The sequence below is a fragment of the Cryptomeria japonica genome, chromosome 8, assembly GCF_030272615.1.
Source record: "Cryptomeria japonica chromosome 8, Sugi_1.0, whole genome shotgun sequence".
NCBI lineage: Eukaryota > Viridiplantae > Streptophyta > Pinopsida > Cupressales > Cupressaceae > Cryptomeria > Cryptomeria japonica.
Window position 1 is genome coordinate 152,828,039 of NC_081412.1, and position 144,179 is coordinate 152,972,217.

The following is a 144,179-nucleotide window of genomic DNA, read 5'->3' on the forward strand; positions in this document are numbered from 1 at the left end:
TAACACAATAATAGATCCAATATTACGATAAATATAACATGGTACAACAACAAAGCTCTTGAGTTCTAAGCTACACAAACAACAAATGATATCAAGTCATTGCAACTAAATTCACAATCTTGAAGCTTGTAGGCCACCTCTAGGTAAGATTGCTCTATTGGATGAATGAGTTTAATCCTTTGGCTCATGAAACCAAAAAGGTTTTTATCCTTTATCATTTTTACAAATTTGAGGGTTTTCATTCTTAGATATGATTGTTTGAACACATGTGTTCAATGTTAGCTAGGTTTGTTTGTAGAATAGTTAATCCCATCCCAGGGAACACATCCAACATTTGATAACACATAGAACCACAATCCAAATGAGTTCTCATCCAAAATAACAACTAAGATGCCAAGAGCCATGAGCTGCTAAGAATGCAACCATTGCATCAATGACACCCAAGGAGCTACTAACTAGTCATGGAGCAAGATAATGATTCTCTTTTCTCACAAACTTTGAATTGGTTTGACTTTTTTCAGCCTTCTTCATCTATTGCTTGAAGTTGCACATGAATTTTGCTCTTGAGATTTGACCATCATTTTTAGGTGGGAAAATTTCTTTTGTAGTAATTACAGTGTCATTTGACCATTAATCACACTCTCTGTTGTACAATTGGTAGGTAAGAGCATTATAGAAAAAGGAAGGAGTGTTAGAGTTCGAGAGTTGGAGACAACTCATAACTCTTACCATTTGTCAAGGATCAAAGTTAAGATAGAAGACATGTTGATAGAGACAAGTTTGAAACTTTGACAAAGCAAGTGAGAAGAGCAAGGTTTGGGAGTTATCTATGTGACGAGATGATGTTTGATGATTGGAGTAAGGGAAAGTGAAGGTTGGAGGAAAGGTATGCCAGGACACAAAAGTTTGAAAATTCAGTAAGAACCGATGAAACATTAGCCTTAGATGAGAAGGCATATCAAGACAAACAACTTTGAAACTCCAAAAATCATTGACTTATAAACACTTAAAGATATAACAAAAATCACCCTCCACTTAAAATTTAAAAACTACTATAACTTCTAACACATAATGATGAACATTTGAAAAATGCTAATGAACCATATTTAAGCTAAGCTCACTTAAAATTTTATTCCCCATATACAACTAGATTTGAAACATTACAAAAATTCTATACAATCACTATATGATCACAAAATTGATCCTCACGATAAGTGGCCTTTCTCCCCCAAACACTTCAAATAATGAAAAGTAAAACTCTACTTTTCGAAAGTTGTCCATTTTAAGGAGATTTTCAGATGGACCCTTGCCAACAATTGTAGGTGATTCTCCTTATTCCAATTAAAAAAACCAATTCTAGGTGAGGGTGATAATTCTTACCAACAAATACTCATCAAACAGGAACAAAATTTGCAAATGTATGCAATCTCAAACGGCACACATGGGATTGACTTCCAGTCCCCGTGGGATTTGAGCGATTGATGACAAAAACGGCACACATGGGATTGACTTGACCTCGTCAAAGATTCAAAACACAATTTCCTCAGATTTCCAGATTTCCAGAGGAAATTGCTTCAGACTTACCTGTTTTCTGGGCTTCGATTCAGAAAAAATCGTAGCCTTTGATAACTTTAAAAAAAATTCTTGCACAATTTGTTTGGGTTCACCAAAATTGAACCCAAATGATCCTCGTAACAGGCCCGTTATCTGCTATAATATTGTAATTCTCTTATAAGAAAAAGGAAAAATGGCAGGATCCAGAAGTACCCTAAATAAGAGATGGGCAAGATGGCTGTTATTTGCAGTCATGGCAGTTGGGGTGTGGAAGGTTATTTTCCTGGGCAGTTTAGATGCAGGTATGCAGTCGTCTATTTTGGCTACATGGAAAAATAATTTCTATGAGAGGGAGCCCTCAGCCCGCACGCACGGCCGTGCTGGGCTATATTTTGAAGGGGTGAAAAATAGTTCTGGTGAAACGGGTGCGTCGACAAAGGGGGCGGTATCTATAGTTGATGATATCTGTGAGGACTGGTTGGAGAAAGAGGATCGCATTATTTATTCTCGCGATTTCAAAAAAGACCCGATTTGGGTTGTTGGAGAAGAGAAGGTATGGTGTATTTAATCTCCTTTATTTCATGTACAGTGCATTCAATCTACATTTAAACTCTGTTCTTTTTTTTAAATTCTCGGGGAATCTTAGGCGGGGTTATTGGCTGCCTTTAATGCCCACTTAGGTAAGGTTAGCCATAATTTTTAAGGTTCGTAAACATGGTTCATATGTAAGCTTGGGCAGCATTCTTCATTTGTGAACACGTGCCATTCTCTAATTTTCATAAGTTTGAAGTCACAACCCCGTTACATGTCCTGAGAGTTAGGAGTCTCTATTTACAGTGGAGCATGTGGACACGAGTCATGGTTTATGATGTAGGTATGTACTCCATAATAGTTACAGTGTTGTCACTTGCAATTGTAAAGCAGGCCCGGTTCGGTTTTCTGGAGAAGGGAAGATGTGATTTACAAGGCATTCTTTTACAGTCAAAATGCGATGTTTTCTTTGTTTGTGTAATAACTCTTGGTTGAGATCATGGATATGGAGTGAGGTTAGCTTGAAATTCATTCTTCAGATATGTTAATATGGGTCACGCGTTCATCTAACTACAATTTTTACATCACAGCCTCACTACATTTTTGCTAAAGTTAAGAGACTTTATTACAGTGCACCATTTGAACCTGGGTCATGTTATTACCCATGTTCGTAATTATGTAAAAATTATGGGATTATGGGCCAGCTGGTTTTGGTAAATGGATTTGAACTTATGTTATTATAAGTGCCTTAGGCCTACATTGCCTTTACACTACTATTCCTTGGACTACATTTCAACTATGTTACTACAAATGACGAGAATATGATACAATAGAGAAATGCTTTGGACTGGAAGATTTGGGTCCATACTTGAGTTTTTTCAGTCCTTATGAAAAAATCCATTCCAACAAGGTAAATTTTTGATAAGGTTATTTGGGTGAAGGCAGATCTTATGTTGAAGTTGTCATGGTAAATTTTAGGGACTTCATGTAGGTAAACGGTGGACCTTCTCACAGCAAGAGGTGTTTGAACCTGGGTCACTCTCTTAGTAAATTTTATCAAAACCACAGTACAGATTTCCATATCATTGATCTGTATTTGCCTGAAGCTAATTTTTGCAACTATAGGGTTTGCATCATTAAAGCCGTTTATGTGCTGAATTGTTGAACGTTATCTAAAAAGGCAGTTCATTTAGTTATAGTAAAATACAGGAGCAGAAAAATAAACTTGGGGACAGTAAATTACTTACCAATATTGTTAGGTAGAAAAAAATGTTTTTGATTAAGTAAGCAGGGAAGGGGCGTGTCCCATACAGCTAACAGCACAGCAAAACCAACCAAAAAACAGCCACTAGAACATAGCAGGTAGCGGCACAGTACAACCATCAGACATACATAATTAAAAACAGATCAAGTACTATTAGAATTTATTGGCAAATAATAATAATAATAAAATTAAAATTCACAAGAACAAAAATAAAAATAAAACTAAAATATAAATGAATATAATTAAAATTTAATTAAGTTCATGAATGATCAAAAGACATGGAACAAAAAGTTGTGACTCCCTCAAACATGAGATATAAAAGGGAGAAGAGTACCTTATTTGAGAGGGGATAATTTGAGAATCAGAAGTGCAGATCTGATTTAAATAAGAAGGGCAGATCTGATTGTGAAAGGTTGTGTCCCTTTCAAGGGGCAGAAATAATGAAGAGTTGCACTCTTTCAAAGGGTGCTAATGGTGAAAGGGTGTGTCTCTTGCCAAAAGGCATACATGATGAAGAGGTGTGACCTCTCCCTCACATTAAGTGATATAAAGGAAAGGCTTCAAAAGCCTCCAGTTATATCACCATCGATCAGGTCAGATCAGAACTGTTACCAAGTTACAGACAGTAACATCCTTCTTCTTGGTGGTATGCATGGGGATGTGCTTAATATATGAAGCCTGATAATGTTCTTATGCAGAATTTAATAGTAATATTAATATAGAACACACTTATGTATGACAGTCATACTTAATGAAAGACTAATAGGAGGAGTCTTGAATTAATTATTGATATTCACATTTAATTATGAGCAACCAATAATGATTGCAAATTAAGGTTATTGCTGCCTTAAGGGAGGACAATCAGATTGAAGAATGATTAGTTTAAGTTAATGATAGGATCCTTAAAACAAAAGATCAACGATGATTGACACGGCTAAGCAATATTGATAAAGAGAAAGGTAGCGACCTTTCAAAGGGGTTGCTGCCACTAAAAAGTCATGACCTTTGATTGGTGGCCTTCCACCACAGAGGGAGGGGAATAAATAGCCTCCAATCATTTGAGGAAAGAGACAAAGAAGGAATCTGCACCCAAGCCTGAAGGGATAAGAATTGAAGAAGGGAAGAATACTCCATCAAAACCGAAACACATAAAAGGGCAAGCAAACTGTAAGAACTTTCCATCCTTGCATTAATAGGCATTGAACCATCCTTGAAGAAGAGAGCATAAAGGAAAGGTTGAATCTGCAATTTAAGGCGATACTCTGGTATGATGAGGTTTCTGTGCATATATCTGATAATACTTTATGCATACTACTATTGATAGCAGATCGCTGTTATGATTATTCAATATAGTATACTGCATGTTATCTCCTATCTGCTCATTTCCAATTCATACTATGCGATTACTTATGGCTATTTAACATAGGGTATGTGATATAACATGATGCAAAGGGACTTATGTTTGAATCGTTCTTCACTTCTCCTGCAATGTTGGCTGGAACTTCATTGGATATTGCAATCTTGTGATGCTTCTTCTTCGAATGGACACAACTGAAATTAAAGGGGGAAAAGGTTAGAAGGATCTAAATCTGCTCCTAAGGACAATGATATCAATGGATAGTGCTCAAATGGACAAATTCCAAATAAACCAAGTTCTGCTTTGCCAAGATCAACTACAACTCCAAAAGAACTGGTACAATCTTCCATGGGTTATGCAAAGAATTTTCATATCATAATGAACACCATCATAACGAACAATGCACATTCAATGATTGAAGTTAAGGCGTTAAGCATCCATATGAAAGGCTCAGGCTAACTTTACACTGCAACTTATAATCAATAAGATGCAAAAAGTATTAGCCATGGAAATTCATCAAACACTATTAAATTCTCCACTGAAGTCAAAGCACTTTATCTAACAATTTTGAGAAATTGAAAGAACACCATGCAACAAGTTGAAATTAACATGAATCCACCATATCTTCAATGAAATCAAATTTTATTTTTCCAAGACTTACAACAATGTCTTCTCCTTCTCCTACTCTACTTCTACTTTAAGGAGCAAGAGCTCTCTACTTGAACTAATGAGCTATCTATGAATTACAAATGAGAAGGCACGAGCCTTTTATAGAGCCTCCTCCCACAAATGAACTTCCAAGATTGATTTGAAATCAAGGGCCGAGATAACAAGATGGAACCCTAATTAAGGTTTTACTAACAATAGTTTATGTGGCACAAAAAAGTGGGGCCAAGTCGACCAATGAGAAAATTACATTTAGGGACACTTGTCCTCCTTTTAAATGTAAACCAATAATAATATTGTTATCACAAAAGCTTGCATCCTTGCTGGGCTATCAACTCAACAACCTTGTGAAACATGGAGACAACCCCGAAGTGTGGGACCTTGCGCAAGGGGGTTGAATCTCCGGAGAGGGCCGACTTCCTTGTCAATCCAGGTGCAGGTGTTCAACCAACTCAACACTTCAAAGCTAACTCCTAAGCCTATCCTAACAAATTGTAGAGGTAAAGGGAAGAGAGAATGCTTGAAATAAAAGGAGGTGATGCACCAAGAAGAGATTGTTCCTCTCCCTACCGAAATGACGCAAAGAATTAACTGAAACACCCAGGAGATGCACAAACTTTAGTTGTATGAGTGATCCCAATGCATGTATGAAGGTTAGAATCCATTGAATGCCAAGAGGGGAGAAGGTTTCCCACAAGTCACACTCAGAAAAACAAGTTAACACAACATATATGGAGAGAAGAGCCACAAAGCATACACTTATGATGAAGGTAAGGAAACATACATAGCATGCATAAGTTGAAGGAAGGCAAAGATGTAATTTCAATTCATTCAAAGGCCAAAGGCCAAAGGCCAAACTTAGAGTTGCAGAAATGCAAAAATAATTACAAGTCTTCAAGAGAAGAGAAAGAGCATAGGAAAGCTCAAGGCAACAGGGAGAGAACCCTTTACAATGAGGCTTAAAAGCCTTATATAGAAAAATGGTTACAAGAGTGATCATGACCCCTGCATGTCAGTCTGGGAGTGCAGGGAAGTGCATGCACTTGACTTCAGTACTTGCAAGCAACCTAGCCATAAAGGCAACCCTGAGAAGGTGGATTGATTGACCTTCCAAAGTCAAAGTATGCAGACATGACATAAGTCACCACAACAAGCATGGCCTCGTACCTCCCTTGATGGAAATCCTGCCAAAAACATTAAATGCACCCCTGTGGCTCCACAAAAGAAGGTGCACAAGTCACCAAAACTGTCGGAGCATTTAAATCCTTGTGTGTCAATCACGCCATCCAAAAGTGTTGCTAGTCGGAAAGAAGTTCGGGGACTTCGGAAACTCGGGTTCCCGAAGTGGGGAAGACAAGGAAGGAACTTTGGAACCTTGGGGTTTCGGGGAAGAGGGAGGAGAGCATCAGGGAACTTCGGAACCTCGGGGTTTCGGAGTTCCGGGGGAACTAGAGAGAAAAGGCAAGGAGGGAAGGAACTTGGGAACCTCGGGGTTTCAAAGTTCCAGAGAGAAGAAAGGGAAGCAAAGGAAGAGAACTTCTGAACGTCGAGGTTCCGGAGTTCCGAAGAAAAGAAGGAAGAAAGGCTAGGAGGGAACTAGAAGGAGGCAAGGAAAAGGCGGAACTGCGCAAAGGAACTTCAGAACCTCGGGGTTTCGGAGTTCCGGGGAAGGGAGGAAGAAAAGGGAGGAACTTCGGAACCTCGGGGTTCTGGAGAGAAGAAGAGAAAGGGAAAGAAGGAGAGGAACTTCAGAAACTTGGGGTTCCGAAGTTCCGGAGAAGGAAAAGTGAGAGAAGGCAAAGAGAAGGAACTTCGAAACCTTGGGGTTTCGGAGTTCCGGAGAGAAGAAAGGGAAGCAAAGGAAGAGAACTTCGGAAGGCTTCCGAAGTTCTGGAGAAAAGAAGGAAGAAAGGCTAAGGGAGGAACTTCCTTTGGACAAGGCAACACTTCACACTTCATGATTCTTCTACTTTTCTTTGATCAACTAGGGCAGCGCTGGTCCATGGATCGTATCTCTGATCGGTTCTTACTGATGGACCAAGGGTGTCATAAAATGACAACATTTTTGGCAATTTCTGCAAGATGCTTGCCTGCTCAACATGAAGGCCAGAAGCCTTGAGCATCCATTGGGCACTTTTGGGCACTGAGTCATTGAAAGACCCAAAACATGTGCGTGCCATTGCTTGGAGGAAAACTAGAAACTAGAGCACACACCCTCTTGAGGAGAATGCGGCATGTGCATAACACTTATGAAAGGAAAACTACCTCTAGTCTAATATTTACAGTCATCAACACCTTCTTCAGAAGCAGGGCTTGAGATGAATCCCATTCACTGGGATTGGAAGAATTTCGCCATCAAGCTTAGATAGATGAAATGCATTGGCCTCCTTGCAACTAGTGATGATATATGGGCCACTCCAGATAGCATCAAACTTGGAGTGTCGCCCAGCTTTGGCTCTGTCTGCATCCCACTTGAGAACTAGATCTCCCTCTTTGAAGACCCTATTAGTAGTCTTTTTGTCAAAAACCTTCTTGACCCGCTCTTGATGAGTCTCAAGTGTATGCATAGCCTGACTTCTAGCCTCCTCCAGCTCCATCAGCTCAGCTAGTCTTATTGTCATGGCATCATTCTCTATCAATTCCAGCTGATGTGCTAGTTCAAGAGAGGGTAGTTGGGAGTTACCAATCGCCCTCTTGGGTGTGATCTTGTCAGCCCATAAGGCTGTCCTCAACTTAGTGTGCCATGCCCTCTGATTGTCTTCAATTGTCCTTTTAATTATCCCGATGAGGTTCTTGTTGGAAGATTCAGCTAAGCCGTTACCTTGAGGGTAATAGTTGGATGATGTCTTCAAGTATACACCATGCTTAACTGCCCAAGAACTGATCTGGGTTCCAACAAATGCCTTGGCATTGTCTGATATGATGGTGGAGGGGACACCGAATCTTGTCACAGTTCCCTCAAGCAATTCCAACACTAAGGCCTCAGTGGCATCCCTCAATGCAACTTCCTCTGTTCACCTAGTGAAGTAATCTGTTGTGGCCAAGATCCACTTATGGCCAGCACTAGAAGGTGGGTTTATCATGCCAATGAAGTCTAAACCCCATTGGGCGAATGGTTGATCTGCTTGGATGGGATGAAGAGGTAGGGCAGCTAGTCTTTGCTTCCCAGAGAAGAGAGCACATGTCTTGCAATTCTTCACCCATCTATGTGAGTCGTTGAATAAGGATGGCCAGTAATAACCATCCCTCATTATTTTGATAGCCGTAGTCCTTGCAGAGAAGTGGCCCCCTGAAGAGCCATCATGAAATTCCTCTAATAGTTTGTTGACTTGGTTTTGCTCGATACATCTTAGTAAGACTCCATTAGAGTCTTTTCGAAAAAGAGTGCCATTCACTAAGACATAGGGAATGGACTGCAACCTGAAATGCCTTCTTTTGGTCCTGTCTAGACCTTGGGGGTATCTACCGTCCATTAAGAAGGTGATCATGTCACTTACCCAACTGAATTGAGTGTTGTTGTCAGTTGGTTGATCCTCTTGTAACACAAGGGTGACCTTTGAAGTAGTCTCAAAGATGAGACAAGCTGTTCACATAGGCCCCTGCCTCTTACAAGCTTGGTGATCTTGATGTTGATGTCATACTCCATGACCTTGGCTATCCACCCAACCCTCTTCTCACTAATGACCTTGTTTAGAAGGAAATCCTTGACACTTGCATGTGGAACTAAGAGTTGGATCCTGTTGTTGGACAACATGTGTCTGAACTTTTTTAATGCCCTTACAACAACAAGGACTTGCTTTTCTACATAGCTATACTTAAGCTCATCGTCCTTTAGCCCCTCACTAAAGAAAGCAATAGGTTGCTCCAAATTGTCATCGTTCAGTTGTGTTAGGACAACTGAGATGCTGGATTCTCCTCTTAAGGTATAGAGGATAAAATCCCTTTCATAATTAGGATTGACAAGGGTAGGGGCTTGAGCAATTGCTTGTTTGATCTCTTTGAAACCGACCCTTCCCTCCTTGGTCCAACTGAAAGCCAAGTTTTTCTTCAACATGGAAGTGAGGGATTTTACCATGGTGGCAAGGTTGGGAATGAACCTCCTCACAAAGTTGATCCTACCAAGGAAACTTTGCAATCCTTTCTTGTGACTGGGGAGTGGAAGAGAAAGAATAGCCTCCACTCGCTTTGGATCAATGGTCAAACCCTCCTTGGATACGATGTGTCCTAGCAATCTTCCTTGATCAGTAGCAAATACACACTTGCTAGGGTTCAAGGACACACCATACTCCCTGCATTTCATGAACACCTGCTCAAGATGACCAAGATGGTCGGATGCATGCTTCGAATAAACAGTTATGTCATCAAGGTATACAAGCACAAACTTTGCTAATACACCCTTGAAAGCCATGTCCATTGCTCTTTGGAACGTGGCACCTGCATTGGTTAGCCCAAAGGGCATTTTACAATAAGCATAGGTACCCCACTTAGTAGTAAATGCAGTCTTGTATTGGTCTGATTCTTGGACCAAGATCTGATTGTAGCCTGAATACCCATCCAAGAATGAAAATCTTTCTAAGCCACTGACCTTTTGGAGAATCTGCTCCATAGAGGGAAGGGGATAGTGATCCTCGAGGGAGGCTCTATTGAGATCCCTGAAGTCAACTCGTAGTTTGATTTCCCCATTCTTCTTCCTTACAGGGACGAGGTTGGCCACCCAGGAGGAGTGCTTGATAGGGAAGATGATATTGGCTTCTATGAGCTTGGTCAACTCCTTCCTCATTAGTGGCTCAATCTTGGGGTTTATTGGCCTTTGTTTTTGTCTAACTGGCTTTGCATCTAGGTTTAGCTCTATGGTATGCTGGGCTAAGCTAGGGTCAAAACCCTTCAAGTCTTCATAGGTCCAAGCAACTATGTCATCATACTTTTGGCAAAGCTCAACAAAGGCCCCTTGTTCCGTTGAGGAACACACCTTGCCCAAGTTCAAGGACCTACCCTCAACAACAACAACTGGCTTGTAATCACCCCTCTTTGTAGCCATGTTCATCTTCTTCTTCAACTGATCATTCGAGTTGAAAATGCCTTCCAAGGTAACTAGACCTTTAGGCAACTTGTTGGAGTTGAGCTGCATGATTTGATCTCCATACTGGTCTTACAGCTTAGACTGATTTTTAGCAGAAAATTCGGCTTCATTTTGCAAGAAGCTGACGATGTGCTGATCGCTTTCGAACACTTGCCAATTTACCTGATTGTCTGGGACAGCTGGCCTCACAACAAGCCTGATGTGTTGCTCCTTCTCACTTGCAACATGCGCTGGAATGTCAAATTGAGCACCAACCGCTGCAAGCCTATCAACATGCTTGTTTAGACTTCTAGGAATGCTCTGGATATTGAAGGCCTCAAATCCTTTAATCAAATCCCAAACCCTGTGTTTTTATGATTTGAGTAGGTTGTTTTTTGTTACACTTTGAGTTCGGATGTGATTAACAACCAACTCACTATCTCCAAATATTTGCAAAGATCTGATCTTTCTGCTTTGTGCAAGTTGGAGGCCTTGGTTCAAGGCTTCATACTCAACGACATTGTTGGTGCAACTAAATTGAAGCCTAAAAGAGAAGAAATATTTCTCCTGCTTAGGAGAAATAAGCATCACACCGACAACTGCACCATTCTTGTTTCTTGAACCATCAAAAAACATGTTCCATAACCCCTCCGAGTCTCCTTGTGTCTTGATGAGATCAGGGATAGGAGTATCCTCTTCATGGATACAATAGGTGCCAAGCCCAGTCTCTTCAGTCTCAGCTAATGGATCAAACTGAAAATCATTGGCCCATTCGTCCAACAAGCAATCAGGGACCTCTTGCAAAAGAGTAGCAGGCTCATGGACAATACACTCCTCCCCCTCTTCATGCAAAGTGTAACAAGCTAAAAATTTAAAAGAAACATTTATTCAAAAATGTGACTAACTGGAATGAATGTAATCGTTGCAAAAATAGCCGTTAACTTAATCATTACAAGTAACATAAAAGTAAGAATTTTTTTTTTATAACAAGGATAACGATAATTGGAAGTAATTACATTGAACTAAAAGCAAACATATACGTAAGATAAGAAATAAACAACATTGCATTAAATGAAAGAGAGAGGGTTTAGAGAGTACTTTTCAACTGATGCTAACATTTTGAACTTCATAACTCTGCCATGATACTGGTGAGGAGGGAAAGTATCATTAGGGCGCTTTTCCGCCAACCACGGACTATCTAGTCCCCCGTGCCATATCCAACTGGATTGGCCCGGCCCTTCGCAGGGAGGTAACGGGAAGTGGGACTCAATGCCATATGAACTAAAGACAATCCTATACAAATTCCTAGTTGGTCATACCCTCTAGGTTCCCCCTAACTGGTATGACCTCTGACAAGATTTGGTATCGGGATTAACATACTGGTTGACGTTTACAGATGTATCGTCTCCATGTCTGAGGGTTTCTAGGTTATTGCAAACATGCTAAAACATGAAGTCAAATATTTAACATCCTGCTAGGTTGGAATGAATTCCTGTAGTTGACCAAGTCCTCAAATCTGTCTCTATGCTACTGCATTTTGACTCTATGAGGCTCATTGGCTACCATACATGTTTGGACTCCAGCTTTCCCTGCTGGTCAACAACTCGAGACGACCTTAACTCTTAGAATGAAACCTTTCTATGACAATCCTAGGTTAATATAATAAAAAGTTCTTATGCCCTTGAGCTAGCAACCTGCTCACTCACGAGTACAAGGATAAATCCTAGTTTAATGAATATGTAGAATTCACCGTTCTTTTCCTTTTCATGAACCACTGTTCTGTACAGATTTACCAATCTTAAGAACAATAGTTAAATAGTTCATATTTTGCGTAGCCATAATGTCATTTACACAAGAAAGGTAATCAAGGTTGCATGGGTACGGGGGTACTCGGAGACTGGTACCAGTATCGGTACGGCTATTTTTTCAAAATAGGAGACAGGGTACTTGGAGATGCCAATTTTTTCTAAATATAATTTAATAATTTATAGAAAATCTGAAAATATAATGACATTGAACTTTCAAAACAAGAATTAACATTCACTTTGAAGTTTAAGTACACAAATGTGAAATGAGTCAAATCAAAATGTCATACAAATGTCTGAAAATGGGGCTCATGTCGGTGGTTTTTGCTTCTGCCCATGCATCGCGTCAAACTTTTTGATTTTTGCACATGTTATTTAGGGTGGAGATGGGAGGGTTCGTTGACGTGGAGTCTCCTATGTGTAGAGATGTCTCTTGATGGGTCTCCGGTACGGGAGACGCGTACCAGTCTCCGGTACGCGTTCTAGGGGGTTGGGTACGGGTACCCATGCAACACAGAAGGTAATCCATACTTGGCCCTTTAACTGGCATCCGCCATTAAGTCACAAAAGATTAACATACAATGCCCTTTTTACACAAGAATATTACATGATTAACATACAGTCAATAGTTCTCCCTAGTCCCTAGTCCGACATGTTTGATTGAATCGGCCGGACTCTATCTCATCCTGAGGTTTAAGGCCTTATTACATTTTAGTAGGAAATTGTTCCTTTTTGGTTTATTTGTAACATGGTTTAAACCGGTAACTTACCTCAGTATAGTAAAGTTGCGATAGACAACCGACTACTATCTCCCTCATCAACACAAGCTTCTATGTTCTGTGCGTATTATGAGTATTCGTGCTGCTATTATTCTGTTCAAAGAACTATTAATTTTTGCTTGAATGCCAACTGCATTAATGAGTATTGAAATACTAATCTTGTCTATCTTTTCTTACCACACTAAGTTAAACAGCATCAGTCAATTTATCCAATATTGGGTTAATTGAATGTAGTGGCCATTATCCGATCTCTTCCTGAGATTTAGGACCAAAACATGATTAGACATATTAGTTTATTCATATTTCCTATATCTCCAACATAATCTGAAATAGTCTCCCTAGTTTGATTAAGGAGTGACAGGCTTTAGAGCTACCAGCTCTCTTGTACATTTAATGATTTGTATTATGCATTAGAATTTGTTCTTGCTACTGCTGCAATTATTAAATGCTCTCAATCAGTTCCTAATATGCCCATCTGCATTCTGGTGTGCAGAAAACTATTTAAGCCTAAACTAAGATAAGTTGTAACTCTTTCCTTTGGAGGTTATTCTTATGATTGGTAGACAGCTAACACTGCTGAAGTGTAATTCCCCACTTAATGAATTTCTAAAAGGCCGGGTTGAATTCTAATCTTAACAGCTCAGCTATATTCTTCCTGAATAACTTAGATTATTGCACACCTTTGAATGTAAGGGTTCGTCGCAGTTCTATCACTGTTCTAAATTACAAGACTGCATTGCTAAAAAAAATGTAATGTCCCCATTTTAGCAGACTTGGATTTTGTGAGATTAGCCTATTATCCTGACCCTTGTAGGCTAATGTGTTGGATAGAGGGTCTTTTGAGGATTGGTATCATCTCCAGTGTTCAGAGTGCTTCAGTTTGGTCTTCGTTTGGCATCATTCGGACATCATTTGCTCTACTTCCTATTTTTAGTAAGTCTTGGGATGTTAGAGATGGACCCCTGCTATTTTTAGTAAAGAGGGTATGGTCACATGCAGTCTCCTCATGTTAGCTCCCAGTTCAGACGACGTTTGAAAATACAAAGTATTCATGGAGATATTAATGTTTAATTGGCTCAATTAAACATTAATTATTTGGAGATTATATTATTAAGTTATAAAATGACTTTATATTATAAAGCACTTAAATGAGGGTCTATTTATCATGATAAGGGGGCCAAGTTTATTAATAATTTATGAGCACATAACCCAAGGTTTAATTACATTATTGATGCCAATGAAATATTATAACATTTTAATGTTAATTAAGAGCTTTTTGAAGAAGTTCGAACTTCTTGAGGAAATATAAGTGTGCAAAAGGAATCGAACTTCATTATGTGATTGGAGTTTTTGATTGAAGTTTCTTTGGAGCATTGAAGTGTAGAATACCAAGGGTTTCTGCAGGATTCAAGGCTTGTCGGCATTGGAGAGCGTGGCTTCTTCATTGTAACAGCATATAGAGGGTGTGCAATATCATCTGATTATGCTTGTGAGAGTTGGCTTCATTCAGAAGTCAATATTGAGCTGATTGGAGGGTTTATTTCAGAGTTTGTTTGCAAATTGAAAGAGACTACAGTGCGCTACAGTGCCGTGAACAGTGCGCTACAGTGCCGTGAACAGTGTGCATGAACAGTGCACTACAGTAGTTCGAGTTCTGTAGAAGGGGATTTAGAAAGGTTGAATAGCTATATATATTTGACAAGGGATTTGCATATGAGGAGAATCAAACCAATATATCAAGGCAGCCATTGAAATTCCAGGTTTTCTATCTATGGTCATTGTATTAGAAAATCATTACTTCATTGCATCATTTTCTATTATGATTATATCGTGAAATACTTGGAGGTTGCATATGTTTAATGGAGATATAAGTTGCATATTCCACATTCATGGTAACATTCAACATTGATCAGCCACTTAGCTTTCATGCCAATTGTTTGCTTAAATGCCTAATGGCTGTAGGTATACATTGGGATGCGTGACAAGTGTTTGTCTTAATGTCAACTAGCTGTACTAGTTAATTTCAGTCATTACATGTGTGTGTAAAGGTCTAAAACAGCTAGTATATCATTTCTATAACAACTTTGCATTGTTAGAAGCTTTCCATAACTTCATTTGCAGCCTACAAACCCAAAGAAGACAAATAAAGAATTCACTACAGCAGCTTCAAACATTGTATGCCAAGTGTTTGACAATATTCCTTGGGGTTCAAATAAGCGAAACAGGGTTAGATTAGCCAAGGGATATTACAAAAAAACACTCAAGTATTCGTTTATACTATAAATGAATCGACTAATTCCCTAGAATGGGAAAATAGGGGGCATAAGAGCCGCCAACGGTACATCCAACTCATAAGTATGGAATGTAACCCATGCCTGACATTTCTCTGCTGCTCTGGCAACTTGAGAATATTCCTCCAATGGTGATGCTATCTGCATCAGGGTACAGCCGTGCTCTTCTACCCACTACCTTACTAGGTTAGGGTATTTGTTAAATTCATATTCTAGAGATGGTAATCTCAATTGAATAGTTTATCTTCAAAACTGTTTGACTTTTCAGATAAAAAACTTTTGAGACCACTCAATAGAGAGGGTAGATTTTTCATATTAAAGTCTTTTGGAACATGTACCCTCTCTAATCTGAGTAGTAATGTTTTGAGCATCTTTTATCAACTAAACTCTACAAGATTGGGTTATAACTCATACCCATATACACATATAGGTATATGCTAATATATGTTCATATATCTAAATTCATTCACGAATACGTCTCCAGTCCCTCAAATTGTTTCAGCTAGAAGACATCTTTGTCTTATACATTTTCAAAATAAGGACTCAACCAATCTTGCTGTACCTTATCGTAATTCCTCTTAATTGCTGATAAAAGAGTTAGTCTCTACTATTATTTATAACACAGTGTCTTAATGTTTTAGTTTAAAGTTTTATTTTAATTTCTCATAATAATACAATATCTGAGTTTGAGTTTCAAGATTTCATTCACAACCCTACTGTGATACTAAACAGTGTATAAAAGTTTCTTCTGCCAAAAGAAGCATACAACATGGCCATACATTTCAGTTGTCAACCTTTCCAAATTTCCTTAATTACACATATAATCTGAATACATTCCTCAGGAATTATAAGGGTTTTAAATGGTCAAACATAGCCATACCAAAAATACGGAAGGACAACCCTTCTGAGTGCACACAGTCATGCTGTGAGTGCATAGTTATGGCTGTGTATTAATAGCATATATATATAACATGTTTCTTCATAAAGGAAACTCAGCTCGTTATCACAAATGTAATCTACAAAAACAAGAAAGGGTTTCTTTATCAATAACCCTATTGAAACTCTACTAATTTCAGCAAAACATAGACCAATACAGATTACAAGGCAAGAATGGAGTACATAAATTATTTCTTGCAACTCAAGAAATGGAACACATAACCTGGTATTGAGGGAAAGGAATTCGATGAGACTTTTCTTTGAACCGTTTTCCCTACTGGAAGCTCTTACAAGCTACCATGGCAGCCACTCATTGGTTTCCACGCCTTTTTTCAACCCTTGTTGCTGTTTGGTGCTCCTGAAGAACGCAGAAAAGAATACCGTGTATTTTTGCAAAGCCTTTTTCCCACTCAAAACCCGTCCATCCTCCCTCTTCCAGAAGCATCCCCTGAATCTTCCCTGTGTAGGTCACGCCAAAAGCATGATATCTCCTCCTGTTTTCTTCACGCATCTCCCCCTTCTTTCTTCACGGAAATGGTAAAGTAGTCTAGAAGCATTGATCCTTTTTTTTTTATACATTTGATATAAAAATATTCATTCTCTTCAAAATAATCAAAATATTAATGTCGTGGTTCACTAATATTATGCCCGATATGTTATTAGGATGCCATTGTGTTAAGCATTGGTTTAATACCAAATGATTACCCTAGCTTAATGCCACGATATGTTTTAATATATGTGATAACAATAAACCTTTAATAAAATTTAAGTTCATATATTTGGTGCTAATAAAAATTATATTAGACTTGCCCAATAATCCTGGCGTTCAACGATAATTTAATAAAAAGACCAAATCAAAAGATTGGTCCAAAATATTTAATATCAAAATTATACGCCGAAAGGGTGTGAAATAATTTTTATATTTTTATACATATATATATTATACTAATATAAACATATATAATCTATATTAAAACATAAGCGATAAAAATGATTAAGTTTCATATTTAAATAATAATAAATCAACTAGGAATCCAATCTACGACTGCCATGAAACCCTAAAACCCCTATACAGACCAATTTAGGGTTACCTGATGCGATAGATTGACGAACAATAAAGTCATCATGAGACAACTTGACTCAAAGTTAGGGTTGCAGATGGCGTAAGTTCTTCCTCACCTTACCTCCCGACCTGATGATACTTTCCCTCCCTTCGTGGAGGACGATGGTCTCTTGCACGCACTTGGCCAATTAAACCGGTTAGATCCAAAATCTTGTCCTGTTCTGACCATTCATAATTCATTGACAAAGGTAAAACATCATGTCGCAATAATAACTATTAATTCCTCAATTTTCCAATTAAAATCCATCCCATCATCTTATAAGCATAATTGTCATCATTCAAATATGCATAAACATCTAAACATATTCGTCAATTTAAGCATGAAAAACTAGGGCATGTTAAACATCTTACAAGTATATCATAAATGCACTAGGTCAAACATGTATCAGGGCATAAATACTGCATATTAACAACTAGGGCACAAGTGGGATGTAACACAAAGTGCAATTCATGTTTATAGGGCTGGGGGTGTAGGGCTCAATGTGGTTTTGGGCAATGGGCTCTGCCCTTATGGTGACCTTGGTACCATACCTTGTTCGAAATAGCATGTGGGACAAATCAGAAGACAGGTACCCACCTATCTTGGTGATGAAGTCTCTAGACAGGCAGATGGCAAAGAAGGCAGGGAGGTCGATGATTGATACGTCTTGCAAGACAGTGCAACCAGGGCATGCATGCAAGGTTAACTTCAATTTTTTTACTACCCCTACTGTCTTAATAGAAGTGCCATCTAATTGGACCACCCCTTTGGTCACAGGTTTGTATTCTATGCCAAGAAGATCAGCTACCTTCTTAGGCATGACTGAGCTACTAGCTCCTGAATTTATCATGCAGTTGTGAACCAAGTTATCTCCTATGATTAAGGAGAGATAGAAAGGGGGAGGCTTGCTGACCTTGCTTGAATCCTCTTCCTCCTTGGGTTGCACTAAACTGGTGGAGACTGCCTTTTCGCTGACTGTTGCCTCATCACCTGACTGATCAACGCCCTTCAGTGCCTCTTTAAGCAAATCCCTTTGAGATGGGATTGAAAGGGCCTCCCACATAGTGACGTTGAGGTTGGCCTTCTTCATGTGATCAACTATGTTGAAAGGAACACCAACTGACTTTAGAGGCCCCTTTGAGGCTACAAGGTCTACTTTTGGTCTTTGGACGACTTGGGCCTCTTCCTGCCTCTTGCTCCCTTGGATGGTACTCTGGCTTGTATCATGGGCGACTACATTGGGTGTTGGAGCTTGGGCTGATGTTGAAGGTGAGGCAGCCTCCATGGCTCTTTTCTTTGACCTTGTATATTGTAGCATAGACTCACCATTTGTTTGGTTCAAACCACATAATTTTGCCTCTTGCCAATTGACAAAGGTAGAATCCCCTTGTAAGTAAGCTTGAGTGCCAACACTAGGCTGATCCGGGTGATATTGCTGGCCAAAAGTGGTCGGCTCATCTTGCACCACTAAGGTTTGGACAAACCCTCCATTTTGGCATGCACCTTGGTTGTGTGGCTGATTGCATGGTTGACACCAATCTTACTCTTGGGCGAGATTGTTTTGCATTGGAACTATTGCTTTTGAGCTACTTGCAGCTGTGGGGTTCACACTATTCAAAGGCCTGGCGTTGCTCCATTGGTTTTGCCCTTGAAAGGGTGACCTATTCTGCTGATAGTTCTGATTTTGTGCTTGATAAGGTCTACTATGCTGGGCTTGTTGCCTCTTTAGCATCACCAACTCATTGCTAAAATTTTGCAATAGAGCCTTGACCTCATGGAGCTCATTGGAGGATGTAGATGGTGTGGATGATTGTCCTGCGGGTGCCATGGGGATAGGAGCCGAGATGGGTTGTTGAGTAGGAGCTTCTGGGAAGAGAGGCATTGGAGGCCTTGGAGCTATCTTCCCAGCCTGAATCAAACAATTTTGTGCTCTTATGGCTATGTCATATGCATCCGGTAGAGAGGCTCCACCCATCGATTGGATCATAACAGCTATATCGTTGTTGAGAGCTCTAAGATAATACAAGACGACATGATTTCGAGATGGCTTCACTAGAGCAGGAATTCTATTCCATGTCTTAAGGAATCTGAAATTGAAATCTCCCATGAACTCGTGGGGTGCCCTCTTGATTGTAGTCAATAGCTCCACAAGTGATAGGTGGTCACTTTTGTCTTCGAAATGTTTGCACAACCTCTCCCTCAATTCATCCCAATTGTGAATGGAGCTAGACGACAACCCTCTATACCACTGCAAAGCTTTGCCTTTCAAAGATGTGGCTAAGAGTCTAACAACAACATCATCCTGAGTGATATTATGAACGGAGCTGATGTTTGCAATGTCCTGAATGTGCTCAATGGGGGTAGTAGCTGTTTCACCAGTGAAGTATGGTATACTCTTCAACGCAGGCACTGGTATGTCATTCCATTGAGTCAAAATAAGGGGACTCCCCCCATTGAAGGTAACAAAAACTTGATTTCTTGCCATGTGAAACAATGGTCTATTGATATGAGTGGTGGGAGCCCTTGATAGTAATGGTCTTGTAAATGGAGGGGTAGAATGAGACCTGGGAGGTGGAGTGTTTACAACCCTGACCTCCCTAACTGGTGATAATGAAGGTCTACCTCTCTGCCTTCTAGAGCTTGAAGATGAGAGTTCTTTGAATTGGAAACTACCTCTAGAAGACGCCCTTGTATGAATTCTGGGCATGAAATCCGGAGCTGCAACAAGTCATGAGCAAGTAGACTGAATTGGTGAGCAGAGACCTCGGAACCTGGGGATTCCGGACCTTCGAAGTAGCGGACCTAGGAACTTCGGAACCTGGGGGTTCCGGAGTTGAGACTGCTTAGTGATTTCGGAACCTGGAGACCTCAGGGTTCCGGAGTTAGCAACAAGAATTTTACAAGAGACTGGTCTTGCCAGCAGAGTCACCAAGTGCTCGAAGATGACTACCTCTAAAGGCTGAGATGCCAAGAACAACACTGAATCCTTGGCATGTAAATCGAATAAATTTTCATTGGGTGTGCCAAAAACTGTTATCACAAAAGCTCGCACCCTTACTGAGCTATCAACTCAACAACCTTGTGAAACATGGAGACAACCCCGAAGTGTGGGACCTTGCGCAAGGGGGTTGAATCTCCGGAGAAAGCCGACTTCCTTCTCAATCCAGGTGTAGGTCTTGAACCAACTCAACACTTCAAAGCTAACTCCTAAGCCTATCCTAACAAATTGCAGAGGTAAAGGGAAGAGAGAATGCTTGAAATAAAAGGAGTTGATGCACCAAGAAGAGATTGTTCCTCTCCCTACCAAAATGACGCAAAGAATTAACTGAAACACCTAGGAGATGCACAAACTTTAGTTGTATGAGTGATCTCAATGCATGTATGAAGGTTAGAATCCACTGAATGCCAAGAGGGGAGAAGGTTTCCCACAAGTCACACTTAGAAAAACAAGTTAACACAACATATATGGAGAGAAGAGCCACAAAACATACACTTATGATGAAGGTAAGGAAACATACATAGCATGCATAAGTTGAAGGAAGGCAAGAATGTAATTTCAATTCATTCAAAGGCCAAAGGCCAAACTTAGAGTTGCAGAAATGCAAAAATAATTACAAGTCTTCAAGAGAAGAGAAAGAGCATAGGAAAGCTCAAGGCAACAGGGAGAGAACCCTTTACAATGAGGCTTAAAAGCCTTATATAGAAAAATGGTTACAAGAGTGATCATGACCCCTGCATGTCAGTCTGGGAGTGCAGGGAAGTGCATGCACTTGACTTCAGTACTTGCAAGCAACCTAGCCATACCTACAAAAGGCAACCCTGAGAAGGTGGATTGACTAAACTTCCAAAGTCAGAGTATGCAGACATGACATAAGTCACCACAACAAGCATGGCCTCGTACCTCCCTTGATGGAAATCCTGCCAAAAACATTAAATGCACCCCTGTGGCTCCACAAAAGAAGGTGCACAAGTCACCAAAACTGTCGGAGCATTTAAAGCCTTGAGTGTCGATCACGCCATCCGAAAGTGTTGCCAGTCGGAAAGAATTTCGGGGACTTTGGAAACTCGGGTTCCCAAAGTGGGGAAGACAAGGAAGGAACTTCGGAACCTCGGGGTTCCGGGGAAGAGGGAGGAGAGTAGCAGGGAACTTCGGAACCTCGGGGTTTCAAAGTTCTAGAGAGAAGAAAGGGAAGCAAAGGAAGAGAACTTCGGAACCTTGGGTATGCGGAGTTCCGAAGAAAAGAAGGAAGAAAGGCTAGGAGGGAACTTCGGAACTTCGGGGTTCCGGAGTTCCGGGGGAACTAGAAGGAGGCAAGGAAAAAGCGGAACTGTGCAAAGGAACTTCGGAACCTCGAGGTTTCGGAGTTCCGGGGAAGGGAGGAAGAAAAGAGAGGAACTTTGGAACCTCGGGGTTCCGGAGTTTGGGAGAGAAGAGAAAGAGAAGGAGAGGAACTTCATAAACTTGGGGTTCCGAAGTTTCGGAGAAAAGAAGGAAGAAAGGCTAAGGGAGGAACTTCCTCCGGACAAGGCAACACTTTACACTTCATGATTCTTTTGCTTTCTCTTTGATCAACTAGGGCAGCGCTGGTCCATGGATCATATCTCTGATCGGTTCTTACTGATGGACCAAGGGTGTCATAAAATGACAAATATATTATCAACACCTTCTAGAAGTTATCTTGAATAAGTCGGGTTCATTGAATCTGGTCATGTCAACTTGGAGACATGTGATTGGTTGGTGAAGGTGAATAGGTGCGGTGTTAGCATGCTGGGTGCCATGTAGACTCGGTAACTCATCACAAAGAATATTCCATTTTGACTGATTGTGATAGAGTATATTCCCAAATTGCATCGTCTGGACCAAGGTTCTAACTTTGATCAACTCTCATGAAATTATCCTCCTTTGATCATTTTCTTCTTTCCATGTACTTGGGTTTGGGAATTCACCTTTACGATTGCCATTCCTTGAGTCATTTCCTTCTGACTTTTGATCTTGAATTTCTAGAGGAAATTCAAGATGTTGTAAATTCTTCTTCTCACTTGCAATTGAACTTTGGATCCTTGGGGTCTACAATTAGATTGCTGTGAAGCCTGAATGTTCAAAGTTTGAATGTCCTTCTCAATGTTTGGAACTGGAATTCTTCCTCCATGAAGTTCCTGAGACTATCTTCTTGAACTTGTATGTCATAAACTGGATCTGCTCATCTTTGGATTGGATAGATGAATCCTTGATGTTTTATTATTTTTTGACATTTTGGAGATGGGCGCATTTGGAGCTTGGAGAAGGAATTTATCCATACTTAGTCAAATTTTTGAGTTTCCATGCCTTGAGAATGCTTGGGCGCACATGGGCTGGCATGGAGGATTTTTCCAACACTTAGTCACATTTTGAGTTTCCATACCTTCTGGAATGCTTGAGCACATAATAGGCCTGGAGGAGGAATTTTCAAACACTTAGCCAAATCTTCAATTCCCATGACTTCATGAATGCTTGGGTGCACTTGGAGGGGGAAGAAGGAATTTTCCCATAGTCAAATTTTTGCCATTTCCAAGACTTGGACGCCTTTGGAGTGGTAGAGAAGGATTTTTGGAAAATTCTTCTCGGAGAAGAATTTGCACTTCTAGGTGCACTTTTGGCTTGGTGGAGGATGTTTGCTCTCGTAGAAAATTCTTCCTCGGAGAAGAATTTGCACCCATGGGTGCAGTTTAGTTTGGAGGAAGGATTTTTCTTTTGCACTTATTCCTTTTATGCTCTGCATTTAATCTTTCGTTCTATTGGACTTGAATCTGGGTACTTGCTCCACTTACAGTCGATGTTCACATGTTTGCTAAAAATAGCAATTGCTAAAAAATAGAAAGTTTTGTCCAAACACAAAATTAGGCCAATTGAAGACAATGAAATTTGCTAAAAATAGACTTTCTAAAAATAGACATTGCTAAAAATAGAAAGTTCATGAAAAACTCTCAAATTTCACTCGAAGACGCTTTGAAATATTTTCCTCGCCTTGGAAGAAATTCCTGCTTCTTGCCTTGTGCTGACTTTTGGAGCACAAATTTAGAGGCTGAGAAAGAATGTTGTCACTAGGAGAGAATCCTGACACTGCAACAAATTGCCTCCTTGAGTGCAAATAAGACCTTGAGGAGGATTTTGTTGTCCTTTTGTTGTACTGAACTGTTTCCTTGAGTGCGATTTAGGGGTGGAGGAGGAATTTTTATCACGAGCACAAATCCACCTCTGTGAAGGATTTTTCCAAACAGCCAAATTTTGATTGTTTCTCTTTCATTTCTTCATATTAGTTCTTAGGGTTATCTTGACACTTAGCTAAATATCCATCATTACATTCCTTGTTCTAGTGAATTTCTTGTTCTACAATTGCAATCTCATCCTTGGACAATGATATCATCCACTCAACGAAGTCCTCTTCTTAGCATCCAAAGTCTTGTTCTCACATCAGTCTTGAAAAGACAGGAAAACACTGTAATCTACAAGTATCAATCAAGTCATAAGTTAACAAAATGCAAAGTTCGAAGGACAAAGCAATAAGCACAATGCATTTCTCAATACATCAAAACCCTAATTCTTGACTTGATGACAATATTAAGACTGTATATTCCTTAAGAATCCATTCCCTACTTAGTCATTTCATTACTTTAAAAGATCAAAATCTAGACCAATAAGCCTTTACAACTCATTCCTTAGCGTCAGGAGACGACACAAACTACAAAAGACTTGGTTTATTTAGTGAAAAGAGGGGGTCCCCATTTGTAATGGGGTGATGTGTGAAAACGTCACAACATGCATCTTGACACATCTTCGGTGGCTTGATTTTTTGCCCTATCTTTATGGACTAATCCTTCAACCAAATTTAGAGAGGGGTCAGTATGCTTGGAGGATCATTAATGACCATGTTATAGGAGTGATTTGTTCTATTGTTGATCTTGACACTATTGTGCATTGATGGATCTTGAATGTCCTCACACACTTTGGACATGCCTTTGGGAAATCTATGGAGACCTGTTGTGACCTTTTTCACACATCGCCCCATTGCAAATGGGGACCCTCTCTTTTCCTGCTTTCTAGAGTTTCTGCTAGCGCCCATGATCTTTCGCTTCAAATTCACCAAGCCTTACTCAGTTTCGAACAGTTCAAGCCCGGACTTTGGAAAATTAATTGTTGCAAATCATATGATTCCAGAGTACAAACTCCCTCAAAGTGCTTAGGGACGCCAAAGAACGAAGATCGCAATCGATTTGGATCAATTTGGACAACTTTCTATTTTTAGAAAGTTTGCTTTTTTGCTTTTTCCTATTTTTTAGGAAGTTTCGTTTTTGGCATTTCTAGCCCAATCCCCGATATATTTCTATTTTTAGAAAGTTTTCCCCATTTTTTAGGGATGTCTGCTTTTTGCTTTTTCGGAATGCAAACCTAGGGTTTGCACTTGCACCATCGACCAGCTCCGACCAGATCTCGAAAATTCCAAGTTTTGATCTAAAAAAGCTAAATCACCAGATCTCGAAAATTCCAAGTTTTGATCTGAAAAAGCTAAATCCCTAGATTTTAGGCTTTTTGCTTTTTTCGGGATGCAAACCGAGGGTTTGCACTTGCACCATTGACCAGCTCCGACCAGATCTCGAAAATTCCAAGTTTTGATCTAAAAAAACTAAATCCCTAGATTTTAGGCTTTTTGCTTTTTCCGGGATGCAAACCTAGGGTTTACACTTGTACTACTGGCCAGCTTCGATCGGAACTCGAAAATTCCAAGTTTTGATCTAAAAAAGCTAAATCCCTAGATTTTAGGCTTTTTGCTTTTTCGGGATGCAAACCTAGGGTTTACACTTGTACCACTGACCTACTTTGACCGCGATCCAAAATTTTCAAGTTTTGACCCAAAAAGCTAAGTTCCTATATTTTAGGGGGTCATGGCACCTTCAAAAGGATAATCAGCTCGAAAAATCATCCTGATCCTCAAATGTCCTGAAATTTGGCTAAGTCTGGAATGTCATCCTGATCCTCAAATGTTCTGAAATTTGGCTAAGTTTGGAATGTCATCCTAATCTTGAAATTTGACTAAGTCTGGAAAATTGGAGAATCCTCCAAAAACTAGATTTTGCATTATTAGTCCTAGAGGCCCGAAACCACTCTCAAACATCCTGACAATATATATGAAATATAACTTAAAGTATAAGCTCTTATACTTAAATGTTATATTTCATATATAGTCCGCTATGAGTTTGGAGGTCACGTAGGAGGCTACTCTAAAGTCCGCCCAGCCATGAAGACGTCACGTAGGAGGCTACTCTAAAGTCCGCCCAGCCATGAAGAGGCCATGAACGAGGCAAGGTCAAAGTCCGCCCAGCCATAAAGGAGACCAAGGAGGAGCATAGCTTGAAGTCCGCCCAAGCCTTAGGAGACCAAGGAGGAGCATGGGTTAAAGTCCGCCCAAGGCTTAGGAGCCATGAAGGAGGAGCATGGGTTAAAGTCCGCCCAAGCCTTAGGAGGCCATGAAGGAGGTGAGCTTGAAGTCCGCCCAAGTTTGATGGAGACCATGAAGGTGCTAGGCCTAAAGTCCGCCCACCTTAGGAGACCATGGAGGTGCAAGACTTAAAGTCCGCCCAAGGCATAAAAGAGGCCATGAAGGAGGTAACTCCAAAGTCTGCCCAGCCATGAAGGAAGCCACGAAGGAGTTCTAGACAAAGTCCGCCATACCTCGGAGAGGTTGGCTAAATTCGCCAAAATTTGAAAAAGATAGAAATAAAATTCGGAAAATCAACCTACACATGGAAGGTCAAACAAAGCCAACGTGATGTCACAAAATCCACAGAGATTTCAAAATTAAATTCAAAATGAAGAAATATCTAAATAAAAAAAAAATCCTCAAAATAAATCCAAAATGGAATGTTTTTTGAGAATATTGAGGGAATATTAAATTTTTATTAAGATATTAATTCAAAATGGAAAGTTTTTTTTTGAAAGGGAATATTGGAGGATTAATGAATATCTTTGAACTTAAATCAAAATGGAAAGTATGAGTTGGATGATTTTAGTGGTTTTTCTTAAAACTTGTCTACAAATACTTCATTATCAAATTCACTATTACACCAAGAAGTTCAAAATTACTAAGGAGAGCTTAGTAAAGTATGTCAGTTTGAAGATCATTTGGAGGAAATTCTAGATATTGCTGGAAGTCGGATAATATTTTGGCAGAAGGCTTACAGATTTCTGGAGAAAGGCATCTTTTCTGAATTTTCTCAATATTTTGGAGAAAAGCCTAGCCAAGTCGGAGGTAAAATTAAAATTGTGAATTTTCTGGATATTTTTGTAGAATTTAATAAATTATTTTGGAGAAAGAAAATTCAATTATAAATTTTTTTCGAAAGTTTTAACACTTGATGGGGACTTCAACCAGCTTCAAGGCTGAGGGTCTGGAGGTGAAAATTCAACTTTTTGGGTTAAGTATGAAAATTTTCGAATGTTTTAAACACTTGATGGTGACTTCAACCAGCTTCAAGGCTGAGGGTCTGGAGGTGAAAATTCAATTTTTTTGGCTAAGTATGAAAATTTTCAAAAGTTTTAACACTTGATGGTGACTTCAACCAGCTTCAAGGCTGAGGGTCTGGAGGTGAAAATTCAATTTTTATGGCCAAGTATGAGAGTGAAAAAATGGAAAATTTTCCAACACTTAGACATTTCGCGGCCCCGTTATTTTTTTTTCGAAATTCTACAGAATTTTTTCTAACTTAAAGTTTTTATCATTCATCTGCAGGTCTTGAGCACCATGAAGTTCCAGGTGGATAAAGATGCTCCTCCAGAATCAAGGATGACTTCGAAATGGAAGAACGTCGGTGACACCAACCTCAGACACATCAATTTGAGGGAGTTCAAGAAGCGAATGTTTGGCCTGGACAACCTTGTGCCTACCATCATTGTGTGAAAGATGATGAAGAGGGTATTGTACATGCTGCTGGCTTCCTTCCCACCATGCAGTGTAATGAACTAGCGGTTAAGTGTGCCAAGCATTACAACCCTGCCAGCAAGGACATCATCGCACGTGACAGGAGGATACTGGCGAACATCAGTGATGAAGCCATTAGAGAGGCCTTCAGGATCTCGGAGTATCACAACACAGTGTATATGGCTAAGGACGAAGCAGACAGTCTGTATCAGGACCACTTGGAGGAGTACGATGCCATCATTAATCATTCTTGGCTGGACAAGCTAAGGAAGGGAGCCTCCAAACTTCAGAGGAAGAGCCTAGCAAGGGCATACTTCAAAGAGGACAAGTTTATAGGCAAGGCTCATCCGGGCGTGAAGATAGCCAAAATTTGGCTAAGTATGGGAAATGCTTCACAAAGAAAATTCCAATTTCCTCAATTATGATGAAGGCATGGAGAAATTCTTCTCCAAATGTCAGGATATCGAGAAGGAGGACATGATCACAATGAATGCTTGAACAACTTGATCCCATCATTTCATATTTACAAGGGGTTATCTAGAGCTTTTACCCTCCTCCCACACAACATAAAATGGCAACTGAAGGCAGGATCATCACAGAAAATACAAATGGAGTTTCAAGCCAAATTCAGAATTGAAGACGGGACCATAGGCAAGGTTCGTTCGAGTATAGAGAGGGCCAAAATTTGGCTAAGTATGAGAAAAACTTCACAAGGGGATTTCTATTCCAAATTCAAGGCACTTGAAAGAATCTCAAGGCATCAAGAAAGAAAAGTTCTCAGACTTGGTGAAAATATGGAAAAGTTAGATAAACTTCCAACTTCTTGAAGGATTTCATCTCTTGAAGAGGACAAGCTCCCAAGCAAAATCAAATGGCGACAAGAAGGAATCAAATTTCCATACTTAGACAATTTCTTGACACAAATTGAAGAATTCAAGGAAGACATCCAACATGTTGAGATGGCGTCTCGTCATCATTTCGACCAATCAGATTACTCCAAGTCAGCATGTCCAGGTTCAATGAACCTGACTTATCCAGAAGCTTCTAGAATGGCACACTTCACAATGTAACAACCTTATATTTTCGTTAAAGGTTCATTTTTAGCAAGAAGGACATGTGTCCCAAATGTAATTGGTTAAAAGTAGTATTTCGGGAAACCCTAATTAGGGTTTGTAGCAATCAATCTTGGCCCTTGATCATTGTTCGATCTCGGCCATTCATTGATTCTCGAAAAACCATATAAGGTTGCCTCCTCTCATTTGGAGGGTGTGAGGTTTTTGATGTATTGTTGCTTAAGGTCATTTCCATATAATATATTGCATGTGCGTTGCTTTGTAATCTCTATTATTTGAATGATTTGCATGGTTTCAATTGCCTCAACACTTAGTTAAAATTAATATAGATTTGTTTCCCTTGTTGTTAATTCGAGTAAAGGATTTGATAAGTATCGACTGATTGTGTATCTCCGCTCATACTTTTGGTCAGTGGATGATTTCCATTCTATCGTGCAAAGTTAGTCTGAGCCTATCCCATGTGCACCCCAATATTTCGATCATCAGCACAACCCACTGAAGATTGCACCAGCTTTGTGTAGTTGTCCCTAGTGTGGCGAAGCAGAGTTTGGTTTCTTGAGAGCACATAGTTGACACCGTCTCCGGCATTCGTAGGATTAGATTAGCCTCCCTAAACCCTATCTCTTTTTCCCTTTCTTTTGAAAGTCTAAATCCCAGAAAATTCCCCAAAAAAGAAGAAGAGCCTAAAATTGCTAAATCCATCTAAGTCCAATAGTTTAAGAATACTTGTCAAACGTAAGTCCCCCTTGAAAATTTCAGCATACACTACCCAAGAAGCTATTCCACCAAAGTCGCTTGTTCACACATATAGACCTTGGAATCAGTAGTGATTTTTCAGGAGAGGGTAGAATACCTTCGGGTATCCTATCCTAATGTTTGGTAGATGATAAAACAGACACCAACAAGACCCTCGTGTTTCTCCATTTCTAGAGTATCTTGCAGCAGATTGTGTCATTCCTAGTGAACCATCGAAATGCGTTTCGGTGCCCAAACCCCCCGTCTTAGAGATTGGGACATCTCAGAGACACTTCCCACCACCATCATCGAGACAACCGAGATGTCTGGAAATCTTTGAGATGCCCAAGCGTCCCTTGAGCATGTTGGAGACTTCCAGGCATCTTTTGTTTTTGGATGTCCAAAAAAAGTGTTTTTTTCAAGTTATTGGCAAACCCTAATCCTATGTGGGCCCCATGTATGCCTTCCAAAGCTTACAAAACCCCTGCAAATCCTCTCATTTTCTCACAATTTGGTTTTTTAATTTTTTTAACCAGCTAGTTGAAGAGGAGAGAAAAGAGTGTTTGAAGGAGTGAAAAGAGACTTGTTGAGTGAGTGCAAGTGCAAGAGTGTCAAGGAGCAAGAAGAAGAAGAGGAAGATTCTACTTCAAGTTGGAGAGATTTTTCAAGTTCAAGGTAGGTGTTTTTTGTTTGTTTTATCTTCTGATTTATAATTTTTTTTGTTGTTTTTTCTTTGTTTCATTTTCAAAATCAGATTTGACATTGAATTGTGAGGGAAAAATGAAGAATGTAACATTGGAATCATTCTTCATTTTGCCCTCAAGATTCAACATCGAATCTGATTTTTTAATTTTCAAATTAAAATAGGCTGAAACTAGGCACTTATTGAATTTATTTTTATTTTTAATTTTTAATTTTTGTGAAATGCAGTGTCACAATGAACTCTCATGATATGAGTGGGGATGAGTTAGATATGCATTCTCATAGTGGAAATGAATCAGACTATGAACCTGAGGCTGAGAGGGGTGACCATGGGGCTGATTTTGAAGCCCAAACTAGTTCCATGGCAAGTGTACCAGCTACTATAGATTGCCCCTCTGAGATATTGGCACAGTATGCTAAGGGTCCTTTTGATTCTAAGTCTCCTCAAACAATTTGTAACCAAATTACCAGGCACAAGGATGTCAGTTGGTGGCACAAGGAAGTGGAGATGCAATTTTTGCAATGTAGAATGGTTTGACAACATTACTAGAGTTAATGCACACTTTTATATTTGAGGGAAAGGTGTGGAACCATGTGCTTTTTTGCAAAAAGTTGCAAATGTCCAATATAGAATTGAGATCAATAAGCTTTGGGGTGTTCCTGAGGATAGTGCAGTTGCAATGCCTACTACTTTGTCTTGTAGGACATAGGTTCAACAGAGCCAGCCGGTTGCTTCCAGTCAGACATTGCAGGTGAGATCAAGAATGATGTCAGGACCTTTGTCCACTGAGTGTTGTGGCCCAGTCACAAGAGGGTAAGGGGAAATGCAAGTTTCAAGTGCAAAGTGACCCCATAGCTGATTTGTTCAATGTGTAGCTGAAGGATGAGGTAGGACCATCATATGTGCCACCAAGTGAGAACAAATTGAGGATCTCGATCTTGGATAAGAACTATTCCAAGATCAATATTTTGATGGAGAAGTTGAAGGCATGTTGGACATAATCTGAATATAGCATAATATGGATGGGTGGACAAGCATTAGGCATCGTGCACTCATCAACATCATGGTTACATGTGTAGGGGGCCCATACTTTCTTAGGGCAGTTGATTGTACAGGGCATCCCAAAGATGCTGATTTCAGTTTGGGGTCCTCAGGGAGGCTTTTGAGGAGGTTGGGCCACAAAATGTGGTCCAAGTAGTGATAGATGCAACACATTTGTGCAAAGTTGCAGGAAAACGTATTGAGGCAGCCTATAGACATATTTGGTGGACACCATGTTGTGTGCATGCCATGAACAATGCACTCAAGGACATGGGGAAGATTGGGTGGATTAGAGGAGTGGTTAGCAATGTGGTGATGTGCAGATGGTTATTTGCAACCACCACACTTAACATGCACTCTTCAAGAGCTTCGTGAAGGAGATCTTGAAATATGTTGAGACCAAATATGCATCCAATTTCATTCTCTTGGAGAGAATGATTGAGTTGCAAAAGGCATTGCAACTCATGGTTATGACTACAAATTGGAATAGTCAGCCGAGGTCAAGACAAAGTAGGGGAGGAGGGTGAAGGAGATAATGAAGAGGGATGTGTTTTGGAGTGATGCAAAATACAGTCTCCTTCGTAGCTCCAGTTTTTCAAGTCATCAAATATGGGGATGGGGATGCACCTACACTTGTAGAGGTGTATGAGTGCATCGATTCTATGCTCGACCAGATGAGGGCTGTTGTGTGTGCGAAAGACCCTAGTTTAGCATTCTATAATGAGCACATTCGACCGATCATTTAGAATAGATGGGACAAGCTCAACACTCCCTTGTATATGGCTTCCCATGCATTGAATCCTAAGTGGTACATGCCTAGGCCTGGTAGAGTTACATTGATTCTTGATGATGAGGTGAAGGTAGGGTTCTTTAGGTGCGTTGATAAGATGTATGATCTGTATGTTGTCAACACGATTCACATTGAGTGGACCAAATTTGCCACTCTTAGTGGTTATAGTGATAATTCTAATATGGATATACGAACTATGGCACAAGAGGACCTGATTTTGTGGTGGAATTGTCATGGTCAAAAATCAAATGCTACCATTCTTGCCTTTCATTTGCTATCTCAAGTTTCTAGTTCTTCAGCTGTTGAGAGGAACTAGTCTACCTATAGCTTCATCCACTATCTTAAGTGGAACAGACTTACCTTTGGGAGAGTAGAGAAGCTAGTGGCGGTACATAGTGCTTTGCGTCTCATTGACCGCAAGACACAAGCATACAAAGAGAGTCCAACAACACGATGGGATGTAGAGCCAGAGGAGCCAACACAGGTTGATGAGGATGCTATGACTTCAGATGCAGGGTTGGTTGGTGTCAATTTGGTGGATCTTGACCATGAGGACTCTAGTAGTTCTAGTGACGAGGAGTTTGGGGATGAGTAGAGGCCTCCCTTCACTACATTTTGTAATTTGTACTTAGTCTTATTTTGATATCATGTTACTCATTGTAATCATCCTTACGATATTTTCGATATAATATAAATCTCCAATTCGACAATTTCATTTGTCAAATTGCAATTTTTAATTTTATTTAGCATTAAAGTTACAAGTATTTAAAATTAAGTTTCATTTGAAAATTTGAAATGTAATTTAGAATTTTTGATTTCAATTCTAAGACTCTTATACATCTTTTCATTACTAGTTATTCAAATACTATATGTATATTAGCACCGCTAGCTACCACCCCTTGCCGCCTTGCCCCCCGTCATCCCTGAACTTAGGCCCTTTGTCCGCCCATCACGAAATGCGGTGGAATAGGTCATTCCCCTTGCACATTCAGATTGCATACCCTATGATTATCGTACGTTTGAGATGCTTGATTATGTCACAAGTCTTTCATGTTCTGATGGATCCAAGTTTTGTATCTCAAATGTCACTCCTCATACTAAGACACCATCTTAGTCTTCATCATCTTCTATAGTTCCAAATCAGTTGGTATTGGTTCATGCATAGCCCCTATTGATCTAGTTCAATAGGTTGATTGTTCCCTTCTAGTTTTAGCTTTGTGGGATGACTTCTTGCCAAATATTGTAGGGGTATTTGTTGAGTCACACATTGCAGATTTTGGGGACATGTTGTGACCTTTCTCACACATCGCCCCATTGCAAATGGGGACCCTCCCTTTTCTTGCTTTCTAGGGTTTTTGTTAGCGCCTTGTGACCTTCCTACATCAGTATTGCTATGATCGTTAGTTTTAAATGGCTTGAGTTTTGAACATTATAAGTCAGTGTGTGCAAGCCATAGTTAGAACAAAGTCTAGATGTCATCATTGTGTCTAGAAAGCCCAAAGGATGAAGATCGCAATTGATTTGAGCTAATTTGGACAACTTTCTATTTTTGGAAAGTTTTGCTTTTTTGCTTTTTCCTATTTTTTAGGAAGTTTTGTTTTTGGCATTTTGAGCACGATCCCCGAAATGGCTATTTTTAGAAAGTTTTTTTCTATTTTTTAGGGAACCTTGCTTTTTTCTATTTTTAGAAAGTGGATCTAGGGTTTGCACTGTTCACACTGGAATGCACTGAAATGATCGACTAATTCCTTCTAAAATCCAAGTTTTGACCCAAAAAGCCAATCCTAAATTTTAGGAATCCCGAGGAATTCAGTGAGTGATTAAGGCATAGTTATCAAATTTCAAGGCGATCCGGCAAAAATTGCACAAGTTATGGAAATTTCAAGTTTTGATCATGTGGTTCTTGAAATTCACAAAGTCCACCCTCCTTGGTTCTTGATTTTGATGAAATCCGCCTTGAAAATGAAGCAATGGGTTATGAAGTTCATGAAGTCCACCCTTGTCTTGGTTCCTGAAGTTGGCAAAGTCCGCCATGAGTTGGTGCATAACCTCAGCAAAGTCCGCCCAAAGACATGAATTTTGGTGCCTAAGTCTCTCTAAGTCCGCCCAATCTGCAAGGTGACGGTGCATGAATCTCTTGAACTCTGCCCATGAAGAAGGTGCATGAAGTTAAGGAAGTCCGACAAGAAAGAGTAATGGTGCAGCACATCATCAAAGTCCGCCCTACCTTGCAACTTGAAGTTACTAAGTGCCACCAAGTCCGCCCTGCTGCAGACGAAAGGTTCTCAAAGATGACAAACCCTGCCCTCAAGCAATGAGCCATAAAGATGATGAAGTCCACCCTTGACTAATGTGAAAGGTGCACAACTTTGGCAAAGTCCACCCAAGAATGTAAGAAGTAACTTGTGAATGGTGCAAGGAAATGATGAAATCTGCCTAAGATATGAGCATGAACTTCACCAAGTCTGCCCTCTTTGGTGCCTAAGATAGATGAAGTCCGCCCTTGATTGAATGTAAGGTGCACAAGGTTAATGAACTCCGCCCTCACCTTGTTTCTTGAAACTCACAAAGTCCGCCTTGGGGTGAAGCAATAACAAGAATGTGAAGCAATAACAAGAATGGTGCACAAGTCTCCTCAACCCCGCCCAAAGAGAAGGGTCAGGAATGTCGCAAAGTCCGCTCAAGAAGATAGCATTTGGTGACTAAGTATCTTAAAACTCCGCCCAAGAAGTGATGGAAATAACAAGGTTAAAAGATTCTCAAGTCAAACAAAGTCCGCCTAGGCTGCAAGAAACAAGCTTCCTAAAGTGCGCCTTGCTGCAAATGAAAGGTTCTCAAACATTACAAAGTCCGCCCTCCTTCAAATCAAGGTGCATGACATCAAGAAAGTCCACCCAATCGGCAAGGTAATGTGGTGCATGAAATCTGTAAAGTCCGCCCTAGGGAATGGTTGCGAAGTGCACAAGTCAAACAAAGTCTGCCTTAGGAAGAAAGTTGAAGGGTCCAATGCAAGGTAAAGTCCGCCATGAGTCATGAAGAGAGCAAAGTCCTCCCTCTGCTGCAGATGAAAGGTTCCTTAGTGAATTGAACTCTGCCCAAGAGTATAACATCAAGTGCACAAACGCATGGAAGTCCGCCCAGCAATATGGAGTGGTGCATGAAATAGACAAAGTCCGCCCTACTCATAAGGAATGGTGCACACACCCCTCCAAGTCCGCCGTGCCTCAAGTAAAAGAAGAAACACTTCAAGTAAAGTCCGCCCAACAACATTTTGCAAAGGGAAACAAAGTCAGTCAAGTCCGCCCTCATGAGAAACATGCTAAAGTTAGAGAGAAGGAATATTCCTATGTGATATCAGCACGATCTCTTGATCAAGTTCGAACTAAGTGCAGATTTGGAAAGTTTTTGAAAGAATAATATGGAAGATCAAATTCGATTTGCAGACTGAAAACCAAAATAGAAACTTCCATCAGACTGAGATTTATAATTCAGTTCAACTGAGATTTAATTTAGAAACTTTCTCTTGCACTTTGAACTAAAGACTAAAGTAGAAACAAAATTCAAGAGGATCTTCTTTGTTTCTAAATGAAGAATTTAAACTCTATACAAATACTTCATTCATTTCTTTCATTTCAACAGTTCGAGTTTGGAGAGCAAGATACTTGAAGAGAAGATTATTTCAGAGCTTTAGGAACAGTTCAAGGATTTTACTAAGGCATTTACAAGAGGGAGAAGTGAAGATTTTCACACCAAGCATCCTTTCTACTCATTTCTTGTCTAGATTTTGAAGGTGACGGGTATTCGAGGCAGATTGGTTAAGTTTTTCAATCTAGTTTTCAAATTTTGATGAAGTTTTCATGGAAAATGGAGCTGGTTTTCACAATTTAGTTTATTTTTCAGACATTTCCCTATATCCAAATCTGATTTTGACATTCATTTCACGAATTTTGGGACTAAGTTGTTCATTTTCAGAGCAATCAAAGGACAAATTTCACTCCCAAACTTTCAAGTCAGATTGAGTTTTCAAGGGTTTCTAAAATTTTTAAGTGTTCGCAGCTTGTTGAAAGCTAAAAGTGTTGAGGAAGTGGAGAATCAGAGCACACTTTGCCATCAAACCTTCAAAGTTTACGCTCAAAATGAGGATTCTAATTTTTTTTTTCTTCAGTTTGCAGGTTTTGGATGATGGCTGAACGCGATGAATGTCTGAAAAGCTGAACCTTAGATCACATCAATTCATATTTGTGAGGAGTTATCCAGAGCTTTTTACCCTCCTCCCGCGCAACATAAATTGGCAGCCGAAGGCGGGATCATCGCAGAAAACACGAATGGAGTTTCGAGCCAAATTCAGAATTGAAGACAAATCCACGAGCAAGGTTCAAGCATAAAGATGGCCAAAATTTGGCTAAGTATGGGAAGAGCTATTATGACGAAGGCCTAGAGGAATTCTTCTACGAATTCAAGGCACTTGAAAGAATCTTAAGGCATCAAGAAAGAAAAGTCCTTAGACTTGATGAGAAGAATTTCAAACTTCTTGAAGGATTTCATCTCTTGAAGAAATTAAAAAACAAGCTCCCAATCAGAATCAGATGGTGTCAAGAAGAGACAAATTTCCATACTTACATAATTTCTTCACACAAATTGGAGAATTCAAGGAAGACATCCAACACGCTGAGGTGGCGCCTCCTCATCTCCCAACCAATCAGATTGTTCCAAGTCAGCATGTCTAGGTTCAATGAACCTAACTTATCTAGAAGCTTCTAGAAGGGCACACTTCACAATGCAACAACCTTCTATTTTCATTGTTGGTTCATTTAGCAAGAAGGACAAGTGTCCCCAAATGTAATTTTCTTATTGGTTGAGGGGTAGTTCATTTTGGGAAACCCTAATTAGGGTTTCAATCTTTCAATCTGGGCCCTTGATCATTGTTCGATCTCGTCCGTTCAAAATTTCTTGACTCCTATATAAGGCTGCCTCCTCTCATTTGGAGAGGGTGGTGAGGTTTTTGATATATTGTTGCGTGAAGGTCATTTTTCAAATAATACATTGCACGTGCGCTTTCTCTTAAGGCTTTGTAATCTCTGTTATTTGAGTGATTAGCATGGTTTCAATTTCTTTAACACATTAGTTAGAAGTTAATTTAGATTTGCTTTCATATTGTTAGATTGAATGAAAGATCTGATAAGTATTGGTTTATGGTGTATCTCTACTCATACTTTTGGTGAATGGATGATTTTCATTCACTGTGCAAAGTTAGCTTGAGCTTTCCTTTGTGCATGTTTAACTTCCAAATCATAAGCATGTCCTTTGAAAGATTGCACCCACTTTGTGTAGTTACCATGAATGAGGTGAATCGAAGTGTGGTTTATTGAGGTCATCGAACCAATACCGTCTCTGGAATTCTTAGGAATAGATTAGAACTTCTAAACCCTTGTCTCCTTTTTAGGTTTTCATGATCCAAGTCCCAAATGATAGAGCTTCATTGTCTAACCTTCATTGTGAATTGAACAATCCAAGCGTAAGTCCCTTTGTGTATTACCAACAAATCACAACGCCCATTGAGCTTATCCACACGTCAAGACCTGACTAAAGAAACCTTGGAATCGCCATATGATCTTCGAGCAATCTTAGCATACGCGGTGGTTTTTCAAGAGAGGATAAATTATCTTTGGGTACTTTATTCTAATGTTTGGAAGATGATAAAACAGACACCAACATGACATATTTGAGGATCTTCACCTACTCTTTGATGCTAGTTTGAGCATTCCTGTCATCCCATCTTTAGTGTCTTTAAAGGTTGTTCATTAGGTATCTTCACAGTGGTTTGGAATTGCTTCAATTGATTTGACAATTCATAATTCAGACATGAGCAGTCTTCCATGGCACACATCTTGAGATTATTCTTTCCATCTCCTTTCATGGAGTTGCTTCAGCCTTGGTTAAGTGGATTTGTTTCTTCCTAAGGGGAGACGTAGTTTGCTGCTCTTGGATCATCTCTAACATTTGTCCTCGAGCCTTCATCTTTGGCATTGGAGCTACTCTCTTATGGGGGGATGCATCAGATTCACTTGTAGTGGATGAGTCTTCATTCAGGCAACTCGTGGGCAGCCTCATCTATCTCACCGCCACTAGACCTGACATCAGTTATGCTGTGAGCTATATTTCTCGCTTCATGTCAGCTCCAAAAGTTGAACATTGGGTTGCAGCGAAGCGTGTGCTTAGATATGTGAAGGGCACTCCTGATTTTGGCATTCTGTACAGTAGAAGCAAAGATCCTAGGCTGGTTGGTTTTACAGACTCAGATTGGGCAGGTTGTGTTGATAACAGAAAGTCAACTTCTGGGTATGTTTTCAGCTTGGGTACAGGTGCAGTCACATGGACCAGCAAGAAGCAACAGGCAATAGCTCTTTCCTCGACCGAAGCAGAGTATCGGGGAACTGTTAAGGCAGCATGTGAGGCAATTTGGCTACGTAGGATGCTTGCAGACATGCAAATGTCTCAACCAGGACCTACTCCCTTGTTTTGTGATATTCAAGGGGTTCTAAAATTAGCCAAAAATCCAGTCTTCCATGAGCGGACAAAGCACGTGGAGCTTCATTGTCATTTCATCCGCCAGCATGTTGAAGATGGATCAGTGATACTGCAGTACATTCCTATAGAAGATCAGATTGCAGATATCCTCACCAAGTCCTTGAGCCCAGCAAAGTTTCTCAAATTTAGAGGGCAGCTTGGTGTGATAGATAGCATGACCATTAAGGGAGGGTATTAGAATATTTAATTATATTTTAGTCACCTATATTTAGTTCCTTGTTTAATGGTCATTTAGCTTTTTAGTTAATTAGCTTTTAAGCTTTATTTAGCATTTAGCTTTTTCTTTTTAATTAATTAGCTTTTAAGCTTAATTTAGCTTTTAGCTCTTTAATCTTTTACTTTAACGTTATGTTCTAATTATAGAACATCGTCTTGTAACCTCTATATATACGTGTGGGGGGATGCATCATTTTTTCTTTTTTCTCCTATGGAGAGAATCTTGATCGTACTTTTGTGAAGGAAGTTGCCCTTGGGGGGTCTATTTGAGGCCGGCCTTCCTTTTTTAGCAGTTCATGTTTTTTCATGCATTGCATCTCTTGCTTTTGGAGAGGGGTTTTTTCCCACATGGTTTTTCTCCTTTTCTCGGCTTAGAGAGACTTCATTGGTTTGTACATGGGTACCTAATTAGGCCTTTAATTGTCGAGACCCATTTCTGCATTCATGCATTTAGAGTTCTTTTACTCACCCTAAGTTTCACTTAAGGGGTGGTGTTAGAGCATATTTAGCTATTAGATGCTTTTTTACAACTAGTTATGCTTTTTGGCTCAAGTTCGCTTAGGAGTGCTTGCATCTAATTTAGCTTTTGTGCATCTAATTTAGCTAGAGTTGAGCTTTATTTAGCTCCTTATGCTTGCATTTTAGTTCTCATAAATTTAGCTCGTGCTTTCTTTATAAGAACCTTATTGTATTGTAACTCATCTTGTATTCTTTGCTTTAGTTTTGAGTAATATAGCATTCTTTTGTGCAGCTCTCGTTTGTGGAAGGTGTTTTGTTTGCCGTTTGAACTTGCAGGTGCTTGTGTTGCAAAATTCAACAATTAACTCACCTTTTGCTCTACATTTCTTTAGAAAGAAATTTGCAATTTAGTAGATTGTGTTTATAAGGATTTGGTTTCGATAGAGGAAGATCTTGTGAAGTGAGGTGGTTTATGTAGGATTGAAAGGGGAGCAATTTGTGGTATAAAGCAAATTAGCTTGTAAATTACCAGTTCAATGATTTATTTCTTACACTCTTGTGAATGATTGTATCTCCATTATGCATTTTAGTGAATTACTTATTCATAATTTCTTTACACCATCTGGGTTTATATTGCAATCCAGGACTGGAACACATGTGGTGTGGGGTGTGTATTTTCAAGCTCATATTCCTCAGAAAGGAAACCAGATGCAGGATTTGGTTTTCATGGTGACAGTGAAACAGCCAGTGTTCTCCGGTCCATGGAATCTTCTCATTACTATCCTGAGAACAACATAGATGTTGCACGAGGGTGGGTAAGAACTGTTGGGTATTCAATCATTTTGCATTCTTTTCCATTGTGTTCAGCATAGAAAGTGAATACAGTCACCTGGAACAATTGCTTTTTTAAATAATTGGTGTGTATGTTTTTCTTATCTCTTTGGGTAGGGATAGTTAGTTTAAATGATTATTACAATCTGGGATTATATTGTTCGAGTACATACAGATCAAAGCACACATCAAAAGCTTCACAAAAAAATAAATAAAATGCTGCAACATACTGTCTACTAAACATTCACATAAATGATTACTCAATGAAATCAGATTTAAAGGAAGTAAAAATTTGAAACTTAGATTTTTTGGAATGTACCCATTACCAAATATTCTTTACTATTCAAAGAACATATATATTAATTGAAATAGAATTTGGAAATAGATATTAGATTTGGATTTACTACTTAGCATAATGCTTAACTAATTGTAAGTGGTCAGTTCTTCTCCCAGATGCTTCTGTGCAAGATATGATGTGTAAAGATTAAATTGCATTCACAAGATTGAAACAAATTCTTTTGGTTCTCATTAATTTTGTCCTTATGGTGATGCTAGTACATTGAGACATTATAAGTATTTGTACTGGGATGGGCCTGGGCATGTTTGTCATATGTGCACACAGTGGATGCATGAGGGACATGCATCAGGCATAGACAGAAGGAGGACTATAGACACTTAATTGTTGACTTAAGTTTTGCAAGCCTAAGGTAAATTATTTACGTTGCAAACTCCTTGTAGTGAGCCCCAATTTTTCCCTGCTTTGGGTAAACCATCTATTATCTTCTAAATTTTACACTCATTGCAGATGCCCACTTTATCCCAGAAACTTGCAGTTTTTCTCAGTTCCCCTCCTTTTCCCAAATATCTTGTCTTTTGAGGTTCAAGTGTGACCAAAACATTCAGATGAAGGGAATAATGGGCTAAGCATCACAAGGATCCTGAAATGGTAAAAAATCTTGAAGAGTTTATTCAAGTCAGTAAAGCAGCAATGCTGCAAGAATAACTCAGAAAAGGATATAAAAATTGAAGAACAACTTGAGAGAGCTCATGCCAGGCTAACAACCAGCCTTGCCATATCATAGTCTCTGCATCCATGACCTTATAAAATATCTTTCTCGTGATCATGGTAAATAAACGAATGCCTTCAATTTTCAAAGATAATAGATAAAATCATAAAACACCATTTAAGGTCTCCTTTCAGTTTGCTCAGCACAGTCTTCGCTCTTGGACCTCTGCTACACAAACTTAAAAATTTCAAAATACCAATCCACACTCATTTTTTCTTAAAAAGAAATGTGGGGTTGGACTGCAACAGAAAGCCTACGCTAAAAGCTGGCAACCAAATTTATGCAGAAATTTAACTTTCAGATAGAAGTACATAATATGTATGAAGCATTCTGCATAAAATAAGGGCAAGAATGTTCAGGAGGAACTTATAAATGATGTGAACCATTGAAACAAGTTTTTGGTTATGCTGCTAATAAACCTAACCCCTTTACACCATTCTCTTCAATAAATGGCTGTAATGATCGGTTTTTCATGTTGTTGGAGGAGCATCATACTAAGAAGCATGTTAGCTTTACAGCTTTTTGGAAATGAAAAGGAACATCATGAGAAGATAAAAAAATAATTTGTAAAGGCAGCTGCTTAGATGTCTAGCTTTTTTCTAACATCCTGCATATGTAAGAGAAACCATATACTCACCCATCACATGCAGCACTATACGTTCTATTTAATAAGCAGTTAGATAATACATATAAAGATACAATTTATAATGATAGGCTGGTGGATATCCAGCTGTACTATTTTCCGCCTTCTCATGTACATATATGTAACCATATACACACTCAATACCATTCAGAATGCTTATTAAGTTATTTATGGAAAGGGTCCAAAAAATGGGGAATCACATGCTGTTCTTACAAGTGAAGGATTATAATTTAATTAGGGTAGATAATATTCTGTAGATAGGTACAGCAATTAAGTCATGTAACTTTCTCAGGGAACCACTTTGAATGGAACACTCAATATCATCAAGGAGTACTCAATGGATACCTTTCAAGTGCATGGGCAGACACAACACGGTCATATTTATTCAATACTATCTTGTGATGTCTTTCTTCTAATACAAATTCATAGTACTGAACCATGCTGCGCCTCGGCTGTTCTTGACATTTATGGTTAGTAAACTAGTTGCAGATAACCCAAATCCAAGAGTCATAGATGAGTTGTACAAGGTAATCAAATTGCTCTATTGTAAGAGACATCATGGCAGCAAACTGAAATTCTCTGAAGAGATTGAATTATACCCTTAATAGCTAAATCATGTTTTTTATACTTTCAACAAATTTAATTTTGTCAGACATCATACTTCGGTGGATTCAAATGAACTTGTTCAGCTGATAGGCTATTTAGTGTGAGAACAATTCGAAAAGTGGCCTGAAAACTTATGCTGCCAAATAAAATATTGGTGCCAGAAAAAAAAGAGAGTATTAATTCCACTTTTAACTAGTAGAAATGGTAAGGGTAGAGAGACTGTGGGCTTTGATAGAGAGTATTTATGTCAACAAAAGATACTATAGCCAAGAAACATTTAGCAAAATTATAAAAAAATGTTAAAATAAAGTCTATCTGTATTGAGTTTGGCATCTTCAGATGGCATACAAGTTGGTTGCTTGTTTGATGAGACGGCATATTAGATCTGTAAGGTGCAGATTCATTCCAATTATGATATTGTCACTTGGTATGTCAATTGTCAATTCATGTAGAGAAAGACAGATCAGCAACTTTAACCTTATCTAACAGCAAATTAAATGCAGTTCATTCATTGCTTGGTTGATGAATGATTGTTAAATCTGCCAGCAAAATTCTAGATTTAAATTCTACTGTCGGCTCCTAGAAATCCTCAATGAAATAAAATTCATTATAAAATGACTCTTGCCATTTATCGATCACCTATGCCTTCCCAATGCAAGCAGAGTGACATTCAGAAATGCCTTGTTTTTGCATGCAGCAAAGGACACCAACAAAGGAGAAGAAAGCACTGTGTGCTATTCAGAAATCTTCCTTCCACTCCTGTTGTGCAAAGCCAAACTTGAGACTTGCAGTTTCAAGAGCAGCTGCAGGCGCTACACTCTTGAGATATCTCTCAACCCTGCCCTCAAGCCTTTCTATGCACAATTTGATGTAATGTCCCTGACTAGGAGGCTGCCAATTTCTGTAACTTAATAATAGTTCTGATCTGATCTGATCGATGATCATGTCATTGGATGCTTTTGACTCCTTTCCTTTATATCTCTCAATGTGAGGGAGAGGTCACACCTCTTCATTGTGGATGCCCTTTGGCAAGAGACACACCCTTTCGCCATTAGCACCCTTTGAAAGAGTGCAACTCTTCATTACTTCTGCCCTTTGAAAGGGACGTGTTGTGAGGTATTCACACATCGCCCCATTGCAAATGGGGACCCCCACTTTTTGCTTTCTAGGTTGTCTTAGAGTCTTTGCTATTAATCTTTGCATTGAAGGGATAGAGTTTCTCAAGTAGCTAGAGGGTCATCATGTTAGGTTAGTCTCCTGAGTGGAGTGAAGTAAGTCATCAAGTGTTGCAAGAATGAGTCGTAGATGAAGGTCTTGAGGATTGAACAAACCAAGCAAAGTCAGGTGAAGGAGCTAAGTGAAGAGTCTTTCATAAGGTTGCGTACCTTGCCCCAACTTGAGAGCAAAATTTTCATCAAGACCGTGTACCTTGCTCCCTCATTGGAGCGGATTTGCCTAAGTCCCTTGACCTTGTACCTTGCTGAGGTCCTAGAGCGAAAATTTCACCAAGGGCATGTACCTTCCAAAGGTCACAGAGCGAATTTCCTCCATAGGTGTTCTTAAGGGTCGAATTGATAATGCTTTCATATGGACAGATTGGAAAACTCAAGATCAAAATCAACCAAGTGAAAGAGCGGTTTTCAAGTCTTGTCCTTGAAGAGGTCCAAGAGCAATTTTCAAGTCTTGTCCTTGGAAAGGTCTTGGAACGAAATTTGAGTCATGTCCTTCCAAAGCGAAATTTTCATGTCCTTGCTAAGGGTCCAAAGTGAATATGAATATGTGTACCTTGGAGAAGTCTTAGAGTGAGTTTTGTCTAGAATCATGTGCGTACCCTCCTAAGGACAGAGCGATTTTTATCTTCAAGGTCATGTCCTTCCGAAGGACAGAGAGCGAATTTCACCTCCAAGTCTTGTCCTTGCCAAGGTCCAAGAGCGATTTTTTTTATCTTCAAGGTCATGTCCTTCCAAAGGACATTGAGCGAAAATTTTATGAAGATCATGTCCTTCCTAAGGACATAGAGCGAATTTCTTTGGAAAGGTCCTAAGGCAAATGTTAAATTGATGTCCTTAGAGAGGACAGAGAGCGAAATTTTTATCAAGAGCATGTCCTTCCAAAGGACATAGAGTGAACTTTCACCTTGACCTTGTCCTTCCAAAGGATAGATCGAAATTTTTTACCAAGGTCATGTCCTTCCAAGGGTCATGGAGCGAAATTTTGATTAAAGTCTTGTACCCTTCAAAGGACAAAGAGAAAATTTCAACGTGTACCCTACCAAGGTCCTAGAGCGAATTTTTCATCCAATTCATGTCCTTGCTAAGGACATAGAGCGGAATTCTTATCAAGATTCATGTCCTTGCTAAGGACATAGAGTGAACTTATTTCAAGATGTGTACCTCCCTAAGGTTCAAGAGTGAATTCATCAAAGACAAGCATTTTGGCTCCAAAATAGTATTCAAAATTCGAATTGCAAAGGAAATGAAGAAAGTTTGTGTTGAGTCGGCGAGCATGAGAAAGGTAATTTGTTGTTTTATTTTTGCTAAATCAAGTCGGCCTTGCACCCCAAAAAGACATAACTTTTACCCTAGGCGCCTATAAAGGAGAATTTAGAACATTCATTTTAATCATTAACTCAAACATTTTCTTCTTTCCAAATGCGAATTTGGGAACAGATTTAATGAACTTCTTCAGCTAGGCATCAAATTTTGTCAGCACATAAGCGAATTTCATCAGAACATAAGTGAATTGCTCCAGCACAAAGGCAAAATTGGACATTGAAGGTGCAGATCTGATGATCAAGGAAGATAAATTCGAGCATTAAAGATACAGATCTGATATTTTAGGGAGGCGAACTCATCATACAGAAAGAGGGAGCGAATGTACCCAGCTGAGAGACATATCAACTAGTGGACTTCATCATTAGACAGCCCAGATTTGCCCTAGGACATTAAGTTTACCTTCCAGACAGTGAGTTCAGTTATCAAAAGGAGCAATCTCCCCTATAGAAACACATATCAGACCTGCAACATATAGAATAAGAGAAAAAGTCAGAATGGGAGTATGAAAAGGTTATAAATCATGTGTGTTTGATGCTCAATTGTTTGTTTTGCAGGAGGTAAGGAAAGAGATCAAAAGGATCAGGTTGGAAGAAGATTGGAGTAAGGATCTCAAGGAGAAAATTTCAACACCAAGGACAAGTTACAAGGAGGACCTCTTCAAGAAGCTTCATCAACATCAAGAACACCTCAAGTGCATGAAGAAGACTCAAAGTGCTACTAGGTTGAAAAACTTCAAATATTCAACAGCTGCAAGCAGTAGAGCAGGATATCTTCAAGGTTCTCATTCTATCATATTGACATGGAGAGATCATAAGATGGCAAAGGAGAGATCATACAATCATCATAAGGCAGGATATACGAGCAAGGATAGAAGGAATGACTTGGCCATGACAAATACTTCCTATCACCACTATGCAAGATCAAGAGGAAGCTTCATCAACAAACACTAGAGCATGAAGAAAAGATAACCTACATGGTGAGAGAATGTTTTACAATCTCGAATTCCCTTCGGGAATCCAAGAATTGAAGTCAGTACGACGAAGAGCTACATTCAATTAGGTGCACCATTCATCAAGTATGTCGAAAAACGAAGGAGGATCAACCAAAGTCATCACAAGACCTACATCGAGCACGATCGAAGAAGTAGATAGTTTCAGAAGAGTTAATCAAAGTTTGCTTCTCATCATCATCATCACATTGAGCAACTGAATAATGTCGAGTGTCAAGAGATATTTCTCAACATCCCTTCATGATGATGAATCAAATCAATACTATGAAGTGCAAGATAAAGGTGGAATCCTAGTCATCATCCCAGTCACTACCTCCACCAATTAGAAAGGTTTCACTTCAACACGTCTTGATTCAATGAACCTAATTCATACATGGATGCACAAACTCCGATGTACCTATCCCTGATATCTATTGGTCCACACTCACTGAATGCAATTTTCTCGTTGGCTAAGAAAAGTTTGTTGTAACAAACCCTAATTAGGGTTTCATTGTAAAATCTTAGCCATTGATGGAGAATCAATCCTGGCTGTTCATTGTAAATGAGCTCTCTATATAAAGCTTAGGCTCTTCCTTTGTAAAGGTTAATAGTTAGTTAATAGTGAATAGTTAGTAGCAGAGAAATAGGAGAAGAATAGAATAGCAATTAGAGTAGAATAGGAGAAGGTAGAAATTGTTGCCTAAGTTATAAATTAACTCCATTTTCATTGAAGTTATGGTGAAGTGTGTTGTTTCTTTACAATGTGCATGGTTTCTTGTTGGATCTTCATATTAGATGATAAATAAACTAGATTGAATGGAAGAATGTGGTGAATGTATTCATGAGGAATTTGTCTAATCCATAGCACTAGCCTCTTACTGATTGTAAGCGAGCCTTGTATGGTCAATTGGAATGATATGAGCTTAACTTCGAATCGTTCTACACTCATTGCTTATGCATTAACTTGAATGGTGATCAATGTTTAATGGTAATGATTTGAAAATCTTTGAAATGTCCTTATAAGATTGCACTGAGCTTGTGCCAAATTGTTCAAGTTGATGGTGAGACCTCGCTCGGTGGGATTCCTTCTAATGATTCATCCATCTTCTCACATTCTAGGCTTTAGAATAGACTCTCCTAACCCTTCATCTTTTGCCATTTTTTCAAACTCGAGCTAGTTTAGGACAAGCAACATCACCATATAGCAACATTAGATGATCGAGTTCCAGCTAATCAAGCATTCAGGCATTCAAATGTAGTCCCCTTGTGATTCTAGCATAATCACATCAACCAACTGAACTTATCCACATGTAGTGACTCTACATTCATGAACCTTGGAGTCTTCTCAAGTGATCCTTAAGCTAATCTTCAGCATTTGAGAGATTTTGTTCAAGAGAGGTTAAGATACTCTTGAATTTTTTATTCTGTGTTCGCATGTGCATAAAAAACACATCAACAAAATTGGCGCTAGGAGGGCATGATCGTGATGAACGCCTGAACAATTGATATCCAAATTCTATTAATTTATGATTGAGGGATTAATTTTAAGGACTTTTCACCCTCCTCTCGCGCTCAACAAACTTAGGAGGGCAAGACAACGAATGCAAACTCTTGAATAGGTGAATCCAAGGAAGATCAGTGTAGAGTCACCCTCAACGCCCAACAAAATTGAAGTACAAGGAAGGCATGATTGTGGATACATGAGTGAAGAAGCACTTCACGCAGCTGGAAGTTGAATTTGAGATTTGCAAGATCTCTCTTTATTGCAAAAAATCCAAAAAAAAGTGAAAAACCAGAAAATCCAAAAAAATCAGAAAATCAAAAAAATAAAAAATAAATAAAAAAATAAAAATAAAGATTTCTCGATGGAGCAACAACAGTTTCTTAATGAGCAACAATTTGATATCCCTCAACTTTGGTGGATATTGAATATACAACTATACCCACGCCGCTTGTCCGAGTTTGCAAGGCCAGGGCAGTGTAGAATCCATGGGACGAATGAACATGATGAGATGCATTGCTTGACATACCTATCAAGGATGGAATCGGCAACGCAAGGAAAGATCTTCTTTTGGGATGTTCCTAGGCTAGAAGCGAAAGAAGGCAATTTCAGTGTCCTAGAGAGAAAAGATCCTCTTTCAAGTTTCTTGTGGATGATCGAAAGTCAGCTTGTTTTGAATGGTGAAATGCGTTTAGAAAGTATATTGCTACCATTGTGGTGTAGGATTCACAATGCACCTCACTCTGAATTTACTTGCCCATTGTGCGAAATGGCCATCAACCAAGTCAGATATCAGTTTGGAATGCTAGCCTTATCCGAGGAAGAATGTATTGTGAATAGATCTTGGAGTGCACACCTTGCAGCTGAATTTAGAAGAACATATGAACAAGCCATTGCTACATCACCAGACAATGAAAAGAGCTAGTTGCACGTCGATGCCACAAGTTCACTACTTGATCAATGTATTGCAGTGAATAGCTCACCATACCTTGCACCTGAAGGGGAGTATCATGGAATGCAAGTTGAAGAAACAATTGAGAATTCTCAAGTAGTGACAAACGACCATCAAAGTGTTGAGCAAACAATTAAGGAAGAAGATCACTCATTCTTTGAGTAATTTTCAATCCTACTACAAAAGGAGATCCTTGAGAACGAATTACAAGAGATTTAAAGTAACCTTGGAGAGGAAGACAATCATATGGAGATGATGAACAAAGAGTTGCAAGTTATCATTAGTGAGCCCAAGCAAGAAGAACAATTCGAGGGGGCGCTTAAAGATATTATCACCATCAAGCTATTTGAGGGTGTGCTGAAAGATCTTATGGAAGAAGTACAAATTGAATCATTGTCAAATTTTTTTCAAGACAAGCGAGCTATGGCGAGTGATATGATTCATCATCAACTCCGACCTCCCGAGACGATGCTTGAAGATGAAATACCACCAGAGATTGTATTTGATCAACTAGAGGGCAATTTTGAAGATCAAACATTCAAGGAGACTCATTTTCGATGATATGCTTACAAAGTTTCATGAGGATGCATGGTTTATGCATATAGATGAGCAAGATGTCATGGTGAAAGCAAAGAAAGCTGAGCTATTTGAAGTGGCGCTAAGCTTATTTCAAGAAGAGCTTGCGAGTGAGGGTCAACATGTTGTGAATGCTCGTGGAATGGTACATCACCAATGGCGACCTCCTGAGACAGTTGATGATCTCTCTTCTTATGATGCGAAGGTGGAGAACATGCGAGAATTTCCATCCGAGCCCGAAATATGCTAGGTTGCCTCTTTCCTTAATCCTAGCTCTAAAAGTTATTATGATTTTGATTACGGGGGTTTTGGGAAAACAACTTGCATTTGGATAGATCACGGTCCCGATGAGTTGCCTTAATTGCTCATCTTACGTGAGGAATTACTTGAATATGAGAGATGCATGGTGAGAGCTTGCTTTTCTGTATTTAAAGATGAATTTGCTCGATTGTGAACCGTCACCTTTGCCATGCTCATGTTGCACAACTTGAGAAATCATGTAAAGCCATGTACATATTTTGCTTCTTTGAGTCATGTTAAGTCTAGAAGTCTTGTATATAGCTTTAGAGTAGGTTTTTCTCTTCGTGTGTTTTAGTTAGAGGTCTTTTGAGCCTTATCCTTAATTGGCCTCGAGTCATTTGACTTATCATTCTTAAGTGGCTCAAATAGTTAGTTGTTTGCTTTCGAGTCGGTCAGTTTGCTTAGTTTAGGTGTCCTAAGTGGGAACCTTTATTTATGAGAAAGGCATTTGCTTTGTTTACTTACATGCTAGTAAAATTTTGGATCTAATGTTTGGTTCATTTCTTAGATGTCTATTCATGAAGTGCTTTGAATCCGAGTTTATTCCTCTCCGACTTTATCATTTGGTTAGGACTTGTACTTGACTTGGAAGAGAACCACTTTCTATGTCTTGATATTGACATCTTTTGATTACTATATCTTTACACACTAATAAACTCCGAGTCATTATGGTTTTTTAGGCGAAGCCGTGATTAGTGAAAAATCTAAAGTCTAGCTTCAGCGCCACTGTAATTGTCAAACCCAAGTGAGCTTCATTGCTTACGAGCCAAAGGAATTGACAGAATAAAAGAAAAGAAAGCTATATCAAAAGAAAGAAAATGAGATGAAAAAACGAAAAATCAAAATCAAGAAAAAAAATAAAAAAAATGAAAATGAAATATCAAAATTGGCTATGGGAACATGCGAGTAACTCCATCGGGGCTATGGATGCCTGGCTGGCAATGGAGCAATTTTCGTGAGATTACAAGAATAACCTCATCAGGGCTATAGACATCTGATATCTATTGGTCTACACTCACTGAATGTAATTTTCTCATTGGCTAAGAAGAGTTTGTTGTAACAAACCCTAATTAGGGTTTTATTGTAAAATCTTAGCCATTGATGGAGAATCAATCCTGTCCGTTCATTGTAAATGAGCTCTATATATAAAGCTCAAGCTCTTTATTTGTAAAGGTTAATAGTTAGTTAATAGTGAATACTTAGTAGTAGAGAAATAGGAGAAGAATAGAATAGCAATTAGAGTAGAATAGGAGAAGGCATAAATTGTTGCCTAAGTTGTAAATGAACTCCATTTTCATTGAAGTTATGGTGAACTGTGGTGTTTCTTTACAATGTGCATGGTTTCTTGTTGGATCTTCATGTTAGATGATAAATAAATTAGATTGAATGGAAGAATGTGGTGAATGTATTCATGAGGAATTCGTCTAATCGATACCACTAGCCTCTTACTGATTGTAAGCGAGCCTTGTGTGGTCAACTGGAATGATATGAGCTTAACTTCGAATCGTTCTACACTCATTGCTTATGCATTAACTTGAATGGTGATCAATGTTTAATGGTAATGATTCGAACATCTTTGAAATGTCCTTAGAAGATTGCACTGAGCTTGTGTCAAATTGTTCAAGTTGATGGTGAGACCTCGCTCGGTAGGATTTCATCTAATAATTCATCCATCTTCTCACATTCTAGGCTTTAGAATAGACTCTCCTAACCCTTCATCTTTTGCCATTTTTTCAAACTCGAGCTAGTTTAGGACAAGCAACATCACCATATAGCAACATCAGATGATTGAGTTCCAGCTAATCAAGCATTCGGGCATTCAAATGTAGTCCCCTTGTGATTCTAGCATAATCACATCAACCAAGTGAACTTATCGACATGTAGTGACCCTACATTCATGAATCTCAGAGTCTTCTCAAGTGATCCTTAAGCTAATCTTCAACATTTGAGAGATTTTGTTCAAGAGAGGATAAGATACTCTTGGGTATTTTATTCTGTGTTCACATGTGCATAAAAACACATCAACAGGGCGCAACCTTTCACAATCAGATCTGCACTTCTTATTTAAATCAGATTTGCACTTCTGATTCCCAAATTATGCCCTTCTCAAAATGAGGTTCTCTTCTCCCTTTTATATCCCATGTTTGAGGGAGTCACAACTTTTCCTTCCATGTCTTTTGACCATTCATTAACTTAATTAAATTTTAATTATATTTAATTATATAGTTTTATAGTTTGATTTAAATTTTATTTTTATTCTTTTCTATTTTAATATTATTATTATTATTTATTATTAAATTATATTCCAAAGTGGGGACATTATAGTCTGCCGCATTCAAGATTGCTTGTCCTCAAGCAATGATCATGGAATGTTCAAAATGATTCCCAATATGAAATGGCTTTTGAAACACTCATAGAATAAACATGCTACTACTTTTTTTTGTAAAAACCCTAGTTCTTGCCCTAAATCACCATTTTATGTAAAACTACAAATGGAACAAGATGCGTACCTGATTGAGATCCTGCAATAGGTTAGGAAACCATTGGAACTAATAATATAAATCTCTAAAGAAAGATAATTAAGCATAAATTAACTTAACCAGGGTCTGGTCCAACTCCCTATAGGAGATCAATCATAAGAAAGTGGGAGTAAGAGGAATGATGAGGTGTCCAAGAGACCCTCTACCCTAGGCCCAAGAGCGGAGCGAAAGCCAGAGCCCTCTTGGCCTCATGGGACCATCGGGCAAAGTACCATGAGGTGGGCTACCTAGTGAGGTATCCTATCACCGTTCCCCTTCATCACTTCCATCCTTATCCCCTGGTTAATAATTAATTATGATAGAGTTTGGAAAGATACAATAGGATGTCCTGAATTTCCTTCCCCTCTAAGTCCAAGATCGGTGAACTCCGTCTTACACCCCCTTGGCCTCATGGGACCATCGGTCAACTACCATGAGGTGGGCTACCTAGAGGAGGACCTCATCACTGTTCTCCCTCTTTGTACTTCCTTATATTATTACCATGGCAGTTCGCTCAACATATGCATCATAGAGTATTTTTCATACAAATGATAATATGAATTACATATACATTTCATAATTATGTAATTTTAAGACAAGTTTTCTTTCATGCTTGTCTCGCATCACTTCTTAAATGGTTTGCTCAATATCATAGATATCACTTAATGTTAAGCATGACACACATCTATGACCTCAAATACAATGTTCCTAAATAAATATGTCTATAGTAATCATAGACACTCGTGGAGCAAACAAACACATAAGATATGAAACAAACACAGAGCATACACTTTGAAAACACAAAGCATACACATGGATATCTGCAAACACGGAGCATACATGTGAATACACATATTGTTAGATTCTTTTTCCTTAACTAGGATGATTCATTGATTCATCTTTAGATTCTTTACCCTGCAGGATGGCAGGATCATTGCTCTAATACCACTGTAATGTCCCCTCGTACGAGGCTGTCAATTCCTGTAACTTAATAATAGTTCTGATGTGATCTGATCGATCATGTCAGTGGATGTTTTTGACTCCTTTCCTTTATATCTCTCAATGTGAAGGAGAGGTTACACTTCTTTGTCATGTATGCCCTTTGGCAAGAGACACACCCTTTCACCATTAGCATCCTTTGAAAGAGTGCAACTCTTCATATTTTCTGCTCTTTGAAAGGGACACAACCTTTCACAATCAGATCTGCACTTCTTATTTAAATCAGATTTGCACTTCTGATTCCCAAATTATTCCCTTCTCAAAATGAGGTTCTCTTCTCCCTTTTATATCCCATGTTTGAGGGAGTCACAACTTTTCCTTCCATGTCTTTTGACCATTCATTAACTTAATTAAATTTTAATTATATAATTTTATATTTTAATTTAAATTTATTTCTTATTCTTTTCTATTTTAATATTATTATTATTTATTATTAAATATTAAATTATATTCCAAAGTGGGGACATTACATTTGAGGCCTTGCATGATATGTCTCTGAGGAAACAAATGCACTCAAGTCTGTCAGCCAAGAATTTTGATTTCTCTCCGAAGGAGTGAATGCATATTGTCACTGTGATTGATCATAAAATATGAACCCAGTTGAGCTTAAAAGTTCCAGGGTTGTAAAAACAACATGAATTTCATTGGCACTCCAGAGCAGAAGAATGATGTTTGCCGCTATGTCTAATGCCACATCTCATTTTTAATAAAATTTATGGGTTTCTGCAAACAGAATGCACTCTTTTCCTGTTTATTGAATTGTAAAGTCCTTAAGTATCAGACAAGGCTCCATTTGTCTAATTGAATCCAACGAGGGCTATTTATTTACTCCATGTTATAATTATTTAAATCTGATTTGGTTCCTCTAATTTATACTACCAAGGTGTACTCTATGCCATTCGTTTTGACCATTTCACCAAAGCTGCTTCATACAGGTTTGCCATTATGTTTCCCTCAAATAAAATCAGTTCAATCAAATTTTGAATAGCATGTCTCCTTTTTATCGTGTGCCCCTTCCACTTGTATTTTCTGATTAATTTTACCCTTATCATCAAAATGTGTTCGCTGCAGACAAAATTAATAGAAAAGAACGTTAGCTGAGCTTTCATTCGTACCATAAAAAGAAATCAAAGGGTTTACCAAATGGAAAATCTTTTATTTAGGATTTCGATTCCTCTTGTGATTTCTATAATTTCCTTTTCTTCAGTCCTGGGGGATGGAAATATGTCTCATGCCAGTTAAAAAAAATTCAGTATATAGATAAATGTACTTTGCATCTAACTATTATTTTAAGCTTCGCATATGTTTTCATAGTGGATTGTATAAAAACAAGTAAGGGTTTGTGGATTTGTATATTAAATAGTAGGTTCTATTTTCCTGCTTATTTAATTGTAACCATCCACCAATTCAGATAGGTTTGTGTAGTTTCAGTTCTTGCTTGATCTTGCTGCTTACAACCTGCTACGGTTGTCTTTTGTTAACAGGGATGGAGATCTTTTATTTGTTGATCAATGCAATTTTTTCTAAGGTTTAAACTTTGAATGCTGTTGGACAAAGTAAGATGAAGTTTTTGTGTTTGGCTAGGTAAAAGGAATGATTCTAATCATATACTATAAATTGAATGAAAGGTTTATAATATTATGTTTTTACTTATTTTTTATATTTTTTATAATACTTCAATGCATTTCTTTGAGATTGTTTTTCTTAGTCGTAAATAAGTCTTGTTTGAATAAAAGACAAGTTATTGTGACTTGATTAGTAGTTGATAGTTTTCAAAAAAGTGATTGAAAAATGGTCATTTTATCTTGTGGGCTTTTTATATTTCATTTCAAATTTTAGGTGTTAGATATTTATATGTAGATGTTGGGAATTGATTGATTTATTTAAACAGCTAAATATTTTAAAGATTTTTTCGTTTTAATTCTAGATTACGTCGTGTTGTGCACTTTTTTATTTTTAATATTCATGGTCTAATTTGTCAATGTAATGATGAAATTAGCATACACATGGTCCCATACCATTTTGAATTTAGTTTTGTGCCCACCTTGATGGGAATGTCCTAATGCAATAACATATTGAGAAGTGGCATACCCCATTTCCACTATTTCTGTACATTCACTATTATTCCAACTTTATTCACACCTACTTCCATATTTTTGTTCTCTGCCTTGAAATTATCTTACCACTCCATATGCTGTCTTCATCTCATACTGATTCTATGTTACTCCGTTTTTCTCTCATCCACCACCACCTAACTTTTTGCCAAGCTTAATAAAATTAATTTTTTTTTTCCTATCCAAATTTTGTTTGAATCTATCTATCAGTGTACTCAGTTGCCAACTTCTAATGGTGTTACATTTGAATGCCAGTCACTGATATGTGATTGCTTAGCCATTGCATGCTTTTTGCCAAAACACACAGGTAAGCCTTAATGATAATTGCTAATTTTTAACGTTCTATGTGCTGTAGGTCTACCATTTTTCATATTTGGGTGAACAGTGTTATAAAATCTACATACTTTTCCTGGTAGCTGTATGTAGGCTTTTTTGCTTTGCTTTTCAGGAAATCTTTGACCTTGCAAACTCCATTGTCAATGTTTTATCATCCCATTACTTTCTGATTAATGTTGCAATACTTAGAATATTTGAAAACTCTTCTTGGGATATTGATCTTTGGTGAGTACTAAAATATCTTTAGTGTATAGTGTATACTGTGCAAGCTTTCGGTAAACCTGTTTGGAGAGGATCCCTCACCACAAGCTCACAGTATGTTCTACTCATAGCTATGGTAATGATGATAATGGGGTCTGAAAGAATGTTAGCGTGGACTATTCTTTCTTTGGTATGAGGAACATCCAGATTTCCTTCAAGCTTGTCTCACTTGAAGTCGTTTCATTTGCATGGAAACCTGATATTTTTCTTTTTTATATTTTTGTTTCTGGTAATATGTGGTATTTGTGCAATCATTTGATTGCTGAGACCATGACCAATCCTCGAATGATATATTATTACGTAAACACAGAGGCTTTTATCTGATTGCTAAACATTTTATATTGAAGTCATCATATTTAGTAAATTGTGCTTACATTTATCCATTGGGACATGCAAATGATAGGGGGTTCATGCTCACGGGTGTTATATTTATTATTTAACATCAAAATAATTTTGTGTAGAATATGGCTACTGTCTGATTTGTACATAGCGCTCAATTAGATTATCTCCTGAAATATCATCAGTGATGTTAATAGGACAAGTTGTAATGATGTTCTTGAATCCTTTTTGGTGCCAGTGAAGATGTGAGATTAATAGGTTGCTTTGGTCAGTTGGTGCTATAGCATGACTGTAATCATGCCCATTATGACATTTCTAATTTTTGGTTTAAGCTGGTATAATTTGAAATTATATTTGTGGACTTCAACTTTTGCCTGTGTTTTAGAATAATTTTAGTTTGCAACAAGTTTTTACATCGTGTAGTTTTATTGCAAGAGACAGGGCCATATTTGTATTGTATTCCAGTGTCTCACATTCTAAATTATGCTAATTTTTGCCTTGATGTGTTGAAGTATTAATATGAAATAGGACAGATCTCACCTTGATTGTTACAGTGCTGCTACTCAATTTGTATGGTCTATGACAATTCTCATAATGAGAATTTTGTGTTTTAATTAGCAAATTAATTGATTTACCAGTGCCTTTTGTTATATGTCTCAAGTTGATGGTTGATAAGGCTATCTTTGTTTAATGACACCTACTATCTTACATCAACCTTACTTTCCCTGCTCCAACCGCATCTGTCCCACTGCATCTAGAAGTCTCTCCCATGCAGATAGAGTCTGTGTACATGTAATGGAGGACATATGGGAGTAACTTATATTTCTTATTGTCTGATTGCAGTATGGATTATATGGCATATATTATCTGCAGAGATTATATACTTTTTGGCATGTCTCTGATGTTGCTTAGAAGTTCCCTTGCTATGGGAAGTTGCTTATCCTAGAAGGCACACAATTCCAAGATGGTGTTCACATTACTTTTTTGGAAATTTGTTTTGTATTTCATTTCATCAACTGTATCCATATCAAAATAAACTTCAATAATGCTATCCTCATTGTTCACTCGTGACATTTCTGATGAAGGGTTACAACTGTTACACCTCAATCATATTATTGGATAATAGGTAATGTTTATTGTGCTCTGAGTTCTGTCCAAATTTCCTGGTTTGTCACATCCTGAATTTCTTTTATATTTTCTTTTTTTCAGGAAAGGTTACAAAGTTATAATGACAACCAGCCTCTCATCAGATGTTCCTGTAGGTTATTTCTCTTGGGCCGAGTATAATATCATGGCACCAGTTTTACCAAAAACTGAAAAGGCCCTTGCAGCTGCTTTCATATCCAACTGTGGAGGCCATAATTTTCGTCTTCAGGCCCTAGAGAAACTTCAAAAGCTCCATGTTCCAGTTGATTCTTATGGTGCTTGTCATCGAAATCGTGACGGCAGGGGTACGCACTTATAACTTTCAATATTTCTTCGTATATGTCCACTTTCCCTTTAGTTGAAGTAACATATACGTGGAAAATGCAGTTGGATCGCTGTTACATAAAACTTTAAAATTGATGATACTTTTTTCTTGAGGTATCATGAATGCAACTAATTGAATCTATTTGGGTATGAAAATTATATACTGTTTTAACATGTTAAAATGTAATGCTTAGGATTTTAAATCTGTTATTTTTAATTTTAGAAGATTGTATAGTTGTTCTAGTTGTAGGTTCATTTTCATTTGAATGAATTTTCATTTATTTTAAAAACACTTTATTGGTCACTGTTGATTGTTCAATTGCCTATACTGGATAATCTGATTGGCTCTGAATGATATAAGGGAAGACTTTTTTAGGGTTTCAAGTTGATAGTCTGATCATATCATCATAATAATATAGTTTAGCCCACAAAATCAATGAACACTGGTGGGAGTACCATTTTCTAGGTGGTGCTGGAGACATCACTTTTATGTTGAAGTTCAGTATTACAAGTCTGGATTGCTATCGTAGTTAGTGAGTAGGTTAGGCCCTAGGATTGTGTCACTTTCTGCCTAATATTGCGATTGGTGGCAGGTCACTGTTCATGATATATCCACACTTTGCTCATGGTTCATGACATGGTAGCATCCCATTTAAATGTCATTTACTGATGTGCCAAAAATGTAAATGGAATCCAATTTGCCAGGTTTGAAATGGGAAAGCTTGGCAAAAACCCGGGAAACTAAAAAGGATGCAATATTCTTTAAAAATCGAGGAAATCTTGACTATGTTATTCCATGTAATATAGTGCATAGAGATTAGAAAAAAATATAATTCACTAACAATATTCCAATTGTAAAAGATTTTTTACTCTCACCTAAGAGGGTTTATGTAAAAACCAGAAGGCTGGTCCTAAAATAGTAAGAGCCACTGTCATGGAGCATGGCCTTTGGGGGGTAATGTCATGTTTTTTTAACTATATGCTTGTAAGGTCATAGATTAAAATAAAAACTGTCATCAATGCTATGTAAATGAAATTCAATTACTTGGGTTTAAAGTGGGAAAAAGTTGATATTCTTCAAAATCGAGGAAATTTTGACTATGTTATTTCATGTAATATAGTTCAGAGAGATTAGAAACAAATATAATTCATTAACAATATTCCAATTGTAAAGGATCTTTTAGTCTCACCTAATAGGGTTCATGGAAAAACCAAAAGGCTGGTTCTAAAATAGTAAGAGCTACTGTGATGGAGCATGGCCTTTGGGGGGTAATGTCATGTTTTTTTAACTATATGCTTGTAAGGTTATAGATTAAAAGAAAAACTGTCATCAATGCTATGTAAATGAAATTCAATTACTTGGGTTTAAAGTGGGAAAAAGCTGGCAAAAACTCAGTATGCTAACAAATGATATAATATTCATATAAATAGAGAAATTTTTTATTTTATTCACGTGCATTATAGTGCATAGATTAAAATATTTCAATTGTAAAAGAATATCATGGTTATTTTAAAAAAAAAAAAACTTTTTCACTTTCACCTAAGATGGTTTATGTAAAAAACCACAAGGCTGGTTTTTAAAAAGTGTCATTATCATGGAGCACAGCCTTTGGCCCTTTAGGAGCAACTTTGTGTTTTTTAACTAAATGCTCATATGGTTATAAACTAAAAGAAAACCTCTCATTAGCGTTTAGAATTTTTAACTTTAAAACAAATCTATTCATAAGTAAAAAAAATAAAATGAAAATTTCAGATCCCCTAGCCTTGATCTTAAACTAAGAATTTTGTAGTGGTCCACAAAAATGTTGCTCCCCTTGAAAACTAGTTGTGTCTTTCCCTTGGGTCTTGGGGATAGGGACAAAACGTCCCTCCCCCACCTTCCATTGCCTATAGGGTACAATGTTTCTGAAGGGGGCATCAAGAGATTCCCTACCATCCCTAGAGTGGCCAGGGGATGCTGAGAGTGGCCAGGAATCGCTCTATTAAAACAAATACTTAAAATACATTTAAAAAAATGCAAATAAAAAAAAAGGACTAATGCTACTGCCCTAACCCTAATTTGAAAGTTGTTCCCCTCAACACCCCCCCAAAATCTTTAAATGTGATACTCTACCCTAAAAATAGCATGTGCTTTTTGTCTCATGGACTGCAACATGCTTATATGCAAGGAGAGTCCAGCAGCATGGTGGGATGTAGACCAAAGGAGCTGACATAGACGAATAAGGATGAGTCACCACAGGTTGATTGTTGTCCATTTGGATGACCTTCAGCTAGATGGTTCTAGTAATTTTAGTAGGGAGGAGTTTGTCACAACATTTTGGGAGGATTAGAAAGATTAGACCTTCGAGGCATTGAGCCACAGTACTTAAATATTATCATCATATTGAATGTAATAATGTATTGATATTCAACATTTTCAATGCATTGTGTTTTGTAGTTTACAACTTATCTTTACATAAATAACGGATAAATTGCAATTTTCTATACATACTGAATGCATAATTCTTTTAGTACTGTATTATATTTGCACCCCACCTCCCCTGTCCTTGAAACTTGTCCCCACATCCTTCCATCCCTCATTCCAAAACTCAACGTAAGTGTGGAATTTCTTCTTTCCTAATGTTTTGTGTACATATAAATATTTTGAATCATTTTTGGAAAACTTGGGAAACAGCACAGCAAGTGTGGCGGTTTGTGATTACTTTCAATTAGCTGAAAGTTTCTGGAGTGTAATGCTACAATGGTTCATAAAGATTTGTGAGTGGTGTGAGTGAAGGGACACAAGCACATAACCTTCCAACCACTTGAAATGTTATGCGAAAGGACCTTTCAAACCCTCTATACCTCTACTCCAACATGTGATAGCTATAGAGAAAGAAAAAAAACTAAAAAATAGGGGTAGTAGATTGTGGTTGTTTCATACTTGCAAGCACCAAGATTTTAGAGGTAGCTACACTAGGGTATATAGTCACCTCTTGAGTATTATATGGCAAGGGGTTAAGGTTTGTCCACGAATAAGTATTAATAAGAAGGCACAAGTTAATATATTGTCTATGGTGGGTGAAGCAAGGTCTAAAAGTATGTGAATGCCAATAGATTCTACACAATCTACTATTCCATCCTGTTGACGTGTATTTTGTACACGATCATACACAGAATAAAATACCCAAAGGCATCTTATCCTCTCTTGAATAAAGCCTCTGATTGCTGAAGATATCGCGAAAAAGGATCAATCAGGATGACTCCAAGGTTCTTTGATGTAGGGTCTCTACATGTGGATAAGCTCGCCGTGGTATGATGTGATTTGCTGGAATCACAAGGGGACTTACATTTGATGATTGAACTTCCGATCTGCTTTGCTGGAACACAAGCTCTGACTAACTTAGATTTGAAAAAAAATGGAAAAAGGATAAGGGCGAAGAGAGGATCTAATCCTAATACTAAGAATGTAGGAGCAATGATTGATTTTTGATGAAACTCTAACTAGGTCTTGTTTTGACATCAATGGACCATCTACACAAGGCTAGTGCGATCTTCTAAGGGAAGCTTTATGATGTTCAAATCATCACTGCAGGCATAGACACCATCAAGTTGATGCATATCAATGAAGAAGCGACAAATTGAAATTGAGCTTAAGCTGAACGATTCCAGTTGACTACACAAGGCAAGTCTGCAATCAACAAACTGCTAGTAGTATGGATATACGAATTCCACCATCAATCAATCACATTTCCTCCATTCATCTAATCATCTACCATCTAAGATTGAAGACTCAACAAGAAACCATGCAAATTGCAAGAAACGACACACTTCACCATTACTTCAATGAAAATGGAGTTTGTTTACAATCAATGGCAACAATTTCTTGCCTTGTCCTCCTATTCTACTCTAATTGCTATTCTATCAACTTCTAACTACTCTCTATCTACTAACTGCTTTCTATTATTTTCAACTCTCTCTAACTGCCTTTACAAAATGAAATGCCAGGGCTTATATAGTGCCCTCAATACAATTCGATGGCTTAGATCAATTCGAGATCAATGGCCAAGATTTTACAATGAAAACCCTAATTAGGGTTTGTTACAACCATTACATAACATTTAATGCTTGACCAATGAAATAATTGTATTGCTTGGACACATGTCCCCTCTAGAAAAATCGACCAATGGATAGCCGGGGTAGGTACATCGGAGTTTGTGCCACCTTCCATGAGTTAGGTACAATGAATCTGGACATGCTGAGGTGGACCACACTGACTGGAGAAGTGATGACTAGGATGCCACCTCGTCTGACACTTGTAACTTGGTAAATATTCAACTTGATGTTGTTGAGAAGCTATCTTTAATTAACTCTTCTGAAATTATTTGCTTCTTCAACGAACCCTTGTTCTGACTTCTTGTGTCCTTGATGTGTAGGATGACGATGTACCTCGCCTTGGAACACTGGATTGAAAGAGGTCGTCCCTGTCCTGGCTTGATCGTCCCGGCGAAGACCGTCCTTGATCCGGCTTGATTTTCCTTGATGAGATCTCCATTTGATGCCTACACAACATTTCAAAATTAGCAACATGATTTTGCAATGAATAACTAGATTAGATCTTAAATTTTAGGAAACTTCATGATAAGTCCTTGAATTATCATTTCCTAAACGACGATTGAGCTAAATTGAAATTCAAAATTTCAAAAATTCAAAATTTAAGGCTATGACGATCAAAATTCGAAATTAAAACAAGGGATCTTGTCATACCTTACTTGAGAGTTTAACTCTAAAATGCAAAACAAAGGAATTCGCCTAGGCACAAATCAAAATGTGGTGACTTCAACGTGATCTCTCTCAAGCTAGCAACTTCGCCACCTTTGGGGGGTCTTTGATGTAGCCTTGACAAATTCGCTCAACTTCAACTCTCACTCCTTTGGATGATGTTCGTACCTTGCTTGAAATGGAAATTCGCTCCACTTGAATAGCAATCTCACTTCTCCAAAATCGCATATGAAAGATGATAAAATGATAATGTGAAAATGAAAATTTTCACCCTCCCTTTATAAGCGCTCACCTCTCATTTACCTTAAGGCCGACTTGGTGATTAAAAGCAAATTTTTAAATAAATTTAAAGGCTGACTTTTGTAAATAATTGAAAATTAAAACCCAAGCGCCCCACTTTTTATTAATAATTAATTAATTTAATGCCTTTATAATTAATTTTTTCGATTTTTTAAATAGGCACAATTAATTAATAAATGTTTTGCGCTATTTTTTAAATGCTATTTAGTTGAATTTTTAATTTATCGATTTTTAGCATTTAAAATAAATTCAAAAAATGTTTGTTAGCGCCAAAAATTTTGAAAAAGGTAGACACAAACCTATCGCTCTGGTCCCTGACTAAGGGACAGGAGCGAATTTGATGTTTAGTCTTGATTCTCTTGCCTTTTATGTTCAAAACCTCCATCTTTACGTTGAAACTGGCATTTTCGCTAAGAACCTCGAGCTTGATTGATTTGATTTTGTGGATGAGTGCCTCCTGAGGTTGATATCGCCCTGGTCCCTTGGTGAGGGACAGGAGCGAACTTTATGCTCTAGCCAACTTTTGCTATCTCTCAAACTTTACTCTTTGTTCATCACCTTGCAAATGATATCCTTGATCTTGCGAACCTTGACTTTGACGTGATCTTGAAGGAAAACGAATGATTTAATGAAAATCGCCCTGGTCCCTTGATGAGGGACAGGAGCGATATAGCTTCCTTGTTCAAATTGATAGTCTTTTGACGCTTGAAACCTTTGCATATCATCTTCTTAAGATACCTTGGACCCTTTGTGACCTTGTACAACCTTGACTTGGCGTGAATTTTGAAGGATTTGGCAAATATAGTAAATATCGCCCTGGTCCCTGACTGAGGGACAGGAGGGAATTTCAATGTCCTGGGCTCATGCTTGCTTTCACCAACTTGCCATTGCTTTCATCGTGTAAAATGAAGTCCTTTGATCCTTCTTAAACATTTGATACTTGATAAACCTTTAAACTTTAGGCCCTCATGAAAATTTCGCTCTGGTCCTTGCCTGAGGGACAGGAGCGATCTGGGACATTTAATGCAAATCCCTCAATTTGGTGGTCTTTGTAACTTCGTTCTTCATTGAGACGCCTCAATACGTCCTTGCCACCTTTCACCTTGACTTGGAGTGGTTTGAACTTGGAGGAAAGGCAACATAACTAAGATATCGCCCTGGTCCCTGGCTGAGGGACAGGAGCGAATTTGTACTTTCAAGCTCAACTACACTTTGCCACCTTCAAAAAAATTATCTTCAATGGTCTTGTTGTGCATCCTTTCATTCACCTTTGGCTTGGAAATCATTCAAACTTGGCAAGAAATTCATCTAAGACAAAAAATCGCTCTGGTCCTTCAGTGAGGGACAGGAGCGCCCAGGCCAATATAGGTCTCATTTGGTGTCCTTCAATCTTCAATTTTGTCTTCAACGAATCCGTTACATCGTCCTTGCTTGCCTCAAGCTTTAAACTTGCTTGCTTTTTGCCCAAAACATGCCTCATGAGGAATTTCGCTCTGGTCCCTGGGAGAGGGACGGGAGCTATCACTGAATTTCGCCCTGGTCCCTGACTGAGGGACAGGAGCGATTTTGCATTTTGGTCCACTTTTCTTCATGTTTGCGCTTTCAAATTATATTCAACTGATGAAGTGTACTTCCTTGGTTCTTCTCAATTCGCAAAATCGTTCAAATCTTTCAAGGACAAGGAAATTTTGGATTTCAAGCTCCGGTCCTTCAGTGAGGGACAGGAGCGAATTTGACATTCTAGGCAAAAACTTCATCATTTCATTGTTTTTGATCAAGTCTGGATGCTCTATCATGCTCATTTCGTCCTTCACCATGCCTTTGATGTCTCAATTCGTCCAAACAAGGTCAGGAATGGCTCAAATAAGTATTATCGCCCTGGTCCCTTGGTGAGGGACAGGAGCGCTTCGCCTTGGTCCTCCTGGGAGGGACAGGAGCGAAATTCGCTCTGGATCCTCAGTGAAGGACAGGAGCGAAATTTGACTTTTCGAACTCTCTATCAGGATAATTTTTAATGGAATATAACATTTAAGTATAAGTACTTATACTTTAAGTTATATTCCATATATACTTTCAGGATGTTTGAGAGTGGTTTCAGACCTCCAGGAGTTATATTGCAAAATCTAGTTTTTTGAGGTTTTTCAGTTTCCAGACTTAGTCAAATTTCAGGATCAGGACATTCCAGACTTAGCCAAATTTCAGGATCAAGACATCACTCAAGCCAGACTTGCTATCCTACTGATCTCCCCGACAACACTCAAAATGCAAAGGCTAACTAACAAAACCCTAAAAGACCTAGAAAACAAACCCTAAAAAGCAAAAAACATGGGTCCCCATTTGCAATGGGGCGATGTGTGAAATGGTCACAACATCTAGCGCCACCATGAATAAATGTTGAAAAACATTTCAGAGATAAAGACTCAATCGACACCTAGAACCTTTGGAAAATTCATCCTAGCTCATCAAGAGATTAGAAAATGCACTCAAAGTAGGAGAATCTTTAACCATATCTAGACACTTAGTCTTTGATTACCCAGGTGTGTGCAAGTGTATTCATTCCTCTCGACAAGACAACTATGACCTTCAGGTTCCCCTGTGATCGGCTACGTAGTTTATCTGAACTTCAAAAGCATCCTGGATAGAGCCTCGCTGCCAGTCAGACGTCCATAGTCCCGACGAGGTTATTGCCGCAAGCTCACGAACATTGCTCCATTGCCAGCCAGGCGTCTATAGCCCCGATGGAGTTACTCGCATATTCCCTTTAGCCAATTTTGATATTTCATTTCATTTCACTTTTCTTTTTTTCATTTTCTCATTTTTCATTTTCTCATTTTTTCCTTTTGATATTGCTTTTTCACTCCGTCAATTCCTTTGGCTCGTAAGCAGTAAAGCTTACTAGGGTTTGAGGATTGCGGTGGCGCTGAAGCCAAATTTTGGATTTTTCACCAATCACAACTTTGCCTAAAACCATAATGACTCGGAGTCTATTAATGTGTGAAGATATAGTAATCAACAGATGTCGGCATCAAGACACAAAAAATGATTCCCTTCCAAGTCAAATACAGGTCCTGATCAGATGATAAAGCTGAAGAGGAACAACCTCGGATTCCAAACACTTCATGAATAGATATCTAAGAAATGAGTCTAACCTAAGATCCAGGATGTTGCCAGTGTGTGAGCAACAACACAAACACCTTTCTCACAAAATGGAGGCTCCCACTCAAGACACCTAAACTAAAGCAAACCGACCGACAAACCGACCCAAAGCAAACTAAACTAAAACGCACACCAAAAGCAAACAACTAAAGAAGGCAAACAACTAAACTACCTGAGCCACACTAGATCATGAGTCAAATGACTCAAGGCAAATTAAGAACAAGGCTCAAAAGACCTCTAATCTAAAAACACGAAAAGAAAACCTACTCTAAACCTATATACAAGAGTCCTAGACTCGACACGACTCAAAGAAGCAAAATATATACATGACTTTACATGATTTCTCAGGTTGTGCAACAGGAGCATGGCAAACGTGATGGTTCTCAATCGGGCAAATTCATCCTTAAACACAGAAAGGCAAACTCTCACCATGCATCTCTCATACTCAAGCAAGTTTTCACTCAAAATGATCAACTGAGGTAATTCGTTAGGACCATGATCAATCCAGATACAAGTTGTTTTCCCAAAATCCCCATAATCAAAATCATAATAACTTTCAAAGCTAGGATTAAGGAAAGAGACAACCTGGCATATTTCAGGCTCAGACGGCACTGTATTGTCGGAAGCGAGGTCACTAGCTGCTTCAGGAGGTCGCCATTGATGATGAATCATTCCACAAGCATCCACAATATGCTGATCTTGATTAGGAAAGTCCTCTTGAAACAAGCTCAGCACCCCTTTGAATAGCTCAAGATTCTCTGTTTTCATTGAGATATCTTGCATAAACCAGGCATCTTCATGAAATTTTGTTAGCATATCTTAAAAAATGAGAGTCTCCTTGATGGATTGAGCTTCAAACATCTCCTCTAGTGGATCAAAGATAATCTCAGGTGGCCTTTCTTCTTCAAGTATAGTCTCGGGAGGTCGGAGTTGATGGTGGATCATATCACTCACAGTAACTTGCTTATCTAGAAAAAAATTTGGCAGTGATTCCATTTGTATTTCCTCTACAAGATCCTTCAATGATTCCTCAAATAGCATAATGGTGATGAAATCTTCAAGCGCCCCTTTGAATTGTTCTTCATATCTGGGCTCACTTATGATGTCAACTTGTATCTCTTTGTTCAACATCTCAACTTGATTGTCTTCTTCAATGAGGCCATTTGAAACCTCCTGCAATTCAATCTCAAGGATCTCCTTTTGTAGCATAAGTGAGAATTCTTCAAGGAATGAGTCGTCCTCTTCTTTAATTGCTTGTTCAACTCCTGGATCTTCCTTTATCACTGCTTGAATACTCTCAACTAATTCTTCAACTTTTGTTTCATGATATTCCTTTTCAGGTGCAAGGCATGGCAAGCTATCCATTGTAATACATTGTTCCTCAGGTGCATTGGTATCGTCAACGTACAATTGATCCTTCTCACATTCAGGTGCTGGAACGATGTCTTGTTCATAGGTTCTCCTAAATTCGGCTGCGAGATGTGCACCCCAAGATCTGTTAATAATACACTCTTCCTCGGACAAAGTTGGCATTCCAAACTGGTTTTTGACTTGATTGATAGCCATTTCACATACTGAGCAAGTAAATTCAAAGTGAGGTGAGTTGTGAATTCTACACCACAATGGTAGCAATATGTTTTCTAAACGCATTTCACCATCCAAAATGAGTTGACTCTCGATCATCCACATGAAGCTTAGAAGAGGATCCTTACTCTCTGGGACACTGAAATTGCTTTCTTCTGTTTCTGGCCTTGGGACATCCCAAAAGAAGATTTTTCCTTGCGTTGCCGATTCCATCCTTGATAAGTACTTCAAGCAATGCATTTCATCATGTTCCTCTGTCTCGTGAACTCGACACTGCCCTGGTCTTGCAAACTCGGACAATCTGCGTGGATAAAGTTGTGTATCTAACCTCCACCAAAGTTCAGGAAAATCAACTTGTGGCTCCTCGTGAAACTGTTGCCGCTCCATCGAGAAATCTTTCTTTTTTGATTTTTTGATTTTTTGATTTTTTTTGATTTTCTATTTTTCACTTTTTTTTGGATTTTCTGGAATAAGAGAGATCTTGAATATCTCGGATTCAACTTGAACGTTCAACTGGTTCTAGCTTGATTCCTTCTTGCGTAAGTCCAACTGACGATCCAGCGATCACCTTCCTTCTTTGTTTGAGAAAAGGCTTTCCACTGATCTTCCTTGGATTCAAGAGTTCGTGTTCGCTGTCAGGCACTCCTAATTCAATTCTGTCGAGCGTGGAGGAGGGTAAAAAGTTCTTGACAAGATCGGACTTTCAAATGCTCGCCGTCCTTCTAGCGCCAATTCTGTTGACGTGTATTTTGTACACAATCATACACAGAATAAAATACCCAAAGGCATCTTATCCTCTCTTGAATAAAGCCTCTGATTGCTGAAGATATCGCGAAAAAGGATCAATCAGGATGACTCCAAGGTTCTTTGATGTAGGGTCTCTACGTGTGGATAAGCTCGCCGTGGTATGATGTGATTTGCTGGAATCACAAGGGGACTTACATTTGATGATTGAACTTCCGATCTGCTTTGCTGGAACACAGGCTCTGACTAACTTAGATTTGAAAAAAAATGGAAAAAGGATAAGGGCGAAGAGAGGATCTAATCCTAATACTAAGAATGTAGGAGCAATGATTGATTTTTGATGAAACTCTAACTAGGTCTTGTTTTGACATCAATGGACCATCTACACAAGGCTAGTGCGATCTTCTAAGGGAAGCTTTATGATGTTCAAATCATCACTGCAGGCATAGACACCATCAAGTTGATGCATATCAATGAAGAAGCGACAAATTGAAATTGAGCTTAAGCTGAACGATTCCAGTTGACTACACAAGGCAAGTCATTCGCCTCTTTTCACAGGCTGCAGTTCCGCTGCTTGCCATTCGCCTCTTTTCACAGCCTGCAGTTCCGCTGTTGTAAAGAGGAATTGCACCATATACAACTTCATCCACTTTATCAAGAGGAACACGCTTACCTTTTGATGAGTGGAGAATTTGGTGGCTATGCATAGTGCCTTGGAACTTAAAGATTGATAGACTCCAACTTCATATTGGGATGTTGATCACAAAGACACCACACGAATTGATGAGGAAGCACATGAGGGGTATGTGGGTGTTCCATTGGATAAGGCAGCCCTTGATTCTGACAGGGAATTAGATTTGGAGTCTGATTTTGATTTAGGTGAGGATGAGGCAGAGGTATATTAGCAATACATCTTTATTTTTCTACATTCTATTTAGTATTTTGTACTTGTTGTCTTTCGACCTTTTCATTTTGAAGTTTTGATGTATTATGTATATGCACATTGGTAATGAAAACTCAAATCAAAATGATTAGACATTGGCAGTTCTAAGTTAAGTGAAAATTGTTTGTTGACTTCTGATTTCTCAATTCAGATTTGATGTTTGATAATATGGTTCTATAATGTATTTGATGAATGCCTTATATATGAATAACTGAAATTTCCAATTTTTTTGAATCTTTCTCATTTTTTAAAAGTGTGGTCTTCTATTACCCCCTTAAAAAGGCCTTCCATCTCCTATTGTCTCAGAAACATGTCCCCCTGTTTCCTGCCGTTCCCATCTTGAAAACTTGGTGTAACATAGTTTCATAGGCATCAGATATTAAAGGATTTTGTTGGAAATTTATCACATAAATTAGCATCTGTCATTTATTCTTGAATCATCATATATGAGATTTTGTAAAGCCAAAAGCATTATATGCTTTAAATATTTTCAATTCATGACAATCTTTTAAAACAAGTAATAACAGTTAAAGACAGTGATAATTGAATATAATGGCTCTTCAAAGGATAGTAATGAACTACAGTTTCTAAGTAAATAGAGATGGATAAGAGCAACTAGTAATAATTGAATATAAAAGTTCTTAAAAGGATGGTAACAAGCTACAGACTTTAAGTAAACAGAGATGGCCAATAACAAGTAGTAATAATTGAATTGAACAGTTCTTAAAAGGAGAGGAACAAACTACAATCTCTCAGTAATTAGAGATGGCTAAGAGAAGCTACCAACAATAATTGAACTATTTCTGTTTAAATTTCTTGTCCACCAAAATTAATATACTTATATTCTTAATCTGCTATAAAGAAATCTGTTAATTGTAAATCAATCAATGATACTCATTGATTTATTCCCCACAAAAGATGACCAAAAGATAATTCCCTAATTGAAACTATAACCGTATGCTTTGTTAGGAATTAGTGTTCACATAGGTATTTGGGTTAATCATAAAGTTGTTGACAAACAACATTATATTATAGTTAGAATATATTATTGTTAGTATGGTCTGGTATATTATTGGTTGTATGAGAGATTATAAGTAGGAGAGCTGTTAGAACAACTCGCATAATTAGGGAGTGGTTCCTGTAATGTAGGAGATTAAACTCCTATATAAGTATTGTGTATTTGAGTGAAAAATGAGAAATGCACGTATCATATTGTTTTTGATTATTCTGGCTTCTCTGCTCATATTTTCAATATGCTTAACAGTCAAGATTATAAGTCTTATAAATCAATGTTTCGTGGTAGTATGCTCTTGTGAACACGCTAAACACTCACATCTGGTGAATTGACAATTACAAGTGGTCATGGAAACTTTAAAATTTCATTAAAAACTACTGTAGGTTTCTTTGAAGAATACTTATATTTGAATTGTGTTGGAATGTATGGAATAAGAGAAAACAGAAAATATAAATGTGAACAAGTTATTCTATTTACCTTGGTTTATGTGCGTCTAAAAGCAAATGTGCAGGCCACAGTCAAAGTTGTAGGAAAATGAAGTAAGAATTAAGTGCTGCTAATTATGCCCTTCTGGCATCCAATTGTGTAAAAAGTCTTAAAGATGGGAAACAAACAAGTTGAATTGTGTTTTGACAAAAATAAGACTTCTAAAACCCTAATCCCCCCCCAAAATTGTGAAATTGTGAAAATTTGTCAAAGTCATAGTAAACACAATTTGCATGATTTAAAGACATCTTTAATTGTGATTGGACAGGGACAAAGATAAACATGTTGACCTTGTAATTTAAAGAAAACTACGTATTATTTTGGAAAAAAATTGCATCCACTGATGCTCCACGATTAATTGCGAATTTTTTCTGTTTCCTTGTTCTTTGACTACCACATTTATGGACTGCTTTTCCTTTTTTTGTTGCCTGTGAATGAACCGACGAAATGATTCCGAAAGGCAACATAACGATTAGGCATTCAACATTGGATGTGACAACTTTTCTCTTTCCATGTTAACCCTTTCTATCCCACCGGCTTCTTGTCTTCTTTCATTTCTGTAGTGTAACTGTTGTAAATATATCCATACAAGCAATGCTGAGCAGTCATATTGTAGGTTTCTTTTTGTTTTATCTTTTGTTTGATATCATATCCATGACACCTTTATGACACTTCCATTTTTTAAGAGTTTGAGTTCTACATGAGTATGCTGAGGGAATTTATAAAAATTGTGTTATTTGCCTTTGAAGAGTTCCTTGTTGAGACCATCACAAAACTACTATGATTAATTTTCTGCAGCAACTGTGTAATTTTTGAAACTAACATTTGGCAACTGCATGTAACTGTTGCAACCAACTTTCCATAGTAGTCGTGTAATTGCAGTAACTGTGTAACTGCTGCAAGCAACCTACTTTCCACGAAGCTATATAACTGCTTCAAATGATTTTATAGAGCAGTTGTGTAAATGTTGTGGGTAACTTTATGCAACAACTGGATAATTTCTGCAGGCGATTTTCTTCAGCAATTAGATAACTGCTGTCATCTTTCTAGATAAATTTTATAAGCAATTACTTTTTGCTTCAACAATCACTGCTACAGAACAATTTCATCCTTGTAGTCATATCTACAAAGTCTGCCAATACTTTTTCTTGTGACTTACCAATTTTTGGCTGGTGCAAGATTTCTGTTTCACCGAAGGATACTCCAGCGTTAGTATGCTATGATAGATTTGATGTAGATGTTATATAATTTTATGTGTGGATAATTATTTGGGAATTGGAAATAATACTAGTCTAAATTCTTTCATATTTCTTTTCCTGAAATTGAAGTTATCTCTGCATGTTCTATTGTAAATTTGGACTAATCTTCTACTGATGGGCGGATGACATAAAATGACACTTAAAACAGAAGCAGTTTTGGAACAACCATCATCAAAAGCTATCTTAGGACTTACAATATGAAAACAATTGCAGATTGAGGATAAACCATGAGAAGTAATGTTTTGTTTGTTGATTGTTTGGATAGTAAAATGAATTAAGTTTTAATTTTGAGAATCACTTTCCATAATTTAAGTTAACGTGAACTGAGAGTTATCCTGTGTATTAGGATACTGAAGTGCGATACTTTGGAGCATGTCCTTGAATCTTATCTAATATGACAGGATTTCTCAAGGCTAGCCAACTATCTTATTTCATGGCTTTGAGATGATGGAAATCACTGTTGTAAACTTGTAGCTGTAGGCACCGCAAGAATTTGTACTCATTTGTATTTCTAGAATATTTGAACATTTCTTGCCCATTGACACTTTAAACAAGCTATTTAGAGCTCTGCCATTGTGAATAAAGTAGACTACTTTTTCTCCTTTTAATCTTACTGAATAAATGAGATTGTTTATGTCAAACATCTTCATATCATTAGCATCACTGGAACTTTTCTGCTGACTTACTTGACATGTTATAGTTTATATCTCCATTAGTTAGTGAACTAGTTTTGAGGTGACTAAGTCCTCAGGAATGCCAAGCTTGTGATTGGGATCAAAACTCTCTTCTGTGCAACTTTTGTGCCAACATCTGCCCCCTTAATCACCAAATAGTGACAAATACCAAGTCAGAGCTGGTTCTGGTGACAATACTGATCTTGTCAAACTTCATTGAGTTCCAAAATCCAACTTTTTGATTTGAGATAGAGTTAGTCTGTTTCAATGGCAATTTTTAATGTCAAACATCAGGTGGTGCTAGAATTCTGCATCTTCTAGGTTTTCTGTATAAGTTATACCACAGATTTTGTAAGGGATGAAAACTGTGTAGAACACAGGTTTACTACTGAGAGGGGAGAGGGGGGCTGGGGTGAGTGAATCAGTAGTAAATAAAACTTTGACAACTTCTTAACTTTTATGCTCGACTTCTGTGCAACTAGAGTTGTATAATCTTCAAACTGAAAACTGAAGGAGAATGTAACTGGAACATGAAAAAAAAGCAACCACACAAGAAACAATGCACAATATTTTACGTGGAAACCCAGGATGGGAAAACCATGATGAGAAATGCTGCTAGGATCGACTGTCCTAATCCAGCCTCATAATGAATCCAATTACAATGTTCAAGGGCAACAACCCTAAGGAGACACCAATCCTCTATTCCAAGAGTATCAACTCTTTCAAGCACAACCTCGTCAGTCTGAGCACCAACTCAATGTCTTTGTGGCACCAACCACAAACATTACAAAGATTAACTTATTTTTACTTCAAGATTGAAATATTACAAATGACAACTTTTGATGTTCATAAACAAATTATTTTTCAGATATATAAACTCCAACTTGTCAATGCTGATGGCCTGTACACGTGCGGTTAAAGAGTGAAAGCCAATGCCTTTAATATGAACCTCTGATCAACACACTGAGATAAGTCATTAATCTGAGAACAGACTACTAATAATTTGATCACTGTTATTGTGAAAAAAAATTTACTACAGATGATATGACACACTGTTAAAACACAATTTGTTTATACCTGAAGTATAATAGCAAGCATCTGATTCATCACAGTCTGATATCTCATGAATAGAAGTCTGATTCACCACAGCCTGGCACTGTTCTTTCACAGGTAAAGATCTGCCTTTCAAAGTCTGCTTTGATCAACAAAGTCTTTTTCAGAATTATCTTCTATTCAAACCCTCACGTAATGTGTCAGTGGTTAACTTTGATCAACATAGTCTTCAGATAAATGAACCAGTTTTATATTCAATCTGCAAATAGACTTTTGTATTCTGTCTGTGATCTGTAAAGAAACCCTTAAAGACATTCACTATGATTTGTATACCTTCAGTATCTTACGATGACAAAGTTTCTTTCACCATTTAAATAGCATTATCAATCATATTCTTAGCATCTTTTATATCACATTGTATATGTATTAGTTGTGATATTCTAAACAATACATAAGTTTCTGAGTTTCTACGTATAGATTTCTCTATAACTTTCTCAGCATTATTTCTCCACACCACACACCCGATTATTATAAACTATCAATCTGGTATAAATGGTTGCAAGGAAGTGTTGACGTGTATTTTGTACACAATCATACACAGAATAAAATACCGACAGGCATCTTATCCTCTCTTGAGAAAATAGTCTCTAACTGCTGAAGATCTGCAAAAAGGATCAGTTAGATAGACTCCAAGGTTCTTTTAGTGGGGTCTCCACGTGTGGACAAGCTTTTTAGTGGTATGATGTGATTTGCTGTTTCCTCCAAGGCGTCTTACGGATTCAAAGGTTCGAAGATTCTACTAAACTAAAAGGAACTTTCAAAAAAAAAGGAAAAAGGACAGGGTTTAAGTAAGTCTAATCTAGCCTAACCCTATGAACGACTTAGCATGAATGAGATTTGGCAAGACTCAACCAACTTCAATTTTGCCATAAGATAACAACTCAATTGAAATTAGTGCGATCTTCTAAGGTAATAATGGTGTTCAATGCATCAAAGACCAAGGACACTACTACGAAGGTACATATCCTAGATGCGAAAATGCCTGAAGGTTAAGGACTCAAAATGTTTTCCAGTCGACCACGCAAGGCGTTCCTACAATCAGCAAGAAGCTAGTGGTTTGGATAGCGAATCCTACCAAATATCAAATCTCACACTTAGTCTTTCAAATTAACAAACTACTTTGATTGAGCGTGATTCAAGTACATCCAACAACCATGAAGATAACTTAAGAAATTTGCAACAAAACACCATAACTTCAATATTTTATTGATTTCCAAGTCATCATATACAACAATTGCTTGAATTTCTCTCTTCAAGACTCAATCTTGCTACAAAATAAAAATTGCTTCTAACTCTAATCTCTCTATTACATCAACTATTATCTCTCACACTTATTCACTATTTTTTCTATTATCAAATGAAATGAAAAATGGGGGTATAAATAGCATCCCCAGTTACAATGAAAGGTCCAGATTGAAAGTAAATCAATGGACAAGATCATGACACCTAAACCCTAATTAGGGTTTGTTACAAATGACCTCCTTTTATTGCACAATATTAAATACATAGCCAAATATTAAATTCGGCACAAAAATCTAGGAGGTATCAGCCAATGAGAAACAAGATGTCATGTCATCTGTAACAACCTTTCATCTAGAATCTTATTCCCTTTCCAATTCTCTTTTTTAGCATATGCAATGAATTTTGTCACGATTCCTTCGATTTCTGTGATTGGAATCTCGGGAAGATTCTTGATACTCTCTTCTAAGTGGATAACCTGATCAAATGCATCTAGAAGAGCTGTGTCCCAAGTAAGTTCAAGTTCCTTTGTTCTATCAATCAGGAGCATGGTGGCATACATCTGATCATACTGCTCATCTGTAACATCTGCGTCCTTGCGAAAGATGATCTTGATTCTATCCTCAAATTCTTGTAAATCCACATCTGTCTCGACCTCGATCCTTCTGCCAAGAATGGTACGAAGTACCTGTTGACGTGTATTTTGTACACAATCATACACAGAATAAAATACCAACATGCATCTTATCCTCTCTTGAGAAAATAGTCTCTAACTGCTGAAGATCTGCAAAAAGGATCAGTTAGATGGACTCCAAGGTTCTTTTAGTGGGGTCTCCACGTGTGGACAAGCTTTTTAGTGGTATGATGTGATTTGCTGTTTCCTCCAAGGCGTCTTACGTATTCCAAAGGCTCGAAGATTTTACTAATCTAAAAGGAACTTTCAAAAAATGGAAAAAGGACAGGGTTTAAGAAAGTCTAATCTAGCCTAACCCTATGAATGACTTAGCATGAATGAGATTTGGCAAGACTCAACCAACTTCAATTTTGCCATAAGATAACAACTCAATTGAAATTAGTGCGATCTTCTAAGGTAATAATGGTATTCAATGCATCAAAGACCAAGGACACTACTACGAAGGTACATATCCTAGATGCGAAAATGCTTGAAGATTAAGGACTCAAAATGTTTTCCAGTCGACCACGCAAGGCGTTCCTACAATCAGCAAGAAGCTAGTGGTTTGGATTGCGAATCCTACCAAATATCAAATCTCACACTTAGCCTTTCAAATTAACAAACTACTTTGATTGAGCGTGATTCAAGTACATCCAACAACCATGAAGATAACTTAAGAAATTTGCAACAAAACACCATAACTTCAATATTTTATTGATTTCCAAGTCATCATATACAACAATTGCTTGAATTTCTCTCTTCAAGACTCAATCTTGCTACAAAATAAAAATTGCTTACAACTCTAATCTCTCTATTTCACTCTTATCTGACTATTCGACTATTAACTAACTCCCAATGAAATGAAAAATGGGGGTATAAATAGCATCCCCAGTTACAATGAAAGGTCCAGATTGAAAGTAAATCAATGGATAAGATCATGACACCTAAACCCTAATTAGGGTTTGTTACAAATGACCTCCTTTTTACTGAACAATATTAAATACATAGCCAAATATTAAATTTGGCACAAAAATCTAGGAGGTATCAACCAATGAGAAATAAGATGTCATGTCATCTGTAACAACCTTTCATCTAGAATCTTATTCCCTTTCCAATTCTCTTTCTTAGCATATGCAATGAATTTTGTCACGATTCCTTCGATTTCTGTGCTTGGAATCTCGGGAAGATTCTTGATACTCTCTTCTAAGTGGATAACCTGATCAAATGCATCTAGAAGAGCTGTGTCCCAAGTAGGTTCAAGTTCCTTTGTTCTATCAATCAGGGGCATGGTGGCATACATCTGATCATACTGCTCATCTGTAACATCTGCGTCCTTGCGAAAGATGATCTTGATTCTATCTTCAAATTCTTGTAAATCCACATCTGTCTCGACCTCGATCCTTCTGCCAAGAATGGTACAAAGTACCTCAAATACTCTGTCCTGGATCGGATTGATCACCTCCTCAACTTGACCACATCTAACACTGATGTCCTCAAAGAGAACACTCTTTATATGGAGTAAGGTTGACCACTGAAACAAACTGTGAGAATCACCTTCTAAGATCCTCTCTTGTGCTAAAATTCTTCTGGATGTATGTCTTATAACTTTCAAGACAGGGATGACAACGTCCTTGGTATGGGCAAATGCAGCAACTGTTGCCATCAATCTGTGAATAATCTCAAGAACTTGGATAGCCTGATGGGTGATCTTCGACATCCTTGTAACAAACTCTATGGCCATCGTATGAGATCTATCCATCCAACTACATGTACGCTGGACCATATTCCTGAATCTTTCTGCTTCATTGATTGATTGAAGGGGCAATGCCTGCAATGGTGATCTAACTGGATCCTGCCGTCCCAAAGGTTCATTGATGTGACTGAAATATGTCCTCCATGCACCGACCTCTTTCTCAAGCTTTCTATTCTTTTCTACTTCTTCTCTAAACTTGTCCTTCAATGCCTCAAATGTGTCGGTGGCATCATCTAAAGTCTGCTCTGCTGTGGACGGTCCCAACTCAATAGTCTCTATATGATAGTCTTCTGCTAGGATCTCACCCTCATATTTGTCTGCTGCCGGTGTAGCTATCTGCAGTTTTCTAGATCCAGTCTCATCTCGAACCATCTTGGACATCTTTGTAGCCTTCTTCTTCCCTGTTGTCATATGTGAACGTCCAACAAGGCTCTCTAAATCAATTGCACTGTCCTCGTCCTCAATTACGATCACCTTAGTCAATCTTTCCTTCAACCAATCTGGGATATTAGATCTTGTCTCTTGAACTTGAATCTCTTTATGTACTATTTCTTCTTGTCTGGGAGGAGATGTTACTTCATTATCATTATCTAAATCATAGTCTTGGAGAGATCCATCGGATGAAACATGCTGTGCCTGTTCTTCTTCCTGTCTGTCATTCTGTACCATCGATTCCATGGATTCTTCCACTCGAACTGTTCTATCCTCTGGCCTGGAAGAAGTACCTTGTGTTTGATCTTTGTTAGCACCTTGCTTTTTCTTGGAAGGCTCTTTCTTTTCTGATCTTTCCTTTCTCTTTGAACCTCTCGAATGGAGATTGCCCTCACTGGCACATCGAAGGTTACCTTCACCTGAATTCCTAGGATTAGGATTGCCTTCACTAACACTGGCTCCACCTTCGGCTGGCTTTTCTTCCAAAGTAAAAGACATGGCTATGCCTTGTTCTCTCAACTTCTGATGCTGAACGTCTACCCATCTGCGAGTACAAGACAAGACTGGTGCCATCAAATCATCTAAATCCACGGCCTCGGGTTCATTCCAATTCAAACTTATTGTCTTGCTTTCTCTATCATACGAAGATTGGATGTGCCTGCCGTTGTCCTGAGCTTGGTCGGCTACTCTGTAAATCTTACATTTCCTGATGAAATCCAGAGGCAATCTAGAATGTATCTTTCGTTTCACTTCGAGATCATCTAGGAGATTCATCATAAAATCTTCAATCTGGTACTCATGTCTAAATCTTCTACCGACCGTCTCCTCTAAATGTCCATGTGGATCAAAACTATTCCTCCAAGCAAAAGATGAAAAAGGATACAAGGCTAACTCCTTCTCTGCGTCATCCATGGCTAAGACATTAGGACATACCTCAACTGAATTACCCAAAATAATAGGTACCTGAACTCCATTCTGATGTCTGTGTCTGAATGCCTTCACATATGCTGCCAACTGCCTTGTTACTTCAAGTAACACAATTCTATCTGTCGGGTACCTCGGCAACATGTATGGAGGTAAAGGACATCCATACACTCTAATATAAGTGAACTTGGGAAACTGAATGAACCAAGCACCGTACCTCTTGATGAACTCCTGGGCATCCTGAGATAATCTGTTGTGAATCCCTCCTTGCAACGTCCTTGTGATGTTCATCGTGAAAGTATCATTGATTAACTTGTAGTTCTTCCCTGGTGGATGATGCAAGTAGGTATAGGATTCACAAACTCTGACCTCGTCGGGTCCTCTTCCAATCACTCCTCTGTGAGGTAGTCTTGCGTACTCAACGCTCCTGATTAAGGCATAGATGACGTATGAACTCATGTGGAAGGACTTAGTAGCCTTGAGTCTTCTCAACTGTACGTCTAAGCAATGGCTAATTATCCTAGCCCAATGTATTGTACCCTTTCCTTGAACAATCACCTGGATGAAGTAAAACATCCATTTCTCAAAATAGAAGGCATGAGGTGCTCCTATGACTCTGTTGAGCATGGTGATCAAATCTCTGTACTCCTCTTGGAAATCAATCCTGTGTGGTGTGTTCGGTACTTTGCTCAGACGGGGACGACTCTTAAGTAGCCAGTTCTTGTTGATTATGCTTAGGCAAGCATCTGGATCATCATCGTACACTGATCTGGCTCCTTCAATGTTCTTGTATATCATGTCCCTGTGCTCTGGAAGATGGAAGGCTTCACTTATGGCTTCCTCTGAAAGGTATGCCAAAGTGTTTCCTTCATTGGACACAATTGTCCTGGACTGTGGATTGTAATGACGGGCACACTCGATCATCAACTCGTGGCACTGAATGGCTGGAGGAAAACCGGCCGCCTTGATGATGCCACTCTCTATTATTCTCCGGGCGACAGGTGATGGCTTGCCGATGTAAGGGACCTCTCGGAACTTCTTCGTGCTAAAGTTCCCCAAGTTGGTATCTCCAATGTTGCTCCACTTGGACACGATCTTGGTCTCCACTTCTTCGGTCTTCTGATCTTCTTTCATGAGAGCCGAGCGACTGGTGGATGCTCCCGCCTTTGGGGTCGCCATACCTACACAACATTTCATTATAAGAAATAGATTTTGCAATAAATAACGTAAATAAGAGAGATAAATTTTAGGAAACCTCATGATAAGTCTCTAGAGTTATCATTTCCTAAAATACAACGATTGAGCTAAGAGATATTCAAGGATCAAAATTTCAAAATTTGAAATATGACGATGAATAAATAAAACAATAATAATTAAATCGCCATACCTCGATAGAGAGCTAACTCTAGAATGCAAAAACAAAATTTGCCTAGGCAAAATTGAGGTATAAAGTAATCTTCAATATGATCTCCTCAAAATTGACTTCGCCACCTCTGGAAAGAATGTGATCTTCAATTATCGCCTTGGACGTGGTCTCAAATGGATCTTCAAATTCGTACTTTGGCGTGGTCTTCAAGTCCTTAGCAAATTCGCCTCAATGTATCCTCAAGCTCGCACTTGGTGTGGTCTTCAAATTCGCACCACCTTTTGATTGCTTACGCCACCTTGGATGGAATTCGCACCTCTTCAAACACACTTCGCACTTTCCTTCGTCTTCCTTAATTCGCATGTAGAGAGGTAAAATAATGATGTGAAAATAATAGTTTTCACCCCCCCTATATATAGCGCTCTCATCGATTTATCCCTTAGGCCGACTTGATAAAATATAACAATTTCAAACGATTTTTAAATGATTTGCAATGACATAACAAGGCCGACTTCCATATATGAGCGCTCCAATTCGATTTTTATTAATTAAATAATTAACTATTAATGCCTTGCGTTTTTTAATTGAGAATTTCGATTTTAAATAAAGGCAAAAAATAATTAATAAATGTTTAACGCCATATTAAATGCTAATTTAAATAGGATTTTCAATTTTTAAATTGATTTAGCATTTAAAGCAAATTCGAATTGTTTAATTTGGCGCCAAAAAATATGAAAATAAAGGGACGTACCTCATCGCTCTGGTCCCTTGGAGAGGGACAGGAGCGATCCATAATTTTGGTCTTGATTCTTGCGTTTTCAACGTTCAACTCCTTCATTTCCACGTTCCAAATCGATCATCTGGTGGTCCTTCGAATTTGAATTTCTTTCTTGTGCGAGCAAATGCATCTTATGATCATCATCGCCCTGGTCCCTTGGAGAGGGACAGGAGCGATCTCCATGTTTTTGCTCGAAATTCTCCATTTTGGTACGATCCTTTCCTTGTATCATCTTCCAGATGCCATTTAAAACTTTGTGCGTCCTTGCCTTAACGTGACTTTCAAAGAATGTCATGTGTTTTGTCTAACATCGCCCTTGTCCCTTGGAGAGGGACAGGAGCGATCTCCATGTCTTTATGTTCATCTTGTATCTTTGACCTTCGTACCTCCATTGTAAGGCGAATAATATCATTGCTTGTGCCCTTTGCGCTTATTCTATTTGTCTTCATTATGTGCTTGGACGCATTAAAGGGACCATCACCCTTGTCCCTTGGGGAGGGACAGGAGCGATCCATAATTTTTCCTTGATCTTGGCGACTTTTAAACTCCGATCTCCTTTGCAATGTCCTTCAAACGTCGTCCTTCGCACTTCCTAACCTCGCTTCGCCTTGATCTTTGAAGGAACGTGAGTGTTTTGATAGTATCGCCTTGGTCCTTGTCCAAAGGACAGGAGCGATCTTGATTTTTTCACGTTCAATATGCATTTTTGACCTTCGATCTTCCATTGTGATGTTTTCCAAACGCCATCCCTTGTCTCGCTTAACCTCGCCTTGTTTCGATTTTGGAGGAATATGAGTGCTTTTGATAGGATCGCCCTGGTCCTTGTCCAAAGGACAGGAGCAATATGAGCTTTTACCTTGATTAGCAATGTTTGGACGTTTAAAACTCTTGTATGTTATCATCAAATGATGGCTTGAACCTTGTTTATCCTTATGGAGTCTTGACTTAGCACGTACTTGAAGCAAAACGAAGGATCCAAAGCAAATCGCCCTGGTCCCTTGGAGAGGGACAGGAGCGATATGGTCCCTAAGTCAATTTTGGTGATTATTTAACGTTTGAAATCTTCATGCATCACCCTTCTACCTTTCCGTGGACCCTCTAAGACCTTGCGAAATCTTGTCCTTACGTAAATTTTGCCTGAAATGGCTAATACATCTAACATCGCTCTGGTCCCTTCCTGAGGGACAGGAGCGAAGTTCATCATTATGTGCTTGTTCTTGTTTTTATCAACTTGCCATCATCTTCATTACGTGAAATGATGTCCTTTCGACCTTCTTGGTTGCTCGAAACTTGTTTGCCTTTTGAAATTTACGCCATTATGTAGATATCGCTCTGGTCCCTTCCCATGGGACAGGAGCGATCTGGGTCTTGTGGCCTTCATTTCACTTTGTCATCTTCCAAATTTATATTCAACGGACTCGTCCTTCTTCATTCTATCCGTCCATGCCTTGACATCATTTGTAACTTTGCAAGAAAAGCAATTATATCAAAAATCGCTCTGGTCCCTTCCTGAGGGACAGGAGCGAACTAGGCATTTAACACTGGTATGGACATCCAAAAAATCTTCAAATTATATTCAATGCGTTCATCTCATGTTTTCCCTTGTTTTTGAACGTAAACTTGCCTTGACCTTTGTCCGGATTTTGCATAATGAAGGAAATCGCTCTCGTCCCTGGGAGAGGGACGAGAGCTACAAGGTACCTCGCCCTGGTCCCTTGGAGAGGGACAGGAGCGATTTGGTCAATATAGGTCATTCTCCTTCGTTTTTGCATCTCAAATTATATTCATTTGGCAAAGCATCCTCCCTTGGACGTCCTCAAATTGCTAAGCTTTCGAAATCTTGCAAGGACAAGGCGAAATTTGAATTGTAGCTCCGGTCCTTCACTGAGGGACAGGAGCGATTTTCCTCCTGGAGGCCTTTCTGTGCTCATGAAAATCTTCAATTTATATTCAATGGAAACATCTCGTCGTTCTCCATCACTTCAAACGTAAAATTGGTCTGGACTCTGCAAGGATGATGAGATATTTGAAATTGAGCTCCCGTCCTTCACTGAGGGACAGGAGCGATTTTGCTCCTACAGGCCAAAATAACAAGATTTTTCACATTCTAACACTTCACGAGGCGAAAACAAATCAATTCCAATGCCCAGGATCAAAATTCAAAAAAGTCAAAATTTGGTCAAAATATTCAATCAGACAAAAATTCATATTGACGGTCAACACTTAGACAAGTTTAAGCTCTGCATGAACATTCCAATTGAAAATTAGACCATTTTGGCGAAATCATTGCATTCAAAATTTGCATTCTAGAAAAAAAAACTCAAAAGCTCTCAAAAACGACTGGATTTTGGCTTGAAAAGGCAAAATTTAAAACCCTAAGGCTTGGCCCTAAATCCAGACGACCAACTGACTAACAAAACCCTAAAAACGAAAGCGAAAATGAGCGAAAAACAAGCAAAAAGAGGGGGTCCCCATTTGCGATGGGGCGATGTGTGAAATGGTCACAACAGTACCTCAAATACTCTGTCCTGGATCGGATTGATCACCTCCTCAACTTGACCACATCTAACACTGATGTCCTCAAAGAGAACACTCTTTATATGGAGTAAGGTTGACCACTGAAACAAACTGTGAGAATCACCTTCTAAGATCCTCTCTTGTGCTAAAATTCTTCTGGATGTGTGTCTTATAACTTTCAAGACCGGGATGACAACGTCCTTGGTATGGGCAAATGCAGCTACTGTTGCCATCAATCTGTGAATAATCTCAAGAACTTGGATAGCCTGATGGGTGATCTTCGACATCCTTGTAACAAACTCAATGGCCACCGTGTGAGATCTATCCATCCAACTACATGTACGCTGGACCAGGTTCCTGAATCTTTCTGCTTCATTGATTGATTGAAGGGGCAATGCCTGCAATGGTGATCTAACTGGATCCTGACGTCCCAAAGGTTCATTGATGTGACTGAAATATGTCCTCCATGCACCGACCTCTTTCTCAAGCTTTCTATTCTTTTCTACTTCTTCTCTAAACTTGTCCTTCAATGCCTCAAATGTGTCGGTGGCATCATCTAAAGTCTGCTCTGCTGTGGATGGTCCTAACTCAATAGTCTGTATATGATAGTCCTCTGCTAGGATCTCACCCTCATATTTGTCTGCTGCCGGTGTAGCTATCTGCAGTTTTCTAGATCCAGTCTCATCTCGAATCATCTTGGACATCTTTGTAGCCTTCTTCTTCTCTGTTGTCATATGTGAACGTCCCACGAGACTCTCTAAATCAATTGCATTGTCCTCGTCCTCTATTACGATCACCTTAGTCAATCTTTCCTTCAACCAATCTGGGATATTCGATCTTGTCTCTTGAACTTGAATCTCTTTATGTACTATTTCTTCTTGTCTGGGAGGAGATGCTACTTCATTATCATTATCTAAATCATAGTCTTGGAGAGATCCATCGGATGAAACATGCTGTGCCTGTCCTTCTTCCTGTCTGTCATTCTGTACCATCGATTCCATGGACTCTTCCACTCGAACTGTTCTATCTTCTGGTCTGGAAGAAGTACTTGGTGTTTGATCTTTGTTGGCACCTTGCTTTTTCTTGGAAGACTCTTTCTTTTCTGATCTTTCCTTTCTCTTCGAACCTCTCGAATGGAGATTGCCCTCACTGGCACATCGAAGGTTACCTTCACCTGAATTCCTAGGATTAGGATTGCCTTCACTAACACTGGCTCCACCTTCGGCTGGTTTCTCTTCCAAAGTAAAAGACATGGCTATGCCTTGTTCTCTCAACTTCTGATGCTGAACGTCTACCCATCTGCGAGTACAAGACAAGACTGGTGCCATCAAATCATCTAAATCCACGGCCTCGGGCTCATTCCAATTCAAACTTATTGTTTTGCTTTCTCTATCATATGAAGATTGGATGTGCCTGTCGTTGTCCTGAGCTTTGTCGGCTACTCTGTAAATCTTACATTTCCTGATGAAATCCAAAGGCAATCTAGAATGTATCTTACGTTTCACTTCAAGATCATCTAGGAGATTCATCATAAAATCTTCAATCTGGTATTCATGTCTAAATCTTCTACCGACCGTCTCCTCTAAATGTCCAAGTGGATCAAAACTATTCCTCCAAGCAAAAGATGAAAAAGGATACAAGGCTAACTCCTTCTCTGCGTCATCCATGGCTAAGACATTAGGACATACCTCAACTGAATTACCCAAAATAATAGGTACCTGAACTCCATTCTGATGTCTGTGTCTGAATGCCTTCACATATGCTGCCAACTGCCTTGTTACTTCAAGTAACACAATTCTATCTGTCGGGTACCTCGGCAACATGTATGGAGGTAAAGGACATCCATGCACTCTAATGTAAGTGAACTTGGGAAACTGAATGAACCAAGCACCGTACCTCTTGATGAATTCCTGGGCATCCTGAGATAATCTGTTGTGAATCCCTCCTTGCAACGTCCTTGTGATGTTCATCGTGAAAGTATCATTGATTAACTTGTAGTTCTTCCCTGGTGGATGATGCAAGTAGGTATAGGATTCACAAACTCTGACCTCGCCGGGTCCTCTTCCAATCACTCCTCTGTGAGGTAGTCCTGCGTACTCAACGCTCCTGATTAAGGCATAGATGACGTATGAACTCATGTGGAAGGACTTAGATTATCTTATACCTCAAATTTTGCCTAGGCAAATTTTGTTTTTGCATTCTAGAGTTAGCTCTCTATCGAGGTATGGCGATTTAATTATTATTGCTTTATTCATTCATCGTCATATTTCAAATTTTGAAATTTTGAGTTTTGAAGTCTCTTAGCTCAATCGTTGTATTTTAGGAAATGATAACTCCAGAGACTTATCATGAGGTTTCCTAAAATTTATCTCTCTTATTTACGTTATTTATTGCAAAATCTATTTCTTATAATGAAATGTTGTGTAGGTATGGCAACCCCAAAGGCGGGAGCATCCACCAGTCGCTCGGCTCTCATGAAAGAAGATCAGAAGACCGAAGAGGTGGAGACCAAGATCGTGTCGAAGTGGAGCAACATTGGAGATACCAACTTGGGGAACTTTAGCACGAAGAAGTTCCGAGAGGTCCCTTACATCGGCAAGCCATCACCTGTCGCCCGGAGAATTATAGAGAGTGGCATCATCAAGGCGGCCGGTTTTCCTCCAGCTATTCAGTGCCACGAGTTGATGATCGAGTGTGCCCGTCATTACAATCCGCAGTCTAGGACAATTGTGTCCAATGAGGGAAACACTTTGGCGTACCTTTCAGAGGAAGCCATAAGTGAAGCCTTCCATCTTCCAGAGCACAGGGACATGATATACAAGAGCATTGAAGGAGCCAGATCAGTGTACGATGATGATCCAGATGCTTGCCTAAGCATAATCAACAAGAACTGGCTACTTAAGAGTCGTCCCCGTCTGAGCAAAGTACCGAACACACCACACAGGATTGATTTCCAGGAGGAGTACAGAGATTTGATTACCATGCTCAACAGAGTCACAGGAGCACCTCATGCCTTCTATTTTGAGAAATGGATGTTTTATTTCATCCAGGTGATTGTTCAAGGAAAGGGTACAATACATTGGGCTAGGATAATTAGCCATTGCTTAGACGTACAGTTGAGAAGACTCAGGGCTACTAAGTCCTTCCACATGAGTTCATACGTCATCTATGCCTTAATCAGGAGCGTTGAGTACGCAGGACTACCTCACAGAGGAGTGATTGGAAGAGGACCCGGCGAGGTCAGAGTTTGTGAATCCTATACCTACTTGCATCATCCACCAGGGAAGAACTACAAGTTAATCAATGATACTTTCACGATGAACATCACAAGGACGTTGCAAGGAGGGATTCACAACAGATTATCTCAGGATGCCCAGGAATTCATCAAGAGGTACGGTGCTTGGTTCATTCAGTTTCCCAAGTTCACTTACATTAGAGTGCATGGATGTCCTTTACCTCCATACATGTTGCCGAGGTACCCGACAGATAGAATTGTGTTACTTGAAGTAACAAGGCAGTTGGCAGCATATGTGAAGGCATTCAGACACAGACATCAGAATGGAGTTCAGGTACCTATTATTTTGGGTAATTCAGTTGAGGTATGTCCTAATGTCTTAGCCATGGATGACGCAGAGAAGGAGTTAGCCTTGTATCCTTTTTCATCTTTTGCTTGGAGGAATAGTTTTGATCCACTTGGACATTTAGAGGAGACGGTCGGTAGAAGATTTAGACATGAATACCAGATTGAAGATTTTATGATGAATCTCCTAGATGATCTTGAAGTGAAACGTAAGATACATTCTAGATTGCCTTTGGATTTCATCAGGAAATGTAAGATTTACAGAGTAGCCGACCAAGCTCAGGACAACGGCAGGCACATCCAATCTTCATATGATAGAGAAAGCGAAACAATAAGTTTGAATTGGAATGAGCCCGAGGCCGTGGATTTAGATGATTTGATGGCACCAGTCTTGTCTTGTACTCGCAGATGGGTAGACGTTCAGCATCAGAAGTTGAGAGAACAAGGCATAGCCATGTCTTTTACTTTGGAAGAGAAACCAGCCGAAGGTGGAGCCAGTGTTAGTGAAGGCAATCCTAATCCTAGGAATTCAGGTGAAGGTAACCTTCGATGTGCCAGTGAGGGCAATCTCCATTCGAGAGGTTCGAAGAGAAAGGAAAGATCAGAAAAGAAAGAGGCTTCCAAGAAAAAGCAAGGTGCCAACAAAGATCAAACACCAGGTACTTCTTCCAGACCAGAAGATAGAACAGTTCGAGTGGAAGAGTCGATGGAATCGATGGTACAGAATGACAGACAGGAAGAAGGACAGGCACAGCATGTTTCATCCGATGGATCTCTCCAAGACTATGATTTAGATAATGATAATGAAGTAGCATCTCCTCCCAGACAAGAAGAAATAGTACATAAAGAGATTCAAGTTCAAGAGACAAGATCGAATATCCCAGATTGGTTGAAGGAAAGATTGACTAAGGTGATCGTAATAGAGGACGAGGACAGTGCAATTGATTTAGAGAGTCTCGTGGGACGTTCACATATGACAACAGAGAAGAAGAAGGCTACAAAGATGTCCAAGATGATTCGAGATGAGACTGGATCTAGAAAACTGCAGATAGCTACACCGGCAGCAGACAAATATGAGGGTGAGATCCTAGCAGAGGACTATCATATACAGACTATTGAGTTAGGACCATCCACAGCAGAGCAGACTTTAGATGATGCCACCGACACATTTGAGGCATTGAAGGACAAGTTTAGAGAAGAAGTAGAAAAGAATAGAAAGCTTGAGAAAGAGGTCGGTGCATGGAGGACATATTTCAGTCACATCAATGAACCTTTGGGACGTCAGGATCCAGTTAGATCACCATTGCAGGCATTGCCCCTTCAATCAATCAATGAAGCAGAAAGATTCAGGAACCTGGTCCAGCGTACATGTAGTTGGATGGATAGATCTCACACGGTGGCCATTGAGTTTGTTACAAGGATGTCGAAGATCACCCATCAGGCTATCCAAGTTCTTGAGATTATTCACAGATTGATGGCAACAGTAGCTGCATTTGCCCATACCAAGGACGTTGTCATCCCGGTCTTGAAAGTTATAAGACACACATCCAGAAGAATTTTAGCACAAGAGAGGATCTTAGAGGGTGATTCTCACAGTTTGTTTCAGTGGTCAACCTTACTCCATATAAAGAGTGTTCTCTTTGAGGACATCAGTGTTAGATGTGGTCAAGTTGAGGAGGTGATCAATCCGATCCAGGACAGAGTATTTGAGGTACTTCGTACCATTCTTGGCAGAAGGATCGAGGTCGAGACAGATGTGGATTTACAAGAATTTGAGGATAGAATCAAGATCATCTTTCGCAAGGACGCAGATGTTACAGATGAGCAGTATGATCAGATGTATGCCACCATGCTCCTGATTGATAGAACAAAGGAACTTGAACTTACTTGGGACACAGCTCTTCTAGATGCATTTGATCAGGTTATCCACTTAGAAGAGAGTATCAAGAATCTTCCCTAGATTCCAATCACAGAAATCGAAGGAATCGTGACAAAATTCATTGCATATGCTAAAAAAGAGAATTGGAAAGGGAATAAGATTCTAGATGAAAGGTTGTTACAGATGACATGACATCTTGTTTCTCATTGGCTGATACCTCCTAGATTTTTGTGCCGAATTTAATATTTGGCTATGTATTTAATATTGTGCAATAAAAGGAGGTCATTTGTAACAAACCCTAATTAGGGTTTAGGTGTCATGATCTTGTCCATTGATTTACTTTCAATCTGGACCTTTCATTGTAACTGGGGATGCTATTTATACCCCCATTTTTCATTTCATTTGATAATAGAAAAAATAGTGAATAAGTGTGAGAGATAATAGTTGATGTAATAGAGAGATTAGAGTTAGAAGCAATTTTTATTTTGTAGCAAGATTGAGTCTTGAAGAGAGAAATTCAAGCAATTGTTGTATATGATGACTTGGAAATCAATAAAATATTGAAGTTATGGTGTTTTGTTGCAAATTTCTTAAGTTATCTTCATGGTTGTTGGATGTACTTGAATCACGCTCAATCAAAGTAGTTTGTTAATTTGAAAGACTAAGTGTGAGATTTGATATTTGGTAGGATTCGCTATCCAAACCACTAGCTTCTTGCTGATTGTAGGAACGCCTTGCGTGGTCGACTGGAAAACATTTTGAGTCCTTAACCTTCAGGCATTTTCGCATCTAGGATATGTACCTTCGTAGTAGTGTCCTTGGTCTTTGATGCATTGAACACCATTATTACCTTAGAAGATCGCACTAATTTCAATTGAGTTGTTATCTTATGGCAAAATTGAAGTTGGTTGAGTCTTGCCAAATCTCATTCATGCTAAGTCGTTCATAGGGTTAGGCTAGATTAGACTTACTTAAACCCTGTCCTTTTTCCTTTTTTTTTGAAAGTTCCTTTTAGTTTAGTAGAATCTTCGAACCTTTGAATCCGTAAGACGCCTTGGAGGAAACAGCAAATCACATCATACCACTAAAAAGCTTGTCCACACGTGGAGACCCCACTAAAAGAACCTTGGAGTCTATCTAACTGATCCTTTTTGCAGATCTTCAGCAGTTAGAGACTATTTTCTCAAGAGAGGATAAGATGCCTGTCGGTATTTTATTCTGTGTATGATTGTGTACAAAATACACGTCAACAGGAAGTTAGAACTGCTTTCAACTAATCCTTTTGTTATGCAAACTTACAAAAGACATCTCCATCGACTTCTTAATTATACTTCTGAATCACATTTGAAGAATGGTTAAAACAGTTGATAAACTGCCTTATGCAGTTATAAACTGACTTTAATCAAATCAGTTTGATAACAGCATCGATCAAGAATAAGGAAAGCATATTACATCTCATGTGTTTGGACATTTGCAAGCGGTATTCTTCACCTTGACATCAATGACAAATCGTCTAACAATCTCTCCTTTTGGCATTGATGTCAACATTCCTATCTTCAACAACCTGTCAAACTGTCAAACTGTAGCAAACTCAACAATTGTAAAACAAAGTGAGGAACATCTAAACCACTGCAAGTCTGAAACATCAAACTGAAACCAAAACTAAAACAATATCTGAAATCTAAATCCACTGGAATATCTGAAATCTGAAAACAGTCTGAAACAAACAATTTTCTTTCTCCCCCTTTGACATCAATGACAAAGGGTCAGGGACAGCAAATGTGAACATAAAGCACTCCCCCTAAGCAGATGCTTGCATGTAGACAAAATTAGAGAGAAGACAAAACCTCGGGCTTTCATTTGCATCAAAGCCAACTTTCATTAACTTTTCCAAATAAACAACATTTACCTTTTACCTCTCTCAGATCGTAGACATCGCTATATGTTCGTTTCCCGTCAGCAATCAACTTGCCTGAATTAACTTCTCTGATTTCACACACTTGAGCTTTAAAGCTCACCAAATATCCATTGTCACATAATTGACTAACACTCAACAAATTATACTTAAGTTTCTCTACATACCAAACATTACATGCTTTTAAAGTATCATTAATGCTTAGAGAACCTTTACCTTGAATTTGTATGGACGATTTATCTTCAAACTTTATTACACCGCCATTCCAATCAGTAAAGGTATTAAACATTTTCTTATCACTTGTCATGTGATTCGAGCAACCACTATCTATGATCCAAAGGTTCTGTCTTTTTGCATGAAGAGCAAATTGAGCAATCATGGACTTTTTTGACTTCGTCTTCTTTCTTCTTCCACACTTTCTTTGCCACTTTCTTGAAGAACTTGTACTTAAGCCTTTTCTTTTCTGCAAAACCTAAATAACAGTTCCTTGCAATATGACCTACGTTACTCGGGGATGTGTGCCCAGGCTAAAATCCCCCGTCTCCATACCAAGGACATTTCGGGGACTTGGGGATGGCTAGGGAACATCCCCCCGCTATCCCCAAAATTGAAAATCTGTGGGAAACGTCCTGGGAACTTGGGGACAACAACAATTCTCAAAGGGGACGTCCCCCTGTCCCCAATATGGTTGGGGACGTCTGTGACGTCCCCTAACCGTCCCAGCGATGGCCTGCCATCCCCCTTTTCCTAGCACATTTAAAAAAAAAAACTCAAATGCTCAAAAATAACATTTTTTAATTTTATTACAGGCTTGTAAAACTAGATTTTCACTAAGATTACGGGTAAACATGTCTGAATCACTTCCAAAAACACTTACAAATAATGAGCAGTAGCCTGGTAATAAATTTCACAAACACTTAGAATTCGGTATTGCGTAAAAAAGTGGTTGCAGGTCTGCAATATTGGACTTTTCACTGATATTTGGTAATGAATTTCACAAACACCCAAAACTTTGTAGTGCATAAAGAAGTGGCTATAGATCATAATAGTGATGGAAGACTATCAAAATATCCTCCAACCAGAAAGAAACAATGAACTACATGCAAACAAGTGCTGGCATATTGACAATGAATTTTCAATTATGAATGCATATTGAGTATTGACAATGAATTCTGAGTTATGAATGCATATTGAGTATTGACAATAAATTTTGAGTTATGAATGCATATTGAGTATTGACAATGAATTCTGAACACAAATGTGGTATGTTAAGGTTCTATAATGTACATATAGCTGCTTTATCCATGTTTTGAGTTTTCATATGAATATAATGTATATATACATGCTTTATCTATTTTTCATATGAACATTTAAAATTTCCCTATATATTTTTAATTTCCCCTATGTTTTATATAGCCGTCCCCTTTGCTGTACCCCCGACATCCCCAAAATTGGCAAAAAAATTTGCCGTCCCAGAAACTCGTCCCCTACCGTCCCTTGCCTGGAAACTCGGGGTAACATAAAATATGACAACATCCTTACAATTAAAACAAATCATATCATAATGTTTTAAGGAATTGAAAGGATTCTGACTTACGAAATTGATTTTCCTTCTCGGAACAACCCTACAATTAATTGCCTTATGACAAAAGTAATTACACAGATTGCAATAACCATAGAAGGATTAAAACCTATTTGTCGTCCTTTTTCTTGTTGGAAGATGCCATTGTGTTTGAACCTTAACAAACCCATCATTAGTTTCCTTTTTATGGAAAAGACCCAAACCCGATTTGTTCTTATCAAACCTCTGGCTAGCTAACATCTCATCCAACATGTTAGAACTTTTAACAAATTTTTCTTTTCTATCTGACTCACTTTTATATTGTTCTAGATCATGTTGTAAAGCCACTAATTTATCTTCTAAAACCATACATTCTTCAGATTTAGACAAAATTTTCAAATGTATTATTTCTTCCCTTTTCTTACCTTCTTCAATTTCACTTTTTAACTTGATGATCATTTGATTTCCTTCTTCAAGTTCTTTCTTTAGGACTTCAACTTCTTTCAATGTTGAGAGGTCTCCTTTAATTTGTTGATTTCTTCAAGGGCACATAGTAGTTCTCCTTCAAGATCTACTTCACCTTCTTCAACATCATCTTCATCACTCTAATTGGTGAACCAATTGCCGTGAACAATACTTCACCATTAGATTAATTACTGTCCTATGAGTTTGAACTTTCCTCATTAACACAACCTCTTCTTCTTCTTCTTTGAGAAGTTTCGCTGTTTGTAGAAAGTTTTGCCTTTATTCTTCTTTTTGAAATCTTCCTCATTGTCTTGATCGTCTTTGGTATAGGGACACTTAGCAACAAAGTGTCCAACTTTTCCATAGTTGAAGTTGTTAATGTAGTAGCTATGGTCGAATCCTTCAAGCCGGCATAGCAGATGGTAAATGTGTGAATGGCCTATCGGCCTTACACATTTACAAAGTTCGATGTGATTCTAATACTTATCGATTTCATGTGTATTTATTTAACCCGCCACCTTTGAATAAGATGTGTTCATTATGATTTAACTAATCCCTAACAAGAGGCGTGTTGATTAGAATATAAATCGCTCCTTATGAAGAGGTGTGTTGGTCAATGTAAAAGCCGACTTGATGAAGGAGATGTGTTGGTTGGTGACACCTATGCATAGGTATAAAGATCGATCTTGTCTTCTCCCATAATTAATCGAATCAACACAATTATCATCTCCTGCAGTTCGTATTATCTACAGCAAGCAGATTTTGTCTTCTTCATTGCAGTTCGAGGTTGTTCTGATGCAGATCGTATTCATTCCATACTTCATATTGATCACGACTTGTGTAATAATCTCCATCTGCAGATTGATCTCATACTACAGCAGTGTATTCTCATATAGAAGGTGGAATTTATCAGCATAGACTGATATAAAGTAGTTCGGATTTCTTACTGCTATCAAGGGTGAATTTGTATCATCCCTTAGCTTCAAGTGTGAAGCAAATTCATTGTAAAATCTATTGGGACTATTAAGATAATAAAGACATCTTTCATTGCTGGGTTTTTCACCTTCAAGAGGAAGGTTTTCCCAGGGTATGCTCTGTGCAATTGTGTGAACTGTTGCTTATCTAATCTGATCACTAAAATTAACAGAAGCACTTGAGGGGTAGTTTGCCCTTGTACTTTCTAAAACTTTTTTTAAGTTTCTTTACAAGTTCTGCAAACTCTTCATCAACATCACTATCTGACTCTGAACTTTCTTCTTTTGCCTTCCTTGTTGCTTTGAATGCAGTTTCTCTTTTGGTAGTTTCTTCATCAACAGTTCTCATCTCATATGCAGTTAGTATACCATGTAAATCATCAATAGTAAGAGTTTTAAGATCCTTAGCTTCTTCTATACCATAAATCTTAGCGTTATACCTTGAGGGTAATGACCTTACTACTTTTTGCACAATTGCTTTGTCCTCCACTTTTTCTCCAAGGCCTTTAATAGCTTTCACAATCTTGTCCACTTTTAACAAATACTCTGCGATTTGTTCTTCGTCTTTCGTCTTTAAGTTTCAAAACGAACCCTGTAGGTTTGAAGCTTGGCCCGTTTCACCTTGTCATCTCCTTCATAAATACTCTTCAACTTGTCCCAAATCTCCTTGGCTGTTTTACAATGCATAACCTTGACAAACTTCGTGTTAGATAAGCCACACAATAAAACATTTTTAGCTTTAGCATTGTTTTCATAATTCTTTTTATCTGCAGGATCAGTTAAAGGAGGTTTAAGCATAGGATAACCATTTTCTATAGCCATCCAAACATCAAAACTTAAGGAAGAAATATAGCTTTCCATTCTAATGCTCCAGAAATCATAATTGGTGCTCTCAAACAGAGGTGCCTTATTTGATGAAGAACCTTCTAGATTAGCCATGTGTTCTAATGACAAGATCTGCTTAGACTGATTAGGTCTTTTTAACAAGCATTGGCTTTGATACCAAATGCAGAACACAGGTTTACTACTGAGAGGGGGGGTTGGGTGAATCAGTAGTAAATACAACTTTGACAACTTCTTAACTTTTATGCTTAACTCGTGTGCAACTAGAGCTGTATAATCTTGAAACTGAAAATTGAAGGAAAATGTAACTTGAACATGAAAATAAAGCAACCACATAAAAAACAATGCACAATATTTTTCGGAAACCTAGGATGGGAAAACCGCAGTGAGAAATGCTGCCAGGGGTGCTAGGGCTGCTAGGATTGACTGTTCTAATCCAGCCTCACAATGAATCCAATTACAATGTTTAAGGGTACCAACCCTAAGGAGACACCAATCCCCTATTCTAAGAGCATCAACTCTTTCAAGCACAACCTCGTCAATCTGGGCACCAACTCAATGTCTTTGTGGCACCAACCACAAACATTACAAAGATTAACTTATTTTTACTTCAAGATTGAAATATTACAAATGACAACTTTTGATATTCATAAACAAATTATTCTTCAGATATATAAACTCCAACTTGTCAATACTGATGACCTGTACACATGCTGTTAGAGACTGAAAGCCAATGCCTTTAATATGAACCTTTGATCAACACTCTGAGATAATTATCTGAGAACAGACTATTAATAAAATGATCATTGTTATTGTGAAAAAGAATTTACTACAGATCATATGCCACACTGTTAAAACACAATTTGTTTATACCTGAAGTATAATAGCAAGCACCTGATTCATCACAGTCTGATATCTCACGAATAGAAGTCTGATTCACCATAGCCTGGCACTGTTCTTTCACAGGTAAAGATCTGCCTTTCAAAGTCTGCTTTGATCAACAGTCTTTTTTAGAATTCTCTTCTATTCAAACCCTCACGTAATGTGTCAGTGGTTAACTTTGATCAACACAGTCTTCAGATAAATGAACCAATTTTATATTCAATCTGCAAATAGACTTTTGTATTCTGTCTGCAATCTATAAAGAAACCCTTAAGACATTCACCATGATTTGCATACCTTCAGTATCTTATGATGACAATGTTTCTTTCACCATTTCAATAGCATTATCAATCATATTCTCAGCATCTTTTATATCACATTGTATATTTATTAGTTGTGATATTCTAAACAATACACAATTTTCTGAGTTTCTACGTACAGATTTCTCTGTAACTTTCTCAGCATTACTTCTCCACACCACACCCCCAATTATTTATAAACTATCAATCTGGTATAAATGGTTGCAAGGAATTTATAACTGCTTTCACCTAATCCTTTTGTTATGCAAACTTACAAAAGACATCTCCATCGACTTCATAATTATACTTTTGAATCACATTTGAAGAATAGTTAAAACAATTGGTAAACTGCCTTATGCAGTTATAAACTAAATCTAACCACCTAACTGCTCATGACAGGTATAACTGACTTTAACCAAAACAGTTTGATAACAGCATCGATCAAGAACTAGAAAAGCATATTACATCTCACGTGTTTGGACATTTGCAAGCGATATTCTTCACCTGACATCAATGACAAATCTTCTAACAAACTGAACCTTATGGACTGCACACCTGCATCATGATCTTGGTTAGATCTGTGTACCGTACATCATACATTGCAAATGTACCCAGTTTTTATGTATTCTAGGTTCCTTGTTTGTTCATTCTTTATTCTTTTTCTCACAGAGGGCTTCCATGCCACTCCTCAAAGGACTTATGCAGATATCTATTTGCAATTTTGCACCATATCAAAATATTGCTTTTTAAAAGTAAAACTATCAGAAACAATCTGTTGTATGTCTTCATTTCTTTGTGTTTTGATATTATAGTTTCTTCCTTATAATATATGAGCACTCTCATTTGCTATGTTGTGCTTCAGAATATATCATGGGATCTGCATCAACTCTATCCTTCTCTATTAGTCTTGGAAATCCAAGTGTAGGAATCAGGTATTGGGTGGGAGATGAACCACAACCTGTTCTCAATTGGTAGCTTCCAGATCCGAGTCAACTCTATTTTTCAACTTGAGAGATAGAAAACATGTCTGTTTTCCTGTGCGTGCCAACTTTGGCATGTACATACAAACAGTCACAATTTAAACTTGACAGCTAGAATGTCAAATATTTGACTAGTAGCTGATTTAATTATGAGGTGTAAATATTAAAGTTTTAGGTTGGTAAGGATGATTCTTGTTAACTCAATTAGGTAAACTCTATGATTGACCAAAGGTAAGATGGTGCAATACAAACACTACATTGGAACCTAGGCAGAAGCATAAGTAATGGAACATGTTACCAAAATTTCAAATCAATAAGATGTAAAGGCCCGAGGGTGGAGAACACATTCTGTCACCATTGGGTTGTTTGCAATTTATGTGTACATAATATGTTTCTGGTTGTTAATTGTGGCAAGTTTGCACTTTTGTTGTGGAGGAGCATTGGTGGCATTATCTCATACATTTTTGCTTAAGAAAGATTGTTTAACTTTACAAAACATGCTTCTGGTGGTTAATTATAATTGTGGCAAGTTTGTGCTTTGTTGTGGAGAAGCATTGGTGGTATTGTCTCATTCACTTTTTCTTAAGAAAGACTTTATCTGACAATCTATTGTTTGGCAGTGGACAAAGTGGAAGCCTTAAAGCACTACAAATTCAGCCTAGCCTTTGAAAATTCTAACGAAGAGGATTATGTCACAGAGAAGTTCTTCCAGTCCCTTGTTGCAGGTGTGCTGAACATTTAAAGGACTTTGTTATCATTTTTTTAATTCAAATTGTTTATGCAAATTGTAAAGGGAAATAGAATGTGGCATAGTATGTGCTCTCATTTGTGGTGAAATGTATCTGTTTCATGTTAGTTGATACTTTCAATTCATGGGTCTGCAGGTACAGTTCCAGTGGTGATTGGAGCTCCCAATATTCAAGACTTTGCACCTGCACCAAACTCAATTTTGCATATTAGAACGCAGGAAGAAATTAGTTATACAGTTGAGATTATGAAGAACCTTGCTTCAAACAGTACGGCTTTTAATGAGACAATAAAGTGAGATGCCCTAGCTTCTAGAAAATAAGTTTTAGAAGTGTGGCATTTTGACTCATAACTAGTAGTTAGCAAGAAATTTAACTATTTGGGCTAATGATGGACAATTGGAGTTGTACAGGTGGAAATTTGAGGGCCCTTCTGATTCGTTCAAGGCCTTGGTTGACATGGCAGCAGTACACTCTTCTTGCCGTTTGTGCATTCATCTGGCAACACAAGTTCAAGAGAATGAAGAAAAAGCAAAGGCTATTTCAGATAGCCGTCCTTGCAAATGTAAGAAAGGTTCAGAAACTGTGTACCATCTATATGTGAGAGAGCGGGGAAGATTTGAAATGCAATCTGTCTTCATAAGGTGAGCCAAAGAGTTACTTAAATGTTTTATGTTACAAAAATTTGGTTTGTGCATGTTTTGTTGAGTATAAATGAAGGTGATATGTGCTGCTTCTGGATTCAATTTTGTGTGTGTTTTTTCATCAACGTTTCAGATCACACTCCGTGATCCATCATCGGGATGAGAAAGAGATCATAAGGAGAAAAATGATACAAGTTGCAGACCAACACCTACTTAAAAGAGCAAGCAAGGGTAAAAGCAAAGGGGAACAGCATAAAATAAGGGAAAAACAAAAGAATTCAAGAAGGCAACATAAAAAGAGAAAGAGCAAGAAAACAAAGAAACAAAACAACACAAAAGAACTTAGAAGAAAAATAAAGAGACACAAAAAATAAAAATTAATAGAGAGCCAAAAACACAAAAAAACCAAGGAAAAAATTATATATATATATATACTAAATGAAAGTGTTGAGTCTTGGAATCAGCGAGATGATTTTTGACTTGTATATATATACATATATATACATATACATATATACATGTCCACACATATAAAGTCTTGGAATCAGCGAGATGATTTTTGACTTGGATTTTTGCTTGTGAAAAAACTTGGCAAAATCTCGGTCAATCCAAATATTATTTAAAAAGAGTGAAGTTTAGGGGTGGGGGAAGATTAAAAAAGTGTTACATATCAATTCAACTTAAATATACTAAGTAGTACGTAAATAATGCAATATTGAAAGTTGAAGTTGAAATTTAAAAGCTGATACCGAAGGAGATAATTTAATATTTGATGAAATTATTTTTTTCTTTTTCCCATATGGATATCCGGTTTACTAGTGCTTGTCCATTTCATCAAGAATTTTTTTAATAAAAGACTACGTTTGAGATGAGGCTACACGCTCTGTTGGATGTTATGACATATTAAGTGTGCCAAGAAAGCAGCTGCAGCCATTTTACCTGCAGTATAGGTATCAACAAGATCATTCTCCATAACTTGTTTATCTCTAGTTCTATTTGCTGATTCCTTTTCCAACACTAGAAGCTCCACCTCAAGATGAACTTGATTGACTCGTATAGGGTCTTACTATGTGAACATGGGTTCATCATCCTCGGTGGGCCACTTTGATTATGGTTTATAACCCTGCAACTGGATGGAGGAGAACCTTTTATCAGATGCTATAATCTTGTTGTAGTGAAGGTATAGGTTGTAACACACAAATATAAGGTCATTCAACCTTTCTAATGACAATATTTTGCTCTTTTTAGAGTGTACATGCTCAAACATACTCAAGTTGTGTTTGCATGGTTGGTAAACATGTGGATGACGATTTTCGGAAGATTTGGCGCCTTAGAAGTTTAGAACCGATATTTTTTCAACATGCATCTGTAATGATAAGTAATAAAACATTTAAGAGCTATATTAAAATTGAAGACATGAGATATCCACAATCCATAATGTTCAATTTGCTGTTTGTGGATTTGATTGTTTGAGAGCTTTTTTGCTTCAATGTTTTGGATCACACTCTGTGATCCATCATCAGAATGATAGAGTGCATAAGGAGAAAGAAAAATGGTAAGTTGCAGACTAAGATAGACTAAAAACATTTCTGGGTTTGAGTGTATATTAAAATTATTTCAACTCAAAAAATTCACAAAATCCAATAATCAATAAAAAAAAGTCAGGAAAGTTTTAATTTAAACAAATTCAAAGTTATACCAAACTTTACTTGGCCTAGATGTCTTATTACTAAGTTGATGGTCTTGGTTTGGATTGGTGGATCTGACAATTTGTTTGGTGTGCTAGGTTTGCTTTGGGTTTGTCTACACAAAAAAAATGCAAAAATCATACATATATTTGCAGCCTAAAAGCAGGAATTAGTTTAGAATACCACATAGCATCATATAATCAACAAAACCACCATAAACTCAAATGCCTTTTATATTTTATAATATTATAATTTATATTTTAATAGGCATTTGAGTTTATGGTGGTTTTGTTGATTATATGATGCTATGTGGTATTCTAAATTAATTCCTGCTTTTAGGCTGCAAATATACTTACGATTTTTGCATTTTTTTGTATCGACAAACCCAAAACGAACCTAGCACATCAAACAAAATTGTTGGATCCACAAAATAAATCCACAAATCCAAACCAAAACCATCGACTTAGTAATAAGACATCTAGGCCATGTAAAGTTCGATAAAACTTCAAATTTGTTTAAATTATAATATTATAAAATATTCATTGTTCAAACTTAAAGTTAAATATAAATTAAACATATCAAGTTCAACGATCAGTTTTTATCATCATATGGATTTTTTAAATAATCATCTTTGGCATTAAATGATGTAGGAACATTTGAACAACCACAAGCAGTACTGCTACTACTTATTGTAAAAGTTTGTTCGCTTTCAGACTCATCAAGTGCAACATGTTGGGAAGTGAAAGCATCCAAGTCAATATGCTCTAGCTCCATATCCAACAACTTTGTGTCCTTTTCCTTGTAGCCCCATGTTTGTGTGAAAGGAGGTGCAAGTTGAAATGCACATACACTAATTTTTGTGCCTTTTTTGAGTGCAATTCATTGCGCTTTATTGAGTGAATGAAGTAGTATGTGCTGCAATTCGTTTTAGATGTATATGAACTAGCAACCTATGAAGATAAAGTAGAGAGATAAAAAATAAAATTTCTAAAACCTATAAACAAAGTTTGTAAGATACTTTTTATAATTGAAATTACTTGTAATAAGATTTTGATTGTGAGGGGTTGTATGTGTTGGAGTTGTTGGGCATGGAATTACCATCAATTGTGAGCATCCTTCTTGACCTTATCATGAAGAACATAGTTGTAAAACTTGCGCGAGACTCTCCAAAATCGCGAGTACTCGTAGGTCATTTGCCCAGGCAAGTCACTTGCAGACAATTTTAAGCAATACTTGCTGCAATTTCTGGCCCTAAAAATCGTGAAATCGTGCAGTTCAAATGCAAAACTCTTGTTGGGAACACAAATGAAAGAACACATTTTTAAGTTAGGGTTTTTGGGTGTGATTCCAAGGCACAACAATGGCACGAGTCTAGGGCATGACGACATGCGTGACTCCAAGGCACGACAATGGTGCAACTCCTTCATTTCCGACTATTCCTGCATTTGTTAAGAATGGCCTTCGTTTATAATCATTTTTATTTTTAATTTTAAAATACATATTAAAATTAAAAATATATTAATAATTAATATTATTTTGATTGAAATAGTATTCTATTAATATATGTTTATTCTAATATAATTAAAAAATAAATTTAATGACATTAGTTTTATATAAATGTACTTTTTTTAAGAATATTTAAAAATCTATTTTCAAATGTTCGATAAAGTTGACGAGTTATTGCCGAGTTTTAAAATTTTTTTGGGCTTGTCGAGTCATTGCCATGTCCGAGTTTTTCAACTATGATGAAGAGCATCAATAAATTGATCACTGGAGTGCACAAAATCAATGAAATAACTCGTGATTACATCTTGCAAATCAAGATAAGGGAAGAGTCTATGAAATGCTGCCTTGTACCCTTGTTGGCACAACAAAAATCTCAGTATTTAGAATTTTCAATTGAATGCAAAGGTGAGAAGATGTAGTGGGGTGGTAATTGTGTTCCCTCTTTTTCAATAAATCTTGTGCACTTGTTTGAAGAATTGTAGTATTTAATATTTTGGATTCAATGCAAAGGCAAGTAGATGTGGTGGGGTGATCATTGTGTTCCTTCTTTCTTCAATATTTTGTGCGCTTGTTTGAAGAAAGTTTTTTTAGGATCTTGCTATTTCTCATTTATGATGCCCTTCATCTTCTCAATCATTTAGCAAATGCCATCATATCTCTCCCAATCAAGGCTTGTCCATGTTAGTATAACAAACCATTTTCGAAATGGGTTTGGTGAAATTAAGGAGATGTTCCACACGATCCCTCTAGGAGTCATCTAGGATCATTTGTGTAATCTTTGTTACCCTCACAGTGTTGCTATGCCTCCATATGGACCAAGTTTGGCTAATGACCATGTTAGAAAGTGCCTCACAAACCGTGACAAGTTGCCTTAGGACAATTGAGTTGGAGACGAAACAAATCTCAACAACCTATTAAAAAATAAAAATAAAATAATTACATACAAAACTTTAAAGAAGAATTATAATACACAGTCAAATTATGAGTTAAATATGTTTAAAAAATTCAATTTCTAGATAACTAAAGTGAAGATAAAATATAAAATTTTATATTGTTTCACTTACCTTCAATAGCTCCAATTTTGAAAATGATCTAAATATGCCTTGTAATGTGTGTTGAATCTGTTGATTGGTGATGAACGTTTGGATCTCCTTAGCCTTTTCATACATCTCTTTGTTCCAATCAATTTTGTTCCCAATCTTTTGTAGCATAAGATTGAGAGAGTGGATTGCACAAGGTGTCCAAAATATGTGCGAATAGCTTTCCTCAACTAACAACCCAACAATTCTATAATTCTTTGTGTTGCCCGTTTTAACTTGAACAACATTATAGGGTCTCACTTCATCAACAGTTGCGAGACTGGCAATCCTTCATATCCCCTTCACAATTTATAATATTAAGATGGAGTTCTGAAGTCTCTTATAGATATCATACAGTTAAATTTCTTCTGATAGAGATGGAGGAATGATTGCTTTGCATGAGTAAGACAGCAAATCATTGTGATGAAAATTATATACGATAGGCTTATACTAACGTGTATCCATGCATGTTTATATTTACAACCCCTCTAACTATAAGATGGTTGTTTGTGCTTTCTCTATTAGATTTTTTTAGATAATTATTATCTTCTTATTTATGTATGATCAAGAAAGAAACAAATGAAAGTGTGGACCTGTAGACTGATTCCTAATGGCGAGCTTATTGTCTCTTTGTTTTGGCCAGGTCTCACAACCTTACATTGAAGGGTCTTGAGCTAGCTGTGCTTTCTAAGTTCAAGTCTCTGTATCATGTGCCTATTTGGAAGACTGAACGCCCAGATGTGATTCGTGGAAGTAATGAGTTGAAGATTTACAGAATATATCCTGTTGGTTTGACTCAACGACAAGCATTGTATACATGGAAATTTCATAATGATGACAACATTAAAAGCTTTATAGAGAAAAATCCTTGTGTGAAACTGGAAGTCATTTTTGTTTAAGCTACAATAGCAGAATAAACCTGTTCTGAGCAGGAGGTTACCATGATAGTTTAAGCACAAACATGGAGGATCACAATGGAGGTGTTTCTTTGATTTGCACTCAATTGATAGAAAAAATACATTGTTTGGGAATTCCGTGTTGTAAAAATACACTTCTTGACTGGAAGGCCCTCATATCATGGGAAGGATTTTTCTTTTAGCAGACATAATCCTCAAATCTTGATTCCTTGATTTTGAAGATAGCCAGAGAAGAGTTTTCCCCAAGGAAACAGCCTCGATATTACATGTAACTGTACCATAGCCAACATGGTAGGGACTTACTCAAAGGAAAAATGTTACATTGATCAATTTGAAAAATACATTATTAGCTGGAGCTGAGGCACAACATAGAATACATGGCTGTGTAGTGTTTTGGCAACAAATTTATATTTTGTATTCTTCTGATAATTTTTGCTGCTGTATTTTACAAAGAGGCCTTCAAGAAATGTTTTATGATTATCTAATCATATGGACTCCTTTGGCCTGAAAGGTAGCATGAAGAGATCTGTAGGGACTAAACTTAGACGGCATTGGATGGTTATTGAGCATCAGTGGCATCAGAGTGACTTGCTTTTCTTATCTTTGAATTAGAAACTAATATAGGGAGGCATAGAATCATAAAATACAACTTTTAATGATTGTTGAAAACCAAATATTTACAGCTGTCATTCAACCTACTGCTAGATAGTTTTTTGAATTGAACTGAAGCATAGCCTCTATCTCTTTGTATTGATAAGACATTTAGAGGAGTATTTGATGTTTATTAACGATATCTAATCAGGAATACCAAGCAGAAATGATAGTTCATAACTTTTTGTTTAGCAAGACATGCTAGTGTTCCTACTTAGGAGGAACATTCCGAAGAGAGATTTTTGATTCATATAAACATTTTACTCGGCAAAATATCTACTATACATTTTGCATGCTTAAATAGCTGAAGAGATAAAAGATAGCTTAATTATAAACCAATGACTAATGAATATCTCACTTCTCATCAAGCGTGCTGGACAATGCAATAGGGCAGCAAAGTGTGTACCTCTGCTTAGTTGCAGCTTATTATTTTAGATATATTTAACTTTTTTCAGATGACTGGTAAGTTCCATCAGTAAATAAATGTTAGCAAATGTTCCAATTAGTAGAATTTAGACGGAATTCGCTTCTTGAACTATGTACGGTACTAATGTATCATTGCTTTGCACCTCGGCTATCATGACGTTCATAGCTACCATGACCTAATTGATAAATCTGATATTCATAACTTTTTACAGTCGGCGAAACATTTTGACAGGGTTAATGTATCTGTACTGAAAACTGGTTATGGCACTCTTCAGGCAATATCTTTCGGTTAATTTATCTGCAAGTTTATTTATAAGTGGTAACATAAAGGTTTAATCAGCAGATAAGTACCCACATAAACTTTACAAATCTTGGCCGTAGAGATATACAAGGGCCGAAAATTTTGTACGGACTTGATCAACAACATTCTATCAGACTTTGTTCAAAGTAAATAAGTAGAAAACGTGAAAAATAGCGCGATTGCTCGCGGATCGCCTCCCAATAATTTTGCGGTTTCAAAAGGAAACATGGTCAACGAATCTTGAACGATTTTTTTGGGTTCAAATGTGTTTCAATCGTATAAAATTGGGGTTAAATCGCCCCCCGTTTTTCAAGTGAAGAGAGTTTCAATGAGATAGTCTAATCTCTCAACGAAAAACAAGATTTAGAAGAGGCGAGCGCAAACGTTTTGACTTATAAAAACAAGATTCGAGGTTTCGAGTGTCTTGAAGGTGACTGCAACGAGATCTTGAGTTTACTGTTCACAGTGTTTGAGCATTATTCGAATGGTTTATATTTGATCGACTGCATTGTGAATTTTAAAGAACGATAGGTAATTTACAGCCCATTGCTAAATATTGAATATGAGGAAGAAAATAACGATGTTTAATTCCTTTGTTTGCTTAACAAGGTTAGGGAATTCGGAATAGCTGACAAAGGCAATATTTCAGCCCTCTATATGTAAAAACTAGTATATTTATATTCTAAATAATATATATGTAAAATAATGCCCAGAGATATCACATAATTGTCTTGCATGTTTATTAGTTGTGAAGAAGGACATGGAGTTGAATAATGCTTCCCTTTTTCACTCTCATTAAAGATGTAACAGAGTTTTATATACGTAGAGACAAGTGGCAATGATTCTACTAAAATAATATTAATAGAGAAACTAAAACATGCATGCATTTACCTTTCATCTACATGTCAAATTTATTCAAAATCATTTTATTTATTTATGGATATTTGTATGTCATTGTAGATGCCTTTCGGCATAAATATATGTAAAATATACCGAGAAATATCTTATAATAGAAAAGAATCATCTGTAAAATAAATGTTCTTCTAAACTATTAAACAACAAGAATACAAATCCATTAAAGTCCTGCATGCAAAAAGTTGTGAATCTAGTTGGAGACAAGTGGCTAGGGTTCTATTTTATTTGGAGTAATAAAATAACACCTCTACAAAAGCTGAAACATGGCATATTTCATGCATTTACCTGTCATTTACATGTCAAATTGTTTCAAAAATAGATTTTTGTTTACCAACATTTTGATGCCTCTCGGCATAATAAATAAGAAAGGCCTTTATTATTAATGCTTAATTTTAAGAAAGCATGGAATTAATAATGATAGAAATCATAGAATTTGTATTAATTAATGTATGTTGACATATACTTTAGAAATAAATAGTAAGGGATTGTTAATATAAAGTATCAAATTGTAGAGAATATATTTCATTATAACAATTATCTGTCTTAGGCTGTGTGGAGGTTGGAGTGAGCTTTCGGATTTGGTGCAGTTGAAGAGTCATTCTCCATGTAGTCTCCGAGCTTTTCATGCCTCTTTGTTCGATTAGTCGACCTTGAAATCATCCTTTTTTTTTTTGGTTGGTCTAGAGGTGTCTTGTCTTGTGGTTTTTGTGTTTAATTATTTTTTCTTGTAGTTTCTTTTTGTTTTTCAACTTTTTCAATTGATAAGTTCCTAGTTATTGAGGTGACTAGGAGAGCAATTAATACCCAAAGGCACTGATACCTCGAGGGAATCACCCAAGGTACAAAGAACTCAAGTTGGTGTTAATTATAGTGGTAGGAATATATACTTGTATTTGCTAAATTTGAAGTTTGCAAAAGGGTACTCGAAAGTGGTGGAGGAAGTAGAGGAGAAGAAGGTAAGCTTTAATCTTTCGTTTCAAACACTTTGCTTGTGATTCTTAATGTTGACATGTTTGATGCCCTAAATAAAAAAGAGCACCAAATTAGAAATGTTATTATTTTATTTGTCTTTGGATAATTACAAGCTCCCTGTTGGAAAGTTTCTCGATGAATGGTTCTTTGGGGTTCGGAGAAAGAAACTTGGGGTTCATATCTCATTTTCTCGTATGGTTTAAAAGGATTTGTTTGTGGTTTTTCTTGGAAAATCATGCTATACAAGAGTGTGCCCTCTCTAAAAAATTTTGGAATGTGGGAAATTATGTTTTTAGGGCTGTTAAATGGTCTTTTGATGTGCTAGATGAAGAAGTTTTGCAGTTTTAGTTCCTAGATGGTTTGTGGTGAAAGATGCTCTTGTTCAACTATGGTCTTTTTTACTCCAACTCCTTTCCCTTGTGGGTAAAGTACTCCAGGTGAAAGAAACTAGAAGTGTTGTATCACACATGGATGCAAGACTCATGGTTTCTCTATATTTGAAGGTGGATGTTTAAGAGCAAATCAGTATTGACCTTGGAGGAAAACTCCTTATTTGCAAAATTGAATTGTTGGGAGGGCTAAATTCATGCTATGTAAAAAGAAATGTCACCAAAAGAGAAACAATAGTTTTAAACTGAAGTCTTTGAGAAACCCTACCTTCTAGCCTAAGGGCAATGTGCTTACTCCTATTGATTCTTCTATTGTTCCTCATTTGGAGGAAGTCCATCAAGTCAATGAAATTAAGAAGGATGATTCGGTAAAAAATCTAAATCCTTCTAGGAAAACTAATAATGATGATGCAACAAATCCTAAAGCTTCTTGTGGTAAAATCCTAAAGGAGTGCCCAATACCAATGTTGGACCAAAAAAATGCCCAAGAGTTGGCATTAGACAAAATAAATGCTAAGATTAATGAAGCTAGGAAGAAAAATTTGCAAAATGTGATCGAATAGATTAAACTAGAGAGGGTCTTTAGATTCTTTAGTTGATATGGTCCTCATAGAGGAAGGGCTAGTAAACCCCATGCTAGATAGCTCTAGACTATCTAGTGAAGATGAAGTAATGGAGGTAGATAAAACTATCTCCTTTGTTGATAAAAGAGAGGAAAAGAAGAAAAGGAAATAACCCACTAGAGGAGAAAATGAGCCAAAAGCAAGAATAAAGGTTGCAAGGAGATGGGCAATGAAAAGGGGGAAAAGATTCAGAGAGACCTATGAAGCAATGTGGCCATTAGCATAACTGTTGAGACATGGACCAGCTAGGACTCAAACCTAGGACCTTCCATATGCTGCTGGAGTGCTCTACCATTGAGCTACTAGCCCCTCTTGGACCAGTCCATCGTCGGTCCGATTGTGGCTTATTTCCAACACCAACACCCCCCATTAAGCCACACCTCTCGTGTGCTTGGGGCTCCTAGCCTGGACTTGGCTCTGATACCATGTTGAGACATGGACTAGCTAGGACTCGAACCTGGGACCTTCCATACGTTGCTGGAGTGCTCTACCATTGAGCTACTGGCCCCTCTTGGACCAGTCCATCGTCGGTTCGGGTGTGGCTTATTTCCAACACCAACAATAACTAATTGGATAACCATGATGGAACACAATATAGGAGTAATGGAATCCCAAATCATAAACATCCATGGCAAAAGGTGTTTACAAGAATTCAAAAGAGATCAAAGAGAAAATTGCACTAGAGAATAAAGAAAAGATGGCTAGCCCTAACATAATGGAAATGAGATAAAGCAATATAGGAGTAATGCAATCCCAAATCCTAAACACCCACAACAATAGGTGATAACAAGAATTCAAGAGAAAATTGCACTAGAGAAGAAAGAAAAGATGACTTGCCTTAACAGAATGGAAAGGAGAGAGACATAAATCAGCAAGAGAATAAAGATGTAGAAGACAGATGGAGTTAGCAACAAAGGCAAGATTGGAGCACACCAATGAGGGTATTGTTGATTGAGCATGCCACTATGGGTGCTACTGGAAAGAAGAAGAATAAAAACTGAGGGGACAAGACATCGTAAAGTACAAGTTCATGCCTAAGAGAAGCAAGAAAGATATTAGGTAGTCTAAATAATACTTTGGATGATATGACAGAGAAAGAAGATTGTTGTTAGGGGAAAATAGTAACCATGAGGCTCCTACCCTACCTCAACTCTTCATGAAATATAAGCCCAAGATTGGAATCTAGTAATATTACAATTAACTTGGATGATAGATTTAGTGAGTTCCTGCGAACTCCAGTTAAAGCCTTTCTTATAATTGACCAATAGCTGGAGAAATTAGTTAATGTGAGTATAAGAAAATTATGATAATAGGAAATTAAGATAGAAGAGGCTAAACAAGAATTAAGCATAGAGGTGCTGTCAATCAAAATTTCATTTACAAATAAAAGGGCAAAGATAAGTTTCAAAGAGACACAACCCCTAGACTAGGACCCATCCTCTCTAAGGTCTAAACGTAGAAGAATTGTGTTAGATCACCACAACAAAGAGAAGAGAGAAGAAAAGAGAGAAGAGAAGCAAGAGCAAGTAAAAGCAAACAACGGACAAGAAATTCCTTGGAGTGAGATACTAGAAGAGTACTTTGAGAAAATTGGCAAGAGACAAGGTCATAGAATCAAAGACTAAGAATAACATCAAGAAGAAGAAGTAATTGATGCTATCGAAACTGACAAGTAAAACATTATTAAAAACTACAACAATACTTGATTCTGGACCAAGTTCTCAAGCAATGGATATAGTCATTAAGATTTTGATGTTCAACATTGATACAATTCTAGCAACATAGCATTGCTTTATCTTAGAATCAATATGGGAGAAAACTGGCATATTTGTAGACAAGGAGTTTGAATACTATGCAAATTTGATCACCATGGCCTACCAAATAAAGACCCAACCATGGAGAAGATCAGATAAAGATTGAAATGCAAAAATATTAGAGGATTAGCAGGAGAAGGTACAAAGGCTAGTAATCTAGCCAGAGATAAGGGCTAGCGAGCCTAAACAATCGAGAGAATATTGTGCACTTGTTATAACCAAGAAGGGAACATCCGTAATGAATTCTCAAAGGATAGAGCTAAGAAAACCCCAATGACAGTGAAGATGGTGAAGCAAAACTCTATTTATTGTGTTATCTATTAGGAATAGGATTTGTACTTTAACAAAAGATTGTCTTAAGAATAGACCTCTAGTCTGGAATGGAGGAATTGATGTTGCTCAATTCATAATTGCAATAAGGAGGAAAGGGATGAGATAGGCTCTAGGATCCCACCTTGGCAAGATAACTAGAGTACTTGTGCAATGTAGAACAATCAGGGCTATGAATATGACAACCATAATTTTAACTATGAAGTAGGCCATGGGGGAGGTTGAGGTAATAGAAGAAGAGATGATGCCACCTGTTTTAAGTGTGGAAAAATAGGACACTCCGTATGAGAATGTTGGTTTGGAAGTAGAAATGCCAATTTTGTGGCCAGGAGAATGATACCATGTTTACATGTGAGACATCTAGAAATTTCTATCTAAATCAAGGAACAATTAGCCATCCCAGAGTGATGAGCTTCAAAAAGGAGCAAGAGTAATTCGATGAATGCCACAACAAGGAGTAAGGGGATGCCACAGGATGGATGTGTGGACCTTGGATACCTCATAAGAAGATAACTCTAGAGAAGAAGTCTATAGAAAAGAAGAAGAAAAATATAAGAAAGAAGAATGCAAATATGGTGACCAGACAAGGTATCGACATAGGAAAAAATAAGAATAAAGCATTAGTAGGAGAGCTTGAAAAATAATATAGTCCAAAGAATGAAGAAGAAGAAGAAGAACCGACACTATTCCATCCAGATAAAAGGTAGCATGAGAAAATAGTGAAGAAGCACAACAAACAATAATGAAACAGATGCATGAGGAAGTAAACCAAATTATAGAAGTAAAGATATTAAAGGATCTAGCTACTATGGCTAGAAAAAGAGACCTGGCGGTAAAATTGAAGCAATGGGGTAGGTATTGGGACACACATAAACAATTCAACCAACTGTTAGAGGATTGGAATTGGAAAATGGTCCTTTACTAATCAAGGTGCAACTCAATGATCACAAGGTCAAATATGTTATGGTAGACTTAGGAGCAGACTTGGATATCATTCCATCTATTACATGGGAGAAACTAGGAAGGCCAAAATTGGTGAAAAAACCCATGAACATAAGCTCGGCTAATGATTCCATAATGGACACCTTAGGCACTTGGAAGAATGTGGAAGTAAACATCAAAGACATCAAACAATATGTTGATTTTGAAGTAGTGCAGATGAAGGAACAACTCAATACATTTCGAGCCCTACTTGATCTAAGATGGTTTGTGAATGCAAATTTATAGCATTGTAGACTCCTAAAAAGAATAAATATCATTTGCTGATCATACCAAAATACTGAGAATCCCCCTAGGAGAACCAGATGATAGAAGTTACATCAAAGAAATTGCACAAGAACAAGTAAGGGAAGATGTTAAGAACCTAAATTCTATTTCTAAAACTTTTGAAATGGTGAGAAGAAGAATACTTGAATAGTGAAAGAGAATTGGAGCTTGAAAGTGATAATTACAGTACGAAAAGTAATGAAGTATAAGAAGCTTAGATGCAAAGTGACATCCCATAGGGTATATAGATTTCAAGAGCATTTTTAAAACAAACTAAACCTAGTCCTACACAAAAAAAGGAAACCAAAAGCTTCTACTATTCAAACTACAAAAGACACCAACCTTGATATGCTAAAGGAAAAGAAGCTTGATGTGTTCCAAGATTTCTCGAACTTTATAAAGGAGAAGGAATGGGTCTGGCTAGTCCCTAACAATTTGCATGATGAATTTATGTACATGGACCAACCATACTAGATCACTAAGGAAGCCATTTAGACTGTCACCATACTATCAACAAAAGGGGTTGTTCCACCAAACAAAGGAATGAGAAATGTAGAGGTAGAGAAGCTCAATGGGGCAACATTTGATAGTAGGAGCCTCAAATTAGCAACATCACAAACAAAGGTGTGCTCTATGCAATGATGGTGATCATGTACAAGGTGTATTTCACAAACCAGGAGGGCTCTACCATGACAGTTTCTATGCACAAAATATCAAATGGTTGCAAAAGGGAAAGACTTTGACTTATGTGAGGTCTTGAAAATTGAGCTATTGGATAATGCCACCTGGAATAAACAAACCGACTATCCCTTCCAAAATGGTACTTTGCTAATTTGCCTTGCATTTTATTTCATGGAGCTTCCACACTATGCTAGAAAGGAATGGAGAATAAACAAACTAGTGGCTGCACATATATTGAATTATGCTTGAGCGTTCTCGGACCCTAACACACACATTCAAGTCTTTTGAGGATTTCAAAGGTTTTCATAAGAAGATGTAGCAGTTATCCCAAATATCCAATTAGATCGTGCAAAAGTATATATACATCAACGTTTTGAATTCCACCATTGCCCTATGAAGTTTTAGATGGAGAGTTTGACTCATATGCACAAGGCCTCCTAGAGCTATGAAAAATCTATTACAATTACTGATTATTATCCTCCTATCTTTGATAGATTATTTGAGCAACAAATATCGGAAAATAACACAACTGCAATTTCACAAACTCATATAAATGCACAACACAATGAACACAATATTTTCGGACAATTGTCCCTGGAAAAACCCTAAAGGGAAAACTAGTACTGCAGATGAGGAATATATATTAACTACAACAAATCAAGAGATACAAATACTGCTTGCCTATTACTGGTAGAGCTTCGACGACCTCCCAATTTCTCCTGCTGAGATTCCACCCCGCTACTATCCCAGCGCTATCACTGCGCCCTTGCTAACATTGTAAGACTTACTTGCTAACACTGCAAGTTCTTCACACAATTCATTCATGTTTTCCAAATGCCCCCTGACCCCCTTATATACTACTCTCATTGGAAAAACAACAACCGAGATTAATTCTCAATCAACAGCTGAGATTAAAAACAACTAAACAACCCTAACCAAATTGGTTGCTAGAAGTTTCTAAAAAGAGTCAAATAATTAATAAGAATTGTTTGAACTCTAACTACATTTGTTAGCAAACAATTATTTACTAATTATTTAGCAAATGGACAAACAGCTGTCCAAGCTAACAAACTAACAAACTAACAAGAGCTACCTAAGTATTCAGAGGAACCAAGAAACAAAACGACAAAAGATTTCTTTGATTCATTTGCAAAGGAAAAGGCTGCAACTAAGATGGAGAAGAAGAAGACAAAAGAAAAAAAAGTAGGAATAAGGAGAACCTGCGACTTAGCCTACACCAATGAGAAAATCCTACCTATTGCACACAACAAGCAACACCTACCAAAGTTGGAGGAAGCTGGCAATAAAAAGGAAACTACAAACTAGTCTGGAGAAAACAAAGCCATTGAAGAAAGAAGCATCAAAAGCTCTACTTTAGATGAGCACAAAGAAGAAAGCAAGGAAGAAACAACAAGCAGTCCAACCACTACCAGAACTTGAGACAGAGAGTGAGGAAGAAGTAAAAGTGGAGGAAGGAGAACTCCCTAGATCCATGTCACCAACACAAGTAGTTCCCCTTATCAATGAGGATCAACTATACTAGGCCCTCTTTACCCCTCAAACCTTTGTCAAAACTCTAGAGAAATACAAAAACATGCTCCTCATGAACAAGCATACTATGGAATGAGCCCTAATTCGATACATGGCAATGCAAAAGTATACATTGGAGGATTTCATTTGGAACCTGTTGGGCCCTCTAGCTACTGCTCTGAGGGATCATAGAGCGAAAGCACAACAACAGATTGAAAACTTAAAAGAGATTGCTATAAAGATCATTGCCCCAGACCTCACACCTCTGCAACTAACAAGATTCAAGGAGAAACAAAATGCAAAACTCTAGAATAAACAATAGATTGCCAAACTAATGTTGGATAAATCGAAGATTATTTAGTAGATCTAGGTTGAGATCATAGAGGCCACCACTAAGGCCTACGTTCAATTGCATGAAGAAGAGAAGGAAAAAATCAAAGCAACCATATGAACTTTGCCTCCCTAGACAAATATAAAGTCCTCTACCTCTACAACATCCTCATTTGACACCTCCACTATGAAGCATATCCAAAATTTCTTGGCTTAGAAACATCAACAGCCAAAGATCTCCACCTAGATACTCTAGGTCTCGATGGCCAACAACCAGGTAGATATTGGGAAAATTTCTCCTCTCAATTATTTTCAATGGGGGGATATTTTATAGCAATAAGCCTAAGAAGACATTCTCAAAGAACATGCGCAAACAACAAAAAAGTTCAAAGAGGTAATCAAGGAGATTCAAGAGAAGTAATTGTATGTAAATAGAGACCCCTCTCAACCAGCTCCGGTATGCCTAAGGTTACTTAAAATAGTTTAGGATTCGGTCCTGCAAAGAGAATCTCGAACAATAGGTGCAAAAAAAGTATGATAAGACAAAGGAGGATTCAGAAAGACATTGGTGTGCCACTACATAGACCACTTTGGAAGCCCAGCTTGCCACCACCAAAAATACAGAGGTGGAGGTCAATCATTTGTATCAGTATTGCCTATGGAGGCCAAATATTCTAAAATCCATAAAAATACAGATGTAGCAGTTGTGTTGGAAGGAATAATTTCTCTTGATCTCTAAGATCGTTCTCCACCATGCAAGCAATCGTATCCTCCATGCAAGCAGCCAGATCCTCCACGCAAGCAGCTAGATCCTCCACGCAAGAAGATATAACTGAATAGGAGATTTACAATTAAATTGATCGAATGTCAACTCCACCATATGTGCATTCAGTGATAGATAAGAAGTTTAAACTGTTAGCATATATTTCATGGACGACTGTTAAGTTTCTGTTAATAAAGCGGTTCATAGATCCGCTCTATGCAACTGTAGTTTTGTAATAGTTTGAGTTTAGCCTTCATGATATTAAATCCTCTATAAAAGCAATGCAATGTAATCTCTATTTGTATCAATCAATAAAATTATTTTTTGTTTATCCTCTTCCTTCAATTGGCATCAGAGCTAGGTGTTATCAAAGCTGGTCTGGGCCCATCTCCCTTAGGGGAGGGCCCAGAACCATGAGAGAAAGAGCTTGGTGTGAATTGTTGTAGTAGTCAGAAGGAGCTCACTACCTGCAAAGAAATTTGGAGATCATTGTTAGTTTGTGTAGCCATTGATCAGAGTTAACGAAGAAGTGTGGATTCGCTTATTGGTGAAGAAGAAAATTGAAGGAGCCAGAGACCAAAGTATCATGCATGAGTAAGAGCCAGAGACCAAAGTATCGTGAGTAAGATCACTATTTTTTTTAATAACGATTAAGTGTTAAGGGGGAGTCGAAAAGCAGTAGAGTTGAGTTTTTAAAAATTTATAAGAAAAGGGGATTGGTGTAAGATTTATTCATGGTGAAGCTATAGCTTAAGGAGGAAGAGACTGCATTGATAGTCATGCACGAGGTCCATAAGAGATCAAGAGTAGAAAGAGAGCTTGAAGAGCTCAGAGATTCCGAGAAATTTGATGCTAAAGATCGTGATTCATCATTAGCCTGAGTGGTTAGATATAAAATTCGACAAAAATTTCAAAGGTAAAGAGGATTGTTGTTTGTAGTTGTTTGAAGAGTGGAGCATGGTAGAGGAAATCAATTTGTGGTAAAAAACTGTTATCTTATTTGTGTGGAAGAGTCAACTGTAGCTGAAGTTGAAGACTTAAAAAAAGAGCATTCTATTTCTGTATGAAAGCAATGTTTGAGGTCAGTAAGGCCTTTGATAGTAAGATTCCCGAGTACCTATAGTGTGACTTTTAGGGAGGTGTTGATACAAGTGAATCACACCTGAACTTACGATGGACTTGTAACCAAGAGGGCCAAAGATCGTGGTAAGAGCATCCCAATAGTAGCATGGGATTTCCTAGGTTCGATCTCTAGATTTAGAAGTTTTTCAATGCAACAACATCAGTGAAAAAGACTAAGAATGCAATATGAGTTCGTAGTCGAAATTAAGGAGGAATGTTGGAAGGAATAATTTCTCATGATCTCTAAGATCGTTCTCCTCCATGCAAGCAATTGTATCCTCCATGCAAGTAGCCATATCCTCCATGCAAGTAGCCATATCCTCCACGCATGAAGATATAACTGAATAGGAGATTTACAATTAAATTGGTCGTATGTCAACTCCACCATATGTGCATTCAGTGATAGATAAGAAGTTTAAACTGTTAGCATATATTTCACAAACGATAGTTAAGTTTCTGTTAATAAAGTGGTGCATAGATCCACTCTATGCAACTGTAGTTTTGTAATAGTTTGAGTTTAGCCTTTGTGATATTAAATCCTCTATAAAAGCAATGCAATGTAATCTCTATTTTAATCAATCAATAAAATTATTATTTTTTAATCCTCTTCCTTCAATTGGTATCAGAGCTCCTCTTCCTTCAAGTTGAAGGTGAAAATTCTACAGAACTCCTAGTAGTATGATGCATTGAAGGACATAGATGGGGCAAAATGAGTGAAGATATAAGACCTTCATGATCAACAACAAGTTCAGGACCAAGACGATAAAGACTAGAGGAGATTCAAATAGTTGAAGAAGTTTTTTAGTTTTCGGCTGATCCACATTACCGTTCTTATCTAGGACACACACCTTCCTCCAAAATACTTAGAGGACTCGATCCTGAAAGTAGAAACTCAACTAGTGTAGTTGTGTATTCATATCAATCAACTGCAAACAACAAAGAAGTAGTGGGATGACTAGTTTAAGTCCCTTCAAACCATGTACAAGGATATCCTTCCTTGGGCAGGTTGACTTGAGGACAAGTCAAATTTTTAATGTGGGGATGATGTTGGTTAGAAAACGAGATATAGACATTGGTTAAGAGACGCATAACTATAGACAGGAAATAAGTTTCCAGAATATGTAACTTAGAAGATAGGATATAAATTAAGGTTACTATATAAGAGATAGATCTATTCACCAGAATCAGTTGATAGATAGTGATGAATACTAAGAGGTGGGGGGGGGGGGTGAATTAGTATACCGAAAAACATTGTACTCAAACACTTAAACAGTCTAGTGATAAACCGATAAAACAGTTTAACAGACAAACTGGTTAACGCACATGCAAACCAAAATGCAAATAAGACATTCACCCACATAAGCAATAGCACCATAACACAAGATATTTGATCTGGAAACCCAAATGGGAAAAACCACGGTGAGATGAAACTCACAAGTCACTATTTGTAGAATAGAAACCAGACCGATTAAGGTCATACAACATTCTTTACCAGAACAGATCCTGTTAGGAATCTCAATCTCTATTAGGAGATAAGTCCGATCAAGGACTACCTTGCTAGAGGATTTTAGATTCATAGAGGTGAACCACCTTGATAGAGGATTTTACAAAAGGCTTTTGGGCCTACCCGGTTAAGGGCTACGGACTTGTCGAAGATGTGAGTAATCAACAAGTGAGTGATCTAGCAAATAACATAGATTGCTTGGTTAGATCCTTGATAGCTCGTTCTTAATGCATTCCAGCATTACTTCAGTCTTCTATACATTCATACTCTCTTTGACTCCTTAACCTCCTTAAACCTTAGCAACAACATCAACTGCAACAACAACATAAAACCCTAGACATGATGTCCTTATAAAGGAATCTGATTTCATGTCGGTCCAATAGGATTACAATACAATTTCCTAGGTTCAATGCATCTAGACGTATTTGGTAACATGACACAAAAAGCACCGTTAAAGTGTCAGCACCGTCAAACAATCGATGGATGGTAACTCATCACAAAATGCCAGTTGGTAACTCATCACAGAGTATTACTGGTTCATACAAAATACTAGTTCAAGCAAAATGCCGGTTGTCGGTTTGACAAAATGAAGTCTGGGAAATATGTATTCTGCCGCTTGAGATCCTCGAACTGCTTGGGGTCAACATACCACTTCAGATCGGTAATTACTTTCTGCAAAATACCAATAGTCTAAGGACTATAATGCATCATACCGGTTGGAACGATTTCCGGTTGAGCATAACTTATACATAAAAGTAGTTTCAATGCAATTGTGTGTCCATCAATGACAATCACAACATAATCATAAAAAATGCCAACAATCTCCCCCTTTGGCATTGATGGCAACACTTAGGAGATTTTGACATCTAAGTGTTTTACAACAAAAATATGCCAAAATCAAAATTACTCCCCCTAAGCATATACACTATCCCTTTTGCAGAAAATACAATGTATACTACTTCTTAATAGAAATAACATGAAAGTATACATCAAAACATTCAAAATTTATACTTCTCCCCCTTTGCCAACAATGACAACAAAATATTACAAATTAACACCTGTGTCATTAGGATTAAAAGAATAAGAGTTTATGACAATAAGGAATAAAACTTGTCAAAAATAGATTTGAAGTCCTGCAAAAATTGTTTAATAGATAAGGACCAGGACTCAAGTAGGGAGGTTGCCACTTCTTTCTCTGTCTGCATCTGGGAGACTTATTCTTCCATGGCATCAAGTGTGCTCATCTCCTGAGTCACTGTTAAAGCATCCAGATTGAGATAACATTTTTGAAGAATCTGCAGGCATTGGAGTAGAACCAGTTGGAGTTCCTGCAAATCTCGAGTCCCGTTGCTTATTTCCAACTCTAATTTGGCAGACTGGATGTGAAACCAGTGAATGGTTTGCCCATAAGTTGTAAAAGAGTCGTATGGCAGCTTGAAGGTACTCATATACAACTGCAAGTCAGTTTGAAGCTTCTGCTTCTGTACAAGCACATCATCATAGAAGAGATGGGGTTGGCAAATCTTACTTAGTAGTAGTTTTCCCTCATCCAGAGCATTCCTTATATCCTTTTGTGCTTTTTGCAGTTCTGACCGGAGCCCATTAAGCTTCTTCACCAGGGCAATGTTGAGAGCCTTTTGATGCTCTTTCTTAGCATTTGCCTCTGCTACCTCTTCTAAGCTCTGCACCTAATCATCCGCTACAGTGCATAGGAGCTTCAGTTGTGCCAATGATGAGTCGGTACTGGGGAGGTTTTTACCAGGTAACAAACGGGTAAGAGTGTCCACTGCAACTTGGATCACATCTTCCTCCTTCTTCCTCCTTAACACCTCAAGGCGTTCTTGAGAAACCTTAATGCTCTGTAGCAGCTCCATTTCGCTTGCGGACTGGAGGTCAATAGGACTGGTGAGGTCAGCCGGTTTGGCTTGACTACCGGTTACCTTTGGAGTCTCCATCTGCGTGCTCTTTACTGCTTCAATTTCCTTGTTCTCCTCTGCCTTCTTCTTTTCCACTTCTTTTCTCTTTTCCTCTTCCTTATCCTCCTCTGCCTTCTTCTTTTCTGCTTCCTTCCTCTTCTCCTCTACCTTATCTTCCTCTTCCTTCTTCTTTTTTGCTTCCTTTCTCTTCTCCTCTTCCTTTCTCTTCTCCTCTTCCTTTCTCTTCTTCTCATCCTCTTCCTCTTTCTTCTTCCTCTTTCTTCTTTTTTCTTTTTCTCTTCATCCTCTTCTTTTCTTTTCTTCTCTTCTTCTTTTCTTTTTTCTTCCTATTTTCGTTTCTCCTCATCTTTTTCTTTCTTCTTCTTGTCCTCTTCCTTTTTCTTCTTGTCCTCTTCATCTTCTTCTTCTTCTTCTCCTCTTCATCCTTCTTCTTCTTCTCCTCTTCTTTCTTCTTTTTCTCCTCTTCATCCTTCTTCTTCTTCTCCTCTTCTTTCTTCTTCTTCTCCTCTTCATCCTTCTTCTTTTCCTCTTCTGCTTTCTTCTTCTCCGCTTGCTTCTTTGCTTCCTCCTTTTTGTCCTCAGTTTCCTTTTGCTTATTTACCTGTTCTGCCTGCTTCTCCCATCCTGTTGCTTCTGATGGTGTACCCTGAGCAACATCCTCTCCATCCTGAGCATCGACATCAATAGTGTCTATAGGTTCAGTAACCGAGTTTCCTTCATTGTCAAACACTTCATCCAGTTTAGTTATTGCTAGTTCTTGTTCAACCTTCCTGTTGGCTTCAGCCACTCTATGCATCTTAAGAGCTTCTAGAGAAAGAGTGTGTGTATTCTTGAGCACTTCTTGACCCTTTCCTTCTAGTAACAGGAGTCTTCTTCTTCTCATGAAGAAGAAGCCTTTGTATTTATTCATTACTTCAAACAATTTTGAATTTGATACATGAGGAAAATGTTCAGCAAAAACTTTCTCTCTCATTTCCTATTCCTTCTCTATGGCAATGTGCCATTTATTGTCTAAGGAATTATACAAAGAATCCGGTGTCTCAGATCTAATTTCTGAAGGTGACCGGTCATTAACACATAAATACTGAATGATTTCTTTTTCAACTGCTTCCTTTTCATCATCATTAAAGTCATCAAAATAATCAATCAAATCATTCAACACTTTTCTCCTAATGTTTTTGATAGTTCTTTGACAATGTGTCAAAGGTTTGTAGGAGGAGATGTCAATATTTACCGGTGCCGATGATGCCAGTTCATTCTTTGTCTTTTTCTTTGCTTTTCGTGTCTTCTTAGGTTTTTCCTCAGACACAGTTTCTTCTGAGTCTGGTGAGGCATTCCTTGTCTTCCTCTTTCTCTCAAAGACTTTAGCAGGTGCTGCTTCTGGTTTCTTTTTAGCCGGTGACCGCTTGGTGACTTTAGGACTGGCTGTAGTAGCTAGTGCTGATGCTGAAGGCACTGCTTTTGCCTTCTTCACCGAAAGTTCTTTTTCTTTCTTTGCTGAGGGTTCCTTAGCTGGTGTTATCCTTTCTAGGTAGGTGTCGATTCTCCTTGCCTTTGGATCAAGCGGTGAGGCAATAAGGGTAGAGGCATATCCTTCCAGCATTTCATTCATTACCTCATAGTCCATAGGCTCCACTTCCTCTTGTCTGGGCTCAACAACCTCCATTATGCATTGATCCACTTTAATGGTGAAACATATATCATCTTCATATTTCTTGACAATATCACTTGATATTCTCATCCTCTGACTCATTTTGCATTTGAACTCATCAAAGTACTTGTTCAGAACTTTAGGGTAACCGGTTCCAACTGCTTGAAGGCTTTCCTTGATTTTCTTGGTTACTGGTTGGTCAACAGACCACTGGACATCACCTACTCCTGGAAAGTAGCCTTGGAAGTAAAAGAACAACCCAACCAATAGTTGTCCAAACTTGAACCTCAATGCATTATCCTGTTTGATCAATTTAAGATTCAACAAGAGTTGCCTTTGCATACCGATGCACAGGTCAAATGATGCATCCTCCTTGATCATCTGGTAAGCGGCATTGACCATTGCAGCAGATACAGAGTTAAGTCTGCTGGTAGAGAACGTCCGGTAGCCTATCACCATGCAGGCATATTTGACCAGATCATCCTTGATTGAATTGACGGTCATACCTCGTGAGTCACTCACTGAATCGGTGAGCTTGGACATTTCAGTCTTGCTTACCATCCTTAGGGCTGGCACTTCCCCTGTATTGCAGAAACTGGTGACGTCATGAATTGCTTGCGGTATAATATCATGCATTCTTTTTAGGTACATCTTGTCACCATAAACTCTGCTCAGAATGATCCTGTAGCATAGGAAATAGGAAATCATCACAAGCAATAGAAAATACTCATTAATCATTAGCTCAATCACAAAAGCAAATTGCAATGATCTATCCTAAACACATTCAATAGAGACATAAAGATAAAACATTCAAAAAGATTATGCAAACCAGATGTAAATCCAAATGTTTCCTTCATGCGGCTCCATTGTTCTTCTTTCCTCTTCAAATATGGTTGTGGATCTCACCTACAAGTGCACATACATGATTGAAAGCAAGATTGACATTGACACAAGAATACTCGAAGCGTGATTTGACAAAGTGATTAGAAATTCGATAGTCTGATTAGGGGATTCGATTGAAGAAATTCATCCAATTTATAGAAGAATTGGAGAGATGACAAGATTAGCATGATTCAATTCAAATGGAAATTGCAAATCAATTATGTCAATTATGACAAATTATGACAAATTATGACAAATTATGTACTTTCTATGCAAAATTTGTTGATTGATAATTTATGACAAATTATGACAACTTCTATGTCAAAAATTGATTGATTGTCAATTATGACAAATTATGACAAATTGACATGTCATTCCCATGAATTTAGGAGAGAAATAGGAGGAAATTGAAATTAAGAATTTAGAAAATTAGAAAATTAGAAAAAGAGGAATTAAGAAATTGATGAAAATTAGAAATTAGGTAAATTAATTAATAATTTTTCATTTATTAATTAATTCACAAAGAGGAATAATTAGCCAATTAAATGAACATTTAATTGTGACAAGAAGACTTAGGATAAATAAATAAATTATTAATCCTAGACGAAGAAATGACACACAAGGTTAAATGATTAAATCACAAAACCCTAGAAGATGAATTAGAAATGCGAGAATGACAATTAGATCTTGATTGAAGATAATCGACTCGATCATGATTTTGATTAACAAAGGACTAACGTGATAAATGATTTGATTGATAAATGCGCCAAGGAACAATGACAAATTGATCCAAATTGACATGATTGAAGAGGACAAGGATCGATGATAAATCGATCGTAAAACGACGAGATTAACAAGTTGATAAGAGATTGACAAGATCGACCAAAATCATGACTGAAGATTGTTGTCGACAAGACCAAATTTAAGAGCGAGATGAATGAAGAATGTAGAAGAAGGACTCGATGCTTGCAAATGATAAAGCCCAAGTGCGAATCATAGGAGAAATGTTAATGCGACGCAAAAAACCTAAAATGAGGCAATGCGCAAATGTTAAAGTATAATTCCGCAAGCGTTGACCATTTTTATGTGTCTACATTTTGCCCCTCTTTGAGACAATGCGATTTTAAGCGTTGTTTCAAAGAACAATAATGAAAATGCCCCGAACGCTAACAATGACATATGAAAATGCCCCAGACAATAACAATGACATATGCATGCCCCCTCGAGGAATTGGCCGGAAACATGCAGAAAAGAGGCCAATTGATCGATAAGAATGATAGAAAATGATAGGATCAAACATACTGACAAGATTGACCGAAGAAATGTTAGTAAGAAAAAATTAGACAGAGGACAGGTAGAGATGAAGAAATACTTGCTTTCACCAATGCACTTTGTAGGTGAGATCCACAACCATATTTGAAGAGGAAAGAAGAACAATGGAGCCGCATGAAGGAAACATTTGGATTTACATCTGGTTTGCATAATCTTTTTGAATGTTTTATCTTTATGTCTCTATTGAATGTGTTTAGGATAGATCATTGCAATTTGCTTTTGTGATTGAGCTAATGATTAATGAGTATTTTCTATTGTTTGTGATGATTTCCTATTTCCTATGCTACATTAATTGGTGAACCCATAGGAAATCGGAAATCATCACAAGCAAATCAAAATTAATCATAGCCCAATCACAAAACTAAATGTAATGATCAATCCTAACACACTCAATAAAGACATGAAAAGCAAAACATTCAAAACTAAAAACTAAGCAAACCAGATGCAGATCTGAATGTTTCCTTCATGCGGCTCCATTGTTCTTCTTTCTTCTCCAAATAGTTTTATTGTAGATCTCACCTTCAAGTGCATAAACCTAATTGTGAAAGCAAGATTGACATTGACACAAGAATACTCGAAGCGTGATTTGACAAAGTGATTAGAAATTCAATAATCTGATTAGGGCCATTATTAGGGATTTGGTTGAAGAAATTCATCCAATTTATAGACAAATTGGAGAGATGAATAAATTAGCATGATAGTGATTCGAATGGAAATTCAAATCAAGAATAGCAAAATTATGACATGTCTATGACAAATTGCTATGCAAGGATTTATGACAATTTATGACAAATTTCTATGTCAAGAATTTATGACAAGAATTTGAAATAGAAATAGACATTTAGGAATTTAGGAGAATTTAGAAAATTAGGTTAGAAATGATGACTTGGAAATTAGGAAATTGATGAAAAATAGGTAAATTAATTAATAATTTCTCATTCATTAATTAATTTACAAAAATAGGAGGAATTAATTAGCCAAATAAATAAACATTTAATTGTGACAAGAAGACTTAGGATAAATAAATAAATTATTTAACCTAGAGGGAAAATGCCAAACAAGATTAAATGAATAAATCATAAAACCTTGGACGATGAATTAGAAATGCAAGAACGACAATTAGGTCTTGATGTAAGATTGATTTGATGTCGATTCGATCATGATTTTGAATTAATAAATAATTTGATTGATAAATGTGCCGAGGAACAATGACAAATTGATCCAAATTGACATGATTGAAAAGGACAAGGATCGATGACGAATCGATCGCAATATGACAAGATTGACAAGGACAAAGATCGACCAAAATCATGACTGAAGATTGTTGTCGACAAGACCAAATTTAAGAGCGAGATGAATGAAGAATGTAGAAGAAGGACTCGATGCTTGCAAATGATAAAGCCCAAGTGCGAATCATAGGAGAAATGTTAATGCGACGCAAAAAACCTAAAATGAGGCAATGCGCAAATGTTAAAGTATAATTCCGCAAGCGTTGACCATTTTTATGTGTCTACATTTTGCCCCTCTTTGAGACAATGCGATTTTAAGCGTTGTTTCAAAGAACAATAATGAAAATGCCCCGAACGCTGACAATGACATATGAAAATGCCCCAGACAATAACAATGACATATGCATGCCCCCTCGAGGAATTGGCCGGAAACATGCAGAAAAGAGGCCAATTGATCGATAAGAATGATAGAAAATGATAGGATCAAACATACTGACAAGATTGACCGAAGAAATGTTAGTAAGAAAAAATTAGACAGAGGACAGGTAGAGATGAAGAAATACTTGCTTTCACCAATGCACAGAAGTAGGTGAGAACCTTTATTTTAATGTAGCAAAATGGATGCGTAGCATCATGGCATTCAAGGCCAAAGCTGAAATGCAACCCTTTTTGCAAAAGACAGACACATCATAGACAAACAACAATCACAACCAAAAAGAAAAGGACCATGATCCATCCCGGTCACTCTAAATCACTCAGTGACATCATCGAGCAACATAAGAACATGATCGAAGATAAAGATAAATCAGTAAAAAGATAAGATGCACAAATGCCAACAAATCAAACAAACACCTTGATCTTCATTGTCAAAAGTTGAAAGTGTCGATAGGACGATCATGCTGTCTGGTTTCAGGACATGCGGTACCCCGTCTAAGACAGGACATAGTCTGGTTTTGAGTATACCACACCCTGTATAAGACTCATGATAGTAGAGACAGGGACAAATGATTTTGAGGTTGATTGATATGACAATTTTGATCAGTGTGAATGTTTGGTTTGATTGAAAGAATTCATCTGTTAATGAATGATTTCATTAAAGCACAGCGTTGGATTGCGAGTCGTTGGATGTATACTTAGTGAGCTGTCTATGAGGGATTATTTATTTTTTTGCTTTGCTTTTCGAGATTTTACAATTTTTTTTGTTCATTTTTTCAGGACTTTATTTGATTTTTTGTAGATTTTTTCAGGACATTTTTCAATTTTTTTGAATTTTTTCAGGACATTTTTCAATTTTTATGATCCTTTTTCAGGACATTTTTCAATTTTTATGAGATTTTTTCAGGACATTATTTGATTTTTTGGAATTATTTCAGGACATTTTTTAAAATGTTTTTTGAATTATTTGCCCCCAGTGTCTAGCAAGGCAAGGAATATGACAGGTGAATAAACATACTTGTTGAAATGATGGTGGATAGAGGGAAGACAAAGGCCTTTTATCATGGAGACAATACGGATGCAATTTTCAAGGGCTATGGCGTGATGGGACAAGAGACTGGATATGACAATGCAAAGCAGTGAATATGGCATGAGGGACATGTCAAGAGGTTTTTGAAACTATGTTTAAATTTTGCGTCCTTATGTCAGATCAAGATCAAGGAATGAAAAAGAGTGTATGGATAGTGATAAGATATGGATAGGATAAGCAAGACCAAGAATGGATAAGGGACATGGACTAACAGTCAAGATAGGATACGAGATAATGGCAGAAAGTTGCAATAAGATAGGGAATATGGATGCAAAGTTATAATAAGAAAATGGATAAATGACCAAAAGCTATGATGGACTGAAAGCTGCAAACAAGATGCATGATGCTCATGACGATCCTCAGCCTTGTCAAGATCAAAGGTGGAAAGAGGAAATGGACATGAGGGACAATAGGATATGAAGGGTAATGACAGGGGTTCGATAGGATAATGAAGGGCAATAGGATATGAAGGAGTATGATAGGGGTTCGATAGGATAATGAAGGGAAATAGGATATGAAGGAGTATGACAGGGGTTCGATAGGATAATGAAGGGCAATAGGATATGAAGGAGGAAACCTGCCCCCAAGTGTGGTGTGCAAGAAGTTCATCGATTACGCATGACACCTGTTTGCCAGGTTTTCATCACGGTACTTGCCCAAGGTGCTTGTTTGCCAGGTTTTCACCAGTGGACGAATTATTTTTGCTTTACTTTTTTTTTCTTTTTCACTTTTTTTTTTTTCACTTTTTTTTTTTTTACTTTTTCAATAGAAGATGGACACATGATAGGGGATGGAAGAAGGACTCAAGCGTCTTTTTTTTTTTGGATAGTAACCTTGAAATAAATGGACCATGACCTTTGAAAGTATGGTCAAAGACGTTGGTAGGATGAGGACATGGAAAATGAGATGAAACTAAGGCAAGGATTTATGCAAAGGATTGGACCAAAGGGATCGAAGGATGGAAAATATGAATTGGATAATAGGTAGGGTATTGGAAGAATTGGGCTTCAGTGGATGGAAATGAAGGCAAGATCGACATTGGCACACACCTTGAGGGGTGATGGACTGATGGAGGACAAATGTATTTTGGATATTGAGATTTTGACGAAGGAAAGGATAGTGATTCTGGGACATAAGGGCCCAAAACAGATGAAGAAGGTGATGAAGGAATAGACTTGAGAGGTTTGGATGGAGGAATAGCAACTTTGGATGCCAAGTTGATTGTTTCTTTAGGCTTTTGTGCTTGAAGGAGCCGCTTAGGGATCCACATGGTTTTTGATTTTTTATGCTTTTGTGGTTCCTTGGAGTGCATTGCTTGCACAAGGGATTTAAGAACCCATATATATTTTGAATTTGCTTTATTTTGCTCAGTGGGCCTTTGTGGCCTTTTGGATATTTCTTTTTCTTTATAGATCATATTGTTCTTTGTTTTGACATGTCGATTATATTGGACATGTTGATCCTTGAATACATGTAGATTTCTAGACTGATGACTTTGATACTTGGCATCCAAATTGCTTGGAGGGGGAAATGAATGCATGGATGGATATGAATGAAATGGAGTTATTTTGGATTGATGAAATTTACTCAAGGATGTGTGCCTTTGCTGACCTTGCATAGAGGATGAAGGGATATAAGGACCTAAGATGGATGGAAGGTATGATGGGGAAGGGATATGTTTTGATTTTGAAGGAATGTTGGATTTAACAGGGGTACCCACGTCTTGAGGAATTTCACTAAGGTCATGACCCTTAAGATCTTCTTTGATATAGAGGGATTCTTGCTTATGGAGATCTACTCCTTTGCCTTTATGAATATCTTGACTTGTAGGATACTCTTTTCTTTGGGAAGAAGACGCGAGTCCATTATGAGGTGGATATGATATGAGAGAAATAATGAGATCTTGAAGTGGATTGGATTTCACCAAAGTGGAAGAACCCATTGTGCATGTCGAGGGTTCATGAACATCTTGCACTGACACGTTAGAATCATGAGGGGGATTAGGATCATGTGGGGGACTAGGATTTTGTAGTGGACATGGTTCAATGACAGGCTCTTCAAGAGATGGAATGGGAGAAATAATGGGGTCATCAAAAGAAATGTGATCTTGGAGTGTATATGGAGCATTAAGACAAGGAGATGGAGGAACAAGTGGATCTTGTGGAGGATTTGAAGGAATAATTTGATCTTGACAAGGAGGAAGATCATTGGAATCCTCTTTAAAGGTGCTTTTCTCTTGACTTTTAATGGGATCATCGGAAAGGATGGAAGGAATATCTTGATCTTTCTCAGGAAGTGGAATGTCAATGGGATTTGAAAGGACATTGTGTTCATGAAATGGAAGGGGATCGTTTGGGATTGGATGAACTAGGATATCTTGATCTTGCTCGGGGAATGGTGTGTCAATAGGACTTTGGATAGGATGGACAAGAATAGGGGAATCATCATGAGTGTCTGGGAACATGGGGTCTTGGTCAACAATTGGATGGGATGATAAGGTTTCAGGATCTTGATCTTGATCTGTTTCAAGACATGTTTCTTCATGCTCTAAATTATCCTCTTGACATGAGGTTGGACTTTGGATATGCATGGGGGATTCTAACAAGGGATCAATGGTTTGGCATGAAGGAAATGCACTTTGAACATTTGTGATGGATTCTGGCAAGGAATCAATGCTTGAACATGAGGAAGAAGGACTTCGAATGGGGTCCTCTAAAACAGGTAATGACAATAAAGTGCATGGTGGCATTGGGTCTAGTATTTCTGAAACATGACAAGGATGTGCATCATGACTTGGATTATCGTGGCAATCAATTATAGATATCCCTTGGGTAATTTCATCCTTGGGTGTATTGTTTGATGAGGACAATATAGAAGGTTCTTGTGAAACTTCTAGAGGTGTAGGGATAGATGCCACTGGAGAGTCAATTTGTTTATGGGGGGATGAGGCATTGCTAGACATAATTGTATTATCTTGATCTTCTTCAAATAACTCACTTGGTAATTTCCTTAAGAGCATTGCAATAAAGCCACCTTTCTTTCGAGGTTTTGACATAGTTGTATTTGGAATTTGAACTTGTTTGAAAAGGAGTTGGTTCTGATCTAATGTCATGTTTTGATATTGGACTTGGTTCAATTGTTCTGACATGTTTGAAACTTGGCTTGGTGTGGGCTGCAACCTTTGTTTTTGAATGTTTGATGATTGTGGTTGTTGACATTGATATTCCACCATTGGTTGAGCCATTTGTGGACATTGTATAGTTGGTTGGACATATTGTTGAAATTGGACCATTGGTTGTATTGGTTGTATATGTTGAACAATTGGTTGAACCATTGGTTGTATTGGTTGAAAATCTAATTGATAGTAAACACCTTCTTGTTCTTGTTGTGGAGGAACATAATGTTGAAATTGATGTTGTCTCCTTTCTTGAAATTGTTTCATCATCTCTATTTGTGAGAGGAGAGCTGGTATGTCTGATCGTTCAAGAAGAGATCTTACATCAATTGGCTCAATCTTTAGATTTCGACCTGGAAATTTTTGAAACATTTTGGACATTTGTGATCTATTCTTCTCAATGTTTTTCACTCTTTGTTCCAATATCTCCTCTTCTTGAGCTAGCTTCTCCTCTAGTTTTTGTATTTGGAGACTTGTTTCATCATAAAAAGTTTGATCGATATTGCCTTGTTGTTGGGTTGGATATAATTGTGATTGCCTTGGATTAAAATTTGATTGCATTGTCGGTTGATACGTCAAACTTTGTTGCATCATTGGTTCTTGGAACCTTGTTTCAATAGACATGTCACTATGTAATGTTTTTGGGATTTTTCAAGGATAATGTATGATATGCAACAAAATGCAAACTAAATGAATGAGAATGCAATCTATGTTTTTGGTTGCTTTTCAAGATTTTGACAAACTTCTTGTAATGCAAATCTAAAAGAGACCCTTAGGAAATTGAAATGATGTCTAGACCTCAAAGGACAAAAGGACCAAGTGACAAAAGGACAAAATGACAAAGTCTCCCCTATATGCTTGGATACTAAGATAGGTTTGACCAAATGAAAATAATGACAAAAAGACAAAATTTTGATAAGGTCTTGACTTCCTAACAATGACTTAGGGTTTATCAAAGATTTGGATTACTCAAGTATGACAAAACCTAGTTTGACACTATATGCAAAGGGACAATTAACATGCAAATTACCCTAATATGATATGATAATGACCTAAGCTTAATGACGAGACCTAGGGTATGAAAATATGAATGAATGACAATGATATTACTCTAATGCAAGAGGACATATGCAAATGGATGACTCTTATTGATATGCAAAGGAGTATGACCTAGATGAAACTTAACCTTGATAGTTGACAATGACTTTGCAAAATGCAAACCTAAGATGAACCTAAATCTAAGTGACATGAATGTTGAGACAAGATTTTGAAAAATGTTTGACAACCATGTTTGAAGGGGTTTTGAACTTTGTTGAATGCAATACTCTTGGGTTTAACCTTGTTTTGAATCAATTTGCCTTGTTTTTGAAATGAGATACAATTCAACTTTTGACAAGCAAAGAATACAAGATATTTCAACTTAGACTCAAGACAATCATGCTCATTCACACATTTCTTATGGATGGCAAGGACATTAGGTACTTGAGAGGTAGACTCATTATGGGATTCAAGGAGAATACATAGATGCTTGACCCCATGGGCTCCCCTCCACGACACTCACTTCTCAGGGCAGCCAAGCATCAGTCCCCATGGAAATCTCCCCATGGCGAACTTAGTATCTCTTCCAAGTATCCGAACTTGTCCTTCTCAAGCAACTAGAAGGGTTTTTGGCCTCTAAAAACAAGGTGCTTAGTAAGGATTTCTGTTAAGCGTTACTCCTTGATGTCACGCAAGCGTGATTGAGACATTAAGCCCATCAAGATACCAAACAAATGTAGTCGCGCAAGCACGATTTAGACCGTGAGGTCCTACTTAGATGTTGATATGAGAAAGAGTTCAAGGGTCATCACTTCCCAAGTAACTGCAATTCCCACGTAACCCTTCCTTCAAAGCTTTCGCCCATCAGGTATTTGTTTATAGTGAGTTAGAATGCCAAGGTATTCTAGCCATACTCACTTTGGGTCATTCCCTTCTCACAATTATCACTTTCTTGCAAAAGCAAATGGTCGGGAAGGAAGGCCCTCTAAAGGTGACACATAATCAAAGACACGAGCATGGTATCGAAGATCTGGATTTCTGATCACCCTAAGAAGGATGAGAGCATACTCTCCTACTCCAATGTCACACTCAACAATCAAAGCAAAAACATGTTCATTCCAACCTATTTAGAAATCACTAGGTGCCTAAAACATTAAAGACAAACACCAAGTTTAGTTGTTTCTCCAAGGCAACCTACAAAACCCAAGTTAGAAGTTTGAGGTGCTTATTCTTTGACTATCGATTCTGCATAAAACATGTTAGTAGTTTGATTTGTTGTCTTTTACATGCGTATGCCAAGATTCTGCACAGATAATTAGTACCAAAAACCAAAAAACAGAAAAAAGAATGCAAAAATAAGACAATTTTTAAGTAAAACATTGCACGTTTACCTCTGTTCTGGACTTTACATAGGCACAGAACTCAGGACATAGGCGCAGGATACCTTACACAAGCACAGTTTTTATTTTTTATTTTTTTTACACAAGCGCAAAATGCATTTACACAGGCGCAGAATGCATAACACAGGTGCAAGTTGTCTTACACAGGCACAGAAGTCCCCAGAAAACCCTGCACTACCTTGTTTTTGGGTTTTTGGCCTGCAAATCAACTCAAAAGCACTCAAAAACACAGTTAAGGGGTTAGATGGTTAGTGTTCACGTCGGGTTCACCAATTAATGTAGCATAGGAAATCAGAAATCATCACAGGCAAATCAAAATTAATCATAGCCCAATCACAAAACTAAATGTAATGATCAATCCTAACACACTCAATAAAGACATGAAAAGCAAAACATTCAAAACTAAAAACTAAGCAAACCAGATGCAGATCTGAATGTTTCCTTCATGCGGCTCCATTGTTCTTCTTTCTTCTCCAAATAGTTTTATTGTAGATCTCACCTTCAAGTGCATAAACCTAATTGTGAAAGCAAGATTGACATTGACACAAGAATACTCGAAGCGTGATTTGACAAAGTGATTAGAAATTCAATAGTTTGATTAGGGCCATTATTAGGGATTTGATTGAAGAAATTCATCCAATTTATAGACAAATTGGAGAGATGAACAAATTAGCATGATAGTGATTCGAATGGAAATTCAAATCAAGAATAGCAAAATTATGACATGTCTATGACAAATTGCTATGCAAGGATTTATGACAATTTATGACAAATTTCTATGTAAAGAATTTATGACAAGAATTTGAAATAGAAATAGACATTTAGGAATTTAGGAGAATTTAGAAAATTAGGTTAGAAATGATGACTTGGAAATTAGGAAATTGATGAAAAATAGGTAAATTAATTAATAATTTCTCATTCATTAATTAATTTACAAAAATAGGAGGAATTAATTAGCCAAATAAATAAACATTTAATTGTGACAAGAAGACTTAGGATAAATAAATAAATTATTTAACTTAGAGGGAAAATGCCAAACAAGATTAAATGAATAAATCATAAAACCTTGGACGATGAATTAGAAATGCAAGAATGACAATTAGGTCTTGATGTAAGATTGATTTGATGTCAATTCGATCATGATTTTGAATTAATAAATAACTTGACCGTTTGCAATTTGAATTTGAATCTCCTTCAAGGTTCCTTAATTTCTCAGAATCGCAACACAAATCACTTTTCTTCACTCTGCACTTGAAAACCTTCTTCGCTCAAAAAATTGATAGTGAGAAATGATTTGAAAAATCCTTTTAAACATATTGCTCACCTACCATAATAAATGCTCCACTATTAGGGCTTAAACCCTAATTTGCCTTTTACAATTTCCGGTCTTCTGCTAATTGATAGGTATCATACACCGGTTAAGTACTTTTACCAGTGTAAACCGGGGGTTCGAAACATTTCGCCGTTTGCTCCCCCTAAGCTTTTCTAAAGCTTAGTTTGCCAATTTCGTGATTTCCACACTAGGTGCAGAAACCGATTCCTCTTGCAATATTGTTGGTTTCTTCTTCTAGGTCTTGTTCATATCCGCTTTAACAGTTTCAACATCAATGTTTTCTTTCGGAGTAACCGGTATATCATCTGATATACTCTTTCTACTTCTGCAAAATCTTGCTGAATGACCCGATTTGTTGCAATGATAGCAAATCATTCCAGGTGCTCTCCAAGGTCCATTGTTCATGTTTCCATTCTTCCTTTTGTATGTTGCAGCAGTGTGACCATGACCATGACAAATCCAATAGTTTTCTCTCCATTCGGTTGCCAGTTGATAGCCACCGTTTCCTGACTGATGATTATAAGCATTAAACCGCTTGGGGTTCCGGTTCACAAAAGATTCTGAACCAACTCCTTGAGTCCTCTAAGGATATCTTCCAGTGTTGCTCATAACATATCTGCATTCAGATGCTCTATGCCCAAACTTGTTGCATGCATAACAATTACCATTGAACTTATTGGATCTAGGTACATTGTTTATAAAGTAAGGAAAATTATTATAGGCTTTGCTCCTACATACATTGGCAGTGTGTCCTTGTTTAAGACAGTTAAAGCAAACAGGTTTGAATTTTTGCTTACCTTTTCCTTTGAATGCCGGTTGCTTCTTTGATGCTTTAGTATTTGTTCTTGAGGTCTCTCCTTCCTCATGACCAGAGAAACCAAGTCCATTGGTATTATTTGCCGGTTTAGTTGACTCAAGCTTTTGCTCTAGCTTAACAGTGCTCTTGTTGAACTTAGCAAGTATTTCCTTTGACTCAGAGAGTTCTTTGGAAATAGCAACATTTGTCTCCATTAGGTTTGCATTCTCAGAGATGGCTATGTTCAGTTCACCTTGTACTCCTTTTTCCATTCTGCTCTCACGAAGGTGAGTAGTAAGTGCACTGATTTCTTGCTTCAACTTGGAGATCTCATGATCTCTGTCCTTCACTAGATCTTCAACTTTCCTCCGGTTCTCAAGCTCTGACACATTCGGATAGTCAATCCTTCCTACTCCTTTCTCAAGTTGGAGTTTGATTCATTCAACTTTTGTACTTCTTGAATTAGGGCTTCCATGTCCGCTTCATCAGAAGAACTATTTTCAGATAGCTCCATCATCTTTTCAGCATGTTCTCTCCTTTTTGCCTGAGAGACCTTATATTTTGCCATGAGTTCATCATAGGCTTGCTCAGACTGAGTGAGCCAGTGAGTAAGTTCCCTCATAGATTATTCCCCAATATCTCTTTCCAAGTGGTTAGACTTATAGAAAGATAGGCTCTGATACCAATTGATGAATACTAAGAGGGGGGGGGGGGTGAATTAGTATACCAAAAAATGGTGTACTCAAACAATTAAATAGTCTAGTGATAAACTGGTAAAACAGTTTAACAGACAAACCGGTTAACACACATGCAAACCAAAATGCAAATAAGACATTCACCCACAGAAGCAATACCACCATAACACAAGATATTTGACGTGGAAACCCAAATGGGAAAAACCACGGTGAGATGAAACTGACAAGTCACTATCTGCAGAATAGAAACCATACCAGTTAAGGTCAGATCGGTTAAGGTCATACAATGTTCTTTACCAGAACAAATCCTGTTAGGAATCTCAATCTCTGTTAGGAGATAAGTTCGATCAAGGAGTACCTTGCTAGAGGATTTTAGATTCACAGAGGTGAACCACCTTGTTAGAGGATTTTACAAAAGGCTTTTGGGCCTACCTAGTTAAGGGCTACAAACTTGTCGAAGATGTGAGTAATCAACAAGTGAGTGATCTAGCAAATAGCATAGGTTGCTTGGTTAGATCCTCGATAGCTCATTCTTAATGCATTCCAGCATTACTTCAGTCTTCTATACATTCATACTCTCTCTGACTCCTTAGACACCTTAAACCCTAGCAACAACATCAACCGCAACAACAACATAAAACCCTAGACATGATGTTCTTATAAGGGAATCTAATTTCATGTCGGTCCAATAGGATTACAATACAATTTCCTAGGTTCAATGCATCTAGACGTATCTGGTAACATGACACAAAAAGCACCGTTAAAGTGTTACCACCGTCAAACAATCAATGGATGGTAACTCATCACAAAATTTCGGTTGGTAACTCATCATAGAGTATTACCAGTTCATACAAAATACTGGTTCAAGCAAAATGCCAGTTGCCGGTTTGACAAAATGAAGACTGGGAATATGCATTCTGCCACTTTGATCCTTTGTGCCACTTGAGATCCTCGAACCGCTTGGGGTCAACATACCACTTCAGATCGGTAATTACTTTCTGCAAAACACCAATAGTCTAAGGACTATAATGCATCATACCAGTTGGAACAATTGCCGGTTGAGCATAACTCATACATAAAAGTAGTTTCAATGCAAGTGTGTGTCCATCAATGACAATCACAACATAATCATCAAAAATACCAACAAATAGAAGATATATAGATATAAAGGAGACATAAGGAATGTATTGATTACACATTGACATATGAATATAGGGGAAAGGACCCAGTAGTTGTGCACCCTAACTTCGCGCTTCTCAAAATCTTATGTGGAAATTTCAAATCACTCCAATTTTTTTACAACATCTTACTTGGCAAGTCCCCTGCTTATAACAAAGGTTTCAGGGCCACATCATCAAATATGATGCCACATCAGCATGCTTTTTGCCAAGGTGTCCAAAACAACCCAAAAAAAAGTGAGACCAATAGGTGTGCAAAAGGGCCCCAATACTTGTGCAACTTATGTGGCATCACATGATTGGTTACTTTTCACAACAAATGGTATATTTCATACAACTATTGGTGCAATGTTATACAAAGGTTGGACATTAAATCAACAAGTATTGGGGTATTAAATCAACAACTTCTATCACAAAAATTAGAACGCGCTCAACTACTGGGTCCTTTCCCCTAATACATTTGATTTTTGATCCAATCTATGTATATGATACTTCATTATGATATACTACTTAATTAGGAATTGGAATAATTTCTTTGCTACCTCAATAGGACTGAGTCCAGAGTAGAAAGACTACAATTACAAAAATCCTTTGGGTACAAAAATCTACTTTGTATCCCTTAGATTTATTGCTAACAATGAACAATGTGCCTAGCATCCCTTGGAATGTTGGAGGGGGATTTAACATGGTAGAATGTAAATAGGATAAATTGGTGGGTTGGACATGGAGAGGAAGGGAAATGAAAAGCTTTTTTGGTATAAGATGAAAAATAACTTCAATTTGTTTGATCCCTTGGAAGGGCTAAAACAAGACAACAAATGAATATGGTTTACTTGGTGCAACTCTAAAAAAGACTTTAAAAGGATTTACTACAGACTTGATAGATTTTATACAAACAAAGACTTCTTTATCTTTGACCTAGTGGAAGAGGTTTGTAGAGTGAAGGTTCATCCAGGTTCTCTCTCTGATCATCATCCCATTGTAGTAAAAATATGGAGCTATAAAGACAAATCTAATGAGGTTAAGAGAAATAATATGTTCATGCCGAATACTTCCCCACTTGGTATGGGGGATTGCAATGGTGCTATTTCACCCTTAGAGAGATTAACAAATTCTTTTGAAGGATTCCTTTTTTTTTTGAAAGGTGGAATGAGAATGTTAGCAATTGTATTGCTTTGTTTTAGATCATAGGGAAGAAGAGGACACTAGATGGGAGTAGAGAAGAATTGGAAATACAAAATACACTCTATTTTCTAGAATAGTCCTTACAAACTGATCCCTCTCATGAGAATATAATTGATGAAATGACAATTACTAAACATAATTTGTAATGCCCACCAAAATACCCTAGAGAAACTAAATGTCGAACATACAAATAGAGATTAAATTTTTTTAATGAACATCTAATAAGAACTAACGTAACACATAACATCTCCATCTAATTACATTCATTAACCATTTAACCAATGTGAAAATATATCATTACACATTTATCAAATAACGCAAGCAGAAATAACATAACATCATTAACCTTTCCCTAGGGTACTTCAACATCGTTATTGAATTCACTACCATAATGACATCCTACACACATGATAAACATGCTCCATCTTGATTTAATGCATCATATTTAATTCCCTAACCATGAGATATGCAATCTACTATAGCATTCATCCATCATGATATGCATGCCATTATATCATTGTACTAACATAATAGATACCTATTTTAAAATGCAAGACAATCCCATATCCTACATTCATTTTAAGCACCAAAACCAAATATGTATTTAACCCAACATTTCCTATCTACATGCTCTTTTCCTTTTTATGATAATGCAATCCTAATGCATGGATATAATCCTTCTCTACCAATCTAACTAAATATACATCAATTACAACTGATTCTAGCATGATCATCTTTCTTATCATTATTTCTAAACACATGATACAATTAATCTTAATACAACTTCCTACTTATAGTTCTTACATGATATGCATAATTTCCTTTCTACCAATGCATCTATATGAATCAATCATCTTCACTAGATCTAATTAACATCTTCTAACATATTCATTTCTTACTCTATGAATATTCCTCTTCCAAGATTGCTTTACATTCTATCTTGCTTTCTAAACATTCTATGGAATAAAACAACTAAACCACAATGCAAGTCCATTTCCATTTCAATCATAATCCATTTTATTTCCAAGATACATAAGATCACATCTCTACAATAGTACAATTACATCCCTAATATCCATTTACAAAATGTGACTTAATTCTAATTCCAACTACAATTCATCTTATAAATATAAGCACATTAAATAAAACATGAGCATAGCTCTTCCTACTACAAGATTCCAACTACTTCATCTAAGAATATTACATTACATGTATTTCATCATATTCATTACATAAATATGCTACAAGGTACATCCATAATCATCATGAAGAAGAATCCACATCCACACATGAAGAATCCAAGAGAACATCCCAATGGCTAAAAAGCACCAACCACCAGACCATGTGGAACCAAAGGAACCACCCCCATGCTAGGAGATGACACAAGGTCCCAACACACACTCTAAACCTAAGCTGGCACCCTAACCAAAGAGACTAACCACACAAGGACTCTCATGCAAGAACCCACCATTACAACAAGAATAAACTCCCAGAGGTGTATAACTTATCAAGACACAAAAGCATCCAATAAGGCATAATCATAAATTATCAAGGGGAACACATGTAGGAGTGGAATGTCATCACATGCCATCCTCAAAAATGTAATAATATAAGGCACTAGCCTAATGGGCATGTGGAGCCATCTCAACCTATGAGAGACTAAGGGAGATTAGCTGACCATCTTCATGACCTTCTCATGCTTGTCCTAAAACATCCTCCCTAGGACTAAATCATGAGGCTCAAATAAATTTATTAACTTATTAATGAGTCTAGCTACCCAACCCATCAATTATTAGGTTATCACTTATTTACAAATCAAGGTAAACTCCCAATGTGCCCTGGCGGTCTAGACTTCATTCATCCTTACAAGGAACCTCATGCAAGCCCATCTCTTCATGACCACAATCATCACAAGGAAGCCCATTCCCCCTAACACGACCCAACAATAAATCACAAGGGGCTCTAAACCATTATAAAACATAAATATAACACTCATATGCAACCAAGAAATTCCACACATACTCTCACAACATATGCAAGGCTACAACAAAATCAAATATAACAAAATGAGCCTCTTGGCCAATAAATACAAGGCATAACAAAGCCATTAAATTTGCCATCAAATAAGAAGATAACATCACAACAAGGCCAATCCACTTGCTGGTCCAAAACAACAATATAACTTACTCATCAACCATGGCTTATCAACATGGAGAGAGTCCAAAACATCTACAATGACATGGAGAGGTAAATATACATAAAACTATCAAATACATCAAAACTGATCAAAGCCAAATTTGAAAAATATCAATAGACCTCAATAAAGCCTCTGATACAAAAATTCAATTAGAAAAATTAATCAAAATAGTCAAAATTGTGGAAAACACATAAATCAGACAAGTTCGCGCATTTACCCAACATGTTAGTGCTTTTGTTCAACAGGTTAGTGCTTTTGCTCAATAGGTTAGCTCTTTTGTTCCACAGGTTAGCTCTTTTGTTCCACAGGTTAGCACTTTTGTTCAATAGGTTAGTGCTTTTTTTCAACAGGTTAGCGCTTTTTTTCAATAGGTTAGTGCTTTTTTTCAACAGATTAGCGCTTTTGTTCAATAGGTTAGCGCTTTTGTTTAAACAAGACAAATGCATAAATTAGACGAAAAACTTCAAAAAACTTATGACAGAAAAATAAAATCTTACACTTAACAAAATTTTACGAAACAAAGACCAACAAGGTCACCTAGAAATAAGGAATAAAAGGACATAAATGAAATAGATAGATACAAACTATAAGCCAAGTTCTAATAAGATTTCCTTCACGACAAAACGCATACAGAACCACCTGAAACACACATAAACTCCAATACAATCGAATCAAAACACCTTCAGACTAAAAGACTCACAAAGGAAAAACCATTCACACTCCCAAACAATCAAATAACTCAACAACTAGAGATTCACATAGAAATTTCACAGAGCCGTGAGATGGCATGTACTAGAAGCCAAAATATATTTTTCAATAGACTATATAAAAACTCATATAATATAAAATTTCTCTCCAAATATTTATTTCCAAAACTTTATTAAAACCATTCAATAAATATTATTTTTAACCCATTTCCCTAAAATAATGTGCAAACATGAAGCATACAGGGAAAACATTAAAACAAAAATAATACAAAGGCTCAAAGCTCCAACTTGCAACCATAAGTGATGTAATGTAGCTGAAGAAGAGCTCCCCACAAAGACAAGCCAAAATCTAACCAAGCTCCAGCCAAAATCCAAGGGTAAATCCAAAGTCAAAGGAAAAATGCTTGCAAGAATTTTTTTCAAAGAAAAGCCGACCCGAAAAACATCATGAGAATGAAAATAAAAAGCAAACAATAATCAAAACCCTAGCCTCAATCTCGGCCAATCAAAATATTCCATTTTGGAATATATTTTACCAACCCACCATGTATTATAATTTATTCTCCTATTTTGAATTTAGCCAATGAGAGTGAAGGGTAGGTATAGTAAATATAAAATATATTTATCCAACAAAGTGGGAATGTTTTATTATTATTTTAATTTAATGTATTCATACACCCCACTTAGGAAATGAAAGTCAAACTATTAAATAAACATAAACTACAAATAAATAATCCAAATGGGGATTAAAATTAAATAAACCAAAAGCTAATAAAATAAACTAAAGAACCAAATAAATATTAGATATCAAATAAATAATAGAAAATCAATAAATAATTAAATAATCTAATACCATAAAGATTAAATCACAAATATAAAATAAATATTAAACAACAATGAAGCTTACCAACAAATATTAAATAATCATAAAATCAATAAAAATATAAATACCAAATAATTATATACTCAAAACTAATAAGTTAAATACATTAAAATAAACATTACTAAATATAAAACCACGCATCAAGAGCCACACAACTACTTTGGACGTAATCAAGTAAATCAACCGTTATTAACTGTACTTTCAATACCAAGAAGACCAAGCTTACTAATTGAAATGGCGAATTACGCTAAGACGTTGACGACTCACGATGAACAACTTAGACCTAGAGTATGTGAAGGGAACTCATGTCATCTCCGAACCACATAAGCCATTGGAACTAAAGGCACACTTAGACCTGTGAAGCTAGGTGGAGTCGATGTCTGGTACCTACAAAGTCCTGCAACCACAAAACGACATACAACATATACATATACATATATAGAGCAAGCAAGTGATAGAGAATCGCGACGACACATCCCGCTCACAATGAGTGATGTGGAATCATATCTATCATGAGGACAATCAAACAATAGTCAAACACATCTCATAAACATCTCATCAAATGTAATCATGAAATAGGGTTAGCGTAATCATAAACATCATCAAAACCATGATAAATCAAATCTATCAATAATCCATCACATAGTAAGCATATGGAATCCATCAAGCACATATATCCATCAAATCGCATGATCAATAGTGATAATATCTGTAGACACCTAAAAATATCTCATTGATCACGTACTAATTATTCGTCTAGTTGATTAAATAATTCTTTAATTATTTAATTAAGTTAATTAATCGTATTCTTCTAAATTCATATTTCCTCATCATCTTACTAATTATTCTATTTCCTATTCTATTATCATTTAATTTTTTTAACCATTTTCTAATTAAATATTTATTATTTAATTAATTGTGATTAATTCCCCAATTTAAATAATCTTTATTATTTAAATAAATTCCATTTTCAATTTCTATCTCTATTCGGTTAATCAATTATCACTAACCCTATTTCTAAATATTAATTAAATATTTATTATTTAATTAATTGCGATTTTAATCCTTTAATTTGAATAATCTTTATTATTGAGTTAAATTCAATTTCTAAATAATTAAATAGTTTCTTTAAATTATTTATTTAATTAATTAATTCTTTTAATTTCATTAGTTCTTCTATTTCCATTAATTCATCTAATTTTATTCTTTTAATTTCATTTAATTCCAAATTCAAATTCTATTTCTTCTAATTTCTCCCAATTTCAAACACGTGCATGATTTCAAAAATCAAATTGAAAATCAAAGTCAAGTTCTAAAAATATTCACATAACAAATTGAATTAAAAATAAATTCAATATTTGAATTAAATCTCATGCAAAGATTAAATTGAAAATCTAAGTCAAAGTGCAAGCACATGCTAAATTAATTAATTAATTAAATCATTATCTTTCCAATCTCTATTTCTATCTTCCACTTTTTTTTTTAAAAAAAAGCTTTCAAACAGTTAACTATTACATCTTTTCTTTAATTCTCTCCAATCATTCTTTTTCTATCTTTTAGTTAGCTTTTTCTAAATAAAGCTTTCTTTGTCATCCACTTTATTTCCTCCAATCATTCTTTTTCATCTTTTAGTCAAGTTTTTCTCAATCAGTTGACTCAATTAATCTATTCAATCTATTCCGTTTCACCTCCAAATCAGCAGTTCAACTATCAATCTTCATGAGAGCTCACCTAAGTTCCACCTCTTGATCAATCTATTCCACTTTTCAATCAATCCTCTCCAATAATCTATAAATTGAGCATTCAATCTCCATTTTCAACAATCACAAACTTTGAATCTTTGCGTCAATTGCAGGTTGCCAACGCAATATCTAAGAGCCATCATACCACAAAGAAGAGAAGAACAATGGAAGCTATGTACGATCATGGAATAGGGAGTTTGAATTGATTATTTTACATTCTTATTGCTTGTTTGCATTATTTCATTGGTTTATTTAGAATTCTTTGATTAGATAGGGATTCATGATTTCCCTCTGTTTCTAATTGATTTGATAGATGAATTTTACTTATGGCATTTTGGTGAACCTGACATGAACAACAACTAATTAAGATTATCTGTTTTCTGTGTGATTTTTGCAGATCGTATAGATTTTTTCATTTTTTTGCAGGTTTTGTATGGATTCCAAAGCGGATTTCATCGTCACGCAATCACGTTTGCATCATCACGCAATCACATAGACAAAATTATGCAATCGAACAGACAGGGTCACGCATTTTTGTGGAACCCATCACACAAAAGCCCTTACAGGATCATGCAATTGCTCTATTAGGATCACGCTTTCATTAGAAAAATTGCTGTTCTATTTATTTTGTGCTTTTGTATTTTGTGCTCTTTGTTTAGTCAAATTTTGTATGAAATTAGGTTGATTTGAATATGGTTTATTTTTATTGCATGCTTAATTATGACATTTCATGGCACGTAAAGTACAATTCATAATTTCAGGTGGCAGGAGGATGAAAGAGCAAAGAAGACAAGCTAGACGCTATCAACAAATCCTCAAGGCAGAAAATAAGATACAAGATTTAGAAGACCAACCAGCCATCGATAGATACAATAGTCTAGTTCTCTCATATAGGGTGAAATATGTTTTGATTAATATAGAATGGATGATGAGAGATCTAGCTAGAGAATCACAATCTGTTTTGCAGGTTCCAGATCAGAATTAGCTTTTATTTTTTATTTTTTTGTTTGGTCTGTCTGTGGATCACACAATCACTCTGTTAGAATCACGCAATCGCTCTATTAGGATCACGTAATCACTCTGTCAGAATTACACAATCACTCTGACAGAATTACGCAACCAGCCATACAGAATCATGCAATCGCTCAGGTATCATCACATATTCATTTTTTGTCATAGTTTATTTCTCTGTTTTCTGTGGATTTTATTGGGTTACTAATTATCTATCTGGAGCCTGTGGTGAACTTACAGAGAGGATAAAATTATTATTGAATCATAAATACTCATGCTCTCACACTTCATTTTTTGGGCTTAAAATTAACAATGATTTAAAATGGATATGCATGTATCACACTTCAGTTTTGGGCTTAAAAGAAACAATGGTTAAAATTGACATGCATGAACTCACATTTCAATTTGGTGTTTTAAAATTGACATGCACATGCATATCTAACACCTAAATTTGGGTTTTTAAAATGAATTTGAATCATGCTGCTCAATATATTAGCTCACATTTCATTTCTTTAAGGGAAAGAATCTTTTATCGTGTTTGGGGTGGACCTACTATTGCATTAACTACCTTTCCACCTGCCTTCAGGGTCTTGGGAGAAAGGGAGAAGGTGACAAAAATGCCCAATTTTATTTTATTTCAAGTAGTGAGGGGTATCTTTGACTGGGGATTTCATCACCCCACAGAGGTACTTCAAATTGGGATGCGCTGGGGATATCATCTCTCCTAGTGTACTCTCGAGTGGGTTTTTCGAGTTGCTATATAAATATACTGGTAAGGCGGCTAGAGTGTTGAGTGAATTTGACGTATGTGGGGGCCTTCCCTGCAACGATAAGTTTAACTAAAGTCTTAAGTGGCTTGCTTAGAGAATCTATCGTTGGATCAGGAACCCTCAAAATTTTACAATAAGTACCAGCTTAGTAGCCCAAATCCTACATTGAATGATCCTAGGAGTGTAGATTGTACCCCATAGATTCCCTTCATGTACCTTGCATTGTGAGACAAAAATCCCTTGGTGATAAGATCTTCGGATCTTTGGGGTAAGAGAGACTAACATGCCCAAGAAGTGTGTGCCATGGAGTGGAGCCAATGTTGCCAGACTCTCTTGTTGTCCATCTTGTTTCGGTATTTCGTAAGGGCCTTATTTGAATGGTTTCCAATTTCTAGCCTAAGATTGTCTTTTGTGCTTTTATATGTATCATTGTGTCAGACCAATATTGAGTCAGTTTTGGGCTATTTCAGGCCCTACCCTACATATCTCTGAATTATTAGAGATTGTTTGAAAACAAGTTCAGTCAGCTATACCTACCTCAAAACAATTGTTCTCAGGCTTGGAAAACAACAAACTTATGCTACACACATAATTAATGGAAACAAAGTCCATTTTGAAACATCAGACAGTCCTGCAAACTCAAGGTTTTACATACTTGTGACCATAGGTAGTCCTTGCATAGTCCTCATTTAAGTCCTTATTATCATCCTTAGTCCTTGCATAGTCCTCATTGACATCCTTATTATCATCCTTTATCCTTGCATAGTCTTCATTTACATCCTTATTATTGTCCTTGGTCCTTGCATAGTATTCATTTATGTCCTTATTATCATCCTTTGTCCTTCCATAGTCCTTGTATAGTCTTCATTTACGTCCTTATTATCGTCCTTAGAAGTTGCATAGTCCTTATTTACATCCTCATTGTTGTCCAGATATACATCCTTAGATTTAAGTCCTTGTCTAGACCTCATATACATCTGTCTTAGTCCATCATCATTTGCATAATCATCTTAGAAAGTCATATCATGCGTCCTAATGGGTCTCCTAGGTGATGGTTTTCTCCCCTTCGAGCAACCTAATCTAGTGCCAAATGGCGGCCAACGAGAAATCCTTGATGGTTTAGGTAATTTGGCCTGACAATTAAAGAGAAACACACCCCATTATATAGGAGTCGAGTACGAGATAAATTTAGAGTATAAAATTGCCCATAGAATTGATAGAGAAATTGAGGTAGAACGTCTAAGAGGAGAACTTGAAAAAC

The 144,179-nt window shown here is 37.4% G+C and overlaps 1 protein-coding gene across 1 annotated transcript; it reads left to right on the plus strand.

Moving 5' to 3' along the window:
* Window positions 1-1,319: 1,319 nt before the first annotated feature.
* On the plus strand, window positions 1,320-103,120 carry LOC131031550 (glycoprotein 3-alpha-L-fucosyltransferase A). The gene is made up of 7 exons (XM_057962686.2): window positions 1,320-2,107; window positions 39,548-39,714; window positions 56,700-56,941; window positions 96,676-96,780; window positions 96,940-97,096; window positions 97,215-97,445; window positions 102,362-103,120. The coding sequence occupies exons 1-7, from the start codon at window positions 1,748-1,750 to the stop codon at window positions 102,615-102,617; spliced, it is 1,518 nt and encodes a 505-aa protein (XP_057818669.1). The 5' UTR covers window positions 1,320-1,747; the 3' UTR covers window positions 102,618-103,120.
* Window positions 103,121-144,179: the final 41,059 nt, after the last annotated feature.

Bases quoted from the DNA above. Each gene is read 5' to 3' on its own strand.
- LOC131031550 (XM_057962686.2), top strand. From the start codon at position 1,748: ATGGCAGGATCCAGAAGTACCCTAAATAAGAGATGGGCAAGATGGCTG. The intron at 96,781-96,939 runs GTGTGCTGAACA...ATGGGTCTGCAG, and splicing joins CTTCCAGTCCCTTGTTGCAG to GTACAGTTCCAGTGGTGATT. The intron at 97,097-97,214 runs GTGAGATGCCCT...GGAGTTGTACAG, and splicing joins GCTTTTAATGAGACAATAAA to GTGGAAATTTGAGGGCCCTT.